General features: G+C 44.1%; 1 pseudogene; it reads left to right on the top strand.

Annotated features, from left to right (window-relative positions):
* The first annotated feature begins 61,001 nt into the window (after positions 1 to 61,001).
* On the top strand, positions 61,002 to 119,885 carry LOC118630062 (annotated as a pseudogene).
* Positions 119,886 to 144,179: the final 24,294 nt, after the last annotated feature.

The raw sequence follows: 144,179 nt of genomic DNA, 5'->3' as shown, positions 1-144,179 counted from the left end.
CCTTTCCAGCTTCAGAATGTTGGAGCCGGAGAGGATCATGTTGTCAAATCCTCAGTTGCCACCGGGAAAAGAAGCAAGTACATTAAGCAATGAGGGGTTCTCCAACAGAACGAGCAGGGTCATACGGGAACACTGGCGAAGGACACCTAATTCTGGAGGGGGCCTGGGGTGACCTCCTCAGGAGGCTCCCTAACCCGGATGCAGGAAGGAGACCCAGGATTTCCGAGGACTCTCATCACAGGAGCAGCCACTGGACTTGGTGGATCAGCGTCAGCCACAGCCCACGCGGCCTGCCTCACCCAGCCTGTTGCTGACGCCCCCCCCCCCCCAGGCCCTGGCTCTCTGCTGGGCTCCTCCCACATGCACAGACACACACCCACACTGGCTTTGAGCTCTGGCTGCCCCTGGGAATGGTCTTACAGGGTAGAAAGCTCTTAGGATACTTTACTAGGATGAAAATTACATTGTGGAAAATCTCCCCAGGCTCCAACCGCTGACTCATCCCTTGAGCCTGGTCCAGGAAATCAGTTTCCAAGATTGCACAAACTCACATGCAGAACAGCTATCAATATGTTCGCATTTGTATCCATGTCAATCTCCGTTCCTTATTCCTTGATATAATGAGTTATCTAATTATGGTGACATCTGCTGAGGAGGAATCTAGCTTCCTCTCCCCACTCAGAACCCAGTACAGGGCTCTTTTGGGGGAGATAACATGCAATGGGGTTTGTGGGGGGAGAGACAGGACCCCAATAGGAATCAGCCGTGGCTGTCACATGGCTTTTGTTAGCCCCAGCAGCCAGCTACTTGGTGTCACCAGCACCATCTCAGAGACCAGACTGAGCTGATATTAGAGCTGTAGACTCACTCACTGGCCACATGTCTCTGTATTTCCAGCCCAGGCTGATTGTCAAGACAGAAAGTAGAAGAATGCATACTGGTTTCTTCGCCTTTGTGTAATAATTGACACATATGCTTTATTTTAATCCAGAAATCAGTGTACATTGGTTAACCACCTTGTGACCTGGAAATTAATGTCTGCAAATCCTCCTCTCTTGTGTCAGTATTCCTCAAAGCCAGATTTTAAGGCTTAGTCAACATTCATTCATTCGTTCAACACATATTTATTGAGCACCTCCTAGGCACTAGGGGGTCCTGAGATCAATAAACATAACCTTTGGAGAATTTAACATCCAGTGATGCAGATGATAGGCACACAGGAGAAGGTGCCCAAGACCTGGAGAGGGGACTCAGAGAGACTTAGGAGATGGTGCCTTCTGGTCCAGGGCTCCCCCTTTGCCATAGCGCAGGTGTCTTTAGAAATCACAGAGTTTTCACTTCTCATGCTGAACCCCCCAAAATCGCAGTGGCACAGCCTAAGATGCCAAACCAAATATACAGCCGGGCCAATGACTTCCCAGGGAACTTGGATTCATTCTGCTGGTGCTTCCCATTGTTCCTTTCCCAGGAGACTTCGGATCAGGTTCAATTCATGTTTTCAAGCTTCCCGCGTCTGGGGGGTAAATGTGGCTCCTGTACATACTCTGACAGAATTTCTCTTCTGCATGTGTTAGCCCTAAGTAAGGTGAGGAAACAGAGGACTCACCTCCCACACAAGCCCTCACTACGTTTGATAAGATCTTTCTCTATGCCCTAGCACTGTGTCCTTCGGAAGTATGTTTTCAATTAAAAAAATTCTTCCACTCATTTTTCTAGGAAATTCCTAGTGGTGTAGTCACCAAAACCAAGACTCTCAAGAACCTAGCGATCTTAATAATAGAACTGTAGTACTATATAGGACCTTCAAGATCATTTCGTCAAATCTCGTCGTGTTTTAGAAAGGAAGAGCAAGGCACAGTTGGGTTCTGCAGTTTCAATTGCTGCAGGGTTTGCTCATGTTCCTTCTGTACTCGGATTCTTAGGCTCCTGCTAGTAGCCACATAGTTGTGTTTCCCCTTTAAAGATCAAAGTATCCTTGAATAGTATTAATACTTGTTTATACCATCATAGTTAAATTCCATTCTAGAGGTCACATTCATTCATTCAATCATTTATTGATTCATTCTACAAATATTTATTGAGCACATACTATGCGAATGCATCTTACTACTCACTGAGAAAGACAAAAAATGAATAAGGTACAGTCATTGCCCTCAAAAGACCCAAATCTATTATAGAAAATGAGATATGGACACACATAACTTTAATATATATAAATAATAATAATGTAATAATAATAATAGCAATTGATTATACAGAGCTCACTATATTCCAGGCACTGTTCAAAGCCTATCAAATATATTAACCTATTAAATCCTCACAGTGATATCAGGTAGGGGAAAGGTACTTTCATCCCCATTGTTATCAGTGAGGAAACAGGTACAGGGAGACGAAGGGACTTCCCCAAAGCCACAGAGCTAACGTGTGTTAGAGCTGTGGTCCAAACCCAGACAGTCTGGTGCTGAGATAAAAAAGCATTCATTGCGATTAGAGGGGAACAGTTGAGGAGGTGTGAAGACTCCCAGGAGAAAAGGTGGGGAAGGCTTCATGGAGGAAGTGGCACCTGAGTGGTGTTGCCAGATTTGCCAAATACACAGACTGTGCTGACTTAGTGACCTCAGTGTGGAGGCAGACACAGGAGGCGACTGCATCAGGACAATGTGACCACATGTGCAAACGAAGGACACTCCTAGAAACAGCAGTCCAACTGCTCTCCTTACCCTGAAGACGCTGGCATGCTTCCAATCCCCCGCACCCCCTTCATCTGGGACGAGAGAGCCCACCGCATCTCTCTCTGCTTAAAACCTTGAGCAGCCCCGCAGGGCCCGCAGGATTCAATTCTGCCTCCACCTGAGGTTTGCCCCCTCCCTCATTTAACCACATCCATTTATTCATTCATTTCACTTCTCAACCTTATTGCAGATGAACTTCTATCACCATAACAACTGTCATCTGCAAAAGCTTCAGTGGTTTCCTATTGCCGAATGGTACCGGTTCTCCAGACTGGCTCTCAAGGCTGTCCACAGTCCAGACCCTCCCAGCCAACCCCTTCTCCCAGAGACAACTTCTCCTGCTGAGTTCTTCAGCCTTCAGGAGCACATCCTGCCACAGCCAGCTCCACGCCTTGGCCCATCAGAGCCCGGAAACGAGAGTCATTCTTTTATCTGGCTCCACCTAACCCCTCGGGTCTCACTCCCGTCGCCCTCCCGCCTTCTGCAACTCTTTCAGCCTCCGCTGACCTCTCTGCTCTTTCACACCCGGCGGGCGGCATGGTGGGTCCTTGGTTCTGCTCCCTTGGCAGAGCGCCCACAGGCCCCTTGGTTTCCAGAGGGCATCTGGAGTGTCACCTCTAGGCCTTTGCTTGCAGAGATGATTTTATTCCGATGTGTTTCTGTTGGCAGACGTCTGCTGCATCACACATCCGACTCCGCGCATCACACAGCACGCTTAGGAGAGGAGTAAACAGCGAGGCGCGCAAGGCTGCTGTCATTTGTCTCGAAATGTCTCCATTCTGAGGACTGCAGACTGCCGAGAAGAGCTGTCAATCAACAGTTATGAACATTGTGAAAACTGGCAGACATTTTCCGAACTTTTTAAAAGAAGAAAGTCCAAACTCTTTAGCCAGGTCCCTAAAATCTAAGTCTCCTAAGAGTTCATAGATCAATCAGTGACTCAATTGATTAATTCAATAAATACTTATGGCCTGCGTGTCACACGCCGGTGCATTGGTAGGCGTCACAGAGAGTATTGCACACGAGGGACAAAGCCTCGCTCTCCTGCAGGTCACATTTTCCTAGGGAAGTAGACAACAAGCGCCTGAGCCAGCGGTCAGCAGGCTACGGCCCATAGATTAAACCCAGCTTGCCGCTTGCTTTTGTAAATACAGTTTTATTGGAACACAGCCATGCTCATTTATGTTTGTAGTCTATGGCCACTTTCACACCACACCGCAGAGTTGAGTGGTTGTGATGGAGACCGTATGGCCCGCAAAGCCTAAAATATTTACCATCTTGGTCTTTATAGAAAACATTGGCCAACCTATGGCCTAGAAAAAAATTGTATAAGATGCTGGGTGACCATTCATGTCATGAAGGAAATTGAGCAGGTGTGAAGCTAGAACCGATAGAAAGGAGCGTCCGTGGATGCGTACTGAGGACGTGGCTGCTGGGGAAAGAGCCCGTGCGGGGAGGGAGCCACAGGAACAGGTACCTGAGGCAAGGTGTCGGAGAGAGGGCCAGCCAGCACGGAGGTCATGCCACAGCAGCATGCTTGGTGTATTCGAAAATACCGGGCAGGTTGGGGGCTCAAAGCCGAGCTGGAGAGGAGAGAAATAGAGACGGGATCAGCGAGATGGCGAGGTGCCAGACCATGACGGACTTGAAGGCCGGGGCACAGACCTGGTTTGATTCTGAGTGAGGCCTGAAGCCATTGCGGGGTCTAACTTTGAATTTCGAAGGATTACTTTTACTGCTGTATAGAGAGGAGGCCGAGGAGGGAGCAGAGAGGCCAGTTAAGAAGCCACTGCACCAGTCCAGGGAAGAGATGCTAGTGTCTTGGACCAAGTTCACAGCCACGGCGGGTGACAGGGGTCGGATCCAGGGTGCATTTGGAAGTAGCACACGAGGATTCCCGGATAGATTTGATGTTGGGGAAAAGAGACTCCATGGTTTGGGGCCTGAGCATCTTGAAGAGTGAAATTGGCATTTCTGAGATGGGAAAGGTGAGGCGGGTGGGGGGAGGTGAGTGAGTGGACATCAAGATTTCTCTTTGCACGCTGAGCCTGCGTGTTTTCACGTGGTGGTGTGGACCAGGCAGCTTCAGCCCTGCTGCCCTCCTCCCCTGAGGCCTGCAAGGCCCTGCAGGAGCCGGTCCTGCCCTCCGGCCACCCCCCCGAAGCTGGCCCTCCTGCTGTTCCCCACCTCTCACTCCGTTTGTCAATTTGTCTTTCGGCTGCCCTCGGGCCCTCCCAGGTCCACAAAACTGAAAACCAGAGATGCTTTGTTAACAAACGAGAAGTACATGTCTGTCTTGTTTGTCATCGTATCCTCAGAGCATAGCATCGTTTCTGACACATAACTTTTAACTTGTTCTTTTTCAACTATAAAACCCTTTCCTTATGCTGAAATCCTGTGCGGAAGCGCAGCATACTCATTCATTCATTCATTCCCCAGATAAAATACGTGTTAAACCGGGCCTGAGGGGCCCGTGTGACCTAACAGCTGTTGTTCGCCTCACTGCATACCTCCCACACACCAATCATCAGAGTGGCAGAGTGGTCAAGGGGGTGTATTTCCTGGAGCTGTTAAATGTCAAAAACAAACAAACAAACAAAAAACAACAACATAAGATTGGCGACATTTCACTTTGCTAAATAATGATATGAACAAAATAAATAGCTACACTATTAGTCAGACTGTGCTGTAGGAATAAATAACTCACCAAGTCTCACAGCTTAATACAATGTTTTTTCCACTCACACTACGAGCCCAGTGAGGTTGACAGACAGTGGTCACGGTGGCCAGGCTGCCGGAGGCTGTGTCCTGACATGTGTCCACCGTCTCTGAAGCAGGAGAGTGGGCTCGAGGTGGGCTGTCCTCTGACTCTCAGTAATCCTGCCTGCAGGTGACGTGTTCTGTGTGCTCCCTTGTCACTGGTGAGAACAGTCTCTCATCCAGACCTAACTGAATAGGGGTCAGGAAGGGCAACCCCCCCACGTGCTGGGAAAGGGAGTCACTGTAGTTACAGCCAGCACCTACAACGATGAGGATGACAATCATTCTACACAAAGAATGGCCCTTTAGTACCCAAAATGTAAGAAGAACATCATATTAGAATTTTAAAAAACTTCAAGTTGTGGCCTGGCTGGTTTGGCTCAGTGGTTAAAGCGTCCGTCGGCCCTCAAACCAGAGTCTTGGGTTCGATTCTGGTCAAGGGCACGTACCAGTTGTGGTTTGGTCCCAGGCCCTGGTTGGGGTCATGTGAAAGGTAACCAATTGATGTGACCTTCTCAAATTGATATTTCTCTCTCTCTCTCTCTCTCTCTCCTCTTCCCTCCATTCCTCCCACTCTATCTGAAGATAAATGGAATAATATCCTTGGGTGAGGATTAAAAAAATAATAATAATAAACAAAAACAGAACTTCAAGTTGAATGAATTAGCTTTACTAAACACCTGCTCTGTCCTTATTTTTCTCCCCTTCACTGCGGGCCAGAGGAAAGTGATCATAGACAGGCTGGCACTGGTGAACCTGGGCCCTCATGGTCCCTTCACCAGCTTGTCCTTCCCTGGTCTCCCTGTAGCCCACTCTCTCCATTTTCCAGGGACCAGTCAGAAGTCCGTTTGCGGGAGCCATCCCCAAGCAGGACGGGTTCCCTCCCGTGCCACTGTGCTCACTCCTCTCGGGGTCCTGAGCCCTTTCCGTCCCGTCTGTGCAGCATGCCGAGGGGTTTGGACTACAGATGAGGAGAGAAGCCAGAATCTGTTGCCATCCATACTGTTCACAGAACAAATGAAAAGCATAAGGGCAAAGGTTCATCAATTAGAGTTTCCTTATGCTGAAACAGAGGAGCTACTCAGAGGGAGCAGATGGCCCAGGCACTGTTTGGAAATCCTCAGAACTACAACTTCCCCCAGAGAACGTATCAGCTGGAAGTGCAGATGACCCGGGGCAGCAGAGTCAGCCTCAGGCACCCAGAGCACACGGGCTTCAGATGCCTTGGCTTCTCCGGGGTTCCCGGGCTCCTGTTTCCTGGAGAGACTGGGAGCCTGGTTTCTCCTTCCTGGAACACTTGACTCATCTCACAGACTCTAGGCCACATCTGTTTCCCTGCAGGGTATGGACAGCACAGAGGGACAGAGCAGTACCTGTGCACTGTTCTGCAGCTACCGTAGCTCCAGAAAAATGAAGCTGAATTTACATGGCCAAAGAGACCCTGTAGATGGGATTAGGACCTTGGGATAGGGAGCTTATCCTGTATTATCATAAAGGTCTTTATAAGAGGGAGGCAGGAGGGTCAGAGAGGGGAGGGGAGGGGAAGCAGAGGTCAGAATGATGTAAGGAAAGGGACCATCAACCAAGGGATGCAGGCGGCCTCTAGAAGGTGGAAAAGGCAAAGGATTCTCCAGAAGGAAAGCAGCTCTTTTAACACCTTGATTTTAGGACTTCTGACCTCAAGAATTATAAAATAATGTGTCTGTGTTGCTTTAAACCACTGTGTTTGTGGTGATTTGTTACAGCAGCCATAGGAAACTAATACTCTCTACATAGAGGTTAAGTATGTAGAACCCGGACCCTGAAAACCCAAATTCAAAGTCTGACTCTGTTGCTTAGTAACTGTGTGACCTTGAGAAGTTACTGAACCTCTCTTTGCCTGCATTTTTCTCATTTTAAGCAGGAATAGTAATAACATCTACCTCCGAGGGTGGTGTGAGGCTTAGATGAATTAATTCAGGCACAGCATCTATAACAATATCTAAAGTATTATAAACAATACATGCTGGGTATTATTAGTAACATTCACCATAGCCCTGCAATGTGGGTATTTTAATCTTCATTTGACATGCTCAGAGCACTCACATGCATTGCCTGGGGCCACATGGCCAGAAAGACCCAGAGCCTGCAGGTCCATCTGGTTCCACGTGCCTTCCACCTTGGGTAAGATCTCACTGCTTGGGGGCTTAGCATTTCCAGTGATTGCAACTGTCCAGACAAGAACTTCATCTCCAGTCCCCTTACCGACTCTTTGCTGCCTCTGACCTGTTGTGTCCGACCACTCTTGGGGCCAGCAGCTCAGGGGAAGGTGGCTGGAAAACACTGTGATGCGCACCCCATGTTCCAAGGGCAGTTGGGCTGGGCAGGGAGCATCATCCCCATTTCAAGGAGGAAGATACTGAGGTTCAGAGAGGCTGGAGGACTTGCCCAGGTCAAGGGGCCCTTGAAAGGCAGAGCTGAGGGAGAAGGCGGGTTTCTTGGCTCCTGGTTCTGAGCCTTTCCTGCTCTGTCAAATCCTCCTAAAGACTCCTGCTAATTCCCTGCTGCTCGGATCCCAGCCAGTGAGAACTGCCATTGATTTAACGCTCAGTTAGGAGAATGTGATATAAATCCTGCGTAGGTGGTCAGTAGCATGTACACATCTTATTTCCCTTAATATTGCCTTAATGGAGCATCACTTGGGTAAATACTTTAATTAGCAAATGTTTATGCTTTGCGGATTTAACAAAGTTAGACTTTTCCAGTGACTGGAAAATACTGAGCGCTGTGATTATTTTGATTTTCATGAAGAATCCAATGGAAACCCAGGGTTCCCTGTCAGGGTTCAGCGTCCCAGGCTGACCCAGCAGGAGGAGCTTGCGTCACTGACGTTCCCAGTGACAGTGAACAAATTCCTTCCCCTCTCTGGGCCCCAGCAACTTGCGCTGGGAAATGAGGGGGTTGGACTAGATAATCCCTAAGGGTCCTCTGTAACTAGAGGTTTTGACGACTGATCCCCAGGCTGAGGGTTTCTAGGAGCAAAGGGCTCCTCTCCCAGCCTGCAGGCAGGGAGTCTGCCCTGGGTCTCAGTACACAAGGAGGGCTGGCTGGCGCCCAGGGCCCGATCTCTAGCAATGTCCTGCGGGCCGTGCCCCCAGCCGCGGCCCAGCCTCTGCTCTCTGACGTCATGGGGAGGCTGCCCAGCCCTGGCCACAGCTCCTCCAGCCCTGAGCGTTGCCCCGAGCAGCTGGGACTCTTCTTAGCAACGGCAGAGAGCAGATAGGAGCGCCTGTTGGTGGGTCCCTGGCTCTGCTCCGTTCAAGAGCCTCAACGAAGGGGGCGTCACGCGAGGTTGATGGCCAGCAGTGGCTGAAAGGTCAGCTGGCCTAATAGCAAATCCATTCACTGCCTCTTTTTTTCTTTCTTTTCTTTTTTAACATTTTAAAGATGACCTTTACCTTACTTTTGAAATCAGGCATTTTCAATATATTTTGGATTTCCCATAATACCTACCTAGCATGCAGTATTCTTTAAAGGGTATGTTCTTGAGGAAGTCTTAGAACCCAGATGTGCTCAGGCCTCAGCAGTTGGGGACACAAGTGAGTTCCGGTGACATTAATGCCCAAGTCTTTCAGCCATCAGCTCCAACAGTGTTGATGACCAGAGGACACCAGCATCCTCTCCCCAGCCGGTGCCCAGGGCCATCTCACGTGTGCTCCACAACATGTCCAGCTGTTCTCCCTCTCAGACCCACTGCTCTGGGCACCTTAGTGGTACTACAGCCACACTCTGCCTCTGGTGCAGAGGGAGGAAGTGAGAGGCCACATTGCAGCCCTGGGCGGGGGCGGGGGGGGGGGGTCCTAGTGTGTGCAGAGCCTTTCAGTCCTTTGTGAACACAATCCCTCACTTCAGCCTGCACCTGCGCTCCCCCCCCCCCCAGGATCCGTCTCCTCTGGGTCTGCAGACAGGCAGACAATGTCCTATCTCACGGTTTCTCTGCATATTCCCTCCCAATCCAACCCCCCTTGACTGAAAAGAAAGGTCCCATACCAACAGAATTGCAAAAGACATTGAAAGCCTCCTAGCCCCACAAACTCTAGTCTTCACACCTCAGTTTGGTGTGTATACTTAATTTAAAAAATATATTTTACATCTTAAATGATACAGGAGAAATTCTAAGATGAATTTATTACAAAAATTAATCTTTCTGTGCCAAAAGAAGATGATAGCACATAGGACCCGAATATTTGAACAGATTAAAAAACACACGAGGGCACTGAATTTTAGGCAACTGACCGGTAACAGATTGGTCAGCAGAAGAAATGGCTTTAGGTGGCGTCATGCAGCCTGTGGGATCTCTTACAGAGGAGAGTCTACCTATAGCAGAATGTGGATTCGGGGTCCTAGCCCAGTACCTGGGGCATAATAGGAACTCAATAAACTCTTGCTGGATCAATGAATTAATGCATGAAGACAGGTGAGCTCGGTTATTTCTCATTCAGCTTTGATGATAGAATCTGGGTGGGACTTTTCTTTATTTTTCGGAACATCACAAAGTTCTTAGGACATGAACAAAATTCGCTTGCACTTGGACAATAAACCAGCGCCAGGCAGCTCTGGGGAAGAGAGCCCAGGAAGTCGACAGAGTAAAGAGGACACAGAGGTCCAAAGGCCTTGCCAGTCGCAGGTCTGGCTTTCCCTCTGAAAAAAGTGCAGGACACCAGAGGTAGGACTGATGGCCCCATTGGGTTACTGCGGAGGGCCCCGGCGGGGGCAGAACTCAGGGCAGGTGGGCCAACCTTGACTTTGTTGCATCTTTGCATAGCTCAGCCGTGGGGGAAAGGAAGGATGGATTTCTGGGGCAGCAAAAAGTTTCTGGGTTAGCACTAACAGGGTGGAGGTGGTCCTGGTGGGACTAAGCTACACGAAGTGTACTCAGTCATTCAGTTCACAAACGAATTGAGCACCTATTATGTGCTTGGCTCTGGAGCAATAGAAAATCAGACAAGGCTTTCCTCAGGAGCTCACACTTTGGAGACAGGTTAAAGGAAAATTAGAATTTAGTTGTAAGGTAACTAGAAGTACTGAGTGCTTTGGGGCTAAAAGCACCTAAACTAGCTCTGCAGGGAAGGTCTGAGGTTCTGAAGGATGAGGAGGGTAAATGGGGACAGGGGCCTGAGCAGAGAATGCTTCAGGAAGAAGGAACCGCGAAGGAATTGGTCGGAGGTGGGGGGGACGGAACCGGTCAGAACGCGGTTCTCAGTGCCTCCAGCCGAGGTGGGCTCCTGAGGGGTGGGGCAGCCCATCACTGCTTCAGCTTATACAAAACTCAGCTGCACCAGACACAGGTTCTAAGCACCGGGGCTGCACTCCTGGAAAATCACCAGAATCCCTGGAAGGTGAGGCAGAGAAGCCAGGAAGTTCTCAGGGTTGGTTGTAAAGTACAGATAGCATCCTATTCAGAGGCAACAGAGATTAGATAAGAGGCAGTGGGGTCAGGCACATGGGGCCTCAGGGAGATTCTGAAAGGCAACAGGAGGCACAGGGGGCCTTAAGGGGGGCTGTGGCCAGGCCCCTCCCCCGCCCCCACCCTCGTAGGAAGGAGCTGTGAAGGATGCCCAGCCTGAAGACTAGCCCAAAGACTAGAAACAGAGCACTCAAACAACCCAGGAAAGTCAGACAGCTGCATATAATCCCCTTCTGATGGAATGTTAGAACGTCATTATCGCCAGCAAGGATGACTGGCTGACCGCGAGGATGTACCCGGAATCTTGAGATACCATCTCAGAGCTCACCACAGCAAAAGGAGAGGGATTCCTGGCAGAATCAGTCTTTAGAGACCTCCTTATATTTGGATAATGCAATGAGAAGCTACACTAGCACTTCGTAGACATCCCCCCAGCCCTAGGCCCACAGAGGAAGGGCGGATCCCCAGGGGATGGATCGGAACAGTGAGGCTCAGAGGCCACCCGGCCAGTGGGAGGAAGAACCAGGGTCAAACGGCCATGCTTGTCTGCTCCAGTCCTTGCCATCTCCTATATCACTACCCGGGCACTGCCATGCTGCAGATGGCAGAGCTTGCGGAGGTTTAGAAACCCCCTAAAGGGTGATTGCCACGGGAAGGCCCTCACCGTACTTTGCTACGTGGGAAAGGTGGGTTAGGACACAGAACTGCTGTACGATTACATCTTTGTTACAGAGAAGTATGTCGACACGCACTCTTTACATGACCACTCGACGATGTCTGGATGAACAACGCCAACATCTGCCAGCAGTTGGCTCTGGGCGATGGAATTTCCAGGAACTTTTAAAGATTTCTTGCTTATCTGCATTTTGTCATTTTTCTACAATCAATATAAATTACTTCTTTAAGACTGGACAGTCCAGATGGGGGTGGGGTAGATTTCACAACTAACAGTGACAGTTTCGCAAAGAAACATTATCCATGAGGGTTAGACTGTTCTAAAATATAACTTGGTTCAGAAACTGGCAAGGAAGCCCATGTCACAGTGTAGCAAAGCGTCTGCACAAGGTCTCTCTGAGATCTCAGCCTTTAAAGGCCACAGAGGGGCCGGGCCATCCCAGATGGAGACAGGCCCGCTCCCAGGGATGAGGAAGGCCATCTGGCTGCCATTGTCAGAAGCACAGTGTCCCCCCAACTTAAGGCAGCTCTGACTAACCCATTCCCCCTGGTACTTTCATACTGAATTATTATTATTCAGATCCCCCCAAATCCCCCAAGAGCAGGACCATGCCTTGAGATAAACTAGATGTTCTGTAGAGGACTGGTTAAGAGTTTAGGCTTTAAAGTAGCTGCCTGGGTTGAAATCTTAGCTCTACCACTAACAAGTTCTGTAACCCAGAGTGAAAGACTGAAATCCTCTAACCTCAGTTTGCCCACCTGTACAAGGGGGATGATACTAATTCCTACTTTATAGAGCTGTGAAAAAAAAAAAGCATATATATCCTCAGCATAGTGTCTGATACTCAATAAACAACAGGGGTGGTATTACTGGCATTAATAATAATCATAGCAGTAGCAATAGCAAGCGCAGAATCCCCAGCATGGGTCTGGTAGGCGCTCCGTGAATGTTTACTCAATGGAGAGGTGGATCAACGGGTTCCTACACAGTCCTCCTCTCCCCTCCTCACCTGGCACAGCTCAGCAAGGCGCCACCTCTGCCCCCCCTCAGAGAGCAGACAGAGGGGGACTGGCCGACGGACAGTCTCCTATCTCCTTAGCCTGACATATTCTCCGTGATCCCAAGGCTATACTTCTTGAAGCTCAGTCTCTTATAGTCACAAAGTTGAAATCATTCAAAAACAAATGTTTTAAGTCTACCTTTGATCCCAGGAACCAGGATTAGGTTGGGGAGAGGAAGGGGACAGCTCTTTGTATGAAGTGGAAGCCAACAGAGAAAGCCTCATCTGGCTGGCATCCTGCTAACCACATTTTCGTGGTTCAGAATCAGTGGCAGCCACTGAAACTCGCCGTGGGTGACTGAAGCAGTGCCGAGGCCCAAGGCCCAGGAAGGTCCAGGGTGCCCCGAGGGCCTGTCGTGGTGGGGAGCTAACCCACAGGCCGAGATTAGGAAGCCCCGAGCTCTGCTTGCTCCCCAGGGGTTTGACTGAGCACATTGTTAAACTGTTTGAGCCCGGTTCCCATTTCTCAGTAGCTGCTTAACGGCTATTAACCTCCTTCCCTTGGTCACCATCTCACTCAAGCCTCATGGGGGAATTGGATTGCTCCCCAACTCTGAGCACCTCGAAACTTTTAGAGGTGAAGGAGATAGTATTTGAGTTTGATCTGGAAAAAAAGGGGTTAGAGTACGGCCGTATGGAGGAGGGGAGGACAGTCTCCACAGAAAGAAGGCGAGGAACGCGGCCCAGGAGTGCGTGCTACGGTCCGGGCGAGGCCCGGGCGAGGCCCCGCTACGTCGGGCCCTATTTAATCAGCAGTTCACACAGAGCTGTGTTTCTCTCTTTCCTTTTCCCCCGTTGCGTCTTCACTTCTTAGCTGCGAGAGGTTAAAGCAATCTGAATTAAGTTAGTTAAATTGACTTTTATTATTGAATTATAATCATTTGTGCAATTATGAAACCAGGTGTTCCTGATTGAGATCAATTATTCCTTCACCTGATCACTATAGAGCTAATAAGGACTTAGAGTTGCTGTTCAAGTATACTTCCAGCCGGGCTGAAGCCTTCTGGAAAGGCATTTATTAAACCAATGAGTGGTGGAAAAAAATCCTGGGGAGAACAAGGACAGAGATTAAAATCCTTTAGGAAAAGGCCTAGGAAGGCTGATTTGATCATTAAGTAGCCTTGATGGGCGGCTGCTAGTCACAAGGAATCTTCGAGGTGTTCCTCAAGAGCTTTGATGGGGGTGGGGTAGTGCTGGGGGCGGGGCAGGACACAGATACTCTGTACGAACCACAGGTTAGGAGCCGTTTTCTGCTGTGTTCCTCTGCTGGGGGGAGTTGCCCTGGCTTCCTCCGGAGGCTTCAGCCCTGCCCTCTGGAAAGATGTGAAGACGCCATGGTGCACCCATCCACTGTGAGGAGTGGGAGAAGGGGACATGCTGTCTCCGTTCTAGGAGATGAAGTTTCTGATTCCTAGAGATCTGGGTTCTTTCACGTCTGGTCCCTCTGAGACTTCGGTGAGGATGACAGAGCAATAGTCATTATTTCTATTTTCAGGTCGGGGTCCCGAGGCTTGGTTAACAGACGTGCGTACAGTCACAGTGACTAAGACAGGGCTTGGATGAGTCCTTCAGATGCCAAGACCACAGAGTGGACTTTCCCTCACAGCCTTGTTGTCACATATCTCATTCATAGGCAAGGATGGTGAGTTCGTCATCTCTGCAGTGGTCTGCAAGCCTAGATACATACTGAAATTACCTTGGGAGATTAAAAACACACACGTTGCTTGGGCTGTTTTCTAGATCAGTTAAGTAAGAGTCTCTGAGGTGGGCTGGGTACCACTGTGCTTCCCCCCACCGAGGTAATTCTAATGTGAGCCGTGGCTTTAAACCACTGATCTAATGGGTGACTAGTTAAGTGGAGTCTGGCCTGGCCTTGGGGAATTTGGCAGCTATATAAACCTTTGGTTTGCAAATGACAGGCACTTCATTCAGCTAAATTGGCTTCGTTATTTGCAAGGGGATTTATTAGAAGGTTCATTTACATGTAGGCGGTCTAAGGAGATCTCAAGGACAAATGATATGTGTGACTAGAGAACCTGACCTCACCTGACCCATGCCCACATCCCTCATTGCTCGGGCCAAGTTCTCTCTCTGTGGCCACTTCATTCTCTCTCCTCAGACTATTTTTGCCACGGTACAAGGGACCTGGTCACCGATGGCTCAGGACTCTCCACTGTTGGGGAAGTTCTGAAATTTCTTTCTTTATCCTATCCTTGAGTAGGTGCCCACTCCAGGCCAATCACTTTGGTCACATGGCTGTGTCACCAAAATTTTGACAGTCCCCATTCCAACGACATGGTAAGAGCAGGGAAAGGGGTTATTTTCCAGAAGAAGGAGGGGTACTGTTCTAGAAGGACATACAGTAGAGGTTTCCCAGCCATCATGTGTGACCTTCACATAGGATTCCTGCAGCTGGATCACTTACCAGGAAGGAAATCCTTCAGTAGTTGCCTTGAAAGTCCTGCTGGCCTGGTACCAAGGAGCACAAATCAACAGCTTTGAAAGCAGGATGGCCCTGGACCCCATCATTCCAGGAATGGTGAGCAGCAGGACCCACAAAGCAGAGGAGTCGGGTGCTGAGGCAGTGTAGACCCCACTTCCACCTCCCAGTCTGCCAGAGACTCACGACCTTGGATTTGGATGGGGCTCTGTGTTCAAGATCTTTGGGTTGTCACTCAGATCGGTTTGCACACATAAGAAAAGGAACCTCTTGGCTCACATGGCTGTAAAACTCAAGGTATTTACTTTCAGGGTCACTGGATTCAAAGCCCCAACAATGTCCTGAAGACTCAGTCTCCCCTTGTCTCTTCTCAGCTAGGCCCTCCTCTGGGGGCACCCCTCAGGCAAGTTCTCCCCTCCTGGAAGCTGGATGGTCATCAGCTTCTCAGATATCCCTATGGAAAGACTGGAGTCTTTATCCCCAATAGCATCAACAAAAACTCCAGGGTTGTGTATCAAATAATGAGGGTCCCAGATCTGAGCCTGTACCTGTGGTCAGGGGATGAAACTGCAGGAATTGGGGGTGTGGGAGGGGAAAGCATCGTGGGGGTGGGGTACGGGTGCAAGGCAGGACAGGGCAACAGATGTTCTTTAAGGACTCTAAAGCAAATCTCGTCCGATAGGCCCCAACAGGGAGAAGCTTGCAGCCTGCCCAAACTCAATGTTCGGTGAAGCCTTCCCTGACCAACAGCCTGACCGTGGTTAACACTCTGTCCTTGTCCATCTTTCATTTTATATACAGGAAATACACAAAAGCACTCCTAAAGTGAACTTGCTGAGAGATTGGGTATCGATCAGTTATATTGGTACCCTTAAAACCCAGCAATGGGCTGCGACAGAGAAGCCGATTAGAGTGCTGTTGAACCACGGGACTCCCAAGAGCCCTCAAGTGGAGTAGGAGAGGGGCCTCCAAGGGTGGTAGGCAGAGTTCCGAAGCTGGGCACAGGTCCCTGGTGCTCCTGGTCCACTGGACAAACCCCTCATCAAACCTGGGTTTTGTCCACAGGATCTTGCACACCTGTCTGTCAGGATGACTCAGAGCTTTATGTTAAAACATGTGGGAACAAGTTGGAATTGTCCGAGTATCATTATGTTTCTTGCTCGTAGGAAAACCAAGGTCCGAATTCAGAAAATATTGCATTATGAAAAAGTTTCAAGGTGAAAAAATTATGCAATCCTGGGACTGCCATGGAGAGTAAAGGACAACGCCCAGAGAAGAATGATCAAATATGAGATATGTGCTTTGAAGAAAATAACAGAGTGGGGGATGTAGGAGAACAGAAGCATAAGCTAGAGGTCAGAGGTCCATGGAGCACAGCACAACCGAAGGGGGCAAAAACGGCCATGCTGGAAGGGAACCCTGAGCACGGGTGGCTGCCAAGGTATTAGCTGGAAAGGGCAATGGGTGTGGTCTTTCCGGGCCTGGCCACGAAGGGGTGCTGCTTTCTTTTGAAATCCTCACCTGAGGATGTTTTCCCATTTATCTTCAGATAGAGTGGGAGGGAGAAAGGGAGGGAAAGGGAGAGAGAAAGAGAAACATCAGCATCTGAGAGACACATCGGTTGGTTGCCTCCTACGCCACCCCGACCAGGGCCGGGGACCAACCAGAAAGGGTGCTGCTTCGGAAGGCCCCGCCCTTCTCAGCCTTCTGCTCCCTCCCAGCCTTCATAAGGAGGCCGGGAGCCGGGGGAGCCTTGCCGGCAGATTACAACCAGGCCCGAGCCTGTCTTCTGACACCATGGCTGCTCTCCTCCCTGACACGGAAGGGCGTCTGGCTTTCCTCACTTTGTCATTTTGGGCTGGAAGTAACCCACTTAAGTCACCATTGGACGGGGAGCAGCTCACAGGCTGCTTTGTTGCTGTCCTTCCATCCGAGCCATTAGTGTGTTAAGCGCTCTGGCCCCATGCTGATTTCTGACACGCGGTAATTAATTCCCTCCCGCTCGCAGACACAGCCATTCCAGGTCTCCATTCAGACGTGTCTCTGCTCTCTCCCCTTTGAAAGCTGTTTAAAGTGTTGAGTAAGCTGTTTGGTCTTTTGTGAAAAGCCACTTATCTCTATCCCATCCTTATATGAAAATAAATTCCAGATGTATTAATGATTTAAATGTAAAATATAAAACTATAAAAATACTCTCAGGTGACTATTTATATGATCTTAGGGCCGGAAAAGTCTTTGTAAGCTTGCAAAGGCAGAAACCATAAAGATCATGAGTTTGTTCACATCAAAAATTGAAAGCTCTGTGTGGCCTGAATTAATGAAATAAAATAGAATTAAATGAAAAGGAAATGATAAATTTGGGGAAACTACTTGGAATGTGCAATGACTATTACCTATAAGGATGATGATGATGAAGATGCTAATATTTATTTCTACATGTCAGACTGTATGTTAATATATACCAAGTATAACCTACAGTTTAATTCACAAAAGGAAAAATTCAGTGGCAAACATAAGAGAAAATATTCTATCTTTAAAATCACATTAAAACAGCAATGAAAGGCTGCTTGCAAAATTAACCAAGATGATTAAAAACAACAATACCCAAGTGTATTATGTTCACTTTCACACATTGTTGTTTAAAGTCTAAATTAGTACAAACTTTCTGGAGGGAAAATTCATCAAAATCAAAGTATGAATCCATTTCTACATCAAGGAGTCTATCATGGAGAAATAGTGATAGCCACAAAAATATAGTTATATGATGTATTTTGATAGCGAAGATTGGAATTAATTTAAATGACCAACGATGGAAGATTTGCTATCATATATAAGTTATTATACACCCATACTGTGCAAACATAAAAAATTATGGTGACAGTGTATATTTACTAACATGGAAAGAGGTTCACTATCTATTGTTTGCAAATAAAAAGAGATGATAAGAACATGTGCTCAGCATAAAAATCTCATTTTAAAAATGTTGTAAAAATAGTCTGGAGAAAATATACCAAATATTACCAGTGGTAACATTATCTCTGGGTAAATTTAGAGGGGATTTCTATTTGCTTCTTTTTGCTTATATGTTTTCTAATTTTTCTATAATAAATGCATATTATTATAAAATAGGAATGAGAAAAGTGCTTATTTTGAAGGATAAATGTGAAGATTGAATAATGTAATGGAGAGTGGTTTAGGTGTCCTGGAATGGTATCTGTGATTTCTAAAAACAGAGCCCCAAATAGGAGGAGAAGATCAGAGAAGATGGGGGCAGGGAGAGGATAAACCAAAGTGGAACTTGAATAAGCTTATGGCGTGCAGGGAAATTAGGGTGCATGAGTTCTGAAGTGAAGGGAGATGACAGAGCCACAGACTTCCTTTTTGGAGAGTCCTGTAGAATAGAACAAGGAAACAGGATGAACAGAGCCAAGAAGGGCAGAGAGTCTAAACAAGGACCCCCGTGTTTTCTCCTTTTATTTTTGAAGATTATGAAGCTCTGAGAATGTTTGCAAGTGGAAAGGGCTGTGAAAACTCATGCAGAAGTATGCAAATAATCAGTTTAATTCATAGTTCATAAACTTCCCCTGGATCCATGGAACCTGATGAATCCCCCATATAGTCTGTCTCTGTTTCATCTGGAGTTTCTGCGGATGATCCCTACCTTTCTGCAAGCATTAAAGTTCATGGTGTTATGTAACCCAGGGCAGTGAGTGATCCAGCAGCCTTGTGCATGATTCTCAAGCCTACACAGAAAAGCCAAGCTAGAAGGGGTTCCAAGGGCCCTGACCAATGATGTCCATTCGTGGAAAAATATAGCATCTGCAGCAGAGGGAGACTTGAGGACAACCAGGCTAATTATTAGCCAGAGCCAGACTCTTTTTCTCAATGATCCTGATAAACAGTTGTCTAGGCTTGTTCATACACCTTTAATGACAGGTAGCTCCCTACCCAAGCCAGTCATCCATAAGTAGATCGATCTAGGAACCATACTGAACACTTATGTCTAGAGTTTTCATGGTTCTCTTCAAATCTGCTATGAATTTTTATAGGTTCCCATTCATTGCAGACATCTTTAAGTTTTTTATTTTTTATTTTTATGATTCCTTTTACATGTAGCTGTGGTGAATATAAATTATTACTTTATAGACTACATCTGATAATTCCACCACATATAGTCTCTGTAGTTCTGTTTCTCTTGTCTACTGTTTCTGCTGGTTCTTTCTTATGGAGCTTAATTTCCTTTTGTAACTTGTTATCTTTGATTTTTTTTTACTAGAAATTTTATTAGAAAAAATCATTTTCAGAAATAATTTGAGGCCAACAATGAAATAACATTTCTCCTGAGATCCTTCTACCAAGGATCTTGTTGAAGTATAGATGCTGGTCCTGGCTGGGTAGCTCAGTTGGTTAGAGCATTATCCTGATATGCCAAGGTTGTGGGTTTGATCCCTGGTCAGGGCACATACAAGAAACAACCAATGAATGCAAAACTAAGTGGAAGAACAATTAATGTTTCTTCCTTTCTTTCTATCTTTCTCTCTCTCATATCAATAAAAAAAAATTAAGTATAGATTTTGATATAGTTGGTCTGGGGTGAGGCTCAAGAATTTGAGTTTCCAATAAGCTCCCTGGTGCTGCTGATGCTGTGGATCCATGGACCACACTTTGAATAGCACAAAACTAGAAGAGGACCCAAAGGATTGGAACCAGGCTCCATCTAATTCTGTGGGGGCTGTGTCTCTCTGGTTTCCTCTCATTCTGGGGGTGAAGCCCTTGGGGTTATAGCTGGTTTCGGGAAGTGTCTCCTGGGAAATTCCTCACTGTGCATGGCCTGGGCTTTGATTTTTATCCCCTTCACCTCTCGGGACTGCAGGAACAAAGCAGATATGTTCAGATCAAGGGCAGTTTATGTGTTTGCTTATCTCACTAGGTTTTCATTTTCCTTTTATTTTTAATTCTGTAATTACTTATTTTCTTGTCATATGTTTAATGCTTTTAAGAAGATTTTTTTTAACAAATCTGTATTTTTAGTTGCTCTCAGTGGGAGGATTGAGCTAAACAACCTACTCCACTGTTCTAGAAACGAGAAGGTCTGCATCAAGCCCCTTCACACCTGCACATCAGCTTCTCTCAAACAGTGATTGTCAAAGGACCTCCTAGCGTTATCTCCTCTGTCTCCGAAGTCTTTGCATACACCTATGATCATTTGTTTAGAATAAATGTGTAAAGTTCTCTCCTTTCACTTGTACTTGTCCTTCCTTTAAGGCTCCACTCAGCGTGTGTATCATTTAGAAGGACTTTCCTTGCTGCCCTGTCTTGCGCAGGAACTCCTGTTTGGACGGCCTTCTTGCCAGTGTGTCCCAGGATTTCAGAATGGAGCCACTAAAAGAAACATCAAGACCCTCTTCTCATTCTGCAGACCAGGAGATAGAAGCCCCGAGAAGGGAAACAAGGTGCCCAGGGTCCCACATAGAATGACTGCTGCACTCGAGACGAAATCTCCAATCCTCCTCACCCAGCCTGGCAGTGTTTCCCTGATCATATGCGAGCCCTTCATTATGTTGAGCCAAGCTTTTCAGCAACTTCCATGTCGTAATTAATCAAGAAATAGCAAGATGTGTGTCTTCTAAATCTGGGAAAAACACCAAAGGAACTTGGTACATTTTAATGTAACTTGTATCTGCCTAGTCTTGAGGATAAAGGTCTCCATCCCTGAACAGCTGAAGGCAAAGGAAGCAGTCAACAGACACTCTTGGAAGAAAGTAACAGTTCACAGGGTTTTATTGTAACTCTTTTATTTAATTTCTGTGAGACCTCTGAAATGTAAGGAGCCCTGAAACACCACAGAATACACCCACTGTCCTCCTGGAGAGATTCCAGTAAAAACAGCTTCTAATTAAATAAATGAGCTCTGCCATGTTCGCTTCAGATAGCAGAATAAGGCTTCCAATGACAAGCTCGTTTGACTGCAGTCAGTTTATTACTTGTTAAATAATCATTGAGTCTTGCTGTTCCTATCCATCTTACAACCTTTCACCAACTGAACACAGAAGAATTGTAAAACAAACAAACAAGCAAACAAACAAATTATAATAAGAGAGAAGTGGCAATGCTTAGGGGAACTTGAATGTCTGTAATGAAATCCATTAAGAAAGGAAGCAAAATGACTAATTCAGGAACTGGGTAGTAACTCATTGAATCTAATTTCTTAAACTCCTGAACTCCTGGCTCCCAAACACTTCCCTGACCATATGTCCTCCTGAGCACCACCCCATGCAGGCAGACACACACACACACACACACACACACACACACACACACAGTCCCAGTACCCTCAACGCCACTGTCTTCTCAATGGTTCTGAAGCACAGACAGCTCTCCCATGTTCTGTGCCTTTCAGGATGCTATGCTCTAGATTGCAACACCGTATGCTGTTTCCCCACCCACCAAAATCCTAACACCAACGTAATCCTCATAACCACCTTACGAGGTGGGCACCGTTATTATCTCTATTACACAGATCAGGAAGCTGAAGCACTGAGCGCTTAGATAATTCGCCCAGGGGACAGTAGATTGGTAAGGGAAGAGCTGCATCCTGACGGTCTGGCTCTAGTGCCTACCCTCTCAGCCACTGTCCTCTACTGGTCTTTAACAGCCAGCACTGGTACAGTACTCACACCCCTCACGGCTGAGGGTAACACATCAGTGTGCTGTGACCTTATATTTATGAACAACGGCCGACAGAATCAATTCCAAATTCATTACTGGGAGTTATGACTTATAGTAAGCTGATGCAGATACTTTGACAGACACAATTCCTGATAGTCCCCTTCTCCTTGAATGTGCCAGTCAACTTCCCCATGGTGGAGAAGCCATGTCTGTCTACCACTGGAATGTCACATGGCCTCTGGGAGAGGTGGACAGATGAAGATTTGCTTTGCACGCACTCTTTGTGACACGTTTCAATGCCTTCCTTCTCTTGACTATTGTTTAGTCCCGAAAGAAAATTTCTATTCATTCTTCCGGGTCTAACTCAGATGTTACTTCCTCCAGGAAGGTCCCCTGATTTTCCCTGGTCATGTTAATTCTCCCTCCTGCCTCTATGCTCCCTCAGTACTTGGGTCATGGCTCAAACCCTGGTCTCTGAATTCCTTAATAAAATCTTTCTGACTCCACCCCTTCTCAATGAATGGTTTCCACCATGACTGGGGATAAGAATCAGCCAGGGAGCTTTGTAATACAAATACCCAGTCTCTACTCCCCAAAATCCTGATTAGGCAAGTCAAATGTAGGACCCAGACATTCATATTAAAAAACAACAACAACCCACAGATGGCTCTGAGCCACAGTGATGAGCCATGTTCTGAATAGCAGGGTGCACCCTAGGTTAGCCTGCAGAAGTCAAGCCATGTTCTGGGTACGCAGTGAACACACTCCTATTGGCCACGCTCACAGGTTCTGAGGGTGTGTGACTGACAGTCTGAAAGAACTTTGGGGAGAGTCCTTCAGGTCACTTCCAATCCAACCTTATACTATTCTGATGACTTTTTCTAACATGAGATTCAATTTCATGCCCTCAAAGCTGTGCCCTTTACCACCCCAATATCAGGAAAAGGGAATGGTGCCTATTTCAGATATAGATAGAATCTGTTTAGAGGAGAAAGGTGTGAGAATCAGCTAGTATAATATCCCAAGTAGGGAAACTGAGGCTCAGAAAAGTGAAGGCAACTGCCCAGGTTTCCAGTTTTTCTGCCTCTATTTCTCTGGTGCCTTCACAAACCTTGTCAACCTCACCCAATACCAAGTCCCCACAGGGTGGATATTTGAAAATGAAAAGGAAAAAGGCTTGACCCATGTCCCCCAGTGTATATCCAAGCGAAGAAGCCACTCTCTGCTCACCCGGCCAAAATATAATTTTAAATGAGACCTAGCCTCATGAAAGACATACGCATCTCAAAGTATCACACAATTTAACAAAACCCTCTTGTGCAATATTATTCAAACCGGTGTAAAGTAGGTTCATTTTTAAAAACAAAAGTAAAATTGAATTCTGAGGCAGAATTGAAGAGATACAAGTCCCAAAAAAGCCAATACGCGATGATTGAGTACGCATGACCCCAACCCTTCATCCCTGCCATCCCCCACAGTGTAAACAAATCTGCGGATTGTTGATGATATTGCTGAAAACATCGCTAATCAAACCTTAAATACCAAATACGTTTAAGCAAATAACACTCCGGTGATAGCCGTTCTAGCTAATCGGGAAGGAAATCCAAATCGGAGACCAGTTTGAACATGGCCAGAGCGAGACCGCGGCTTCGCATTAATTGACCAGCATCCTAGAGGCAGTGCTTTCTCTTAAGTGCAGAAGCCTGAAATCCGAAAGGAAATAAGGAAGAAGTCCAGGAGGCAAGCGCTAATGCAATTGCAGACTGGAATTACATCAGCAGCTTTAAACAGATGGCAGAATGGGAATAAATGTGTTAGCTCCTTTCTCTTACTTGGGCTTTCATTGTTTATATCATTAAAAATAAGGAGAGTTTAAAATAACGTATATCGTCATGTCACAGAGACACGCAAAACTCGTTTGAAGAAAAGGCTGAATTTGGTCATACTCCTGGTTGTTTTGAAAACAACTGGGTGAATTCAATTAAGTCACCAGCTGGCTATTTACAAAAGAAAATAAAACCTTGCAAAGGCACACTGATTATGACTGAGCCGGTCAGAGCAGACTCTGGGTACTCCAGAGGTTGGTTCAGGACGTTTGTCCTGTGTGTGAGAAGGTGTCAGTGGGTTATGGAATCTTATGCTCCTCAAGTTCAATAGACCTAACTGACTGCAGAGAGATGCATGGATGTCACCACTCGCTCTTCCCAGACCTCAGCAGACATCACTAACCAATTAGGACATCATTCCTGCTACTCGAGATTCAGTCTCACAATTCTCGAGACAGCCCACGTAGCTTTTCTGTGACAGAGTGGGTACATGGAAGCCTATTTCCCATCCCCAGTCTCATCCAATTCATTCATTCATTAAAATTTTTTTTTTCTTTTTTCTTTATTGATTTTACAGAGAGAGGAAGTGAGAGGGAGAGAGAGATAGAAACATCAATAAGAGAAAACATCGATTAGCCACCTCCTGCATGACCCCCACTGGGGATCGGGCCCACAACCTGGGCATATGCCCTGACTGGGAATCGAACCGGCGACCTCTTGGTGCATGTGTTGATGCTCAACCCCTGAGCCACAATGGCCTGGCTCTAGCCTACAACAACTGCATGAGAGACACTAAAACAGAACCACCCAGCTAAGCTTCTTCTGAGTTCCTGGCCCACAGCCACTGTGAGATAATAAGTGTTTCTTGTTTTAAGCCACACATGTTGGGGGGTAATTTGTTACACAGCACTAGAGGACTAAAGACAATGGCAGTTAAGTGCTATCTCTTTAACTATCTTCGTGATCATTTTGATATCATCTGAAAATCCAAATTTCAGGTTACTGCACTGCTAGTTTATTTTGTATAAGTCACTTAACCTTTCCCCTTGTTCCTCCTGGAAGTGAGGAATAGCCGAAGAAATCCAGGACTGGAAGTCATTGCTAACAGGGAATGAACTCTCAAGTCCCAGGAATGGAATGCAAAGGGCTTAAACCAGCACTGTCTCTCCAGCCCGGGTACATGGTAATTAGGGTTCAGGATGTGTGCTCCAAGATGACACCCCTGAGACCTCACTGCCTTATGGTAGCATCCAGACTGGTCAGTTTCCTGTTAGCATTTCACCCTAAGCCTGACGGATCCCTTCGATGACTTTTGCATTCACCAATTGACGGCTTTACTTCGGGAGAGAGAATAAGAGATAAACATTTTTTCACCTGCTTCCGGTATTACCAAAAAAAAAAAAAATAACGAACCAAAGCTCATCAATACTTAACATAATTAGTCACATTGAACAAAATAATATGCCTCATATTTTTTTTTGTTAGTTTTCTTTAAATGTTTCTTTTCCTTCCAAACCAGAGATGAATACCTCTGGATATCTCTTTGTTAATGGCTAACATTTTGTAAAATTCATTGTTTTCACAGTCATATGGGAAACTTTTTGGAATTATTCTATTTTAAGGGTTCAAAACTTTTCAAACACCCTCATCCTTGGGTCAGAATAAAATTTTTAAAAAATCACACTGGGGTTTTGCCAGTGTGGCTCAGTGGTTGAGCATCAACCCATGTACCAAGAGGTTGCCGGTTCAATTCCCAGCCAGGACACATGCCCAGGTTGTGGGCCCAGTGGGGACCATGCAGGAGGCGACCAATCCATGTTCTCTCTCTCTCTCTCTCTCTCTCTCTGTCTCTCTCTCTAAAATCAATAAAGAAAAATTTTTTTAAAATCACATTGGGACCCCAAATATTTGCTAGTTATTTAAATTATAATATTTTCCCATATTTGTAGGTATGTTTTTATTCACATATTTTAATGTTGAATTGAATGGATAATTAGTTGGACCTTTTATTTAAAAGAATTACCTTGGGCATGAAATAATTTTCTAGGTAATATATTACTTAGGAACTTGCCCTACAGCTAAGAAATCATAGTGTCACAGTTAAAAAGTATTTTGTATTATGTCTAAAATAGCAAATCCTAATTATTCTTAACTTTTTTTTCTTAATTTTGTGAAATTAAATTCTTTTCAGCTATTTCTCACATACATATTAATATTGGAAGCTGCCGCCCCACACACTGCTACCCCAGGCCCAGATGAGCACTAGGGACCAGCACGGCTTCCAGAAGCCCAAGGACGCTGGGTTGCAGTCAGATTCCGTCCCTGGGTGGCTGGGAGAGCCTCTCCTGTTACCGTCACTCTCTGGGATTCTGTGTCCTCGTCTGTAAAGTACAGTGTCTGGTGGGTGACTGCTCGAGTCCTTGCAGGTCTAACATTCTAGGTTTGCGACGGAGCATTGCAGCCCTGCCCTGCCGCCTTGTCACAGCCGGGTAAGTACTGCTTCCTGGTGTGACGACCGACTTACGTCATCTCTGACCAGCTAGGGACTCCGAAGTACACATTTCACCTCCTTTGACTTCAAACAGGTCCGGACTTGGCATTAATACTAGGAACAAACTGTGTACGTTCTCCAACCATAGAGATTTGAGGCCCGCCTGGGTAGAGGCTTGCAAAAACCACGTGATCACCTCTGGGATTTTGGGGATGGTGGTCTTAGTCTTATCAGTAATGTTTTTAATGTCTTACAAGTTGATACAAATAAATTAAAAAGCATTTATAGATGTTAACAAAGTGAGTACATTAAAGCAATCCAACTATAGAAAAGAAAAAAGCCAAAAGCATTAATCCAACCAGCTAGAAAAAGTCATTAAAATTGTTTTGGTCTATATCTTTCCTGTCTTTTGTCTATATTCACATATATACTTATTGTAATCTTTTTCTCCCTCTTTGTACACAAAATAGGAATGATTACATGCTGCATTATCCCTTTCAAGTCTGCAAAATTGTCTCCTTGTATGTTCCTGAAGCTTGTGCACTAATCCCTGACTTTGTAGTCACATCGCATTCTGTCCTGTCCATCCCGGGGAGCCAGGCTGGGATGGGTTCCGGGGTGCGGCCAGGGTGAGGGTGGAGCATATAGCAACACATGGGCCATCGCTTTGGGAATTGGCAAGGCTCCGCCAATCCTGCAATGCAGCCTAGTGTTCCTGATATAGGATTTAAAGTTTTGGGAAATGGAAACCATTCCTTTTAAGTATATGAAGGTCACTTGACTTTCAGGCACATTTTCAATCTGTATGAAAGTAGGGAGTCATCTGTAATTGACTTCACTCCAAGAAATGGGACCAAACGATGCAAAAAGAGTAAGGACTGGGTCACATGGTTTAAAAGGGAAGCACCTGACACCTCTAACCCTCCAAGTGGATGTGACCATGTCTTCCAGTCTGCATGCCTACATCATCACCCAGTTGGTGGCATTGCAAAGTGCCACCCCATGCAAAGTGTCTGTCCCCATGCTAATTTCAACCCCACGCATGTTTATGAAGCACTGGCACTGGGATGGGCACTGGATGGAGGCAACACATGAAAGACTCGGTTGCTGTTCTGTGGACCTCTGTGGTCCAAAAGAGAAGACATGAAAAGCCCCTAGTCAAGGCAGAAGCCGTGTGCTGTAACTAGCAGGGCCCTAATCAATCTGTCACACGTGGGGTACTGATTGGGACAAGGGGATGAACTTCTACTATTCCTAATATCCATATTCCTGGCGAGAGGGGAGTAGTTTTCCTAACTGCCTCGTATGGTTCATTCTTGAACTCATGAACCCTGCTGTGGCGAGAATGCCATCCCCCCATTCGCGGAGTTTTGCTGCCTAGAGACGTATAGCGACAATGTAACGTTAAATGCACAGTCTGTTAGGAGGCAGTGTGCGCTGGGGTCTTTCTGGGCTCCACTTCCTCATCTATAAGGTGAGAATCTTTTTAAAAAAAAAATGTTTTTATTGATTATTTAGAGAGAGAGGAAGGGAGAGAGAGATAGAAACATCGATGTGAGAGAGAAACACCAATCATCTGCCTCCTGCACGCCCCCTACTGGGGATCGAGCCCACAACCTGGGCATGTGCCCCAACCGGAATCGAACTGGGACCTGTCAGTCCACAGGACGATGTTCAGTGCACTGAGCCACACAGGCTGGGTGAGGATCTTTTTTTTATATCCCTCTCATTTACCTCCTCCCACATCCCCTCCCCCTCAAATCACATGAGTTAATGAATGTGAAAGCAGGTTCCACGTTTTAAACAGCTATGGAAACGTAAGGCCATTATATAGATTTTTTTTTAAAAATCAGAGCTGCAGCTTTATCAAATGTTTATATTTCATCCTTGAAGAGCCTTGCTTTTATTTGAAATGCAGTATTATTCTCCTCATTTTTTTGTGAGACTAATCTTTTTATCCAATGTCTAGAGTCTGTTGACTAGAAAACTGTCTATGTGACAATGTTGCTATTCCAAAGCCAATCTGAAAACATTTTCTATCTAAGAAGTGTCAAAAATCACAAAGATATATATCTTTTTAAAAGTTGACTTGCCCTGGCCGGTTTGGCGCAGCAGTTAGAGCGTCGGCCTGCGGTCCAGAGACCCGGGTTTGGTTCCCGCTAAGGGCACGTACCTCAGTTGCAGTTTGTCCCCGGCCCTGGATGGGTTGTGCGGGTGGCAGCCACTCGATGTGTCCCTTTCACTTCGATGTTTCTCTCTCTCTCTTCCTCTCTCCCTCGCGCTCTGTCTGAACAAAAAATGGAAAAATGTCCTCCGATGAGGATAAAAAACAAACAAAAAAGAAATATATATATTAAAAAAAAATTGACTTTATCTCCAGTTTACAACCTTGGTGAAAATATTGTCAGTGTTAGGTATATGTCTGCTCTGAATATTTCTGGTATTCTTCATGGGCCCAAATGTGGTTCTTGATTTATTCCTTTTAAATGACCTGGGGATCCCAGGGGGAATATCACAATCTATAAATATCACTATTTACAATAAGATGGATTTTCCTATATTGCTAATTACAGTATTAATTTCCAGTTACAAGTTGGTAATTCCTAGCATCAATCCTTTTCCTGTCATTGTGGTGGGACCATTGTTTTCAGAGACATCCCCAGGAACACCTTTTTTATTCAATTCTCCAGTTGCGTTGTACATAACAGAAAATGAGGGGGGCAAAAGGGATGAGATAATTTTTTTGTAATGATAGACTAAGCAGACAGAAATTGTGCAAGGTTCTTACCATACTCTTCACCCAAGAACCACACCACGCTGGGTTTCATCAGCATCTCAAAATCTTTGTCATCGTTCTATGACTAAAACAACCTCATCCCCATAGCTGGTATGAAAGCATTAGCATCATTAGTGCAATATTTATATTCCCATTCCACTCCCCCTTGCGTAGTTCATTCTATCGCCAGGTGTGAGGAGAAATCCATGCAGTGAGAGCATTTCCCCACACCCCGTTTCTCTGCTTTGAGCCCTCAGTCCCAGCTGCCAGCAAGGGCTTCAGAAATTCAGTCATTCCTAGATAAGAGCATAATGAGACAACGTTCACACTGTTTTTCTCTACTACTTGGATTTTCCACTTTTTCAGGAAAGTCTAATAATTTTGCTTCTAATAGGACAAAGGAATAACAAGAACCATGCAGATGCTTCTAGGGCTAGAGTTCAGGACATTAGCTTGATCCTTTTCTCTCTTCTTCTGTTATCCGTTCCAGGACGATGGAGATCAGAGGGTAACCAAGCAGCAGAGACGAGAAGACAAGGTAAGGGATCCGAACCTGAAATGGGCCCGGAAGGACCCACGCCCTAGTGGGTCTTCTTGGTTAGTCACCTGTAGCTACCAAGGAACAGGAATCGAAGATGTCAATAGGCCCAGAATGACCTGGCCCTGGGAGGACTGAGGGCCAACCAGGGATGTTTCTGGGAACGGAATGGATCTAATGAAGAACTTGGTGAGTCTGGATGTTTTGAGAGGAGTTTTATAGCTCAATCAGAGAGTGTGAGGGAAAATTAATAACGGGTACACAGAAAACCAAGCTAATGAAAAACAAGAGGCATTCACTCACTCTAAGAAAAAAATGTACAAAAAAGAAAATAAAACCATAGTTCGTTGCATAACTCAGCTGATATGGTTAAGGTTAAGGACCCTGAGATGGGAAAATTATCCTGGATTATTCTAATCTGATCACAAGCATTCTGAACAACAGAGTCATTTCTGGCTGCAGAAAACTAGCGAGGTGGCAGCATGCAAAGGACTCAGTCTGCTTCTGTTGGCGTTGAAGATGAAGAAAGGGGCCACAAGCCAAGGAACGCGAGTGATCTCTATAAGCTGGAAAAGATAAGGTCACAAATTTTCCCCTAAGGCCTCCGAAAGAAATGCGCCCCTGCCAACACTTTGACTCTAGCGTTGGGCTTCTGACCTACAGAACTCTAAAACAGTAAGTGTGTGTCCTTTAAGTCACCGACTTTATGGTCGTTTGTTATGGCAGCGATGGAAAACACACACAGCCACACACACATACATTTTAAGGAAATATAACTTTAAAAAGCTAAAAATAAAATTAAAAAAAAATGTAAACATGGTTGTAAGTTGAAATGGAATGGTTAGAATATTTCTTAAAAGAAAAATACGTGAAGCAAAAAGTAAAAGAATAATAAATTCTTCCAAAAAATGGACAGGTCAAAATATCGTGTTTAAATCTAAACTCTGTTACTTACAATGTGACTTTGGGCAGTTTATCGAACTTCTCTGGCCTCAGTGTTCTCGTCTATAAACCATCTATCTTACAGAGTTGTAGCAAAATTAGAATATGTGTGCCTGTCCTGTTACTATTTGTTTAGGACAAACCACTCATATGTAGTAGGTAATCATTTAATATCCAAAATCAATAACGATAACAACCTACTGAGTTTGGGTTATGATTCTCAATTTCTTCTGTTTACGGAGATAATAAAACCTTTTGTATTTGCTGCGAACGTCAAATGAGATAATGGTTTAGTAAGTGTACATAAAGAAATTATTTTTTTTAGATAATTTTTAGAGACCAATGCAATAATGATATGGAGGGGGCAAAAGTGAAACCTGGGAGACAAATTAGAAGGCTAAGGTCATATCAACAGGAATGACAATACTAACTTTGGAACAGATACAAACCTAGAAAGCCAGTATGTTAATTATCTGGAGACACTGATAAAATATTTGAAATCTATGTGACCAGCATCCTATAGACCCATATGAAAAGTCATGTCAATTAGAATATCACTCGATGAGTATGGAATAGGGAGGGGGTAGCATGAAGAAGCAAATATTTAACGTCCCAGTGCTAAGGAGGTCTGATTCACCCCTTCAACATTATGGATTAATTTGCTCAGAGAGTAGGGATATCCTAAGTCTACTAGAGACGATCCCTAATTTGTGCGTCTTCATATGAGATAAACTCTTTCTATTGAGACTGACCAAGATTCTCTTATTCCTGAAGAGTTATGGATGGACATTGACAGGGTAAGGCCCTGTATTTCTCCTATTTCACTGGCTTCCACTGCTGGCCTGCTGCTGATTGGCTTATTTTTGCTTTAACTAGGTTCATATATTTAATCACATAATGGTCAAGCCTGGCCCAAGAATGCCACTGAGTCAATAATTTTCAAACTTTTTACCCTGACTCAATACGTAGAGCAAAATTCCCAAGAAATCACCCACGCTATCTCTTTGTATTTCCCAGTCGATAAGGAACATCGTATTAAAAATCAGAGAGAAACATAATCATATTCAAATGATCACAACATAGCAATTACCCCCAAAAAGTATCAATAAGGGTAAGAACTGTATATAACTTTACAAAGTGCTTTAATTAACTCAAGAATAACAGCAAGCAATTGAAAATTATGTCTAACTCATGACAGCTCTGATGATGCACTAATAACAAGGCCTCTGCCTGAGCGTCTCAGGAATTCCAGCTCTCTGCTGTCTGTACGTGGTTGGAGATTGGCTGCGCCACCCAGCATTGTGTTCAGCAGCCAGACTTCTAATACTAGGACACCAAGGTACACTTCTTAATAAATACTGGTAGCATACTCCTTTATTTATGAATATCAAATCTTGGTATCTTTTAATAACCCACTTAGTATTTTACTAAGTTTCCTTAGTTATAAATAAAAATAACAAGAAACAATACCTCTTAAGCATTAATATGTTCCGAGAACTCCTCTGAGAGCTATTCAATCATTTAAAAGTGGGTATTCATAGTATTTCCCATCATTCATTGATAAGAAGAAAGTAATTGTACTTTTGGATTTCTATATACTTAGTTAAAAGGACTGTTAAACATCGCTTTAAGGTCATTTTTTGCGTGTCTGTCCTAATCCATATGTGTTGATTTTGACGTTTAATCCACCAAAGCCATTCTTACTTACATTACTTTAAACTCCGGGGACTATTCTTTGTTGTCTCCAGGTCCTAACTAAGGTACTAATGGTCTCCGATTTATGATGGTTTGACTTACAGTTTTTCAACTTTCTGATGGTGTGAAAGCACGATGCATTTAGTATAAACCCTACTTTGAATTTTGAATTTTTATCTTTTCCTAGGCTAATGATATGTGGTACAATACTCTCTCATGATGCTGGGTAGAAGCAGCAAGATGATTTTAACCAATTAGAGGCGAAGTAAGTGTTCTGAGCACGTTTAAGGTAGGTTAGGTTGTGAGGTTTAGTAGGTTAGATGTATTAAGTGCATTTTCAATGTAAGATATTTTCAACTTACAATGGGTTTATTGGGACATAATACCAATATAAGTCAAAGAGCATTTGTATGTAAAAACATTTTGCAAACTATGAAGTGCTTCACATATGTAAAGATTGTATAATGCTGCCTGGCCTGAACAATCCTATCTCCATTTACAAGTTAGAAAACTGAGGTCCAAACAGGCAATACAATGTGTTCAAGGCCAGTCAGTGAATTGGCAGAAGAATCAGGATGGAAAAAACAAACAAAGTCCAAAGTGAGTAGGAGAAAAAAAATAATTTAGATCAGAGCAGAAATAAATGAAATAGAATCTTAAGAAAAAAAATACAAAAGATCAATGAAACCAAGAGATGGTTCTTTGAAAAGATAAAGAATACTGACAAACTTTTAACCAGACTCATCAAGGAAAAAAGAGAGAGGACCCAAATAAATGAAATCATAAATGAAAAAGAAAAAGTAACAACTGATACCACAGAAATACAAAGCATTGTAAGAAAATATTACAAACAATTATATGACAACAAACTGGACAATCTGGCCAAATGAATAAATTCCTAGAAACATACAATCTTCCAAAACTGAATCAGGAAGAATCAGAAAATCTGAATAGACTGATTACAATTAATGAAATGGGAGCAGTAAAAAACAAACAAACAAACAAACTCCCAACAAACAAAAGTCTTGGACCAGATGGTTTTACAGGTGAATTTTATCAAACCTTCAAAGAAGAACTAACACCTATCATTCTCAAACTATTCCAAAAAATTCAAGAGCAGGGAAAACTTCCAAGCTCATTTTATGAGGCCAGAATTGTCCTAATTCCAAAACCAGACAAAGACACTACAAAGAAAGAAAATTATAGGCCAGTATCCTTGAAAAAATCCTCAACAAAATATTATTAGCAAACTAGATACATTAAAAGATTACATACCATGATCAAGTGGGATTTATTCTGGGGATGCAAAGTTGGTACAATATCTGCAAATCAATAATCATGATATACCACATAAACAAAATAAAGGATAAAAATTATATGGTTATATCAATGGATGCATAAAAAGCATTTTACAAAATTCAGCACCCATTTATTATAAAAACTCTCAGCAAAGTAAGAATAGAGGGAACATACCTTAACATAATAAAGGCCACATAAGACAAACCCATAGCCAACATCATACTCAACAGCAAAAACTAAATGTGTTTCCCTTAATATCAGGAACAAGACAGGGATGTCTGCTTTCACCACTCTTATTCAACATAGTCCTGGAGGTCCTAGCCACAGAAATCAGACACAAAAAGAAATAAAAGGAATCCAAATAGGAAAGGAAGAAGTAAAACTGTCATTATTTGCAGATGGCATGATACTATATGGAGAGAACCCTAAAGAGTTCATCAAAAAACTACTAGAACTGATAAGTGAATTCAGTAAAGTTGCAGGATGCAAAATAAATATCCAGAAATAAGTTGCATTTTTATACACCAATAATAAATTATCAGAAAGAGAAACTAGGAAAACAACCTCATTTATAATTACATCAAAAAATAAAATATCTAGGAGTAAATTTAATCAAGGATGTAAAAGACCTATACCTTAAAAATTATAAGACACTAAAGAAGATACACAAAAGTGGAAGCATATATCATGTTCATGGATAAGAAGAATATCATTAAAATTAAAGTGTCTATACTACCCAAAGCAATCTATAGATTCAATATAATTCCTATCAAGATACCAATGTTATATTTCACAGAACTAGAAAATATATTCCAACAATTTATATGGAATCACAAAAGACCCCAAATAATCACAGCAATATTGAGAAAGAACAAAGTTGAAGGAATCATGCTACCTGATATCAAACCATACTAGAAGGCCACAGTAATCAAAACGGCATGGTACTGGCATAAAAACAGGCATATAGATCAATGAAAAAGCATAGAGATCCCAGAAATAAACTCATGCCTTTATGGTTAATTAATATTTGACAGAGGAGGCAAGAACATACATGGGGTAAAGACAGTCTGTTCAATAAATGGTGTTGGGAAAATTGGACAGATACATGCAAAAATATGAAACTAGACCTCTTTCTTCCACCATACACAGAATAAATTCAAAATGGATTAAAGACTTAAGTGTTAGACATGAAACCATAAAAATCCTAGAAGAAAACATAGGCAGTAAAATTTTGGACATTTGTCATAGCAATATTTTTTCTGATATATCTCCTCAGACAAGGGAAATAAAAGAAAAAATAAATAAATGGGGCTACATCAAACTAAAAAGTTTCTGCGGAGCAAAGGAAACCATCAACAAAATGAAAAGACAACCCACTGAATGGGAGTACATATTCACCAATGACATATCTGATAAGGGGTTAATAAGCTAAATTTATAAAGTTTTCATACAACTCAAAAAAAGAAAGACAAACAATCCTATTAAAAAATGGGCAAAGGACCTGGTTAGACACTTCTCCAAAGAGAACATACAGATAGCCAATACACACATGCAAAGAGGCTCAACATCACTACTCATCAGAGAAATGCAAATTAAAACCATAATGAGATATCACCTCACACTGGACAGAGTGGCTATCGTCAATGAATCAACAAACAGCAAGTGTTGGCGAGGATGTGGAGAAAAGGGAACCCTTATGCACTGTTGGTGGAAATGTAGGTTGGTGTAACCACTGTGGAAAGCAGTATGGAGTTACCTCAAAAAATTAAAAATAGAACTGCCTTAGGACCCAGTGATTCCACTTCTGGGAATATATCCAAAGAAAGTCAAAACACGAATTTGAAAGAATATATGCATTCCTATGTTCATTGCAGCGATATTTACAATAGCCAAGATTTGGAAGCAGCCCAAATGCCCATCAGCAGATGAGTGGATAAAAAAGTTGTGGTATAATTACATAATGGAATAATACTCAGCCATAAAAAGAAGGAAATCTTACCTTTTGCAACAGCATGGACGGACCTGGAGAGTATTATGCTAAGTGAAATAAGCCACTCAGAGAAAGACAAATATCATATGATTTCACTTATATGTAGAATCTAGTGAACAAAACAAACAAACAAACAAACAAAATAGAAACAGATTCATAGATTCTACATCTAAAACACCTCTAGCTTCCCCCACCCCACTCTCATGCTCTCAAGTCAACTGCTTCTCCCACACACTGGCTTCATCAAACCTCCCTACCCTCTCCTGCCTCCAGCCCTTCAGAAATATACCCTTGCCCAGAATATATTTCTCTCTTTCTTGACTGGAAAACTCTTACAGCTTTCTCGGGACCTGGTTCAGATGTCACTTCCCCTCCATGGAATGAATCTCTCCTTTGTCTGGGCTCTCCACATTACCACCAACTTCTAACATCACTGTTGTTTACATGCCCCACCTATTCCACAAAACAACCCCTCTTCTTATTTTATACTTAGGAAAATTCTGGCTCCTAAAGACTACGTGACTTAGTCAATTTCAAGTTCACCCCATTCAGCAATGGCAGAGCCAAGACTGGAAGATATTCTAAAAACGGGGCTCATGCCCAAGGATTCCCTAGGATAAAATGTGCACTGCTTTTTTTCTGGCCACAGAAAAGCATTTGCTGGGCTAAATCCATGGTTGTCTTTGAGGTCAAAGCTTACCCGCAAAGACGTGTCCTGCATTGGGGTGGCAGGGCCAGCCTGCTGATGCCTCCATCAGTGGGCCCAGGAGCATGTGCGTCCAGGGGCTGGGGGGGATGTTCAGGCCTCGCCCTCAGAGCGGCCCGTGGAGAGGAAGTGCCACTCCGATTTTCCAGTCACCCACTTCCACTCCACAGAGGCCTCGTGAAGTAGGAGCCTGTCAGCTTTCATCTCTGTCTCTCTTGCCCCCGGGGCCCGAAGTCAAATTCAGTTCCTGCTCACTTGTTTGATTTTTAGTGGCTCCACTGGCATCCTCAGCTCCAGAACCTTTAGCAAGGGGCTTCTTTGGAAAGTGTAAGGTGGAAATCTCTAAGCTGGGCCTGTGCTTTTCCTGACAAGTGTGTAATCAATGGGGAATCTCTCACTGGAGGCTACCTTATCCTGAGTCTTGCTAAAAGGCACTTTCAGAGACGGGAAAGGCTCTTAGGGACCTTTTACAATGGGCTAAGCTGGCTTAAAATCGCCACCTTTTTCCTCCTGGGTGACCATTCACTATCACAACCTCTCCGGCAATCCAGAAGAAAGTGAGGATACAGACAGAAAGGAAATCACTCCCTTAATACGGACAAGACAGAATGCTCTTAGAGGCAGGCAGAAAAGCAGTGATTTAGAAAAAAAATTGTGAAGCTGGGTAGATGCTAAGGGTTAGGGTTGCCCCTTTGGGCTTTGGTTCTGTCCTTCCAAGCAGCCTCTCTGTCTTGAGGTTCTTGGCCTTTGATTCCTACAAGCATCACCATACCTGGCCCTTCCTTACCAGCCCCTCGGGAACACAAACCCTTTCCCTGTTTTTCTTGCACTTAATTGAAATGGACTAACACTTTCCAAAGGGGCTTCACTAACAGACTAAATAAAACAAATGTAGAAAAAAACATCAACAACATTAAAAACAATTCGTTTACTCAGGCTCACACGTTGGTAAGAATCCCAGGAGCAAATATAAAAGACCCTTATCAGACTTCCCCCATGCCCCATCCAGTCCCCCCCCATGCGGTTCCCTGCCCTTCTCTCACCACAAGGCCTCTGGGTACCATTTCATTGTCTGGCATCTGGGACATGGTGTGGAAGACCCTTTTGTTCAAATGAAACCAAAGCAGGAAGGAGACCAGTCAGGAGATCCTTGAAAGCTCAATTAAGGCCGCGGCGGTAAAGCTAGGCGGCAGTGTAAAGATGCAAGAAGTGTCTGGGAATCAGAATAAGTACAGTTTGGGGCCCTATTAGATATGGGGCAGGAGGGTTGAATCTCCCTTTTCTCTGTTTTTAGATATTTGTTTCACTCAAGCTGGAATTCCCTCTACCGTTTGGATGTTTGAAATAACACCACTTAAAATTTTTTTGGAAAGAGGGAAGCACAGAGATATACAAGGGATAGGGTATGTCTTTTGTTATTAATGCAGATATATGTAATGGCGTATTGGTGTTAAAAATCTAATTTATGAAGGTATAATTTGCATATAATAAAGTGCCCACATTTTAAGTGTACAGTTCACTGAGTTTTGACACACATATAACTATCACCTCAGTCATCATACAGAACATTTTCATCACCTCAGAAAGTTCCCTTGTGCCCTTGCTCAGTCAATAGCCCCACCCCCATCTCTAGACAACTATTGATTAGCGTCCTGTCATTATAAATTAAGTGTGTATGTTCTAGAATTTCATATAAATATACAGCATATAATCTTTTGTGTTTGACCTTTTTTGACTCAGCATTATTATGTTTTTGAGACTCATCTTTATGTATCAGTAGTTCATTTATTCTATTTCTGAGTAATATTCCATTGTTTGGACATATCACAATTTGTTTGTCCATTTACCTACTGATGAATATTTGGGTGTTTCTGGTTTTTAGTTATTACAAATAAAGCTGCTCTGAACATTTGAAAGTCTTTGGGTGAACATGTATTTCCAATGTTTGGAGGAAATACCTAAGATTGGAATTATCAGGTCATATGGTAAATATGTGTACATTTAACTTTATGAGAAAGCAGCAGCTCATTTTTTTAATGAACAAAACACTGTTTATCATTATCCACCATAATTCAAGGATGAAGAAAAATGTACTTAATCCAAAAATTAATCCAAAAATAGTTTGGACTTTTCATATGAAAAGAGTATTTCTAAAGGGATATGAATGTACAAAGAGGGGAGAAATTTTGTGAATGTTATATATCCCCCCCAGAAAAGAACACCAATACATCATTACTTTATCAATGGGAGTCAATTATATAATATGAAACTGTGAAGTGCTCTATAAACATACACAGGATATTATTGTTTTACTTTCATTGAGGCATTGTTATCTTTATAAAGCTATGTGGATTTAGTATATGTCATGATATCCTTCTGAGTTGACCAGCCAGAAAGCTGGGACATGTATGTTGTCAGGTAAGCCAGAAACTTGGAAAAGTATAGCTCCACTGTGCTTCAAGGTTCTCCTGTGATTAGACTTGACATTGCCCCTAGGGGCCTAACATCTCCAGGAGTAGCTTAATCATTGGCTCAGAAATTTCTTTAGAAGCTGATTGACAGCAGCTGCCAATCTAGATAATCACCAGAGAGCTCCAATTAAAGCCCTGGCCATCGATCTCACCACCAGGACTTGGGACTTTAATATAAATCCACAAGTGGAAAAAAAATTACCCCCTGAGAAAAAAGCAGCAATTTTTGTAGTATGCACCAAATTATACAGCCATATTATACATTATTTATAATTCATAGTTGCATTTTTAACCCATCTTCTTAAATGTTGCATCGTTAGTCTAATAAGTTTGGTATTCAGAACCTTTATTTTATTTTTTTCCAATTCTTCACTTTGGAAAGGGACATAGTAAATCTGGAAGAGTATTTTTAGCACTGACAAAAATAGGAACTATTTTAAAGTAATTTATAGCTTTGTCATTGCTGGGGCCTTCATTAGCCACCTAAGGTGGAGGCGCCCAATGTTTTCACTAATCCTCCAGATGAGGCCAAGTTTAAAACACACACTCTCTACAGGGATTATGTGAAGATGTTAAAACTTGGCCAGAAAGGTGACAAGGTATCTAGATAATTGAGACAATCCTGGAAGTTGGCTAATCTGTCCAACCGCTATGAACAAAGGTCTGCACAGATACTGGCAAATGCCAAACGTCTTCCTGTACGAGTGGAATTTAGTTTAATTAGTCACAGAGGAGGAATAGGCACATTTCAACTCATCCAAGAAATCATTATTGTTCGAGTTGCTTACATACAAACATAAAAAGTATTGCCTTCTTAAAACAAGCAATGCCTACCTGCAAAGAGAGGGCAGACAAGATAGTCAACAGACCTTTATATAAAGGAACTGTCCACAGGATGAATTCTCTCCATTATTTCTACTTTTGGTTATATCCCAGGCTTATTTCTCAGTAGTTCTCTTTCACCCAGTAGATGATAGATGTATGATGCATGCTAAGTCAAGGGTGGTTACCGACAAGAAATATCAATGGACATTCCAAGTACTTGGATAGTTTAATGGATGAAGAGCTACAAGTACTGCTGGGAAGGGGTCATACAGAAATAACTATCAAAGTGGGACCTTCCACAGCTGTCTCTGGGGGTCTTCACTGGCAACTAGAACAGGATTGACAATGGGGGTTTTCCTGTTGACCCAGAATTGCAGCTATGGCTCTGAGTGGTGAGCAAAAGGCATTTTGTGTCCCACTTTCTAAGTCTTAATCTCCCCAAAGGGCCTTGGAGGTTGGGCCCAGACACCAACATAGACTCATTGAGACAGCTAATTCCAGGATCAGCCCTACCACCCATCTCCATCCACCACCCATATCCCAGCCTCATAAAAGTCCTAGAGGTGAGAGAGGGTCAGCCTTTGGTTAGTGCTGCATTTGCAGAGAGGGGCTATTCCCTTCCACGAGGGAGGTTAGGGGTGCTTCTTCCTCTTCTTAGACTGTCTTAAAGTAATGTGCTTCTCCTCTATAATTATTCACAAAGATAGGAGGTGCCTACAAGAAGAGGCGCTGGCATTTCATTTCTTGATCACTACTCAGGCTGTGCAACCTGGATAAGAAAGAGAGAGAGACAGTCGTCCAATTTGTGTAGGTGCAGTTGGGGGCTACAACCCTGAGAGAGGGCAAAGGGGCATCTGCATGAGAGGGGCATGGCAGGAAGGCCACCAACTGGGTTTAGTCGGAATTTTTTGTCAGCTCTTTCAAGAGATCTAGAATGCACAAGGTTGCTCTTGGGCACAAGTTCCTCATCGGTGGCCATGTTGGAGCCGCCACATCCAAACCATAGAAAATGAGATAGAATAGCAGACGGACAGCCCAGAGGGCTACAGCCATACCCAGTTAAGTAAAGGGATGTCTGCCCTTTCCTTTTCCCACCTTCCTGGCCCATACAGAAGGCTCGCCCCCAGAAGATGGAAGGAAATCGCTCCCAGCCTTCCTCCGCCACCGCCCAAGCACACAGGGCCAAGCTGCTGGCCGGTGGGGGAGCCCCTTCCTCCTCTGTCCCTGGACGAACGTCGAGGCGAGTCCCTCAGCCTTTCTAGGCACTCACAGGTGACAAAAACGGCCTGACCTTTTCAATTACAAAGACCGTCTCCTTTTGGTAAAGAAAATGACCAGTCAAAATGTAATTGTCAAATTTTTATTCTAAATTAAAGCTCTCCACTGCCCCAGCCCTGGCCTGCCTCAGGTTTGGAGACCTACGGTGGGTCAGCTTCTTTCCTGGTCTCCCCCCACCTTGCTCCTCTACTTCTTATCCCTTCACTGAACTGTGTCTGGCTTCCACGGCGTTGGAAATGAGATGGAAGTGGAGAGGGGTTAGCGAGAGAAAAAGTCAGAGACAGGAAAGGTGCTTTGTCCCTGGTGTCAATGCAGTCAGGCCGTGGTGCCCTCGGGCAGGGCCTAGTCCCAGTGCTGATTCTGTCTCCCGAGTGATGCTTTCGTGGTGACTCAGAGACCTGCCCTTTGCAGCCTCTGAGCATCTGGAGGCCCTTCCTGTTATCCTTCCAGGCAGTGCTCCCTGAGAGAATCCAAGATGACCCCAGGCTAACTCCTCCCTCCCTCCCTCACCTGGCTGTGCAACCTGGATAAGAAAGAGAGAGACAGTGCTTCCTGAAACACCCGGCTCCACCCAGAGTCTCCACCAGCGCCCTGGTCACTGTCCGTGGAAGTGCAGCTTCCTCCCAACACAGGCTCCTTCTGTGGCCAGAGACCGTGTCCACAGATTCTCGCTTGTGGATTTCCTTTTGCAGGCCTGGGTCTGGCATTAAATGTTGTGCCCCAGAACTCCAGGAGTCACAGGTCCAATTGCCTGACTGGTTGTCTTGAGAGAATGGGAAAGAAAATCCCTGATTCGCCCTCTCGAGGAGTGTGGTGGAGAAATACCACAACACACAACCAACTCTCTCCCAATAGGTTCCCTCTGAGCCTCTCCAACTTCCAAGTTTTTATGCCTTCAGGGTGGGTGATGAGCTAAGAATTAGCAAACTAGTTTTTCCACCACCACTTTGCAAGACCTGCTCAGTCCCTTCAACATTTTGCCTTAGGATGTGGAGATACTTGAGACAATGGCTTCACTCTTAGTCAATCATTGTGACCTTAAACCAGAGATGGAGTCCTGTCTTCACCTGCTGTTACGCATTGCGGGGCTATGAAGCCTTTCCCTCAGCTCACTTCACTTGGCAAATTCTACTTTACCAGGCAGACTAAGTAGGAGGGAGAGGCACAGGTGAGCTATGTGTGACAATAAGATGCCAGTGGGGAGGAAATTAGAGCGACAAGGGGCTCTGGAGCATAAACCATCAGGAATTCACAGACGTCTCCGGGGCAGGAGAGGACATCGAACTTCCCATAGACAGTAGGCAGAGTCTCAAGCCAAGAGTATTTTAAACCTTAAAGAACAGAATAACTTCAGTTGACACCTGGGGAATATTATGACTATTTGTTGAATGTTGGTGGACATGTGACAGGTGATGTTGATGGCAGGCTCCAATGAAGCCTTGGGAAGGCCTTCTTATAAAATAGTGACCTTGCCCTGGCTGGTTTGGCTCAGCGGTTGGAGCGTTGGACTGCGGACCAGAGAGTCCCGGGTTTGGTTCCCACTAGGGACACGTACCAAAAAAAAAAAAAAAAAAAAAGACATACTCTGCAACTCAGTAAGTTCTGGATATTCCCAGGTCTCTTGAATTGTTCATTATATTTCTCCCAGGCCCTCACTTCCCATTTCATTCACTACACTCGGCCCGTGTTTATTTACTGTGGACGATTCCAGCGCATGTATGTCTCATGTATCTGTTTTCTGTTCTAGGAACACTGATGTGCTTGTGTCGCTTGACCTTTATCTTCCACGTCCACGAGTTCTCTTTGCAACAATTTGTCAACATCTTCTTTCCAGTTCCCTTCACTGACTCGTGCTCCAGATTCTGGTTACTACAGCTTCAAAGGTGTCTCCTCTTTCTATGTGGTTTTGTCGGGTGTTCGCTTCCTTTCCTAAACACAGGCAGCTCACTTTTCCTCCTTTGGCCATTCTCGAATCTCTTCCTTAGCTTTTTCTCCCTCTGGGGCCTTCCTTTTCAAAGAAGCCGTGCTCCTTTTACTTCTCTGAGGGTTGAAAGAGTATTTATCTGACAATTTTTTCTATATTCTAGAATAATTTTCTCTCGCGCCTCGGAGTAATTGTGTGTTAGATGTGAATTCCTCATCTGCTTTCACTTCTCGACTTTGCTCATTCCTTCCCTTTCTGTCGTGTTATAATAGGAGTCAGCGTGGGTCTTTTAAAATGATCTCTCCTTCGAGAAGGGGCCGTTCTACTTGAGTCCGCTGTTTGCTCACGAGTGGTGTGTGGTTGGGGCAGAGAAGGAATCCGAAGCGGCGGACAGCTTGAGTCCAGATACTTTGTTTCAGAAGATGTTCAGAGAGAACCTTTTTCTTAATTTTTATTGTTTGCCCATTTCAGCTGAGCAGATCACCTACATGGGAGGTATGCCAGGCTCACAGCAAATCCCTACCTCACAGTTGATGTCCATCTCATTTTATATAAGAGAGCCTGGAGCATGCTCAGGTCTGGAGGGTTATATAGCATCACTCGGTACCCTTCAGACTGATCCCAAACTCACCGCAGGGGCCGATGTTCTCTGCAGCCTGTAAGCTGGAAGTTGCAGCTCTAACTATACTGGTTGAAGGTGCAGTTCTCTTCTCTATTTATGTTCTTTGGATTATTTTAATAGGTTACAGACTGGGGACTAGAGCAAACAGACTTTCTACCAGAAGTCCAATGCAGTCTTTTAAAAATAAAAATCTGATGACGTCCCCTCCTCATTCTGCAGCCCCGCTATGATCTGCTCTCCGTTTGCATCTCCAGCCCCTTCTGGTACCTTTTTCTCCTTCACTCTTCTGCTTCATGGGATGTTGTTTACTTGTTCTCCCTCTGAAATCTGTCCTCTTGGACCTTTTGTTCCCTCTGCCTGGATCGCTCTGTCTCCTCCACTCCCTTTGCTTGGCCAACTCCTCTTACACTCCAGGCTCAGTTTAAACATCACGTGACGAAGGATGCTCTTTCCGAGCCCTAAATTTATATCCATGCCATGTCCCGCTCGGTCAAATCTCTCTTTACTAGTTAGCAGGTCCCACAATAACATCTTGATTTCTCTTAATGCTGTCATAATGTGGTTGGGACAATAAATAATGATTTCAAATTTTAAACTGCGGTTTTCAAGAGAATGTTCTCTAATCTAGACTGAATATGCTAGTAGCAAACTACAAACATTGTGGATTGATTTTAAAGTATTGCGTTGTCTGCTGCAGACATTCCTGCTAAACAAGTGTAGTGTCATGGGGGTGCGTAATAAACACGGGAGTTTCAGGAAGCTGTTCCTAAAGCCCACCAGTGAGTGCATAGGTCTGTGCCTGGCTCACAGAAGATGCTCAGTACATATTTGGTTGAACAAACAAATGATTGGTGTATCCTGAAGGATGAAGTCCCTACCAAACACATAGTCCATCTACATGCAAATGAAAGGTCATGCAGAGACAGGAGGTTCTATTGGGGTGGAGGAGAGAACAGTTCCTCAAGACACATCAGGGCGTTCATTCGAATTGTTCTGCCAGCTTGTCTCACTTTGTTTCCCTGCTTCCTGGCCACAGGTGCCCCACAGGTGCCCACTGTATAAAACGGAAGGCCTGTGTCCTCCCACCAACAAGCGGCGGAAGGCCTCCTCAGCATCTCTCCAGACAGCCTGGATCCAGGTTCTCACAGTTGCCTACGCTCTTCTCGGCCGTGTCTGCTCCAGGCTTTTATCAGCTGCCAGAAATGGGCAGCCGTGAGTTCCAAACCTCGCAGGTACGTGGAGCTGTCAGTGTGTCCAGCTCTGATCGACCGGGGGGAGAGGTTGTGCTGGGGTCAGCAGGAGTGTGTCACTCCAGGCTGCTGCTAAACGGGGGACTTTTGTAGAAAGAGCTCAGCCCAGGACGTCCGCCAGGCAGCACCTGGCTTCCCGGCTGCATGTGGTCCCAGGGTCCTGTCCTACGAGATGCCACATGGGATTCCAAGGGCATGGTGGGCTCCGGTAGCCATAGCCCGCAGACCATGGACTGCACTGCATTAATGCTAATGTCTTTGTGTACTATTTAAAATGTGGTTTACTGCGATATTAAATTTGTTTTACTTGGCTTTAGAAAACAAAGAATTTAATTACCTTTTTTTTTGGTTGTTTTTGTTTGTGTGTGTGTGTGTGTTATTTTTTTCAGCTCTTTATGGTATTGAAAGTCAGCTACTTTATGCTCAAGGAAGATTTTCGTTGTTTTAATCACTCTCAGGTTGTGGCTCAGCATTAGTTTTTACATGTAGAGCGTTTTTCCAACTAATTACTTTTTAAATGTGTTAAGACTCCTTTTTAGCTTTAACCTGCCTTGGAGTGATATTACCAATTATCTTTTAAATTTTATTAACTTTTATTTGGGTGGTTTTAAGAGTTTTCTCAGTGTTGGGATTTCATTTCATTACCTAGAATCATAGACTTTCAGAGCTGGGAAGGCCCCTGAAATAATTTTTGAATCTTTCTTTTTAGAGGTGAAGAAACTGAGGTAAAGGTGTTGAGAGACTTGCCTGTCAGCAGTGGGGTTGGGATAAGGACGAGACGATCGGGATGTCTAGCCCTCAGTGCAAAGGTATTTTTACTACAGCTGCTTATCTAAGACATTTTCAGGGTTGCACTTCATATCTTAGTCTAAGAATCAGCACCACCACTATTGACAAAAATGCATATGCCCACTTGTATAAAAAAGAAAATATCAGTGAAGTATAACTACAGACAATGTGATTTTGTCAATTCCTTACCCCAGCTAAAGGAAATGCCAGTATCCATGTCAAGCAGTTAATCAAGTGTTAATTAGTATTTAGTGCTTCTATATGTCAGTTATGACTGGCAAAATGTGGAAGCCTTTGGTTCTCATGACAGGGTCATAGGAGACAGGAAGAGTGACATCCTGGGAAGCATATCAATAATACTGGTCAAGTCCAGCCAGTGTTGCTCAGTAGATTGAGCATCATCCCCTGGACTGCGAGGTTGAGGTTCGATTCCCAGTCAGGGCACATGCCTGGGTTGCAGGCTGGATCCCCAGTAGGGGGATGCAGGAGGAAACCGATTGAAGTTTCTTTCTCATTGATATTTCCATCTCCCTCTTTTCCTTCCTCTCTCTCTAAAAATCAGTAAAAACATTAAAAAATAATAATAATATTGGTCAACTACATTTAGCAGTGGATATTGGGAGGGGGAGCTTGGGAACCAGATATATTCAAATTATACATCATAGGCTAATAATAGAAAAACTTGATGCTCTCTTTTAATTAGTAATACTGATAGAATATACTGAATTTAGTAAGCCCTTATTTTTTACAACAACAACAATAATATTTTCATGGCACCTTATAGCTTGTAAAGCTCTTTCACATTTACAATCTTATTTCATTGTCACAATAAACATTTTAGATAAGTATCTTCCTTTTCAAAAGATGACACTGAGACTCTAAACCTCACAGCATATTTCTGGGAGGGATTTGATTTCAAACCAGCTTCTTTCTATTCAAAATCTTGGGGTCTCTTTATTATCATTTCTTTCTTCCTCCCTCCTTCACGGAACAGCGTTTAAGTGCCTTAGACTGTCGTAAGGAATGAGTCCATCAAAAGTGCAAATTTGGTTCAACACAAGGGGAATTATTAGCCCAATCTATCACTTCAATGGACAAAGCAGTACAAATTAAGTTTTGTGGCTACATTAGCATTAAGAAGCAGCTCATGTTGGATTAGCTCATCCAAATTCACATACTATAGATGAGAAAAATCTGGCATGATGGAGTTCAGAAACAGCTCAAACACCCAGAGAGACAGAGGCAGCTGTGAACCGAGGCGCTTGGGTATTTCTAGTAGTGTCTCAGGAGACACACAAGCCATGCACTTGCTAAAAATCTTGGTGCATTTGTGAACAGTAGGAATGGGTATACACACATGCACACACACACACACACATTTGATAAAATATATATATACATAAGTTGATATTGTCTCAATAGAGAAACTGCAGAAAGGCATGCCCCTGGAAAGAATAGGATATTATAGTTTTTACTGTAGATTAGAGATACTCTTTAATTACAGATGCTCACAAAAGGAAATTCGCATAGAAAGGTAAAGAGAAAAATATCCAATGAAATCGACCCAAAATCTAAGTAAGGTAAACAAAGTGGCAGAATGTCAAGTAGATGCATAATAACTAATTCCTGAGAACCTGAGATAAATAGCTAGAAACTATCATAAAAAAAAAAGAAAGCTGATTTATAATAGCAACACACAGCATTAAACATTTTATTTATTAATTCAAGGGGTGTTTATTGAGTGCCTACTATATGCCAAACAAGGTTCTGGGCACTTGGGTTAGAGCAGAGAACAAGTAGACAAAGACCCTGCCCTGAGGGCGATTGTTTTAATGGAGTAGACAAAATGTAAGTAAATTACATAATACCTTCAATGCTAAGTGTTATGGGAACAGCAGTGAGCAGGGTAAAGTAAAACAGGGCTATAGCCAGTGAGCATGGGGTTATACTTTTAAATAGGTAGTCAAGGTCACTGAGAAGGTAAAACTGCGACAAGACCTGAAGGAGGTGAATGAATAGCCATGCAAATATTTGAGAGAAGAGTGCTAAGAGGATCAGCCAGTGCAAAGGCCCTGAGGTGACCTCTCTGTTGTGTTAGGATGACAGCAGGGCAAGGTGAACTGCACAGCTGCTAGATTGACATAAGGGTGAGGATAGGGATAATCATGCCTTGAAGATCTGTGTCAGTTACTCTAAGAATGCGGACTTTTACTCTGGGTGAAACATGAAGTCATGTGGGTATTTATTTGGCAGATACATGTCATGCTGTGACTTGAACTTTAAGTAGATTACTCTGGTGACAGTGTTGAAGCAATGGCTACTTGACCGTCCCCTATCCTATCTACCAGTTATTGCAGACAGTAGTGGTTTGGGCCAAGGTAAAGGTGGTGGAGGTGATTGCAAGGAGCTAAGTTATGAATATATTTTGAAGGTAGAGTCAAGATTTCCTGATGGGAAGTGTGAGCAGAAAGGATAATTCTAAAGATTTTGGCCTCGATCAACTGGAGGGATATTTAATAATTAATATAATCTGGAACACAAGAGACCTTCTGAAAGAAAATGCTAAAATCCTTGCAGAATACTATCAGAAGTAGGACTTGGTCCTTCCTGTTCTCTCTCTCCCTAGAGTCTAGAACAATGTCTAGCACACAACCGGTTGTCAGTAAATACCTGTTGAATAAAATGAATGAATGAATGAATGAATGAACAGTAACTTCTGGAATATCCTCTCTGGAGTATCTTAAACCAACAGATCTCGAACTCTCACATGCAACAGAATCACCTTGTTAAAACACAGAGTTTGAGCCTCATCCCGAGTTTCTGATTTAGGAGATATGGGATGAGACCCAAGAATTGGTGTTCATAACATATATCCAGGGGATGCAGAGACTGCTGGCCTGGGGAACACACTTTGAGAACCACAAGTTTGAATGCTGTGTGGACATGTCCCCGCTAGGCCTGAGGCAAATTTAATTCCTCCCTCCCCATGGGCTTTGACACCCCGGCCCCTGCACCAGGTTCCCCTAAATAGCTTCAACCATTGCTCACCATTCATTCCTGCTCCTTGGAACTTTTCCTTTTGGTTTTCAGTCTTAGCCATGTAGTTTTTAAATTTGAAAGTGACTTTATCTGTTATCTCTTTTTCTGTTTGCAGCAGACACTTTTGTCACTGAATCTCAGTTGCCTCTCACCTCCTAGTCTGTTCCCTTATTTTATTTCTGCCTTGACCCAAATGGGAAAACAGTACCTTTTCCTTGAGTTCCTCAAAGCACCATTCCCCCTCCCAAGAGGCTGCTGTGGGGGTAGATGCTCACTGAGGATTCTAGCAGAGCTCAGCAGATAACTTAACCTGTAGCCCAAGACACCACATCTCTGTCACTAAATTTCATAAGCCATTCTCTCAGAGGTCAAAGTGCTTCCCTTTCCTCCCCCCATGACCCTCACTTAGTCTTTCATGGCCCACGCCCTCCAGAAGCCCGCCCCCCACACCCACTGCCTACACTCAACGTCCTTCCCACCGCGCGGTGCGTGGAACAGTTCAGACCCGGTCCGCCCAGGCCCTGTCCGGGGCTGCCCTTCCCACCAAGGTGATTTACTCGTCCAACAAACACGACTTGCCCACAAATGAGATTTTAGCCTTCGTTTAAAAGGATAACATTTCTACCACAATATCCGCGCGTGCGCGCGTGCACACACACACACACACACACAATTAACTTTTAATATGCAAAGACCATACCTACCTACCTCGTTATGGTTCAGATTTGCATTTCTCTGTTCATTTAGGTACTGAAGTCATTCTGGTGCTTCTTGTTTCACTTCACATGGGTTTTCCAACCAAATGTGAACTTTCTATCCTATGTGATAATTTGCCTTTTAATTTTGGTTCTGACGCAGTGTCTTAATTTTTATGTGGTCAAACCTGCCAGTCTTCCTGACTTCTTCAGTCATTTGTCACCTTCCTCACTTTCCCTCAGACTCTGGAAGTTTTATGTTTTCATGTGGCTTATCTTCTCTATTTAATCATTTATTATGCCTGAAATAATTCTCTTCTGATATGAAATAGTCTAAATAATTTTTTTTATTGATTGATTTTAGAGAGAGAAGGGGATGGAGGAAGAGAGAGAAGCTTCGATTTGTTGTTTCACTTACTTATGCATTCATTGGCTGATTCTTGTATGTGCCCTGACCAGGGATTGAACCTGCAACCTTGGTGAATGGGGATGATGCTCTAACCAACTGAACTGCCCAGCCAGGGCAGAGTCTAAACATATTTTTTCCCCAACTGTTAATAAATCTTTTTTATGGTCCTATTGCCTAGCATAAGCCATGACCCATAGTTTGTTCTCACTAAATGTTTTTATAATCAATGGATGTATCTCTGTACTTTGTAACAAATAATCGTCCTCTTCCTCCTCTGAAACCTGTTTCATTTGGGGATTTGGTGAGCACACTGTTCGCCATCCTGCCATCATGTCCTACCCACAGACGTACACTTTGGGAAAAGCAAATTCCTCTCGGAAATGTTCAGTCATCCCAAGTGGTGACTCTGTAGTCAGTCATAGGTAGTCAGGGAAGATGCAGCATTTTTCAGGGGGCAAGGCCCAAATGCCTTCCTGAGTATCTAACATCACAGCTGTGAGAACCATAAAGGATGAGATAAAATGACCTGTGTGTGCAGCAGGCCTGGTCTGTCCGGGAAAATCAGAGTTCAGGAAAAACTCCCACAAACAGTAGGAGACTGTGGTGCAGTAGCTCATTATAAAAATCTACATACGAAAATCAATAGTTTTCCCTGAATCCAATTATGAATACACTGCATATCAATTCAAATCAAGGCAGGTTTTATAAAATAACTGGCCTGTACTCTTCAAAAATGTCAAGGTCAAGAAAGGGGGAAAAAAGACCAAGAAACTGTTCCAGAATAAATATTAAAGAAACAGAACAACTGAACGCATGGTGTGATCCTGGACCAGCTCCTGGACTGGCAGGGACGAGGGAAGAAGAGCAGGAGGGGCAAAAATAGAAAGGACAGCATTGGTGCAACTGACTGAAGTTAAATATCAGTTGTAGGTTAAACAGTAGTATTGCAATGTTATATGTCCTGAACTGGATAACTGTGCTGTGGTTATGAAAAGAAATGTCCTTGCTCTTAGGAAATACACACTGAATATTTCAGGGTAAGAGAGCATGATCTCTCCAATTTACCATCAAAACAAAAACAAATATATTTATCTCTGTATATGTGTGTACACACACACACACCCACAGAGAGAGAGAGAGAGAGAGAGAGAGAGAGAGAGAGAGAGGATGATAGAGCAAGTGGGCCAAAATATAAACAATGAATGAATGGGTATGTGAAAATTCTTTGTACTATTCTTTCACCTTTTCTACAAGTCTAAAATTATATCAAAGTAAAATAATTACATATAAAAGTAAGGACCTTCATATGTACAAGCACAAACTATTTAGAAGGTAAAATGGCATACAAGGTCTGTTTACACAAACCAACAAGTACCCAGCATAAACCCAATAAGAATATCTAAAATTTTACAAGAACAATGAAAGAAAAAAACACTCCTCAAAGACACAAAAATGTGTCCTGATAAATAAAAAGATGCTCTTGATTAGAAAGGTTCAATTCAGGGAAGCCAGTTCTCCCTCAGTTAATCTACAAATCTATTGAGATTTTAATAAAAATATTATCAGGTGTTTTGTTGTTTATTTCCGAGGACTTTGACAAGTTGATTATAAAGTTCATTTCTAAAACAAGCAGGCAAAAGTAAGTAGAAAATCTCTGGAAAATAAAAGCAATTGGGGAGTGGGGTGTAATCATACTGAGTATTAGACATATTTTAAAGGTTCTATAATTAAATGTGTGGTGTTGGCATATAAATAGACCAATAGAATGGAAATCTAGAAATAGGCCCAATTTAAAAGAAAATTTTATGTATGCTGAATTAAATCAGTAGAGAAAAGATGATCTGGGATAACTGGATAGCCATATGGAAAAAGATGAAATTTGGTCCATTCTTCACATTATGCACTAGGATAAATTCTAATTGGATCAGAGATTTAAATGTTGAAAAAGAGAGAGACAGCAAGAAAGGAAGAAAGAAACCACATAGTTACTAGAAAAAAAACATGAGAATGGGAAAAAGTGTAACCTATGTTTCAAAATCCAGAGGCCATAGGAAATGATTAATAAATGTGTCTAAATAATATTTTTCAAATAAACATTTATACAGCAAAATCACATAAAAAATAGTAAAAGACAAATAAACTGAAAAGTATTAACTTATATCACAGACAATGAGTCAATATTGCTAATAGATAAAAAACTAAAATCAGAAAGAAAAATAATCTATAGAAAAATAGGCAAAACTAGCATGGAAAAGACACGTAAATGGCTCCTCATCACACGAAAGATACGCAGTATGGCCCACAGCGAGGGAAATGTAAAGGACATAAAGGTATCATTCCAAAAGTCTGGCTCTTGGCAAGATTTAGGAAACAGACATTGTCATACATTGCTGGTGAAAATATAAAATGTGATCATCTCTATAGAAGGAAATTTTTCAATATCGACAAAAAATCATATACGTGTGTACCCTTTGACCCAGCCATCCCAATTCTAGGAATCTAACCCAAAGACACACTGGCAAAAAGAGAGGATGTGTATACAAATCCACTCATTGCAATATAACTTATTACTATATTATTTGGCCTAATAATTGATTAAATAAATGATACATTTACACAATAAAATGAATATGTATGCGTATGTGTGTGTTTGTGTGTATAATCCTAAAAGATATATAATCTTTGTCTTAGCCATTCTATTTTTAGGAATGTATCTCACACAAATAATTAAAGATGTATTAAATTCGACTACATAGACATTCATTCTAGTATTATTAATTATATTAAACAGCTAGAAATAATCTAAATGTTCAGCAATAGGGGATTGATTAAGTGTGTGTTCCAAAGATAGAATAATTAGATATACCCTCTCTCCGAGAAGTCTTCCCTAAAGTCGCCCATTTACACAGATCATCATGAGGGCCTTTCCACGGCACTCCTCACCTTACACCTTGCTTTTGAAGAGTCTGTGTGTGACTCTGTTTCTTCCCTAGGCTATAGCTTCCTAGATTTAGGGGACCAGGTATTGCTCACCTCTGTATCTATTCCTCCCTGACTCTTACCTTTGCCCCTCGAGATTGACCTGTACCTTACATACACTAGGCCAAAAATGGCAAATAGATTTCAATAGCAGCATTCATCCTAATCATTTGATAACGCTTCCTGGAGAACTGTGTTGAGAATAATTCTGAGGCTGAGAGCAGGTTTAGTTGGAAATAGTGCTACACTCAGTGATATCTGTCATACACGTGGGAGAGAACAATAGGGGCTCTTATGCCAAGCCTTAGGTGGAAAACTACACACGGGTCACACTGACCATGAGTACCAATCATTCTAACAAATGCATCGACTCGTCTTGTAACCCCTCCTCATACAGAAAACAAACACGCTCATGAATAACCACAGTATAGAGCAGACTATGTTAAAGGCATTTAGGGAAAAAAGATAAGTCACTGCCGTTTTAATTCCAAAGGAAAAACATTACACCTGGCTGAGGAGACCAGAGTCAGTCTTCAGGAGGCTGTAGCTTGAGTCAGGCTGTGAAAGGAGGGAAAACGTTCAAAAGTGAACAGAAGAATTAGGAAGAAGCACAGTCCAGGCAGGGGAGCCAGTGTGAACAAATGCACGATAGGAAAGTAGGCATCGGTCTGGCAAACTGGCTATTCAGCATTCCCTTTCTTCCTAACTGAACCCCAACTGTCTGTGAAAGATCTGCCCTCCCGCACGCATCAGGGAAGGCTGACCCCTCCCGGTCTAGGCATGGCCCTGACCGGTGGAAGAGTAGTACCGCTCGTGATGTCAGTGATCTGTTCCCGGAACAGCACGCATCCCGTCTCCAGCTCATGAGCTATGAGGGCAAGTTTTCTAGGAGGGCTTCTTAGAAGAGTCTTCATATCCCTTGGAATAAGAAAAGCACAGGAAAGGCAGTGTCCTTTCGTCTTCAGTGTGTCACTGTGTCTGGATATGATGCTTGGAACAGCGGCAGCCAGCTGCTCTGGGTCCGGGGTTGAACCCGATGCTGAGAACGGCAGAGCAGAGAGGTGGGTCCCTGATGGATCCCTGGGCTGCTAAGTCAAACGTCCTGTGGCCCGCGCAATCTCTGGAATCCCTGTTATGTGAGAGGATCATTTTCCTTTCTCTAGAAGTCAGGTTGGGGGTCTGCTCAGGGCGGCTGCAAGCCTTCCGAGTCACTAGAAAGTGGCAGCAGTCCTGGTTGGTTAGCGCAAAGGCACTGAAAGGAACGCAAGGGATAGGTGGCTGGGGAGACGGGCTGGGGCAGACACCGGGCCAAAGAATTCGTAAATAACGGGGAGCCACTGACAGTTTCGGTAAGTAATGGGGAGCAGACTCTCAGAACAGATGGGATAAATATTGGTGGGCATGCACGGTGTAGCTACAAAGGACCCGGTTTGATTGAGACTTCCTGAACAAAATATGCGTCTTCTGAGCAGCATCTTCAGCAGCCCGGGAACAGTATGGGAAGGGCGTGGGCGTGAGTGACGAGCAAGTTCTCCGGCACTGGTCTCAATGGTCACGCTCGTACACAAATGCTGCCCTTGGCTGCAGTCTCGCCAACATCATGTGTGAAACCAAACAGTTGGTTTCTCCGCTTTCCTTGGCAATGGCAGAGCCCCAGTTGGAGCCCCATGTTTGTGCTAAACTCCAGGCGGCACAATTCTGATTTATAACTTTTTAAATTATTATAAATGTGATTTCTTTCCATTGTGGGAACATTGGAAAATACATGTAACAAAATGAAAATTAAAATACTTTTCCATCTCTCTCCGAAAGATAAATAACAGATAACATTTTGTTGTATCCATTTCAGACTTTCTCTCTCTCTATGCATATACATTTAGTAAACAAAAATGATATCATTATATGTATATTTTTTCATCATCTTTTTCACTCAGTAATATATTGTGAAAGACTTCTCATGTCAATAAACATTTTTCTACATGTTATTTTTAATGGCTTTATGAATTTTATTCTAAGGAAATAGCACCATTATTCGGCCAGTGCCCATGGTTGACTATGACTATTCATTTTATTTTCAATGTTTGCTATTTTATATATATAGATACTCCTGCAATAACATCATTATATATATATATATATATATATATATATCACAATTTACATACATTGTTCTGTTATCATCTTAGGATAGAATCTCAGAAGTAAAATTTCTAAACAAAGGTAGAATAACATTAAAAAAATAAGGTAAAAAGTCATCTCAAAATCTCTTCTTAGCAGGGTATATAAATAAGTGCAAATGTCCTCTCCATGTAAGTCCTCCAATCTACATTTCCCAGGCTTTTAAAATATGTATTTGAAATCTATTTAGCTATGTCTAGATTTACTAATACACCTATTTATATAATTCGATAGGTATGTGTCTATACACATGCACATTATATATTTATTTAATTTCTTTATTACAAAAACAATAGTTCTGGCCCTGGCTGGTTTGGCTCAGCGGTTAGAGCATCGGCCCGTGGACCAGAGAATCCCAGGTTCGGTTCCTGCTAAGGGCATGTACCTTGGTTGCAGTTTGTCCCCGGCCCTGGTTGGGTTGTGTGGGTGGCACCCACTCAAAGTGTCTCTCTCACATGATGTTTCTCTCTCTCTCTTCCTCCTTCTCTCCCTCTGGCTTTATCTGAAGATAAATACAAAAATGTCCTCGGGTAAGACCAAAACAAAACAATAGTTCTGTTGTGCTCATATGGAGGTTTGTGAGTAGTGCATGTCACATTGTTTTAGCAACACTCTCATCTTCCTCCTGAAAGTGGATGGGATTATGCTTCCAAAGCTGGGCCATCAATCCAGCTGATGACAACAGGGATAACAAAGTAGGTCATTAAAATTATTGCCAGAGGCAGGTGACTTCAAACACCTGTAGTTCACGGCAATTCCATTGTGAATTACTCTCTAAAGCCTTTTAGTTTTCTTGTTCTTTGCACCTAAGAATGATGGGGCGCCCTCTCCCCCTTTCTGCCTGCTACGTGATGCACACACACAGTGTCCAATGACTTGGCTGCGTTGCTGACTGTCTCAGTGTTGTCATCCAGCCTTTCTTTCACTTGATTGTGCAACCTGCGAAATGGGACTGCAAGATGTGGTGTGGTGTGATGGGAACTCGGGGTTCCAGTTCCACAATAACAGTGGACAAATAGCATTCCAAGAGGCCAGATTGGGGTGACAGAGTCAAGCCAAAGTGGTTTTCTGGAGTCACAATGGACAATGCCAAGAGTGGAGTCAAGCACAAAAGTCAATGTCACTGCAGGTGTGGGGGGGCGGGGACTGAGCTCTGGAGGATTTGCATGGCCAACCAAATCATCCCTCTGGGTTGTGATTCTCCGGTAGGAGGCCCTTTTGTGGAGCTAACACACACCTCCTTGATTATTCTGTGGAATATCTTGAAGGCACCATCCACCACTTGCTAAGGGGTGAACCAACCATCTGCAAGCCAAACCAGAACATTGGAGTCATTTTGCACAATGGTTAAGACTTATAAATCAAATCACCGAATGCACACATATTCATAGTATTCAACTACATTCATTTATTCATTTAAAAATACTGACTGACCGTTTGCCTTATTTAAGACTTGTGCCAGGCTCTGAGGATTCAATGGTGAATAAGGCACAGTCCCTGCTCCCAGGGAGGTAGCATTTTAGTGGGACTAAGACATACACACATAGACCATTTCAGTAGATTGTGTTGGTCACAACAATAGGGACCGCAAAAATTGTTCTGGAGTATGTTTGAGTAGTAGCACATGGAAGACTTCATGGAAGAAGCAGAATCCAAGCAAAGAACTTCAAACATGCAGAAGGGAGTTAGATGAAGATAGAATGGCACGAGCATGTTCAGGTAGAGGTGGCAGCTCAAGAAAAGTGAGAGTTTAATAGACTATGTCGGAAATTGCTTGGAATTTGAAGTGACCAGAGCGGAGAGAGCAGGTAAGGCAGGATGGGTGGTGAGAGCTAAAGCCAGAGAGGTAATCAAGGGCCCTGAAGGACCTTGTAGACCATGCCGAGGAATGTGGACCTCATCCTAAGAATAAGGGAGCCACTGAAATGCTTCAAGCAGAAAGATGGTCTGATTGATATTTTAGAAAGATCATCATGGCGAATGGATTGGAGGGAGCAGAGCTGGAGGATTTTCTTTTCCCACCTATCATCTGGTCTTTATTCACTAACATTTGTTGAGTGTCTACTAAGTATCAGACCCTGTGTCGGTCACGAGAGGTAGGAAGAATAGAATGTTCACCTCGATAGAAAGTGGGTGACCACCCTGGGCGGCTGTGCTCGTGTGATGGTTTATTCGAGGGTACATGTCATTAGAACTTGAGCACACTGTATTCTCTATAAAAAGCATCATGAAACCTCCCCCTTAGCTTTGGTTTCAATAAGAAGGCAGCACTCCCACCCCCTTAATCCAATTAGAGCAGCTCTCGGTGCTGTGGACGCCAGCCTGGCCGTGCAGCAAGCTCCCGGCCATGGACGAGGTCCCACCCTCCAGCTTGGCCTGCCCGGGCTGCTGGGTCCTTGCTCCTCCCCTGAGCCGTTTCCACGGGCTGCTGGCCATACTCTGAAAAATGCACAGGTTGCCAAACTGTCAGCAAAAGCTTTAATGAATGGTTCTAATTACATTCAAGTAGCAGAGCCCACTGCCATTTTAATCAAATCTGGGCCTGGCAAGCTCCTTGGCAGGAATACAAGAGAAAGCCTCATGAAAATCCTGCCAAAACACTAATCACCTTTTATCCGAAATTTGCCTGATGGAGGCCTGGATGTAAAGCGCTTAGGGTGGAACTAAAAACCCAACAACAACAACGGTTTGGATATTTTAAGGAGCTTATTTTGGGGCTTGCCATAAATTATTCCATGTGGGGAGGGGAGAAAATTCCACATGAGGAGTTGCCTGGTGACTTCCCTTCGGGAACACAGTCCTCCAGGAGGGGGACGGGCAAGCCCCCCCAGGGCCTGAGACGGCCTTGCTCAGCAGGGTCCGAACTCACCTTACACACTGACTCGGACAGGCCTTGTCCGAGACCCTGTCAGAATCCAGCTCTGGGATGCAAAGACCTCCAGCCTCGCTCTGTGTCCTTGCGTCACCGTGAACCTATATCCTGTCACCAACTGGAGTTCTTACAAACTGAACCAGGCTGGTAATAAATAACTTTAAAGAAAGAGGCGGCTTTCGTATTAACTACTGCGACTCTCAAAAGCCAAAAGGACAGGGCATCTTCCACTGAGTTATTCGAGGCAAGGACACAGGCAATAGGAAAACTAAAACCCGGACAACTCGCAACTAGATTCTAGCCAGGGCGAAGCAGAAAGGAGAGGTTTGATGACAAACCAGGTTCCTCTCCCCTGGGGCAGAACAAGAGGAGGAGGGTTCAGATTGCAGGAGGAGGGAATTCTTTACAAAGGAAAAGAGTTTCCTGACAATGAGGGAGACAGTGAATAGGGAACAGAGATGGGGTACAACCGCCTTCACTGGCTCAGGGACTCTACCCTTGGAATACACTGCAAGGGTTTTCCACACGCCATCCCATTCCTAAGAGCTAGCTGTCCTCCGATGACAGAAGGCAGGCCTCTAACGTTTCATTCTAACACCTTAAATACCCCAGCCAGCAGTTACCCAGCTTGTTAGTGGGTTTTTCAACCTTAGAATCTGTTTTCCACAATTTTATATCCTTCCCCCTGTAATGAGGCCTCCAAGAGCCCTGGGATGCAAGGGGGCCTGGAATCCCTCACAGTGTTTGATGCGTGAATTTGGAAGCTCTGTTTTCAAATCCAATCTCTGCCATGGACTAGTTATAAGACCTGAGCCTCAGGTTTTTGTCACTTATTAAATGAGAATTAAAATACTTGCTGTGCCCACACTACAGAATACTCATATGGATTACATACGACCATGTATATAAAAATGCACTGTAAACATAAAAGCCTTTTATAAATATTCGCTTGTTTCTTTATTTTTATATAAAAGTGGCCATAGAAGAAGAGTCTGAAGATTTGAAGTTAAGTCTTAAACGTCACTTATTCACTGGCCTCATGAACTCATGCTTCTGTTTTCTCATCTGTATGATGGGCACAGTACTGCCTCATGGAGTTGTTGAGAGAAGTGGATACGGTACTGAAGGTGAAAGCACTATGAACAATAAAACGATAGAGAAATACGATTACATCAAAAGATTTCTGTGGGACCTCAATTATACTGGTGGGATCCTGGAGATACACCAAGGTCGAAAGATTGTTCAAAGCCTGCAATTTAATTTGGGGAGAGCAAACATTTCAATGGACATGCGGTTTCAGCAGAATGAATGTCTATCCAAGCAATAGCTTTCTGACCCCATTCAGGTGATGGAGTCCAGCTCAGGTGACCACATTGCTAGAAGACCAGGTTCAGCCTCCAGGGTCAGCCCTTCCAGAAGCAGAGCATATGCCAAACCATAAAATGTAATTTCTCCAGAATTCAGGGAAGGGCATTCAGTGGGCAAATGGTCAATGGACTGACAATGTTTTTAACTCCTTATCTGTGAAATATCTTAAGGTCATGAAATAAGCCTCCCTTTTATCTTTGAAAAACTTGGACTTTAAAAAATGTCCACAAGATAGAAATACGTTCACAAAACCAAAGATGAATGTAAGAGTGTGGTGGGGACACTTGGGAACATTATCGATAGGACTGAACCCTCCAACAAGGACCTATCAGGAAAGACAGGACGGTGACGGCAGATGGGAAAAGGAGCTTCAAGAACAGAGTCAGGAATGCTGAGACCAAAAGAAGCTGAGAGATAAAATTAAAAAGAAGTAAGAGGGGCAGGAGGAGCATGAGGAGGAGAAGGTGGAAGAGGAGGAGGAGGAGGAGGAGGAGGAAGGAAGAGGAAGGAAAGGTTTCAATAAACTCAGAGAAATAATAAAGTGCATTCCAATAGTAAAAGCAGCATTTTCCATGAGTTGCTGAACAATAATTTTGTGGAATGTTATTAAAGGGTATAAGAAAAGGAAAAGCATAATGCTGGTGCTTTTACTCTCTTAGAATTATTGGATTATACCATTGACTAATAAAGTTCCTTTATCGAGGGACTTCTCAGAGACTCTGATGGCTAATATGCACTGAACAGCTCTAAGAAGGTATAGTGAGTGTTATTTCCAGACTATTTGACCTCAGGATTTTTTCCCCTGTAAGCATGATTCAGAGATAGCACCTCAATAGACAGCTTGGTTTATAGAACACTAGCTTGAAAGATCCAAAAGAGAATACTATGATTCCAGACCAAAGGAGCCTCTGGAACATAAGAAATTCTGCCATTCTATTCATTCATTCATTTATTCATTCAACAAATATTTATCAGCACTATTATATGCTATGCCCAATCTTAGACTCTGAGAATACAGTGGTGAATAAGACAGATGAGACCCCTGCTCCCATGGAGGGTCTATTTTACTGAGGATAGAAAGGAGAGAAAAAATATAAGCAGGTAAACAAACAAACAAGACTGTAGTAGGCTCAATAATGGCCACATCTCAATCCCCAGAATCGCTGCATGTTACCTTTATGACAAAAGGGACTGTGCACATGTGATTGAGTTAAGGATTTTGAGGTGTGGAGATTATCTTGGATTATCCAGGTGAGCCCTGAATGTAAACACAAGGCTCCTTGCAAGAGGGCTACAGGACTTTCAGGCAGAGGAGAAGGTGGTGGATTGATGGGAGCTGAGAGGGAAAAGACCACGTGATGCGGGAACACAGACCAAGGAGTGTGGGCAACTGAGAAAGGAAAGAAGCTGATTCTCCCCTACAGCCTCCAGAAGAACCAGCCTTGCCAACATCCCCTGACTCATTCAGACTTCTGACCTCCAGAACTGTAGGAGAATGAATATATGTGGTTTTAAGCCACTCAATTTGCGGTAATTTGTTATGGTAATGACAGGAAACTAAAGCAAAGATTATATTAGCTGGTAATAAGTGTGGTTAAGAAGATAGAAGGGGACCTGCTGGGTGTGGCTGGCTGGGGGGTGGGAGGTGGCCAGGGCAGGCCGCTCGCAGGGTGTCAGTGACAGTGTGCCTGAGACCGGACGGGCCAGCTGCTCTGCTTCCTGTCCTCTCCGTCAAGGAAACGGCTCACTGCCCGTGGACAGTTTGACATGGTTGGTACAAAGAATAAAGACTCACTCAGGTCACTTCAAGGGATGACTTTATTCAAAGGACACACATGGAAGTAAAGAAACCTAGATCCTCACCCTGAGACAAGTTTCAAGGAAATAGAGAGGAAAAAATCCTCCTTCTAGACACGGGAACAGAGTTGTTCAGAAATGGGAAGTTGCTCAGAATTGTCGGTGCCTGACACCAGTTATAACAGAAATAGAAAATCCTTAGCCTCCTCCTCCCTGTTTAGCTGACTTCTGTCTCTACTTCTGTCTGTGTGTCTTTCTGCCTTGATTCCAAATATCAATGGCTTACTATGCTAAACTTGTTCATTAAACTTCCCAAAAGAAAAAATCGGATTTGTCCAATCCTTCTCCGTCATCCCTCATTTGCAGTTGGCCAGCCTAGAGAATGGCTGCGTGGGGGTCATGCCCATCCCTGATCTAATCAGCTGTGGCCAGAGTAGCCAGGTTGCTGATCACTGACACATGCGGAACCGCTCGGGACCACAGCAGAGTGGAGTGGGTCAGGCTGGCTGCTTCTTCCTGCAGAGGCTCTGGGAGGGGCTGGGGTGCAGCACAGACTCCTCTCAATACGTCCAGATACTGGAGAGTGAAGCCTGTTCCCTTCCATGTTACCGCAACAGCATCTCCGTGCTCTTCTTCAATAAAGTAAACACAAATCTGCGTGGAACCACAGTACCAAGTCCTAACACACCTCCTGTCATTGGAGGTCTTCAAGCAGCAGTGCTCTCGAGTACGCGGGAAGGATGTCTTGGCCCTGGGGTCTGGCCCCAGGGTTTTCTCAGGAGCCACCTGCGTCTCCTGAGCTGTCAGATACGTGGAAGGATAACCTGCATGTGCACTGGGTGGACTCGAGGAAAGCTGGTCCAGATGACCTCCAGGTGGTGACCCCTCCTGAAAGGCATGACTTTCTGACATTTCAGACCAATTCCTGCAGGATGGAGCAGGAACAGAGAGCGAGGCGGTCAAGAGGTCAAGAAAAGGCGAGAGAGGCCAGTTCCTCTTCCCTCGCCGGAGTCCACAGTTGAACCCGGCTGGGCGTTTCATAGACCCTTTCCTCCCTCCAGCAGAACCTGTAGATGGAGCTCACGCGGCGACTTTGAGGATGGGAGGGCAGTTCCTATGGGGCCCTGAACACTTGAAAGATGAGAAGGCAGGCCTCAGTCATTTTAGGGACTCCAAGCATGAAGTTCCTTCCGTGGTTTATCTTTCTAAATCCTAACAACAGGCCAGAGTGGTAAGGAGATTTTTATTCACCCATTTTACTGATGAGGAAGTGGACAGTTGTAGAGGTGAGCAGGCAGGATGCCCAGAGATCACTGACCTCTCTGTAAGGCATCATCCCACCTAGGCAGCTGACAGGGCAACGAGCCCCGATCCTGCCGCCTCTGCCAGCTCCCAGCCTCTCCCAGCACACACGGCTCTGTGTGAGCAGACCTCCTGCAGCCAGCAACCACTACTGTCCTGCGGAGAACCCCAGGATTCTGACGAAATCTGGCCTGGGACAGAGGGTCACCAGGCACAGCGTGAGGAGGAGGAGGGAGAAGGAGCCCAGGCTCCATCACTTCTAAGCAGAGTGCCCTTGTGACAGCCACTTCGCTTCGGAGCCTCTGTGCCCTCGACTGCAAGACATTCACAAACACCCTGCCAAGTCACAGGGCCAAGGTCAGGAGTAACACAAAGACAGTTTGTGAAAGTGCTCTGCAAACAATAAAGCACCTCATTGTTGTAGCCAGAAGGAAGGGTACTTGGCCAGACTAGACCGTCTCTCCAGGAAGCTGAATCCTCTCCTCTACTCACTCAGTGTCCCGGGTGGCTGCCCGCTCTCCCTCCCATTCCAATCAGCAGCCCTGGGAGGTAGGGGCTTTCCTCTGCACATCTCTGTATCCGCACCAGCCCGGTGAATCTTAACCGAATGAAGCGTCGTGCAGTGTTTTACATTCTCTATATATGTTCATATAAACCATTTTATTTATTCCTCACAAAACCCCGATGTTCATTATAGTCCTATTTAGGGAGCACCAACTAAGTGGGCCAAGCATTGCTGTTAGCACCTTTCAGTGCATTATCTCATTTAATCATCACAGCAATTCAATGAGGCAGGTGTGCTATTATTATCTCCCCATTCCAGATGGAGAAGCTGGAGCACAGGGAAGTCAGGAACTTGCCCAAGGTCACACAGTAAATAAGTAGTGGAGTTGGGATAAGCTCCTGGGGTGGCTGGCTCTTTACAACATGCTAAGCTGGCCCTCAGCAGTTCCCCAGTAGCGTCGACTTCATTTTACTTCATATATGCCAGGCCATTCGACCATCCTGAGAGCCCTACAGGGTAATTCCATCGCCCTGAAAAGGAGAAGTGCAGTGATTGTTGTGACTCTTCCCGGTCACAGAGTGGGATTCACACCAGGTCTTCCAGCCCAAGTCGACTTCTCTCTCCGTCACACGTACCTCTCTGATGAAAAAAGGTAAAAACAAGCTCTTTTCAAGGTGCTCTGGAGATAATTGAGATAACAAAGGGCAAGTGGCTTGATTTTCTTTGGAAGAAAGGTTCTTGAGAAACTTAACATTTGATTATTGTCCCTGCGTTTTCAGAGAGGAGCAGCAGTGTGGGGTGATGCCAAATATCAATCAGCCGACAAACAAATCAGTCAGCTTCTGGGTAAGTGCACGCATCCCATTAGCATTTGAGGAGTGGGGCGGAGAATGAGGTCTCTATCAAGTCTCTCCAGCATCTACACCAGCCTTCAGAGATTCCCTTTAGATATTTCTGACATCCAACAATCACAGGACTTTCACAAGAAAGTTAGTAATCCTAAAACTCTCAGACAATCAGCATCTCTGCTTCAAAGTGTAACTAATAATTCTGAAGAAAGCAGTCAATTCTACTTCCTTATTTTCCAATTTCACATACCCCACAGTGGTCAGATGTGGGATGTTGTTGATTTCTAAAGAAATCGCTAGTTTTACCCAGTGGAATTTTTGCAAGGGTGGGAACTTATAAAAGGTGATTACTTAGTCAAATAAATAAGCCATCATTCCCCATAGATACCAGAAAGCAAGATATAAACTTTCACCTTGAGTAGCTCGAAATGGTCTATGAACATGGAAGTGTTTATGGTAGCAATAGGGGCCTTTTTTTTTTTTTCTTGTCAATTCCACTTTTATTCTTCTGCTGAGATTAGTGTAAATATCCTAATTATTTTTATGGTCCTTAATATGCTCCATTAACTCTTTTTCCCAGCCTTATTGAGATCTAATTGACATATAACATTGCATAAGGTTAGGTGTACAATGTGATGATTGATACACGTGTATAGAGCAAAGTGGTTACGACAATAAGGTTTGTTAACACATCCTTCATCTCACATAATAAATATGGTCATGTGGTGAGAACATTTAAGATCTACTCTCTTAGCAACTGTCAAGAATATATAATACGGAGTTGTTAACTATAGTCACTATGCTGAATATTAGATCCCCAGAACTTTCATTTTATAACTGGAAGGTTGTACCCTTTCATCAACAGCTCCTCATGTCCCCCATCCCAGCACCTGGCAAACACCATTCTACTCTGTTTCTATGAGTTCAGTTTTTTTTAGATACCACATGTAAGTGAGATTGTACAACATTTGTCTTTTTCTGTCTGACTTATTTCCCTTAGCATAATACCAACAGAGGTCATTTTGGAGTATGTACCCTGCTCTGACACTTACTAGCTCTGTACTTTTAGGGAAGACAATCTCTTTAACCTTTAAGCCTCAGTTACCTTATCTGTAAAATGGCAACAATGATAATACCAACTGGATCATAGTAAGAATCAACTGACAACTACCATACATCAGATCCTGGTAGAAAGCTGAAGATACAACATGTAGCAAGACAACCAAGGTCCTCGATCCTATGATACTTCCGTGATAGAGGTACTTGTACATTGTAATTATAACACATTATTATTATGTATTTATTTGTTGATTGGAATTTGGCCCTTTCTTTTTACATGCCATTTTTTCCCCTAGAAAAGAATGTGTTATTTCACTAGATATTATTTTCTTTTTTATACTTAGAGGTTGTTGGTTTTTTTTTACTGTTGTTAAAAGTAATGGTATATGAGTTGCTTTATAGACCAAAAAAAGATGATATTTTCTAGGCAGGCCTAAGAGATGAAAATTTTCTAAGAGATGAAAGAGTCCTGGGGAGATACAAGGTTTTCTTAGAACAATCTCTGAAGAACGCACCCTCATTATTGTGCCCTCTCTGATTGTTCTGACAGCTCCCTCGGCGAGGCGGAACCCATCGCCCGCACAGCCTGGCAGAGACAAACCCACCTGACGACTTCTCTTTGGGACTGAAGCAGGCTTCTCTGCTTCTGAGGCACCTAGACAGTTTTATCTGGAAGCTGCTACATGGCTCCCCACCTCCTTCTATATGTCTGCATGTCACCTCAGCCCAGGCTCTACCACTGAAAGCAAAGCTTGGAAACAAAGGACACAGGGGTGAAGAATTGATCCCCAATTCACCTCTGCTTTTATTTAGTGACAAATATACTCCCAATTAATCTTTTTGATAAGTGGGTAAACATTCTAATAATTTGTTTTTTTTAATGGGGTAAACATTCCTAGAAATTCAGAACAATAAAATATTAGAGACGACGGGACATTTGAGCCCGTGAATCCAACCTCCTTTGTTTAAAGCTGAGGGGAAAGGGGTTTGGAGAAGGAAAGATCCTCTAACTAACATCTGGGAAACCTGGGACCATCAACCAGGTCTTCTGACTCCCAATCTAGTGCTCCCTCCACCTCTTGATCAATTTACAACCTGAAGCAGGAAATTTGACTATCCTTCTAATCTCCTCCCAACTTGTGCAGCTACAAAAATAGATACAATCTGGAAGCCCAGCCATGCCAAATATTGTGGCAGACTTCCCAGCCTCACTCTCCTCCTCCCCCAGCTGATGGGAAGTTGAAGATCCATAATGCTCTTGCTAGAAATATAAAAATTATTTCTCATTTATTCTTCCTTAGATCTAAATCCCACTGCCCAGCCAGGTTCAAAGCCTACTCAGGGGGCTCTATCCAGACAGGAGGGGTCCGATAGGTCATCAGATAAACAGATTTCCCTACTTTAGAGTCTACAGATTTGAAAATATGAGACAATTGTAAATGTCTGTGATGAAGAAAAACATGAAGGGTTCAAGGGAAGCCCATGTGGCTTCGTGAGGTCTTTCTTCAGAGAGGAAATGTTGAAAAGAGACACAAGAAAAAGTTGATTTATTAAAAAATTAATTTCAAATGGTGGCTGGACCCTATGAGAGAAGCATCATAGAAACAAAAGACGAGAGCATTTGAACACAGAAGTTGAATTCAAGAAAGTGTTTTTCTTCATGCTGATATTGGCAGCAGACGGGAAAGAGTACATGGAGACAAACGTACGCGGATGCTCATCGCAGCATTTTCTGCACTGGAAAGAAATGGAAATAGTCTCAATCTCCCTCCACAGGAGACTGTTAGAATAAATCACTGTGCACCCCTGCTGTGGGCTATCACGCCGCTGCTTAAACACAGACGGCGAAGCTCCGTGTCCTGACACAGAATGGTAAGCGGTAAAAGATCCTAAACGGTAAAAAAGCAAGTCAAAGTATTGTACAATGTGATCCCACTTGACCTAATAAATAATGTATATATTTGTGCATATACAGAAAATTTCTGGAGAGATATGCCAGGAAATTAATTGCTAGGCAATGCTAATAGGAAGAGCAGGAGAATAAGAGGTTTTATTTGTTACCTCTCATCTTTCTGATGTGAAGATTTTCCCACAAGGATATAGCACTTCTAATATAGTTTTTTAAACCTACAAAAATCTAATTTTTCAAAGAAACATGAAAATCATCCAGAATTTATTTTTTAATCACAAAATGTATTAATAAATATTTCAAAACATAAAAAGTGAATGTAAGAAAAATGTCCAAGAGGTCTTCACCAAATAAATCCCTTTCCTTCCTTCCCAAAGACTTCAGCCCTTGGATTACATCTGCATCCTCCTCACCCTTGCCAGCACCCTCTGGATGCTGACACCTGCAACCTTCCTCCAGCCCATGCTCTGAGGGCCTCCTTGGGTCACAGACTCCAGGGTCAGTCTGCCTTCGCCACCAGGCTCTGGCTGCTCGTTGAAGCTCGTGCGCCTAAAGCTAGAACTTGAAACGTCCTTTCTCTGGTCACAGGCCGGAAAGCTATGATCACAAAGAGTGGGCAGATGCCCCAACGTGGCCAATCAAACCACTTAACTCTTCTTTTGGTGGAAGTACAGATCATAACATTTCTTTAATAGGTGCCAGTGAACTGCAACAAGACCTTTGCCCAGGTCTCTGCAATATATTTGTGGAACTGCATCAAGAAAAGCGGACCCGAGGGCTTGGAGGAGGCAGCTCCGGCTGTGACAAGTCTGTTCACAAAGTACAGGTTTCCAGTTACGGAGGCATCCCAAGGTTTGCGAAAGGGTCCAGATTGGGGCCTTCTCTTGCTCGGCCTATTTATCAGTGATTTGGAGGAAGTCTGGAAAGACGTGTTTTCAGCATTCACCAACTTTTCACCTATGACACTAATTTCCGTTTCCATCCCGCCTTGCGGAAGCATTCCAATCTCTGAACTCGAAAAGGTCCAAAGGGGATCATTTCTTTTCTCTGTTAACAACGTGCTCATTTACATACCGCCTGACTCCATTTACATCTATGACGTTCTGGAAAAGGCAAAGCTATTGCAATAGGGAACAAGGGTTGGGGTGGCAGTAGGATTGATTATGAAGGGGCAGCACGAGTGAGTATATTTGGAAGATGAAACGATTTTGTGTCGTGATTGTGGTAGTGGACACATGACCCTAAGCTTTTCAAAACCATAAACGTATACACTGTAAAAGCATGAATTTTACTGTTTGGAAATTTAAAAGTAAATCTAAAAGACCTTGCCTTGTCATCCTAATATCCATAGTAGTAATAAAAATAGTAATTATAAATAATAATATGACATACAGAAACAAATGCTAACTCCTCAGTTTAACTGTTTATAAATGAAAAGGCAAAATCCTCCTGGTTTCTTCAGCACTAGAGTTAAAATACCTGGATGGACGTACACCTCATACCGTCACCTGGGTGCTGCCTGCCTACCCAAACCAATTTCCTTTCCAGTCACTGGTCCTCCCTCTCATTTCCCAGTCCTAAATATACCTGGTTGTTTCTTGCTTTTGTGCCTTTGCACAAACCCTTAACTGATAATGTCTTTGCCCACCATCTCCCTACACGAACCTTAAAAACCCTTCAGCCTTCAAAACCCACACCAGCCATCATCAGCTTTTTGGAAAGGCTTCCCTGACTCCTGACAGAAATTACGCTTATTTCCATTGCAGGACTGTTATTATGTATCAATGTGTAATTCACCCCATTAAACTGAGCTCCTAACGGAGGGATCCTGTGTCTTTTTATTCATTTCTGAATCCCCAGAACTCAGCATGATTTGGTTACACAATTTAGCATTTAATCAATAAATATTTTTAGACTTTAAACAATTTAAAATGACTATTTTTTTTTTTCTGATTAGGCAAACAAAATCACTAATTGTGTGTTTGAAGAAGGGCACATTTTTCTCCAAAAATATTTTTTCTAATAATATAATCAGTTTTCCCTTTTCCAGCATTTTGTTACTACTTGGGAGCAATTACACACAGAAGCAATGAGCAGTAATCCATTTTATAGTGTGTTTTGCAAGCAGCATCCCCAATATCTCACATTGGCCCCTCTCCCCGTTTTAGGGTACTGCTGTCAATAAGCACGCGACGCCCTTGTGCCGTGCGTGATTCCTAATTCTCCCCTGCAGTCCCTTGTACTTCAGAAGACCAAAGTGCGTTTGACTTCAGCTCGGGCTTACCCTGACGCACCCAAAAGCAAAGGGAGAAATGTTGGCAGGCCACACAGACTCACTGAAAGGACAGTGATACATCGCTGCAGGAATCTTAGACTATTGCTTACAGTAACACCCATGTGCCTTCCTCAAATACGAAGGGATCTGAAGGGATTGGAGGAAAGGATTTCCCACCCCTGTATTCTGTGTTCACCAAAGCTGATCTCATTCCCTGGCTCTGGCAATGGAATAGGTCAAAGACATCTGGCTGTTGCAGGCTGGGATTTTGGCGACGGCTGGGATGAGCCCTAGCCTCTGATGAGACTGCGGCAGGCTGGGTCTACAGGACAGCTGCCAGCCTTGTCATGCTCGCCTGAATCAAGGCAAGTCAAGGGTCTGCTTGTCTGCTTGGAGCTGGGGATGCAGTGAGACCATTGAAAGTCTACGAGAATGTGGAGAATGGCAAGGTCAAGGCCAAGGGCTTGGGAACATGGCCCAGGAGCCTTGGCAACATCACTCACGAACACAGTACCTTAGAGGAAGAGTGGTGTAGGAAACATGAGCTGTCATCTCCCTAATCCCCAGTTTCCCTATTAGTCAAAGTTGGAGGATTAGAACTAGTGATTTCTAAGGCTCCCTTCCCAACTCCAGCTTAGGTAAAATGGCTTGGTCACAAACAAGGCCAGACAAGAGCAGAGGGCCGGGCAGCTCAGAGTTCGTGCTGAGCGAGGACTTTGTACTGACCTACAGAGGACACAAGGTGAGAGTAGCCCCCAGGGACTCCTGGATGGCTCCAGAGGCCCCGCAGGCCATGAAGAAGTTGTCTCCTAGAGTGGCCAGATTTCCCACACCAACTGACAAGTATTTGCTCAGAGCATATTTGACCAACGAAAGGTCTGCAGAGGCCTATGGAGCAGCCCACGGGGAATCCACGAGGGCCTAGCATCCCAAGGTGGACATTTCTTAGCCCAGCTTCCCCGCCCCCATGCTGGCCCCAGCTTTGGCACAGCCCCTCCACCTTCTTTTAAGCACCCTCCGTCCTGTCCCCACCTACCTGCAATGCAGACTGCATTAGGAAGCAGCATATTTGGTGGCAACACAGCCACTTCAGAGCCTGGAGCTTTGGATCTGAGTCTCAGCCCTGACCACTGCGTACTTACGTGACCGTGGGTAGATTGTTTATCCCTAGCTCCACCTCAACGTTCTTCATCTATAAAATGGAAGTCATAGCATCCACCTCTGCTGATGTTTCCATAATTCAAGTCAGATCACAGAATAGCTGTGCTCTGTCAACCGAAACACGAGATAAACCTAAGCCATTAGCTACGTCAAATTATTTTGGGAAGTTGTTGGGGTCTAAATGGCGCATAAATAAAACCAGAGCTGGAGAGAAAACGTCTCTACACCCTGTGCAGACTCGCTGTCTCCTATCCTTCATCTGGCGGTCCCCCCAACCCTCCCCTCCAGCCTTCCGGGCTTGGCTGTGGGGCCAGCCAGCCGCTAACAGGACGGCTCACTGCTCAAACCAGACAGTCCCCAGGGCTGGAGGCTTGTGCCTGTCAGCCTATCAGCTGGCACGTTGACAGACAAGGAATCTGGCCAATAAATGTCTAATCAGGATGGTACCAATTCTCAAACCTGGCAGTTCAGCATAGTGATTCCAAAGGAGTAGCGGACAGAACTAAAGCCAGAGGTCTGGGGGCCACGCCCCTTGGAACTTCAGGGCCATGGGGTACTATGGAAGGGTGGAGGATCTGGAAGCAAACACACCTGCATTCCTTGTGCAGGAGACTGTGTGAAGCAGTGGAAGATGCCTGAACTTTCTCCAAACACTCGAATTCCAAGCTCAGCTCTATGTATCCTTGGCCGGATCACTTACCTTCTCTAAGCCTTGGTTTTCTCATCAGACAGTGGGCATTGCAACAATAATATAATCCTAATAGCTAATGTCGTGTGCCAGCCCTGTTGTTCCATGTCCTCTGTGGGTGTAACACCTGCAACCCACTTCTTGGGATTTCTCGGAGGCAACCACGTCAAGTACCTGATAATAGCACTGGGCAAGAATGAGCTTTCTCTCTGCACCGTTAAGTCCCATAAAATCCAACTGGTCTAGTGCAGCGATTTTTTTATCCTTTATTCACTGACCAGCTGTGTAGCCCTGGGTAAGTTACTTAAGCACTCTGAACCTCACTTTCTTTCATTAGGTAAAATAAGCAGTAATGACCTCACAGAGTTGTGGGAATTAAATGAGATGAAGACAAAGTACTCAATGCAGTGGGTAGCACACAAGAAATTCTCAGTGAATATTAGTTGCTTTAATGATTGTTTATAATCCCTCATATCAGTATGACATTTTCCACCTTCTGAAGCACCTCCACATCTTGTAACTCACTGGGTTTATACTCCGTGACACAGATGAGGCAAGAATTATTATTCCTACTTGACCGACGAAGAGATGGAGGCTCGGAATGGTGGAGCGACTTACTCTAGGTCACGCGGAGAATGAGAAGCAGAGATGGAACCTACACCCAGATCTTTCTCCCCAAGTGCTTTTTCCCTTCTAAGAAGTGGTTCAGAGTCGCCGGCCCCTGTTGAAGTCAAGCCCCTCAAGCTGTCCCTTTGGCCTGGGAAGGAGTCCCTTCCGTGAGGCCAATGGCCATTGATGGCGGGTGAAAGTCAGAGACCCTGAGCGAGCCCACAGATTCAGGGGCTGCTTTGCAGATGGAGGGGAGGCCGAGCCCCAGGCAACGAGAGGCCCTTGGAGACCATTTCTAGTAGGGACATTTATGAGTTAAGGAGAAGAGGGCATGGCTCTGAGTGGACACATTTCCTGCCCAAGTCCTCAGACATCACAGGGTCCCACAGAAACTGAACACTGAATTGTAGGCACACAGGCTCCAGATATTTTTCTGAATGGAAGGTCCAAAGCTTTTATCAGATTCTCAGAGTGATCCCTGACCCACAGAAGGAAAAGAGCAGATGTTTTAAGCTGCCACATGACTCCCACACCTGAATCACCCTCTTCCAAGTCCTGTTCCCTGGGAGCAGCTCCTATGGACCATGTCCATGACCATGACCAAAAGAAATAGCCGCCAACCTCTGTCTGCCTTGCCTGAAGTGACTTCTTTTCTTCTTATCTGTAGTTGTTAAATTTTCTTTAGTGAAAAGAGTATCTTTTATAGTCATTCAAAACAACAGCTATATAGTCTCAGTTTTAAATCCATTATTTAACCCAAGAAACGCAAGTTAACAGAAGCAGGGTTTACCACTGTGCCTCCACAAATACAATTTAGATGTGCTGTTTCTAATGAAAACCAAAACAGAGCAAATAATTAAGTTAAAAACAACAGCATCAATTTAGTGGTTTACCAATTAGCAATTCACTCCAACATGTACTGAGTCAACGCTGAGCTCACAGAACAGCGTGCTCAGTGCTCCAGGCTTACTGGCCTCTGCAGCATCGGCACATCTGGCTCTGCCATCTCACTGCCGCCTTCCCTTGGTCTTGGTGAAACACACTTCTCGGACTCCCTGTGGGTTCCTCGTGCAGGTTCTCACGTAGGCTCCTCTTCCTCTGCCCTTCCTTTTAGTTATTGGCTCTGCCCGCAGGCCCTTTATTCTCTGGCTGCTGTCTCCCTGATGGTTTCATTTGCTTCCAGATCCATGACTTTAGTTACCACTTATATCTTAATGATTCCCAAATCTGTGACTCCAGTCCAGATATCTCAAAAGAATTCTAGGCTTATTATGTCAACCTCCTACTGGACACCTTCATCTGAAGGTCCCACCTGCATTCAAACTTAACATGTCAGAAACTGATCTTGTCCCCAAGATCAACCCACCTACACACCATGATCTTCTTGTGCCTCCTGCTAGAGAATTCAAGCAAGGACCATGGGTGCTTGATTTCCTTTTTCCTACTGCCACCTGCAGTGATGCTAAACACAATGGTTCTTCCTCAGTACCTTCAGTAACTGTCAAACACCTTGGTTACTCTTTTAACTTCATTTGCCTGGGTGGTGGCAATAGCCTTCTACTGGCATCCTTGCCTTCATTCTTGCCTACTTTGACCTATTCTTTGTGTAGCAGCCAGAATGATTTTCCCAAATGCAAACTAGCTCATGTCACTCTCCTATCTACAACTCTTCAGTGGCTCACCAGTGCCTGCAGGATAAGGTTCAAACGCCTGAGAGTGTCGTTACTAGTTCCTCTGTGTCTGACTCCTGCCCCTGCCTACTGTACTTCTTTAGACTCCGTCTACTACCATCGGTGTTAGTTAGGATTGAGGCTCCAGCTGCTATAACAAAAATACAAATATTATGGTGACTTTAGAACAAGGTAGATGATTTTTTTCTTTCTTATACAGCAATCCAAGTGTAAGCAGTACAGGGCTGAACTAGGAACCCACTCCTGGCCTGTCGTTCTACCTCCTCAATCTGCAGCTTCCTCCTCAGGTGGTCTAAGGTGATTGCTCCTGATCTCATCACCGCTTTCCTTTCCACACAACCGTGAAGGACCGAAGGGCCAAGGGAAGAATCCGGAAGAGGTAATACTTCCAACTATATCCCATGGCCCATAATTTAGTTGCCTGCCCACACTTGGCTTCAGGGGTACCTATGAAATGTAGCATTTTGCTGAGAAGCTCTGTGCTAACTCGTACTTGTTTCGACTTCAGCCTTTGTAACCACCATGAAGCCTTTTTGCCCCCACAGGATGGTGTGCTTCCCTTCCCAAAGAACTTATTACACCCAATTTTAATTGTTTGATTACTTATCTATCTTCCCATCTAGGCTATGAGATTCTTTAGAGCTAAGACTGTATTTTGTTCGTGTTTCTTTCTTTAATGCCTAACAAAATGCCTCATGCATAATGGGTTATACATGTTTGTTGGTTGCATTAATGAAAAAAAAATAACTGAAATAGGACCCCAAATTGTATACACATAGTATGAACTTAACTATGAAAAAAAAAAAAGCAAACAACAACAAAAACAACATAGGAAGAGTTCTGAATGGAAATAGTAACAGAGGTTGCTTATAAACACAGATTTTGAATGGCGACTTTCTGCTTCTAGCAGTATTATTTTAATTGGGGGGGGGGGGTAACATTAAGAACAAAGTAGGAAAATTTTGTTCCTTTTAAGTCATATTAAGATCTTTAAAAGTTTCCCCTAAGAAGAATTGACCATTACTTTATGTTGAGCTATTGTTCTTTCAAAACAGCAAGGAGCCAACTGGAATCAACTTTTTTTAGGTTAACATCTAGCATGAGTACCAGATGCAGCCTGGTCATTTTGTAGATGAGAAAACAGATCCAGAGAGAAGATGTGTCCTCCATGTTTAATGATTATTATCATTATTGTTGTTGTACAAACACATACATGAGATCGACCCTCTTTGTTCCGGACTCTCTATTCCGTTCCATTGGTTTAGACGTATGTTTTTATGCCAGTACCTTACTGTTTTCATTACTTTGCAATATACTTTGAAATCAGGAAGTGTGATGCCTCCAGCTTCGTTCTTCATTCACAGGATTGCTCTGGCTATATGGGGTCTTTTGTGGTTTCTATTTCTGCAAAAACTGTCATTGAGCTTTTGATAGGAATTACATTAAATCTTCAGATCACTTTGGTTTCGTATGGACATTTAAAAAATATTGAGTCTTCAAACCATAAACCATTTATTGGTGTCTTCTTTAATTTCTTCCATCAATGTTTAATAGTTTGCAGTATATAAGTCTTTTGCTTGATTTGATTATGTTGATTCTTAAGTATTGTATTCTTTTTGGTTATGTTGATTCTTAAGTATTGTATTCTTTTTGCTGCTATAGCAAATAGGATTGTTCTCTAAATTTCCTTTTCAGATAATTTGTTAGTATATGAAAATGAATATGATTTTTGTATGTTGATTTTGCATTCTGCAACTTTATTGAATTCATTTATTAGTTTGAGCTGATTAGCTTGTGGCTCTGGATGTATTATTAGGCTTGGTTTCATTTTTTTAAGGAATGCCTTTGATTGATATTTTTTCATTTTACTTATTTTCATTTTCAGTCATGATGAACTGTCAGTCCAGAAACAATGCATCCCACTGTGTGCACAGCTCAAATTGGTGCGTTGGCCGGCACATTGGGCATAAAGGATGAAATGAGTCCTGGTGGCCCGCCCTGGATGCTGCCATATCATAGCATCCCGAGACCAGGCCATTGTCTGCAGCTTTTCTAGGAAGAGGACTCTGGCAGAGCCCATCAAAATAAAAGACAAGGTTGCCAAATGCATTTCTTTTTCTTGACGTGCTTTTGGAGGCCATTTTGTACTGATTAAAAATATATATATGAGTTTATTCTTCTTTCCATTTAGCTCTTTACCCATTGATTTTGTGGGCATGCAGAGGGCACAAAAGGGCGAGTCCTTTTTAAAAAGACTTTAAAATCAAACAAATTCGAAGGGAACTGGAGGCTTGTCTCTCCATCGCTCCCTAGTATGCCATGCTCCGAGAGATTAGACTCCTTCCTCAGCATGAACACACGAGCATGCCTAGCTTGGCATCCTCACAGCTTCTCCTGCTTCTTGACTTCTCCCTCCCAACCCCCACACCCAATGGTTCTACTTCCTCCAGGAAGCCTTCCTGATCTTCCTGGCTCTCTGGCTTCACCTGCCTCAGAACTCTTACTTTATGGTCTACAGACATGTACTAATTCTCGTGCACTTCCCATATACACCTTCGGTTGTGATAAAAAGTTTCGTGTGAATCTGCTGTGTTTCCCCAGATCGTGGCTTTCCTGGAGGTAAGGACCATATCTCCTTCTTCTCTCTTTCTTCAGTGACTTGCACTCACCAAGCACTCAGGAAGTTCTGGTCGCATCAATAAGATCATTGCCGAGCCAACCCTTGAGAGCAGCTTCACTCTGGGATTTGAGCCCAGATTCCTTTCCCAGCTACCCCAGAGCTTCCAGCTTCCATCCATAGAGCTTTTGAACCGAGTTGTGCTTCTCGGCCTTTGGCTTGAGGGAAAATAGACAAAAAAGTGTAGAACTGGTAAGGAGAAGCCCCAGGTGTATGTCCAGTTTCATCCATTGATAATTGAATGAGTCATTTCATCTTTTCCAAAAATAGGGTTGTTGTTGTTTTTTTCTAATTGCAAATGGTGATTGTTGTACGTCACAGGTTGTTGTAAGGATTCGGTGTCGTAGCAGATCTGCAAAAAGAGCTTGCAGGCAGGCGAAGCACAAAAAGGCAACCTTGTGCTTCTGTGAATATTTCCTTTTTCCTTCTCCACTTACAGGCATCACTATTTTTATCTTTCCTTTCATCCACATCTGACCTATTTACCCTAGCATTAGATGCTCTTGCCTCGGCAAACAGCAGTCTCCAGAAGTCCAGAAGTTCAAATTTCATAACTGCAAATGGAGTCATTCAAGAATACCGGGATCAGGTGTCTACATAGAGCCTCCAGAAATAGTAATGAAAATCAAATGACCCCTCTGTTATTACAGAGTCAAAATATCCTGGAGAGATTCATGTTAGTAGTAGGAATGTCTAGATGGTGACAGTAAAAGGGACTGTAAATGGAATTGTTACACATTGTACTGGGCGTCTTGTGTAAAGGTCCAGTGTTTCACCCCTTTGTTTACGATGCTGCCAGCACACCAGCATCATACATTTGCTTATGGCTGAGGTCACTTAGGGAAACTTCAAAACATTTCTGCAGCTGTGTGTGTGTGTGTGTGTGTGTGTGTGTGTGCGCGCATGTGTGTGTGTGTGAATAGGGCCTGGTCATATAAACACAGCATGGATCCTTCAGTTTTCCACTATTTGATATATAGACTTTATATAATGTGAGTGTTCACCTTTTCTCTCTTTTTTTTTTTTTATCCTCACCCGAGGACATTTTTCCATTTTTTGTTCAGGTAGAGTGGGAGGGAGAGAGAGGAAGAGAGAGAGAGAGAAACGTCGATGTGAAAGGGACACATTGAGTGGCTGCCACCCACGCGACCAACCAGGGCCGGGGACAAACTGCAACCGAGGTACATGCCCTTAGCGGGAACCAAACCCGGGTCTCTCCGGACCGCAGGCCGATGCTCTAACCGCTGAGCCAAACCGGCCAGGGCTCATCTTATCTCTTGATTCTAGACATAAGGGAGCTCTTACATGAGTCAAAGAGAAATATCCTTGGTGCCAAGATACCAAGAGGGCCAGACTCATGTGGGGCTCTGCGGGCTCTTATATAATAAAATGTGCCCAAAGACCAGAAGAAGAAAGTGTTATTGAGTGAGACCTTAGAAGACAAACACCTCTGAATTGGGGCAAAGGTCACAGTGACAGGCTGTTTCTCCTGTCTCTCCTACAAATACCATTTCTTATGGGATGTGGGTTGTTACGGTGATGGAGGTGGCTGGCACTGAACCAGGAGGGAGATGGAAATTTTGCTATTGGCCACAGCTTCTTTGCTTTCCTGCCATGTATCCTTAACTTCTCCATTCCCAACCACAGTCAAGTCAACATTTAACAGCCTTCAGCCTTCTAGCCTAAAGTCACTGCAACCCTTTCCCCACACATTTTACCCAGTAGTACCCACTTTCCGATGCTTCTTCTCTAACTGGTCCCTTTCAGACTGATAACTCCTTAGGATTATCCACAGATTTTAGATTTGACTTCTCTTCTCTACCAAATTATGCGCTGGAGGCCCAAGGCAAGGGAGGCACCCTGGTACCTGGGACACCGCCCTCGCTGAGACATCTGAGCATACAGGTTTTCCTTTCTGAAACAGAAAACTGGACACAATATTAACATATTCTCTATGATATGTTTATACTGTCCTGTAAGATTCTCTCACTGGATTAGAGATCAGTCTAACACTTTGAAAAAGTACACTTTCTTTGTCACTGAATGAGGAGCTTGGTTGTCTTCAGATAAGGGTTGAGTTGCACCTTGTTTACTCAGCTAGAAGATGTCTTTGTGAGAAAGAACTTGGAGCTGAAATTGGCTGTGGGCTCAGCAAGGGTGCACAGTGTGACATGGCCACTTAGTAAGTCTGCAGCATTTTGGGAAGCCTTGGAAATGAGAGAAGCTCAAATGAATGGGAGGGAAACAGCCTCATTCTATCCGGTGCTGATCAGTCCATAGCTGGATTACTATTCTCCCAATTACAAATCCCTTCACTGAATCCACAGTAGGAAGAGGAGTAGGGTGGATAAAGGATCAGATATATAACAGATCTGAAGAAACTGGAAATCTTTAGCTTGTGGAGGAGAAGGCATTTGAGGCTCTGGAAGAGTTGCCTCCAAGTATCTGGAAGGCTGTCATTTGGAAATAAGATCAACCACATTCCATGTGAAAACGAAAACCAATGCCTGAAGATGAGTTCATTTAGGCTCAATGTGAAGTGCAGCTTTTCAAGCAGAGCTGGCTGTCAGGGGTAGACAGAGGCTGCCTTGTGAAGGGAGGAGTCCCTCCACCAGTGAGAGTGTCCAAGCAGAGGTCCAATAAAAACCTTTAAGAGCATGATCTAAGAAATTCTAAATTTTGGGACTCAATCCTAATGACCTCTGATGGCCTTTGCAATTCCACCAAGTTTAAAGGGAGTCGGGAACCTAACTCCAGAGAGCAGCATTCCCCCCACCTCCCTTTCTGTTCCCAGCACAGGGATTTTCTCTCCATCAGTGCTCGGAGGAAGCAGGGCTCCATGAGGGCTGGTAAGTGAGACGAGGCTCTGCCCAGCCCTCTCAGCATGACTGGCAATTAGCTGGACTCCAGCCTCCCAGGACTCACAAGCTCGCAGCAGGTCGCAACACTCCAGCAGTGCGTATTCAGAACCTGGGGAAGGAGGTAGCCACAGGTAGCAGGGGCTTAATTCTGAACCCATGCTAACCAAACATTAACATTTGCATTTAAAATCAGGAGCAGGAAAAAAGAGCAATGAAAACTCTACTCAATTAAAGCTGTTTGCAAATGCAAATATGCCTGACACAGAAGAGGAAGGGGCCCTTGAGTGGCCACCCCACTCCGCTGACATTTGTGACCAGGTGGAAGAGGGGACTGTATATATGTGCAAGAAGAAGGAACTGGAGCGGGTGGGGAGTGGAGGATGAGGAGGGACAGAAACATAATTTCATTCTATACCATGAAACCTATAATTTCACTCTGACATGAAAATTGGCTCTGGAGCTAATTAGCTTTCTAATAGTATTTGCTGCCGTAGACAAGATAAAAGTTTATGAATTTATGAACCAACCTGAAAAAGAAAACAGACGGCAAGTTGGAGAGAGGGCCACTGCAGGGGATTAGGCCTTGGGACCCTGCCGAGCCCCAGGGGCAGGCCTCCTGCTGTGTGCACCATCACCCCTCCCCGAGCAGCCTTCCAGTACTTGGAAAACCCTGCTGGACAGGGTCTCCCCACACCGTGCTGGACTCCGTCCTCCATCGCTCCCACCTGTGCTGTCTTGAGTCGCAGACACTTCTCCCCCCCCCCCCCCCCCCCAGGAAAGCCCACTGTGACTTGGAATAATTTACCCTCAGGCCAGGAGTCCACTTGGCAGTTGGCCAGGTTACCCCATCAAACATCTTCCTTTCACCTCTCTGGACTGCTCTAGTCCCTGTGACCTTCCCTACCAAGCTAAATGTGATCCACTTAGGCTTAGAGCCTTCTGGAAGCTTCCAGAACTCAGCCTGGCCTTGGGCAATTCTTCCTTTAGTTTTCTTTTCTTTAACATATAGTCATAGGATGTCATCAAGATAGCAGACTATGGGGTTCTAACCCTCACAACTCCCACAGAAGCGCTGATTTTAACAAGCACAGATGACTGAGAACACCTTTATTGAGGTCCACGTGGAGCTACGTACCCAGGAAGAGGTGCGCTGGGGAGTGTAAGGAGTCGCTTTACCTCTGCCAACCCTCCCCCAAGGCGGGACAACAGTGTGCCGCCTGCAGCTCTGTTCTCCTGCAGGATGGCTTTGGTCTTTGGCAGCTCACTGATTGCCACTTTCATTAGCTCTGTGAACGTGCCCCTTCCCTGGGGTGAGTGAGGAGTATGAGGGCACAGAGGCTGTGACCTGCCCCTGTCCACAGCTGGTGACTGGTGGTTCTGGGTTGGACCGCAGACCCTGTTCCATGCTCTCTGCCCCACAGCACACAGACGTACGCCTACCTGCTAAGTATTGTGTCTTATTGTCCCTAAAACTGTTTTCTTTGGATTGACCAACTTTCAGGATTATTATGCCTTTCATAAAATATAACCCAAAAAGGTTAACAGGAGAGATTAACACAGAGTGGATGTTGAACGCCTGCCTGTAATTAAACTTATTTTGAAGGCCCCTTTCCATGGGTCCCTAAACATGATGTAATTGCATTCCAAGGCTTCCTACATGCAGATCGAACCAGCTCCCAGCTACACGTAACCACCAGGCTCTGGGTCTGGACCGTCACAGTCCAGGACTCCTGGGGCTGGGAGTCCTTCAGAGGGAGCCATGAGGTCCCAGAGCCTGCCCGGCTCCCCACCCACACAAAGCCCTCCCTCCTGTTCCTTGTCCCCTCACGGGTCCCCTCAGCTTTGAGGCTGAATTTTCCCAGTGACTACCACTCCCTCACTGACCCCTAAGTTCACAGATCTGTTATCTCCTGGGCTGAGGCCCACTCGTGGTTCCTCTTTGTCCTCCCAACCATGTTTGGGCTCCATGCCATATGCTACCTATAATCAGACCCTACTTCTTCCCAGATTTCTCGATACCCACAGTTTGTAGTAACTTTAACCCCAGATAAAACACTTTTAAAATAAAGAATAATATCATCCATTTATCTGGTAAAGCCCATAGCACATAGAACCTCGTGAGTAAAATGGGGCCTCAGTAAAAACCATTTATTAAGCTGAATTTAAAGACATAGCTGTATCAAGTTACCACCCTCCTTTGCAAGTATTATGAACTAGAGTTCCTTAAATGATTATATTCACTAGTTGTAATAAATTTATTTGGGGATGTCTTAAAAAACAAATTTGAAGAAGAATCAAGTAATAATCCCTAATACTAAAATTGCTTGACTTCTCATAGAAGGCAAATTTACTTTTATTTTATTATTATTTTTGTTGCTGTTGTTAATCCTCACCCAAGGATATTTTCCCATTGGTTTTTAGATAGAGTGGAAGGGAGGGAAGGGGAGAGAGAGAGAAACATCAATGTGAGAGAGACACATCAAATGGTTGACTGAGACCAGGGATCGAACCTGCAACCCTTTGGTCCTTGGGCCGATGCTCTAACTGCTGAGCCAAACTGGCTAGGGCACAAATTTACTTTCAAAACACCCTCTACCAGGGGCTTAGGGAACTGATTGCAACTATTACTTGGCTACGTCTAGAAAAGGTTTGTGATATTCAATAAGAGTACTCTTAAAGAAACATTAGCATCTTTAGAACAGGATTCATGACTATTACTCATGGTGGCTATGGAATCCAACCAAAAGCACAGCCACAGGACCAACGCCTGGCAGATATCCAGAAGGACCAGACATGGCAGTCTTGCAACGGCCTCACAGTCCAGCCAAGGAGTGGAATGGGACTCAAGGGGGCATGCGAGTAAATGCTTCCCGCAGCACCCCGAAGATGGCCATCTGGCTCAAGTGCCCCCCAAATTCAACTTCCTCATTCCCAATAGTGCCCTTAAGAAAAAGTCCTCCTTAATTCTTGTAATAAGAGTGCATCCAGTTTTGATGTTCTCAAGCCATATTTAAGAACATGTCCCCTCCTTCTGTTTTTATGGAATCTCTAGCACATAGTTGAGCTTCACCCATAATTTGGTAATGATTTCTGTCTTTCAAACTGTCTGGACTCTTGCTTCCCTGAGACGATTACGAGAGTCCCTGTTGTCCAGCTGCGTTTTGTTGTTTTTTACTGCCCTGCTCTGGGAAACCCTGCCGTTCCCTTGCTTAGTCTCTCGGAGGTGGGTCCCTCCAGAAGGAGACTTGCTGCCTGTCCTCTGGGTGTGTCCTCCATTCATTGCTCCGTGCATCTCCCAGAGGCTCCTCCTCTCCCCTGTGGACGGCAGGCTCGGCCAATACCTCCCAGCCCGTCCTGGCAGCCTGTCTCAGAAGGAACTCCTTTGTCCCTGCTGTTTCCTTGCCGTGTCTGGTGTTTAGCCTTAAAGATTTCCTTTGTTTGTTTTATCTCATTTTTGTTTTCTTTTTTTAACTTTCCTCAACTCCTCTTGATTTCTCCCATGGGTCACAAAACCCCTTCAGAAACAGAATGGAAAGGGGAACAGGTTGTGAAGGATGGCTTTAGAAAACTTGAATGCAAGTGGCACTGCTAATAAGCTGTGTGACCTAAGGAAAATCACATAGCATCTCTGAGCCTCTATTTGCTAGTGTGTAAAAGTGAGCTTATTGCCCTGGCCGGTTTGGCTCAGCGGTTAGAGCCTCGGCCTGCAATCCAGAGAGATCTGGTTTGGTCCCCGGCTGGGGTCCTGTGGGTGGCAGCCACTCAGTGTGTCCCTTTCACATCAATGTTTCTCTCTCTCTCTCTCCCTCCCACTCTGTCTGAACAAATACTGGAAAAATGTCCTCGGGTGAGGATAAAAAAAAAGAAAAGCGAGCTTATCATCCCCACTAACCAGGGCTGGAGCAAGATGATTATGAAATGATAACGGGGAAGGAGCTCCACAAATCACAGAGAACTGTCCAGAAGTAGATTGATGTTTTCATCACCACTTTCATCTGGGCAGCTGTCAGCAGCTGTGTTACTTTCCCACCCACAGGACTCCATGTTCTCATCACTTCCCTGACAACCTCCTCCAGGGAGACCTGTCCCAGGGACCCCAGTTTCAGTTTCACAGAGGTCAACTGGTCCTCATCCTCTGCAGCTGAACTGCCTCACTTGCCAGGGGCCTGCCCCACAGATCCTTTCTTAAAGTGCCCAGTCATGCCCCACTCCCTCCCAGTCCCTGGAGAAAGGCGGCTAGTGGTTAGCCCAAGCCATGCCACTATCTGTCCACGTCACACATGTCTGAAGGCAACTAAACGGTGTTGAAAGAGCACAAGTTTTGTGGTGTGATGGGGAGGGTTTGAGTTCTGCCGTCAACCCATACTAGCTGTGTGATCCTGGGCAAGCCTTTCTTTTTATTATTAGTCTTATTTTCCTTTAATCCACATGTGAGGATACATCCATTGACTTTCAGAGAGAGGAAGGGAGAGAGAAACATGGATTGGTTGCCTCCCATATGCACCTTGACCGGGGATCTAACCTGCAGCCTAGGTATGTGTCCTGACCAGGTATTGAACCCGCAACCTTTTGGTTTACGGGACAATGCTCCACCAGCTGGGCCACCTGGCCAGGACCCCTGGGCAACTCTTTTAACTTTTGTGAGTCTCGGTGTTCTCATTTATAAAATGGAACATGAATACCTCACAGAGGCACCCAGTGGATAGGATCACTGTGATGATGGTTACATTACAGGAACGCAGGGAGCTTGTTGAAGGAGCATCTAGTTGTACTGCCGCTTTCACTGGGATTGTTACTACTTCCTACTAACTTGTTAACCAAGTCCTAAGGCTTCCTGGGCCACTGAGCATTCACAGGCCGAGGAGGGAAACCCTTCACAGTCCCCTAGATGACCTATGTTTCTCTAGGACCTCTTCCTAGATAATCCCGTTTCTCATCCCATGCTCCAGATCTCCAGAAAATGGAAATAATATTAACATAACTCTTGGATTAATTCCAAACAGAACCACTCACTGTTCCCACAAATAAGCCCCTCATGCTCTTGCCCAAATCCTACCCATCATCCGGCCTCACACGCTCTGCCTCCCTGGTGTTCAGAGTTCTTGGCTAACGTGTCTCATCTTCTCTGCCCGATGCCAGCTGGAGGGCAGAGACCCTGCTACCGTCTCACCAGGGGAGCGCAGAGTCGGGCCTAAGGGGGAAAGGGGCAGGGAGGGTGGTACCAATGACTGATACAGGAAGAAGAAAGATAGATTACTGGAGTCAGGAAAATCTGACTACGAGGGTCAGTCACCCCATGTTCAGACAGAATTTTCACGAAGGGAAAATGCAGCGTAATGCAAGAAATCAAATGAGAGAAGAGCTTTGGGGAGTCTGTACCCAAAAGGCGGAAAATCGCCTCATGGGACTTTCAATATACAATGTTCTAGAAGGCCATGATTACAATCCATAAGTAACGAGGAGCTAGATGTGAATATAGAATAAACATTAGTGTTCAATTAGTGCAGAGAGGATCATCAATTAGGCCAACTGGAGTCTCAGAACAGCAAGATGTTCAGACCATGCTGGAGGGCCTCAATGCTGTCGGTTTCAATGTGTTTAACACCCCTTTTCCCTGCTGTACCCTGTGTGCTATGATGGTCCTCTGCGGGGCTCCTCGGGGACAAAGCTGAGTCTGACTCCTGCCTGTCTTCTTGGTACCCGGCCGAGGGTCAGCCACAGAGACCTTCTCCACTCCTGGCTGCTGGCCCTGCCTCCTGCCACGGTTCCCCACACCCACACCTGAGCAAGCCCTGCACACTCAGTCACAGAGCTTTGGTTCTGACACCAGCGTCTTTCCAACACAACACAACCCCACGCCAGCTGAGAGGCCTCTATGAAGATGCGCTGACTCGGACCTGCCCACCTCTTGCTCCCCTCTTCCCTTGCCCGTCTAACCCTGGCAGGAATGCCTCCTCAACCCTACCTATGGGCTCAGCCGGGCCCCGGCTTCGGACCCTCTCCCGGCCCGAAGTAAAGGGGAGCCTGGGGCCTCGACATAAGTGTAAGCCAACCGGCAACCCAGCCCACTCACACCTCCTCTCCGGGCGATGGGATGTCCGGGCTTGTCACCATCCCGCCCATGCTACCATAGAGCATTTAGAGTGCCACCACCTTACGAAATCACCTATTTTTATCTCATTTATCCTTGTTCCAATACAGACATAACTTTTGTATAAGCAAAATCATGGAAAAATTACAATTTGTGTTCTTTTATTTTTGCTTCAGATTATAAAAAAGCGTTCCTGTCTTGTTGTCTAGTCTCTAGTGATCTGATGGCTATATAATATTCTATCAGGTTGATGTTACTGTAATTTACTTAAACAGCTCTCTGCTTTTGAATGATTTATTACTTCCAAATTGATGCTAAGCTGCCATGAACATCTTTTCTCTGGATTTAGAATTATTTTCAAAGACAGAATTTTCAGAAATGGAATCAATGAATCAAAGAATAAGAACATTTCAAAGGTTCTTAATACATAGTGCTGGTTTAAGTTAGTTGGGCATTTTATTTATTTATTTATTTTTAGAGAAAGAGGAAGGGAAAAGGAGAGCAAGAGAGAGAGAGAGAAACATTGATGAGAGCCCTGGCCTGTTTGGCTCAGCGGTTAGAGTCTCAGCCTGAGGACCAATGAGTCACAGGTTCGATTTCAGTCCCGGGCCCTGACTGGGGTCGTGAAAGAGGCCACCAGTCGATGTGTCCCTCTCATGTTGATGTTTCTCTCTCTCTCTTCCTCTCTCTCCCTTCCACTCTATCTGAACAAAAATGGGAAAATATCCTCAGGGAAGGATTAAAAAAAGAAACATCGATTGGCTGCCTCCTGCATGCCCCGCACTGGGGGTTTGACCCACAACCTGGGCATGTGCCCTGACTGGGAATCAAACCAGCAACCTCTTGGTGCATGGCTCAGTGCTCAACCACTGAGGCACACCGGCTGGGCTAGTCGCGCATTTTTCACTCATTTACCTTGGTATGAGCAATACATGAGCATTCCAGTTTTGCCACAATATCTCCTATATTAGGCACCATGATGATTTAACATATTTTTCTTATTTCGAATGTATAATGATATCTCATTTAAAAACTTTCTGTGCTCCTTTCATCACTGGTGAGGTTGGACGTTTTCTCTTACGCTTGTTACTAATCGCGTCGCCTCTTGTACATTTTGACAGCACCAGCGTCCTGCTCTGGTGGCCCAGCTTCCCAAGTTTGGGTTTCTGCACATGTAACCTGTTTCCTTGGCTCTGGCTTTGTAACTATTCACTAATCTCCCTGAACCCCCCGTTTCCACATTTGTCTACCATTTACAGTCTATAAACGTGGGCGGATTTATAACCACTGGTAAAGAGAGTGCGGGTTCCCGCGCAAACCTGGGTGCTGTTTATAAAACTGTGTGGCACTGACTGATCCACTTCCCCTCCCAGAGCCCCTCCCCTCGCGTTGTCATAAAGAGCAACACCATCGATCCTCTTTACCCAACAGGATTTTATGAGCAATTGGAGCCTGTGAAAGTGGGGTCAGCCACTTTTTCTGCAAAGGGCCACAGAGTAAAGGTTTTAGGCTGACGGTCAGGTGGTCTCTGCCGTAGCTGCTCACCTCTGTTACTGCAGCATGAACGCAGCAGAGACAATAAAATGAATGAGTATGACTGTGGCCCAATAAAGCTCCTTATGGAAACTAAAATTTAATTTTATATTTATTTATTTATTAATTGACCTGAGAGAGAGAGAGAGAAACATCGACGTGAGAGAGAAATATCGAGGGGTTGCCTCCCCTTGCACCCTGACCAGGGATCGAACCACAACCTGGGTGTGTGCCCTGACCAGCAATGTAACTGGCGACCTTTGGGTGCACAGGACAATGCTCAGCCAACTGAGCCACACCAGCCAGGGATAATTTTATATTTATATATAAATATGTAATTTATATTTATAGATGTTATATATTGTATATAACAACATATTTATACACTATAATCCCATTTAATTATTTATAAATATTTAATTGTATTTTATATAATTTTCATATATCACATAATATTGCTCTTCTTTTGATTTTTTTCAACCATTTAAAAATGTAAAGTGTGAAACCATCCTTTGCTCATGGACTGTGCAAAAACAGGAAGCAGGCTGGAGTCGGGCCGCCCTGGTCTGCAACCCTGTGCTAAAGCCCTGTCCAGCCTGAGAGCTCACGGGTCAGTCAAAACAAATAGATACACAGAGCAGGCAATAGTACTGTCGAGAATTTTTAGTTGTGAAGACTAGAGTACAAAGAAGGTGAAGTGACTTGCCCAAGGCCACCCAGCCAGGAGTCATGGAACTGGGATCAGATCAGATCGGCCTGACTGTAAACCCCCTCAATGTCTACTTGCAGCTGGCTTCCTCCTCAGTCACTGATCCCAGCCCTGGGCCAACTCTCTTCTGCCGGAACCTATTCCCTCCACATCCCTGACCCCATGATCAGGCTCCTTCCTCAGCCTGTTCCACATTGCCTCCACCCAAGGCCAGGGACAGACATGGCCATACCAGCATTAACAGAAAACAAGCAAAACCATCTCCTCTGGCTCCTAGAGAGGCGCTTGGTTCTCCAAACACAAAGCCATGTCTGTGCAAGCACAAGCACCAATTTTCCACATTCATGGAGATGTCCGATCTGCCTGTTACACACACTCGGAAAACACACAATTGTCAGGCATCTCCAATTAGAACTCTGTCTCATGATGTGTGACCACAATCACATCATTTTCAGTCTGTGTTTGAGGAGTTTTACTCTTGGAGAACAGAATAAGCAACAATAACAAAAGCACCGCTCTTGAGAACAGGAAATCGTGCAACAACTAGAGCCAGGGAGTCCAGTGGAGAGAACACAGTCTGGAAAATGATGATCGTAAGTTCAAGAGTTGGTTCTGCCACAAATTACCTGACTCCCCCAGGGTTTCATTTCTCAGCCGAAAATGAGGATAATTAGCTTCAAATGAGAGCACAACTGTAAATGTGCTTTGAAAACTGTTGAATGCTACATAAACACCAGCTAACAATGCTATTATCAGGCTGTCCTATTCCAAACAAACACTCTAACTTGAATTATGACTCAGCCCTATTCAAAAAGTGATGCTCGTCATCTTCTACAAAAAAAAAAAACCTCTAAGGCAATATTTTGAGATATTTTTCCCCAAGCTTTACTTTCTTTCCTGCATGAATGGGAAACTGAATTCATTATGAATTCACATGGCACCAGCGAAACCCAAAGTGTATGGGGTTTGATGTGACACATGAGAGGATGCTGTTGCAGGGACAAGGGTGCTGGTGGCACAAGCCAAGGAGTGAGCTCCACCTCCACGGGCAGTGCCACTAACAGCCTCTGCATGGCACCAAGGCTACCGCCTAAACTGAGCCCATCACAAAGCCTCCCCAGCATCAGCTGGCAGCCTGGCTGGGCTCTGAGGCAGCAGGGATGCCAGACACACACCTCAGCCTGTCGTTCTGGGAACTCAGCCTCCTAGACAAGAATGCTTCTCCTAGGTTCTGACCGTGCCTCTTCAGAGCTTAACAAGACCCTGTATCACCTGGTCAAATCTATTTGTTTTGCTTATAGGGAAACCGAGGCTCCTACAGTAGAGATGACTTTCTCAGAGTTATGTAAGTCCCGGTCTTAGCATTAGGGGACTTGGGTGTGAGTTCCTGTTCTGCAACCAAGTAGCTATGTGACCTTGATCAAATTATCAGTATTGAAAGATGATTACTTCTGTCACCAATAAAAACTAGCATTTTGATACCACCTCAGGGTCAATCAACTGTATTCACCATCTATTCCTTTCAATAAACATGAAGACAGGCCAGATGTTGTAGAAATCTGCATTTTGTCTAGGAGGAAGGAGCTCAGAGAAAAGAAGTGACTTGCAAGGTAGACAGCTACGTGGTGCTTTCTGGTTCCAAATATTGTGTTTCTTCCACCAGTACATGCCTCTCCCATCAGTAATGAAACAGAATTAGAACCTGTTTGCAAGGCATACAGAATATATGTGGATAAGTATGCTTAAACTAAAAGCTGTTCGACCACGGGTTCCCAACACGTTGAAAATGAGGACCTGTCTTAGTGATCTAATGCTGAAGAATAAGCCACCTGCAAACCTAGCAGCTTGTAACACCAAACATCTGTGTTCTCTTCGAGTTTCAGAGGGAGGAGTAGGGGACCTGACTAGCTGGGAGGCTGGTCCGGAGCCTCGCTCACAAAGTGGCCATGAAGCTGCCGGCCAGGGCAGGAGTCCCCCAGGCTCTCCTGTGTTTGGGGGTACGCCTCAGTTCCTCACTGGCTGTTGGCTGGAGGTCTTCATTTCTCCCGTGGGTCTCTCTCCACAGGCTGCCTCAGTGTCCTCCTCATGTGACAACTGGCTTCCCTCAGACCAAGCGACCAAGCGACCAAGCAACCAAGCAACCAAGACAGAGAGAGTGCACCGAAGGTGGAAATAGCGGTCTTCGCACAGTCTAATTTCAAGAGAGATGTACCAGACGTCCGAAGTATTCATCAGAAACCTGGCTGACAGTCCACCCCACACTCAGGGAGAGGATTCCACACAGACATGAACACCATGAGATGAGAGGATCATGAGAGCCAACTTTTCAGGCTGACTGCCCTAGGACCTCTTTATAATTCCCAAATCTCTTTGACTCCCACAAAATCAAGGTCACAATTTTTGTATCATCTGTTTTATTGAAAAAATATTAAATTATATGCAATTTCCCAGATTCAACTAGTTGTAACTCACAAAAATGGTAATTTCTTATGGCTTAACCTAATGTATAACCTCTGGAAGTTCTCAGATATTCATGAACACTTGTTGATAAAGTTGTATGTTATTAATCATAATAGCATGTGTGTTCATCGGGAAAATGTTAATATGTGTAGTTGGAGGTATGTTATTTATTTCGTCTTCGGGTGGAAAATGGATTGATTCATGCCTACCCCACCTCTCTAGAATTAACTACATAGACCCACGGGGTCCAGAGCGTATAGATTCAGTCATTGCACAAGGCAGATGTGAGCTACAGATGACTCTAGTAGATGCCAAGGGCCTTTGCTGGCATAGCTGACTGCCTTCTAGTGGGTCTTATTAGCAGGCCTAGGACAGGCCCTGCTGTTGAAATGAACAATCCCAATGAATCAGTTCTATCTGCCAGCTGCTGCTCCATATCTGTCAGAGGCTTTCGTCACACTTCCCGGTGCTGAAGCAGTGAACCCGAAGGACTCGTGTTTTAAGCTTATTTATCATTTTAGCCCCCCCCCACTTCTGATAGACTGTACTTGAGGCCATTGGCCTATTACAGGCTGACTGATTTACATGGTCAATGCTATCGCTGTTCACACCGCGCTGTAAGAAGTAGATGGCACCAACGGTTCAGTTCAGGGAGCTGCTACCCCACCCGTCCCTGAGAAACCGCTCTGTCTAGGTCCTGGAGGGACAGTGCTGAGTGAGGCAGGCAAGATCTCTGCTCTGTGGACTTCACATTCAAATGGTTCTCAAACCAGGGTTTTTAGAAATAACGAATCCTTGGGACCCACGCTAGACTTTTGGTTCTCTTCCTAGCTTCCCTCTGGTGGCTCCCTCTCCGTGTCCCAATGCTGATCCTCTTCCTCCCAACTTGATCAGCGCTGGTGCTGCTCAGCGTGCTGGCTGAAGTCATCCCTTCCCTCTCTCCAAAGTGGTCCTGGGTGATTTTCTCCATGACTCTGGTTAAGAAGTCTGTGCCGGGGACTTGGGACGCTGCACACCAGACCTCATTCCCCCAGACCACAGCACTCCTTGTCACACAACATCCGACAGGCCCAAAGATGCAACCCGTTTACTCCTGAAAGATGCGTTCATTAAGCCATGGACCGCCACCTGGGGTTGCCGCTGGTTATAATTAAACCCATGGAGCAATTGAATTCAAACTACATGCTGAACTTCTTATTTATTTCTGTACTCTCACATAATTGAGGATACTTTATCAAAAATATAACACAAAATAACCAATTGAAAAATTGATTTGTGTCTTGTTTCTCGTGAAAAAAAAAAAAAAATAGGAAAAGTCTATGTTCCTGCCCCAGGAAGTTAGCCAGACTTTCGTTTTAGAGAGTCCCCAGATGAGAGTGGGCTCCTTCAAAGATAAGTGCTAAACAATATTTTTGTGTTTTAAATTCTGAGCCTGAGAGAGAAGAGGAGATGAAAGCTATTTATTAGAGGATGAATGGAAGAATAAGGAAAAAGATAAGGGTGGCATTAATGTGACATTCTTTACACATGTGTGCACACATGTATATAGTATGTGTGTATATATATGTGTGTGTATATATATGTACTATATAAAACAAATATGTGAAGATTGTATGTATAAAATGGATAATAGTACCTACCCCATTCGATTACTATGAAAAATTAATTAACTAAAGTAAATAAAACACTGAGCATACACCTGATGCTTAGTAAGGGTGCATTAATATCAGCATCCTCTCATTCTCTCCAAAATCCTACTTGCTTAAGCAAATACAAAAAATTTCCATTTAAGTCAGATCCAGTTGTGAAGCATAACCTTAGGCTAGAGGGTGGGTAACTGCACTCTTGAAATTGTATGCATAAATGTTGTACAAATATGCATGTTTGTTTTTCTGAGGCTAGAAACCATGAGATCTTCAAAGGAATCCTTGTGTCTAAAAATGTCCAAAATACCTGGGTATCACCTGCTGCTCAACATTTCAACGAACATTTTCATTCTCTCTGGTTCCTAAACATATGGCTTTCCCATCAAGATATGCAGCAGTGACAAAGATGCTCCTTTTCAAGGAGGTTAGTGGAGACTACATTCATTCATTCATGCATGCATGCATTCATTCACTTATGCAATAGGCAATTATTTGTACTGACTCTTTATCTGGTCCATAAATTTACAAAGAGATTCTAGGGTACTAATGCTCTATCCAGTTATTTTGTTACGGCCAAGATGGCCTTTGTCTTTGTGACTCTAGGATAAGATAGATTCTTCCCAAAAATGGCCAACAAGTTTGGACCAAGTTGTAAACATTGTTTACATCAACCTTAGCAGCTGAGTCTGTGGTCAGGGTGCCAGTGAATATGTGTGAAAATCAGGCGGCCTTAATCTCTGTAACATGAGGGCGGAAATAAAGACCACCGTGACTGATGGTTGGCTTGATATGTCTGGAGAGGATTAAGTCTGGCTGCCACAGAAGCGGCTGGGGGCCAAAGCGGAGAAAGCTCGGTGAGGTATGGCCTTCAAACTTTAAACTTCTAATCTCCAAAAACCAGAGTGACTTCGTAAGGAATTCAAGAAGAACGCAATTCACTCAACATATAATAGGATCCTGAAATCCTAAGAATGTTTTCCTGAGGCCAGAAAAAGGAAAGAAGTGTACTGGTGCCCACCGCGGGGTGACCGAAGCCTCGGGCGGACTGCAAGTGCCACTTTGATAACTGGTGCTGCAAAGGTATTAGAGGATGGATGACATTTGCAGGTGTTCACACCTACCCAACCTCATCCTCTAAACGGAGAGCTTAATAGATAGAAGCAAATGGCTAAGCATATCCATGCATTTACCCAAACAAGCAAAATGGCAAAGTCAAGCCCAGAAATAAACAGAGTTTAATTTCTGGAGTTTAACTTTAAATGCCGTCACCGGAGTTTTGAAGTGATTCTCCAACCTCCCCCCAGTCCCCACCTACTGGTTTTCTTCCTATAGGGGAAAATAAGCTCTAGTTGCATTTGCAAAATGTAAAAAGTGAACTTCCAGACTGACTTCTCGAAGTGGAAGGCAAACAAGAAACCCAAAAGGCAGAGGTGAGTAGGAGGCTTTCTTCTCCCTCCATTCTCTAGGGAGTCCAATTCCTTTAACACGCTCACATTCTGGTTTCATTTCCATTTTTTATAATAAGAGATGAAGATGTAATATGTCAATGTTGATGTATCAGAGAGATGATGAATTCCAGGCTAAAACACGGCGACATCTGCTTGGAAACGAGATGGAAGAAATTAAGATGCTTACCATGATTATTTTCCTCCCAAGCAAATTTATAGTATCTTCGGTCTCAAGGGCAGAAATTCCAGACAGATTAGCTTTTCATCTCCTAGGTAACTCTCTGAACTGCATAGCTATAGAAATTCATTGCTTTAACACTGGGTGTCCTTATTAGGGAAATATCTTAAATTCTGTGCCAACAAAGAAACTCATTGACTACTAAGCAATAGTCATGAAAATATTTATGACACGGACCACAAACAGGTGCTCCAAACAGAACAAAAGCTGGGATTATTCACCACTTGGATTAACTGGAAAAAAATTAGTTACACCTAGCACAATACCTTTTATGCTTTTAGTAAAATTTTTTCTGGGTTATGTGTCCTCATATTCTAGAAATAGTACATTCTCTTAAGGACCAGGGGGACCTGGCAAAGATGAATAGAACTGTATAAATCCTAGCTGCTAGAACTATAGCATTGCCTATACTACGTTCATTCCTTAATTAGTCAACAAAGATGTATCCAGTCCTTACAACATGTGTTCAGCACTGGAGATGCCAAGATTAATACACTATGACCCTGCCTAGTTCAAAATTTGCTTTATTTATTCTTTGTAAAAACCTTAGGAAACTGTGAAGGAGAAGCATATTCATTTTAGACGAGGAAGCTGAGGCTGGGCAAGGTCACACTCCAGGAAGGGCCAAAGTCAAGACTGCTGCTCCAACCTGCAACCTCCTTTCTTCAAGCCCAGTACTCTGCCCACTCCTTCACACACTGACATGATTGAGATGAGACCCAAAGGGTGTTTGGATGATCCAAGGGCAACCACTCAGTGTCTGAGGACACTGAGAATAGTTTTTAAAATTTCTTTTTCTTTATTGATTTTAGAGAGAGAGAGGAAGGGAGAAGGAGAGAGAGAGATAGAAACATCAATGACAGAGAACATCAACTAGCCACCTCCTGCATGCCCCCCACTGGGGATTCTGCCCACAACCTGGGCATGTGTCCTGACCGGGAATCGAACCAGCGACCTCCTGGTTGACACTCAATCACTGAGCCACACCGGCTGGGTTTGAGGCTAGTTTTTGACCCAGTATTAACATCCCAATGCATTCCATTTTTATTTTTCATGCAGATGCTTAGCACCATGTAGGCACAGCTGTGGTCTCAGTCAGGACTGAGTGATACTTTTCAGGAATTACTGAAATGCTCATTGAAAAAACCATTCTTTTCTAATTGTGTTTTGAAATGATCCAATGGGGGAAAGGGTTTGGGTCTTTTTGAAGCAACTTATGCCTCTCTCAGAACTTCAACAATAGGAGTTGTAAAATGTTCCCAAAAATATTGCTTGGCATGAAAACCTCTTTCAATGCAAATCAGCCATTGATAAAAAGAAATTCGTTAAGAGAGACAGGAGCTGGGGGTGAAGCTCATTAGCCATTTGGTTGCCAAGGAAGCAAAGCTGCCTGAGAAGCTAGGATTGGAGAGGAATGCCCGGGTGGGGTGGAGGGAGCGGGGCTAAGCACATGGGTTCTTTGCCGTCAATAAGGGACAAAGAGGACAGTTTACACATTGGCATAATTAATATGTGACTACTCCAAAATTATCATGACAAAATGGAAACAACATAATAAAATGAAAATGATTTTAGGGTCAAAAAAACTAGATTTGAGGATTCCCTCCCCCGTTAGTTGTATGACCTTGGGCAAGTCACTGAGCTTCCCTGAATTCCCATTTCCTAGTCTCTACAATGAAGATGATAATTCCTCCCTCGCAGGATAAATATGGTGATGGGTTCAAAAGTGCTTGTTAAATGGTAAACCAAGTTTTCCTTTCCTAGTTGCACAAAAATCCAAATACTACAGTGTTGAACGTCTGTCCATGATCAAATATTATTCATCGCTAATTCAATGTGCCTGGCAGCGGCCCAGCCTCGGTCACGCCCACTCTGCGTCTTTCCGAGCAGTGGACATTCAGGGTGCCTTCTGTGGGTGCTCCGAGGCTTCCGTTCTGTGGTCACAGACTTGGGGGTATTTGCTGCATCCTGATTTGGGAAAGCAAGGCCTCTGATTAGTTCTCCAAGCACTCTCACAGGCCACAGGCCACACGGCAACCGACTCGGATGTCTGACAGCCATCTCAAGCTGACCCTTGGTTTCAAAGGTCTCATCTGTTCCTAAACCAGTTACAGTAAATAGCGACTCCATTGCGCCATGGCCCAGCTCAGAAGAGTGGTGGTCATCTACGACTCTTCTGTCCCATTAACTCCCCATCAGTGTCCAATCCATCCCCCAGTTCTCTCACTTCCACCCCCGAAACACATCACGCGTGCCCTCCTCTCTTACCTCCTCCCTCAAGGCCACCTGACTCCAACCCACAGGCACCCCTTTTCTGGAATACTGCTAGAGAGTCTTCGCCGGTCCTCCTTTTCCTGCCCCGACCCTTGTGCTGTCTATTCTCTCTATAGCAACCAGAGCAACCCTTTAAAGGGGTAAGTTAGGCCAATCACAAAGACCTCCGACAGTTTTCTGGATCCTTCAGAATAAAGGCCAAAGTCTTTGCCACGGCCAGCAAGGCCCCCAGGGAGCTGACCTGGCTTCCCACTGCCTCGCAACGTGATTTCCTTACATCTCCTCGCTTGACTCGGCCACTGCTCCGGGGCTCTGACTCACGCATCCCCCTCCTCCTTCCAGAGTCTGTGCTGGTCCTTGCCCGGCCTGGTTTGTCACCCCAGATATTCACATGCTTCATTTTTCACTTCATCCAAGATTCTACATAAATATCACTTCCTCAAAGAGGCCTCTCCTGATCTCCACTGCTGCTTAATTTTCTTCTTAGCTCTGATTAGAGTATATGTTACACCATTTATAATATATTATGCCACACCATTTGTATGTATTATATTGTATCATACTATGTTATATATTATACTCTATTATATGATACCACAACATATTATATATCATATCATATCATATCATACATATCATCCCTTTGTGTATTATCTGTCTCCCCACTGGAATATGAGCCCCAAAGGTAGCATGAAGTCTTTTCTATTTGTTGCCCTGTCCCCAGCGTTTAGATTAAGTTGTCACACTGGAGATGCGCTGAGAGGCTGTGTGACATCCTCGAGCCCAGCAGGAGACCAGAGCTGCCCTGTAGCTGGGGCCATACTAAATCCAGTTTGGCCAACGGTATCATCAGGGCTTAGAGGGGACCAGGAATCAGTGAAGACTAAACAAGAAGATCCCGGGGCTTCCGGGACAGCCGGGACAGAGGTGCCTTGACCTCCAGCACTCACGGGGCCAGACAGAAACCTCTTCGGAATAACAAAGGGGCCCTGACCTCAGGGGTGCATTCCTCAAGCCCAGTTTCTGGATCTGATTTCACCAAGGAGCTCCATGATGGAATGTGCTCTTCTGTTTGGCATAAGCCCAAGAGAGACAGCCATTCCTTAAGGCAACCTTCTTCATCTCATGGCATCATAAACAAATCACTAAAATTCTTCAGGCCCTGGCCAGTTTCACTCAGTGGTGAGAGCATCGGCCGGAGAACCAAAGAGTCACAGGTTCAATTCCTGTCAAGAGCATATACCTAGGTTACAGGTCTGATCCCCAGCCCAGTTGGGGTGCATGTGGGAGGCAACCAACTGATGTGTCTCTCTCACATCAATGTCTCTCTCTCTCTCTCTCTCTCTCTCTCTCTCTCTCTCTCTCTCTCCCTCCCTTCCACTCTATCTAAAATTCAATGGGAATATATTCTCCAGTGAGGATTAATAAAAAAAAAAATTTCTTTGGCACACCAAATAATATATTTTTTGCTGATCTGACAAAAAAATTAGATATCATTTTGATTCATTCTCACTGAACAGCTGTTGTTGCGTTGGCTGTTGTGATTTTTTTAATTTAACAATCTAAGGGAAAAGAGGTCAGTGCCCCTGCGCTGGCCAGTTGGCTTAGTTGGATAGAGCATCGTCCCGATATGCCAAGGTTGTGGGGTTGATCCCCAGTCAGGGCACATGCAAGAGTCAACCACTGAATGCATAAGAGGAACATGTTGATTTTTCTTCTCTCGCTCCCCTTCCCTCTCTCTAAAAATCAATAAATAAAATTTTTTTTAAAAAAAGATCAGTACCTCTGACTGGTCAGGTATTGCATGTTTTAAAAATTCTTGCAGCCCTAAGTAAACGAGCAGACCAAGGAGAATCTCTACTTCCACCTCTTCTTTTGCTGACACATTTTAAATCTATCATCTACTTCAAACCAGGCCTGTTGCTGAACAGTGTGCATGTGTTACCTCATTTATAGTATTCGGAATTGAGATATTATCCCTATTTACAGGTGAAAGAATGGAAGCTCACAGGAGTTAAGTAACTTGCCCAACACTGTACAGTTAGAAAATAGAAAAAATTGAGATTTCAACTGAAGAGGCTCGGAATATGCCAGCCCCGAACGTGCCACTTTGGCATCCTGATTCTTTCGAGCTGAAAGCACTTAATAAACAGCAGATGCAGGAAGGGCTCTCTGACCTCCTTTCAACCAAAAAACAGGTGATAAACTTTCCCACGAGAAAGGTGACTGACCTCCTTACACCAGGAAGAGAAGAATGTTCTTTTATTTATTTATTTATTCATTTATTTATTTTTCTGAGTAATCTTTTTTTCCATCACCATTTATCCTCTTGTACCTCCACCCACCCCCACCCCTCTCTCCCGCTGCAACCCACACACTGTTGTTGCCTGTTCTCACCTAGGAGAGTTGACACCGACATGGATCTGTACAACAAACCATCGACCATAACCCTCACAGCCTGCTCGTCCCTCACCAGCTCCTAGTCACTTTCCCACTACCCATTGCCCCTAGAAGTTTGCCTTTTTTTTTTTTTGCCTTGTTACTTTTCTACAAATGTATCATTCTTTGCTAAAAACAGGTATGTAAGCTCTCAGTCCTAAGGGTTTCTCAGGTTTTCATTCTTCTTAAGGTGGCTCCTATGTCCACATAAGAATATTAAATAAAAGTTGCATGCTTTTCTCCTGTTCACCTATCCTAGGTCAGCTTAACTCTCAGATCCAGCCACAGAACCTTAGAGGGGAAGGAAAAGTTTTGCCACGTCTATAGAACCATCCTCTATACTCCACAGGACATGCTACCTCCCTAATGCATCTGAACTGAATCCAACGCCCCTGCAGTATCCCCCAGATGTCGGTGAACTGGACCTCGGGGTTAGTTCCTGTGTGAATGAATACCGTAGAATTTCTAGAGCTAATGAGTAGAGACACAGAGCCTGGAGCATGATGGCCGCTCCAAAGACCTCTAGTGGCTGCTGCCTCTGGCACCCAGGAGCCTGTGAGAGGTGCAGCCTCCTCGCAGGCCATGGGAGCATCTCCCAGTAGGAGATTCCAGCCTATTGGCCCAGCCTGAGCTGGTGTCATGGGATTTGCCCACAGAAAGGGTGAACTTCAGCTTAGCTAATGATTGTGAAACTCTTCAGGTTTCAGTTCCTGGGGGCTGCCTCGTTCGCCAATTCTCTTGAAATCTCTCAGCTATGAAAGCTGGTCACCAGGAAAGTGATTTTGAATATTATTCAAGGGGGCTGTCCTCTTGGAGATGACATCGTGATCTCAGAGCCTAACCAGGTCCTCCGCAGGTGGCAAAGGAGATGGGCCAAGGTTTGTCCACACACCTAAGAAAGGGGACGTTCGCAGGCAGGCCCCACAAAGCCTCCACCGAGACACTTCTATCCTGTCCTAGGAGAGGCTGTGTCCTGTCCCTGCTCCCAAATCCTAGTGCACTCTGAAGTGAGCTCTTACCTCACTAAGACGGACGGAGTGGAAATCCTCAGCAAGACATTCGGATCTCACACGAATATCAGTTCTGTGACCCCCACCCCAACTGTCGCTGTGCTCAGTAACCACGCTTCTTGTCCCCAGAGCATGCTGAGAGAGAAAGCTCTCTCACCAAAGATTGTTTCTGTGACATTCACACACCAACGAGGATCGTCTCTTATGGGCCTAATTTGACTTCTTTATGTGCCAAGAGGAAACTTTCTACCTGAAGGGCAGGCATACAGATATGTGAAGAGGTCTTCAGGAGGTACTTTATAATTTCCTTGAATTTCCTCGAATGTTTGGAGAATAATGTGTATTGATTAACCGTCTCTTTCAAAACGTTTGAAGTTCTCCTATTCTTTCATTTCTTAAAGGGAATTAATGGTGAAGAAAAAAAATACGTACCGACTCACCCATGGTTTCTAACTAGAAGCAGTGTGGCCTAAGATGCCATGAGATGTGTTGGAGTACATGCAGGACAGTGGCAGCCACGCGGCCAATCCTGATCACTTGGACGTGGAGCCATGGGGTAAGAGAGGTGGCGGTGACTCCTCGAGACTGTGACTGGCACTAGGATGGCCAACATGACTGCACAGAGACTCAGAAGTCTAGAACTGAGTCTGGGGACACATGACCTTCAGCTGCCCAGCACAAAGGGAAGTGGAAATCTGACCATCCCACTTACAAGGTAGTCTGTGTCATTTAATATACAAAGCAGGGGACACCCCTAAACCGATGTTCCAATACAGAATTCTGTTTACTACCAGTGACTTGGCACAAAAAGAACAAAATTTAAACCTATGGCCAATGATGTCACATAACAGCTAAACTAGCACAGCAGAGGGTTGTTTTTTGGTAACTGTAGTGCCCGATATACAGGGTCTCTGAAACTTTTCTCTTGCAGCCCAGGCCTTCTGTGGTCACCCCAGGATGTCGACATTTTGGCATACTGACGACCCACTGGTGGCACATCCGTAAGCCGTGGACACAGGTTGAACAGCTTTGCTAGTGGGAAGAGCACTGGATATAGAGGCACAAGACCTGGGCTCTATTCCTGGTTGTTACTACTAGCTGCACAATTTTGCACAAATCACCCAATTTTCTGAGTCCTATTGCTACATATATAAAATGCAAGAACTGGAAAATTCAAAGGACTCATTTTATGAAGTAGGCATGAAGATTCCGTGCACAGGTGAGGAAACTGGCCATGGGGTTAATAAAGAAAAGGACCAAGCAAGATTTTTCACATTACATTTCCAATATCTGTCTACATCACGAGCCCCTGGGACAGCCTTGAGTGAGAGGGACAGAGGGTAGGGAGTGGGCTTCAGAGCTACGAGAAGCCCAGGTAGGGGTGCAGAGAGGGACAAGAGTGGCGGTAGAGCTGTGCCCACCCCCCCTCACACAGCCTCTCGCTCCCACCCCTAGGGTCTGCCCTCTGGCTCTCAGGTGAGAAAAAGGGCAGCTCCTAAGTCTCAGGACCCTGCAAGTGGATGTGCCTCACGAGTGCACGCAGCCTGGTGTCCGCTCAAGGGACCCGATGATTCTGAAGCCTTCCTTCGCTTTTACATTCAGTGCCTCTTGCATTCCATTAATCAATTAATCTACCATACAGTGAAAGTTTCACATTAAACTTCTACTCAGTCCAGTTTCGAGTTCGAGGAGGCAAGAAATAACAGTTCCTGGAACCATTTTCTCTGTTTTTCAAGGTGCCCTTTGAGGAAGTTTGAGTTACTACAAAGGCAGTAAAACAGAACTTTTGTTTTGGTCTCCTTTCCAGCTCTCCCATAACTCTTGTGTCCACCTTCTGTGCCAATGCCAGCCCTACTTCTGTCTTCAGACAGGTCTCAGCTGCAGCCTCACTTCCTCAGAGAAGCCTTCCCTGGTTTCCTCTGGTGTCGGTGACCCTCTCCACCCTTCCCACCTAAACCACCTGGAACCTAGGAACCTACCCTCTGCACATATCATACACTGATGCTTGTCATCAAACTTTGGTGCTGATTGGTGAAGTGCATGTCTTCCTGAAAGACTCCTAGCTCCCTGAGGACAGTGACCATAATTGCTTTGTTTCCTGCTGCACCTGCAGAGCCTAGGACAGTGTCTGGCACGTCAGTAGGTGCTAGATAAAGATGTGTTGGCTGAGCCACACCCTGTTCAGTAGTTTCTCCTTCCTCCTTGAGGTCTGCATCACCCACCACCCAGAGCTCTCACTGATCATGCCCGGTGTGTGGCATGGGGTTCAGTGACGTGGAGCCCAGGAACTTGTCTCCACTTACGGAGTGAGCTGGCCCTGAGCCAACAGCCATGATTGTGGCACCTCTGAAACAATACTGTTTGCAGTCAGGACACCCTGCTTTGAACCTCAGTTTCTCCATCTGTAAAATAGGAATATAAACACCTAATGCACTTACCTTCTCAGATCTAATTTCCTAACTCTGACTTGTGGAAACCACAAGAAAATTCAAACAAACTCATGGATCTTTAGTTAGCTACAAATACAGTCTTGATCTCATACGACAAAATTCAACTACATTCGAAAAAGTAGAGTGCCGTCAGCTTGATATTTGGACTCGAATGTGAAAACACTTCAACAAAAGTGGTTTCTTCTCGTCATTAATTCTCCTAAAGAGAAATTTACCTAAAAGCCATCTTCCTTAAAGTGTTTTGCAAATGAGATGAGATTAAAATAAGGATGTTCAAATAAAATGAAGCAATTGTTTTAGGTGGTGAGAATTTACTGTGTTGACCTACATACAGCCTTGAATATCAAGGTAGAAAGTGCTAACTGTTCTAGAAGCTGTAGGAGAAGCCATCAAAAAGCTAGCTGTGAGCCAAGGGTGATGTGCTCTCTAGAAAGGCTAACTTGGCAGCCAAGAGAAGGACAGATTAGAGAAGAGACAGGAAGACCACTTGAGGAGGTCGTGGTAAAAACCCAAAGGAGAGAACCGAGACAAAGGCAGGGCCAGGATGGGCCAAATGGAAGGGAAGCTCCAAGACATAGCAGATGTACAGTGGCATTGACCCCTGGCTGGTTGTGGGGAAGCCAAAGGGGGTAAAGCCTGGATTGTAACAGATAGACCAAGTGAAAGGAGGAGAAAGAGCAAAGGTAGGCAGGAAGACGAGCTGGGTGTTGGCAACAGAGGTTGATGTGACCATGGGAACCCCAACCAGTTACATGGTCTTTTCATGTCTGGGCTTTGTTTTAGTGACAGAAATATAAATTTCCATCGTGTCCAGATCACTGATCTTTTGGGTTTTCTATTCTTTGAAATCAAACATAAGCCTAACTAATGCCAATATTGGGGTTCTTCATTGTCCTCACAACTCCAATCTCCTTTGAAGAGATAACTACTTCATCCCCGGAATAGTCCATAGTTTTTTAAAAAAGCTGCTTCTCCTGGGTAGAGTCCCTATATTTAATCTGTCCCCAGAGTTTAAGTTTCTTCCTTAAAGATAAGACTCACCTTTCTAATCTAGCATCCCTGGCGATGCTCCTGTTTAGGAGACCGCCCATCTGGTCCAGTATCTCTCCTCTCCATCCCACCAATGCAAACACTGCTTATGGACGGCCATGCACTGCCCTCACAACCTGCCCTGGCAGCTCCTCACACCCCACCTGACTGTCAAGATCCTCCTGATCTGACATTATTTCCCACCTTTTTCAAGCAGGAGTTTTAGTTCTAATCAGGCCAGTCTTCTTTCCAAAATACCATGTCTGTTCCCAGCTCCAAAATTCAATCCACTGATTTTTTAAACATGGACTATCTCCTTACGCTTCATTGGTATCTAGCCATCTCCACCCTTCAAGGACTGGAGCAAATTAGTGAGCATCAGACAGGAGCAAGGAGGACATGAGCCAAATAACAAATCCAGCAAGACTGTAAGCAGGCTCTCAGCTAGAGATCCTAGCAATTTGAAAGTAGAGATCTGGTCTAATACCTACTCAATACCAACCCCTTCCCCACAGCTCTGAGCCATCACTACCGAATCTTAGGAGATTCTCCAAGTGACGGAAGAAAAACAATCCAAAATGGAAGTGAAATCATTAAAAATTCACAAATAGTTAAAACTATGTGATAAAATAGACTGCCACACCTAAATTAGATTAAAATTTAGAATTTACAGTTGCACAACTTTTAGGATAGATACTACAAAAGAACAAAAACCAAACCAGACAATAACAAGTATTGATGAGAATGTGGAAAAATTAGAACCTTTGTGCACTGTTGACAGTGTAAAATGGTGTGGCTGCTGTGGAAAACAGCATGGCGGTTCCTCCAAGAATTAAAAATAAAATGACCATATGATCCACCAATTCCTCTTCTGCGTAAATACTGAAAAGACTTAAAAGCAGGGTCTCAGGTAGGTTTTTGTACACCCATGTTCATAGCAGCATCATTCACAATAGCCACAGGTGGGAAGTGTCCACTGAAGGATGAATGGGTACACAAAATGCAGAATATACATACAATAGAATATTGTTTAGTCTTTAAAAGGAAGGAAGTACCAACACATGCTACAGCATGAACGGAACTTTAAGACGTTATGGTAAATGAAATAAACCAGTCACAAAAAGACAAATAATGTATGATTTCACTTATGTGAGCTTCCACTTGGGCAAATTCATAGAGACAGAAAGTAGAATGATGGTTGCTAGGGGCTGGGGGAGGGGCAATGAGAACTATTGCTTAATGGGTTCAGAGCTTCTGTTTGGGAAAATCAAAAAAGTTCTGAGGATCTGAATGTACCTAACACTACTAAACCATACATTTAAAATGGTTAAGATAGTAGATTTTATGTTCTGTATATTTTACCACAATTAGAAATAAACTTATTTGTGGAATCTAATGAACAAAATAAGTTGACGAACAAAATAGATCCGGAGACATGGAAGTAGGGAACAGAGGGAAGGGGTGTGGAGAGGTGGGAAGAGATAAACCAAAAAACTTATATGCATAACCAGTGGACACAGACAACAGTGTGGTGAAGATGGGGGAGAGGGTGTCAATTGGGTGGGGGCAGAAAGAGGGACATCTGCAATACTTTCAACAATAAAGATAAATTTTTAAAAAAATTAGAGTCTATAGGATTCAGTGTTTACTTCTGGCAATGCATTTGAATCACCTGGGAAATTATTAAAATAATACACTGATGCCTTCCTCCTCCTTCTTCTCTTCCTCCTCCCCTAGAAATACTTATTTAATTACTTTGAAATAGGGTCTTGGATGCTTCCAATGCATAATCAGGAAAAACTGTCGGCGATCTACACATATTTTACAGACATAGAATCTTAGAAGAAATGTGTGAGAGGAAGGAGAAAGAGTTTGGACTTCAGTTGAGTATACCTGATTAGTCTCATCCTACTAATCACTAGCTTTGTGACATTAGACAACATGCATGCCCCAGAACCCTGGGAAGTACTCAGCATCCTGCCTGATGCCTGTCCTGTCACACTAAGCTATCAATAGATATTTAATTAATTAATTAATTAGTTAGTTAATAACATATTTCTCTGGGAGCATAATGACTACATTGTCATATATATTCTGAGAATTAGCTACTAGACACAGCAAAGGTAGACTCCCAAGATAGTGCTTGCACACAATAGGCATGCTATAAATGATAGATATCACCAATATTATGGAAGGGTTTTCAAAGATCACCTAATTCACTCTCCTTGTTTAGCAGGTGCGAACCCTGGGAACCAGTTAAGAGAAAGAATTCTTTACCTAGTGTTATTTTTTGTATTATTATATAACAGCCTTTCACTTCCTTCTTGTGTCTGAAGTGTTTTCGTGTATAAACACCAATACTAAGACTTCCAAAAAAATCAATGCTGCTGTTCAAACCATCACTTATAACAGGAATTGGGATGTGCTCAGATAAGCCTGCAGGTGACTCAGTCAGCTATATTAGATGGCAGAACGTAGCTCTTCATAACAATCAGTGGAACATCAAATCTGAGATGATGACCTTGAGACTCCACAGGTCTGAGGAACTATATATATTGAAGGCAATTTCCTGGGGTTCCCCAAGGAGTAAATCACTCTTGTTGATTTTCAAGAGTTTTCTCTAAAATGAGGCTTCAAAACTCCCAAACTGTCAAGACCTCAGTGACCTACCAGCAACCCACGTTGCCCTGTGGCTCTCGGTTATTTACTGACAGCCCCTACAGAGTGTGACCAGAGGGAGGTACACAGACCACCCGTGGGGCCTGTTAAAAAGGAAGATGCCAAGAACTGAGTCTTCATTTTCCCAGACTCCCCAGTGACTCTTACGCCCACTGAACTTGAGAAGCACTGTCATTCTAGGAACCATCTGGCAGTTCATTCATTCCGGCGTTCAATATTTTACTGAGCTGGTACTCCGTGCAGGCCCTGGCCTTGGTAGTAGACTTACAAAGTTCAAAAACACATTGTTCTTATCCTCAGGAGTTCAGAATCTGTTAGAGGACAGACAAATAGCAGATGATGTGGTATAGTGGGATCATTCACTAATTTCATTTAATCATTCAACAAATAATTATCAAGAGCCCACCATATCCTAGGCACAGATTCACACACGGAAAGGTTACACGGTGTACTGGTTAAACTGTGAACACAGCACCAAGGCTACCTGGCTTTGCACCCTAGCTCCTGACTCACTCACTGAATGATCGTGGCAAGTGGCTTACCCTCTGTACGCCTCGGTTTCCTCCTCTGCAAAACGGAGGAATTAACAGCACTTCCCTCACAGGGTGACTGCCAGGATTCACCGAGTTGATCTATGTAAACCCTACAATCGTGTCTGGTGCATAGTAAGTTCTGAGTATGTTTCCACAGTAATCCAAATGTCATGAAAGCGAGTACTTGTTTGTGTGTGTGTGTCTGTTTTATCCTTAACACTTAAAGATATGCCTGCACCATTGTAGGTAATCACTAAATATTTGTGATTCCTCCCAAGTTTTGCCTGTGACACCCATATATTTACCAAATAGATTGTGACCTCCATGAAGATGGAGCTTATCTCTTTACCTCCCTGTTCAGGTTCTTTGCATGATTATTGCTCTTCATAAACTGAACTAGGCTTAGAGGTTTTCCTGAGGTACTTTCTTCCATTCTTGGAGCATCCACACACAGAGTCATAGACTCACAGACTCTGACATTCAGGGGACACAAACATGTCAACCAGTTCAAACTCCCACCCAGTGCTCCACTTCAACGTCACCCGCCCAGTCTGCTGATCGAACTTTCATAAGTCTGTTAGGAGAGAGAAATGTTGAGATTCCTGTTCTGGCTCTAGCTGTGTGGGATACCTATCTGTAAGGGATGATAAAACATTATTGGGATAAATAGGAATACAGTCCCAGCTAACTCTGGTTTCCATGTGAGTCCTTTAAATAACTGATAAATACAAATGGGATCTGCTGAAACCAATATAGACAGCACAATGGAATAAAAATGTTGTAACTATTCTTAGCTGTCACTAACCAATCCAAGGTGAGTACTTTAGTTCTTTGTATATGCAAAGTGTATAGTACAACTATCGGGTGAGATGGACTAGCTAATATTCTAAAACTAACTAGTACATAGCATAGAGTTGTTAATTGAGAATGAGTGACTTGTTTTATTATTCAAATTTTAAACTCTATACTATACCTCCCAAATAGCTCTCTGATTCTTTAAAAATCACAGTTTCTGGACAATTCTAAAAAAATTAAAGTGTTATGATACATTGAGTAGACATAATAAATTCTTTATTTTTTATGTAAAGAGGTACACTATTACACTACTTTTACCACTAGAAAATCAGTTTCTCTCCAAACTTACTAAAATATTAAACAAGTATCTAGAGCAGCAGTTCTCAACCTGTGGGTCGCGACCCCTTTGGGGGTCGACAACCCTTTCACAGGGGTTGCCTAAGACATAACAGTAGCAAAATTACAGTTATGAAGTAGCAATGAAAATCATTTTATGGTTGGGAGTCACCACAACACGAGGAACTGTATTAAAGGGTTGCGGCATCAGGAAGGTTGAGAACCACTGGTCTAGAGGCTCTCCTTTGCAAAGGTGCCCACATGTCTCAGACTAGCCCTTCCCAGGTCATTGCAAGCACCTTCCCATCACCACCTGCCTCTGGTCCTCCGAACACCCGACTCCTGCCCGGACAGCCTCTGAAAGCCAAGTTTGCTTCTAGACAATCAGGAATTCCTGGAGGAGAGGTGACTTGGCAGACCTCAATTTCCTTTCCCACTCTCAGAGTCAGCATGCTACACTGATTAAGGTCCCAGGGTCAAACTACCTGGGTTTGTTTCCTGGCTCTAGAATGGCCATGTGACCACTCAAAAACCATCTGACCTTGGGCAAATTACTCAATTTCTTGGAGTCTGTAACCTCATCGGTACAACAGGGATGACAGTAATATCTTACTCACAGTGTACCCATGGGCTAACATGAGTAAACATGTGGATAGCGTGGAGAAAGTACTCGGCACCCAGGAAGTGTCCAATACACACTAGGTCCTATTGCTGTTCCGTGCCCTCCCAAATTCTAGATGACTCTTTCCTTCCTCTCCACTCTGGCTCAGGTTCATGCCATCGCACATGCAAGTTTCTGCCAAGATTTGGGGCTGGGTTATGGGAATGTAGTAGTAGACATTAGGGAAGATTTTGTGAAGACAATCAACATGAAAGTTGGACCATAAAAATTTCCTTCCTTCCTAGTCGGGTGCTTATCACAGTATTAGGAAAGAAAGACATTAAGGAAATGAATAATCTTCAATCAGAGTATGCAATGCTTTGTAGGCCAACCAGGGCCCCCTCAACTTCTTTCTATATATCCTCAAACTGGTGTAGTTAGCGCTCTCTCTCCCTCTCTCCTCTCTGGAACATCTTTCCAATCTTGTTGTTACTCTTTTTATCCTTCAGAGCTTTCCCCTTAATTTTATATATTCTCATCTTTCCGAGCCCACAGGCATCGCCATGTGCCAGCTGCAGCCGCACCAGGCCTCAGTGGAGCAGGGTGACACATCCAAATGTTCCCTGTGCTCTCAGTCCCGAGAATATGATTAACTTTCAAGACCCCACACACAAAGGGAGCACTCCTAACTGCTTCTGTTGGCTGCCTGATTTGAATAGATTTTTGCTCAAATAAACTCTTAAAAAAAAAAAAAAAGAAAGAAATCATACACAAGACTTTAGTTGGGCAAAAACAAAATGGAATGGCTTACTGGACTCAAATTGCTTTTTGTTTGTGCCATTTCTCTCAGGGCCACACTTGAATTTTAATTATGCTAAAAGGAGAATTACGGGCTGGCTGTCAAGAGCACAGACTCTGAACATGAAGGGCTGCTGCAGGTTATGGATGCTGTTCGGCGCACAGGGGCACCAGCCGAGGGGTCGAGGCCTGACAGCTCGCCTCTCACTCAAAAAGCTACGTACAGGGTGAATTTACTCAAAAGAGGCATCTTTTTCCATTTTATGCAAAGATACCATATGGACTAACATTGCTTGCATGCAGGGGGATTGATAAGTAAATATATTGAGGATAATGGGTCCAAGATTTCTCATTGTCTGAGAGAGGGATTTGACTATGGAAGTCAAAACCCTATGGATTGGAATTATACATATCAGCATGAATTTGTGGTTTTTAATATAGGCAGATATAATTTATGTGGATGTGTGGAGGTGTGTACAAAATATATTTCCTGGCTCTTTCCACTAAGAGGGCCTGGATACCATGACACACGAACAGCAATGATCATACTAGTGCTCTTATCTTGGTTTCTAAAATACTATTCTCTACCAAAAGAAATCAGAGCCCTTTGGAAAGAAGGAAGATTCTCGAGCTGGGACAATGAAATGACAAGATGAGCCAGGAGCATCTTGTGGTTCTAAAAAGTAAGAAAGTGCTCAAAATTTTTGGAAACTTGTCAGAAGTTCACAAGGCCAACTTGAAAGGGCTCCCTCCTACCTGTGTCTGGTCTTCCAGACTCCTATATTCATGCTTGGCCAATCAGAGAACATTTGAGCAGCAAAAAAAGCAATGACAGTCATAGAGTATAACTCACTGAATAAAATTATAATCTATGAATCCATACTAACACAAATGAATAAAAATGAATGAATGGGAGAGAAGGTAAGCTGTACCTTAAAACACAATACCAGCTAATAAATGTAGAATGAATGATAAAATTAGAAAATTGTCATTTGGAAACGATCAGGAAAAATCGTCAATGGATGCTAAAAATAAATGAGAGTAAGTTTGAGAGGGAACAGGATATTTTCACAGTCCCATAAAATACTTATTAATTAGTAAATGCAAAGTATGTATTCATTACTTAATACAAAATAGTCATTTATTAATCTTAGAGTGGGTAACCTAGCAGACACAATCTTAACCAAGTCAGAAGTTAACATCACCAATAACGGGACAAATTGACGTTACGTGCCACCTAATACAACGCACTGAGAAGAGCACGTCATCATGTTTATGGTTTTTCTGACAAATATACATAACCTGAAACCAGCCATTAGGAAACATTAGACAAATCCAGACTGGAGACATTCGACAAAGTAACTGGACTCTGCTGTTCAAAAGGGTCAATGTCATGAATGATAAGCGTAAAGAACTATGCCAGAGTACAGCGGCTGTGACGAAATGTAACACACGACCCTGCATCAGGAGAATATCTGTAAGACACAGGTCTAAATTCTGTGAATATGTGTTACTTCTGCTGAAAAAAAATCTTTAAATTCCTCAGTGTTGTGTTAGTCCAGGTCACCGGCCCCCAGGCCGGGGCACAGCACCCTCTGAAAGAGATCGGGCCACACGTCAGCCCCGACCTCCGGGCCAGGCCGCGCTCCTTTCGGCTGTCAGGTGGGTCAGGTCCTGCCTCGCTGCCCGCACTTTGCGTGGCGGTCCTCGTGCCGTGCACCTGAGCCTGGGCCTGCCTCACCCTCTGGAAGCACTCTGTGGGCCTCTCGCTCTTCATTCCACACTGCCAGAACCCCAGACTAGGCCAGGCTCTGGGAACCCCCTTCCCTCGGAGGAGAATGTGAGTAAGAATCACATGTTGGACTAATCATCTGGCCAACGTGCAGCCTCCTGCCTCAGCCCTCAGAAAACTTGTGTTTCAGCCGCCAGAGAGTATCTACCAGCCCCTCAGCGCACAGTGTTCTTTAACATACGCTCACCCCGCTGCCTTAACTGCCTCATCCCCTCAGACACAACCACATTTCACCCACCTCATCTCCTGACTCGTCAAGGCCCAGCTCAAACGTCATCTTCCCTCTTCCTCACCCCAGCCAGAATTACATATGATGAACGAAGCTGGTAGACATTAATACATTGTCTTTTTTATTCTTTAATCCTCACCCGAGGACATTTTTGCATTTATCTTCAGATGGAACAGGAGGAAGAGAGGGAGGAAGAGCGAGAGAGACACATCGATGTGAGAAAGACACCTCGAGTGGTTGCCACCCACACGACCACAACCAGGGCCGGGGACAAACTGCAACCGAGGTACGTGCCCTTAGCGGGAACCGAACCCGGGACTCTCTGGTCCGCAGGCCGACGCTCTAACCGCTGAGCCAAACCGGCCAGGGCAACAAATTGTCTTTTAATAAATGAATGTTTGCCCTGGCCAGTTTGGCTCTGCGGTTAGAGCGGCTAGCGGACCAGAGAGTCCCAGGTTCGGTTCCCGCTAAAGGCTCGTACCTCGGTTGCAGTTTGTCCCCAGCCCTGGTTGGGTCGTGTGGGTGGCAACCAGTCGATGTATCTCTCTCACATGGATGTTTCTCTTTCTCTTCCTCTCTCTCTCCCTCCCACTCTATCTGAAGATAAATGCAAAAGTATCCTCGGGTGAGGATAAATAAATAAATAAATGTTTTAGAAGTAGCTTCTATTTATTACACTCTTGAGCACCAATATCCTTTATCCCTGTCATTGTCAGCATGAGAGTATACATTGAATTCACTGATTCATTCATTTACTGAATCCTTAATATTGCAGTACAGTGGGCTGGATGCTGGGGATACGGAGGTAAACAAAACAGAGACCATGCCTTCAAGGAGGTCAGATTCTCCTACAGTCAATTGTAAAACAATGTCAAAGTGCATTACTAGACATATGCCTAGGGTAAATACATTATAAAGAAACATATTATTCTTTTAAAACAATATGTTCACATGCTTGTGAACCATGTTATTTAGTGGCTGGTAACAGTGTAGAAATTTGGAAATGGTTTCATCACCAGCTATTTAATTCTCTGGGTGACTTTGGTTGACATCAAGATCATCAAGCAAGCTTTTAAATAATACTTATTTAAAGCTGAAAATGTGAATGAGTTTCCACCTGAAAGAAATGATGAATCCTTTCCCCCCCAAAAAAGAGATAATTGTTAGCAATTTCAGAAGGTGAACTAGTAAAGGATTCATTCTCACATCGTTCTCATCTGTCTGATGAAGATGGAAGGTTTATATAGGCTTGACTAGTCCCCATGGCAACACCCTTTCTCCTGGGTTACCATAGGAATTGTGAAGGCCTTTATAAACCTCCATTAGCAGAGCCTAGGCCAGCAGCAGTCAAAAACATCTGCAGAGGAAGACACTGCAAAGTGTCAGCAAGGGCATCTGGGAATTAATTTACCTCAGAGTAGTGGCGCAGGTCTGTTCAGCCCCCACATTTACATCTATGAGCACTAGATAGCACCAGAATCAGTCTAATGCCTTGAACACTTCACATAAAGGGGTTTTCAAAACCCAGCTACAAACAGACAAGACCAGATTTCAAAAAATGTTTGAGACACTAGGAAGGACTCTATTCTGACATAGCCTCACAGAGGTTAATTCATGCCCCCTACCCCAGGAGAGGCCATTGAAGCCATAATAATGAATATAGTGATGGTTACACAACAATGTGAATGTTCTCAATGCCACTGTACTAGACACTTAAAATTGTTAAGATGATAGTCTGGCCAGTGTGGCTTAGTGGTTGAGCATTGACCCAGGCACTAAGAGGTCGCTGGTTTGATTCCCAGTCAAGACACATGCCCAGGTTGTGGGCCCAATCCCCAGTGGGGGGCATGCAGGAGGCAGCCAATCGATGTTCTCTCTCATCAATGTTTCTCTCTCTCTCTAAAATCAATAAAGAAAAAAATTATTAAGATGATAAATTATATGCTGTGTGTATTTCACAATTAAAAATAAAAAATTAGAAGAGTTGTAATTATGATACTACCATTATTGAGCACCTACTATATCCCACACATTAAATGCTATGAGCTTCAGATGTTCTATGTCTATCATCCCAGAAATCTGTGCATAATTATCCCTAAAACTGAAGATTATTATTATGCCAACTTTGAAGACGAGGAAACTGAGGCTTATAGAAATAAGTGTTCCAGGGTACACACTAGTAAGAGGAGATAGCAGTCAAGCCCAGGTCTCTCTGACTCTGGAATCTTGGCCCTTAACCACACAACTTCATCACCAACGTCACATGCTCTACAGCTCATTGATATAGTGAAGACACATTCTGTAGAAATGATATGTGAAAGCATTTGTTAAATTGTGTAGAAATATTTGTTGTTTTCTTTGTTAAGACATAAAGAATAATTTCTTAGGATGTCAGTGAGGAAGGACTTTCATTTATTCTAAGCTTCGGAATTTTTTTTTAACAATCATGTATCTTTAGAAAATACAAAGATATTTCTATGTTTAAAAAGTTGTATGGTTGCCCGGCCTGTGTGGCTCAGTGGATTGAGCGTCGTCGCATGGATTGAGAGGTCCTGGTTCTATTCCCAGTCAGGGCACATGCCCAGGTTGTAGGCTCATCCCCAGTAGGGGGTGTGCAGGAGGCAGCTGATCGATGTTGTTCTCATATCAGTGTTTCTCTTTCTCTCTCTAAAAAATTAAATTAAATTAAAAAGTCATTAAAAACATATAAAAAACTTGCACGGTATAAAAATAACTCCTGGAGCTTTCAAATAGTAATTTGCATTTAAAGAATACAAACACACACACACTAACACCTACAGGAGAGTTGAATGTATGGAGAATTTGTTTAGTAAATGACCTGGAGAGTTGCAGGTGATTTTTACACACTGGGAACCCATTTCTCCTCAGAGCAAAGAAAATCACCATGTGTCATGCTAGCACACGTGGAATGCACGTGGTAGCAATCTCCTCTTCAGGCTTTGGTCAGCCGTATGGAAGAAATGTGAAAAAAGAGAACTCTAGGGAGAAGGAATTATAAAACCCGAGGGAATTTCTTCAGTAGCAAGAAGAAAGGCCACAACAGGAATTGATTCTTTAACAATAAGCCTTGGGGCACGCCACCAGAGAAGAGGCACGTCCTCCTTCGAGGTGTCTTCTGCATGCCAGTCACAGCAGGAAGGACACTAAGTGGAATCCTTCTACCAAGAGCCAACAATCTGGGTCCCAGCCCCTGAAGCGCTCAACCCTCAAGTAGGTAAATGGGAGAAGAAATTACATTTCTCCTCTTCAAATACTTAAATGGAAAAGAGGATACTAATTAGCAAGTAATGAAAATATACCAAAATTGCATCTAATTTTCTTTATTTTGCTTTTGAAGTACAGTTTCTTAAATATCTAGTGATGTTTCTTTTTAACTACCTTAATAACTTTTTACTTTAAAAATTACATTTGGGCCCAGCCAGTGTGGCTCACTGGTTGAGCATTGACCCATGCACCAAGAGGTCGCCAGTTCGATTCCCGGTCAGGACACATGCCCAGGTTGTGGGCCCAGTCCCCAGTGTGGGGCATGCAGGAGGCAGCTGATTGATGTTCTCTCTCATCAATGTTTCTATCTCTCTCCCTCTTCCTCTTCCTTCCTCTCTCTCTCTCTCTCTCAAATCAATAAAGAAAAAATATATATTTTTAAATTACAACGAAAAGGAAATGAGGAGCTATTGTTTAATGGGTATAGAGTCTCGGTTTTGAAAGATGAAGAAGACCTGAGATCTGATACACAATAATGTGATTGAACTTGACAATACTGAACTGTACACTTAAAAATGGTGGTGGTAAATTTTGTTGTGTTTTATACACAATTTTTTTTTTTTAGATTTAATTTATCTTTATTTTTGAAAGTATTTTAGATGTCTATCCTTTTTTCCTCCATTGACTCCCTCCTCCCCACTCCCACACCCCGCCCCTGCCTTCACCACACTGCTGTCCTGTGCCCATTGGTTGCACACACAAGTTCTTTGGTTTATCTCTTCTTGCCACCCTTTCCCCTTCCCTGAGTTTTCTCAGTCTGTTCCCTACTTCTGCATCTTTGGGTCTATTTTGTTCATCAGCTTATTTTGTTCATTGTGCTTCACAAATAAGTGAGATCATGTGGTACTTGTTTTTCTCTGACTGGCTTATTTTGCTTAGCATAATACTCTCCATGTTGTCTCAAAGGGCAAGAGATCTTTCTTTCTTATAGCTGCATAGTATTCCATTGTCAATGTACTACAATTTCTTAAAACGGTAAAATTGATGGCATCTGTCTTTGTCAGCTCAGGCTGCTGTAACAAAATACTACAGATTAGGTGGCTTAAGCAACAGGCATTTATTTCTTACAGTTCTGGAGGCTAATGAGTTCAAGATCAAGGTGCTGGCAGGTTCTGTTCCTCCTGAGGGCCCTTTTCCTAGCTTGTAGATGGTCACCTCCTTGCTGCCTCCTCACAAGGCAGAGAAAGTAAACTAATCTCTTCCTCTGCTTATAAAGACACTAATCCCATCGTGTGGGGTCTACCCTCAGGAATGCACCTAAATCTAATTACCTCTGGTAGTGCATCCAGAAAGAGAGGGCTGTCAGCCCTCTGGCCTCCTGAACAGATAAAACCCAGAACTCTTTTGCTTTGCTCTCATATTGACTTCACTTCCAGTCCCACTTCTGCATTCACTCACCCCCTGATCTCTTGCTCTGCCTTTGTCCATTGAAATTATGATGGGCACGACTTCTTTGACCTTGACCCTTCATTGTTCTCCTGAGTCCTCATGTTGAACTTGCCCTCAGGTTAGATCTATTTCTGACTCATTCTGAGTTGTCATCTGGGCCCAGGTCTTGGAATCTTATCCCACCATCAGGGCCCACCTCGATCCACCTCAAAAGTGGGATACATTGGACATAAAACCAAAGGTATTATCAACACACTGGACAAAAAATTATAAAACAATAAGCTAAATTTTATCAACAATAAATTAAACACTCTGCTCTTTGAGTCACTAAATCAATTGTTTCAATCTAGGATTCCAGATGTGGCTTGATAGTAATTCATGTAATATCGATTTCAGGACTTTATTGACCAAGGCTAGCAAATCCATAATTAATCAACAGTGCAATAAGGTCACTAAGATGACTAATATATTTAGCTATATCAGAAAGTTGGCAAACTTTTTTTGTGAAGGGATAGATATAAATATTGTAGACTCTGTAGGCCATACAGTCTGTCATAATTAATCAACTCTGTCATTGTCTATCAAAAGCAGGTAGAGTCACTGTGTAAAAACTTTGGTGTGGCTATGTTCCAACAAAACTTTAGTTACACAAACTGAATCAGTTTGCTGACCCCTGGGCTATAAAATATAGAGCCAAGGTCACAGAGTTGATATTTTCACTGCCTCCTGCTGGCATCAAGCCAAAAGCTAATTCTTGAGTTCATTTCTGGGCTCTAAAAGTTTAATTGGTCAGAAACTAAGGAGTAGAGACCTCCCTATTCGTCAATATTGGTTTATTAACTTATCAACGTTGAGTACAGTTTTTCAGTTTTCTAAGAACCTACCTAGAAGTACTAATATTCCATTTGAATTTCCCTTCTGGTTCCCAAGGAGAATGTTCCATCCGTATCAAAGTCTTGCTGGAATCAGACCACTCAAGTCTACCACAGCACTGCCAATCAAAGAAGAGAGGGATGCTAGTGTATGGCACGTTGGTCCTTAGTGAACCCATGGAGTTCCTAAGGACCACCAATTTCTCTATAGTGCTTGCCAGGTGATCTTTCAGTAGACTGTGCTAGTTTCTTAGCTGCAAAGTGACAGATGTATGGGCAGAGGTCACAAACCGGTGGCTTCTTGACCCTATCTGTCTACATACTTGTTTAATTCAGCCTGCAAAACATTTTTAAATTTTAAATAGTTATTCCCATTTGAAAACAATAAAATTTAACAAAAAGTTGTTGAAGTCCGAGCAATTTGGGGCATGGCTACAGTCAACTGGAGCTAAATAACAGCTGTTCCTTCAAGAGGGAGCTTGCCCTTTCCAGCTCACCAAGGTCTTCATCCATCCTACGTGACTCTTCTTAGTTGTATTCTGGTCTCGTAAACATCCCAGTTTACAATCCCTTTACATAACCCACTTTTCCCTCATTTAGAAAACCATGACTATGCTTAGCTGCTTGCAGTCTTCTGACACCCCCCATTTTCACAGCTCCCTCTGAGATAACTGAAAGTGTCTCGGCAATCTCATTTGCTAGGTCTCGAAGTTCCCTAGAATACAATGGTCCTGAGCAGGAGGTTTGAAGCTTTGTGCTCACTCACAGTCTCGCCACCATTGGCCTTCAGTAATCTTTTTTATGTTCCCATTTGTTCTACCCTTTCCATTCATAAGGTCAGTCTCCTTGACAGAGCAAACAAAGGCCAAGAGTTTTTTTTTTAACAGATTTGAAAGCATTTACCCAAGGCATTTGCTTTTGCATTATTTACTCTTCAGCTGGCTCCAAACAGAATTTGTGTCTTTTATGATGTCTTGAGCATTGTCCACAAGTCACAATTTATCCTGAGCTTTTGCTTTTCTGACGTCATTTGCACAAATCTTTATCATCCTTTAGATTCATTCTTTGGTTTCTGGTCATGTCCTGTGAAGAGCTCAGCTTGCATGGAGTGGAGGATTCTTTTTATTTAGAGACCACTGTTTCTTCTTCATCAGGACTGGAATCAATTTCAGAGACAAACTGTCCACATGGGGACCTTCCCAACCCTTGTGAGATACCTACCAGTTCAGAATTTCAAGCTGGCTGAGTCTCTTTTCGGGATTTCTCTTTTTCCCCTGGCTAACACAAGCTCTTTCAGGTTTCTCTTCTTTTTTTTTAATCAAAATCAAGTACAGGAAGGGTTTCATCACTTCATCTACCTGCTGGGCGGGGGAAAAAATGTGGAGCAAGGAAGGATTTATTAGAAACTGGGTAGAATCTGAGATTTGCTTAAATCTGACACCCTCTGGGTTCTATTTTTGTCCCCTGAATTACATGGGAGTCGAGGAGCCTCCTGGGGAAAAAAACTCAAACAGGTATTCATGGCGCATCAGATTAAATGAGGTAGGGCAACTCGACAGAAAGTACATTGCAAAAAGGCTTGCAGGATCTCGTGGAGATAATTTGCTTCCAAATTAAAGAAGCCTGCGTGACTGGTCAGTCTCTGTGGTGAAGCCTGAGAGCCTGTGGGGAGAGAGGTTCCAAGTATTAAGACGAGGAGGTTTATTTGAACCCACCCTGACCTCTTCACCCAGGCAGATATGTGTGCCCTAGAAAGATGGGAACAGTGAGTCAACTAAGCACTTTCCACCAAAATTGGTTGTGGGCCCCTCTAGGAGACTGAGAAGTGGAGGAGGGAGAGGACCAGCCAGCCAGGGTAGCAGCAGGCATCGGTGATGGTGTAAATGCAGGCTGAGGACAACCATGACACCTGCACACCTTGCTGCTCACCAGACCTGCGATCTAGGTCAGAAATACATTTCTGCCATCTGGCTGGCTGATCTCAAGAGGCCCTCATGTTAATAATAGCTTCTCTTCTTTTATACGTTTGCCTTTTTCAAGATTTGATTCATAGATCAATGCATCTCAATTAAAATATTTGTCTTGTGAGATGTGTACTGCCACACCCCTCCTTCTGAAAATCTGCTCCTTTCTAACCAGGTGGACACCTCCATTACCATATTTAGGTATGAGGATCCTCCCATCGAGCCTCTGAGACCCCTAAAGCTATATACCCCTTCTTGTATTAAAATATCAAAATTATTGTTTCACAACACTAATAACTCTTTCTAACTCCTTGTCTAGTTTTCATCTTTCATTTCCTGAGCTGCTTCTCCTCAGTCTTATGCTTCTAGATAAGTAGTAACCAGCTCTACATTTTTATCCGAAACATCACTAGAACACACCATGAGCTTGCCAGTCCTCATGTCATAACAGTTATTAATAATGATGATGACAGTACCACTTACTGAATAGCTACTATGTGCTGTTTACATATACAATGTTATCTGTAATCTTTGCATGGGATATTTTCATCCCCACTTCACAGATGAAAAAACTGAGACTCAGGAGCCTGAATAGCTTCCTCAAAGTTATTAAGTGGATAAACTGGTTTAACAGGGTCCAGATGAGAGATGATTGAAGAGTTTAGTGAAGGAACCATTTTAGGGTGTGAGCAGAGTTATAGAAAACCTGCAAGGAGGCATAAAGCAACCCATGGATAGAAAGAGCAGAAAGTTTTTACTATCCTTGGGCATGAAGGGGCACGAAGGGCCAGTGGTTACTAGGACCTGGGGAGAAAGCTGCAGGAGGACAGCTGTCAGGAGCAGCCTTGACCAAACTGTAGCCCAGCAGACAGAGAACTGGACAAATAAACATCCTGACCTCACTTCCCACCATCTGATTTCCGGCCAGCACCTCCCATTGGCTAAACCCAACAAGAAGCAAGAGAGCAAACCTGAGGTCAGCACACAGCAAGGTGGAGAAGAGTGGAATGTGGGTCTAGAGGAACATGGAGAACGTCCCTCAGAGCTGAGATTTGCACCCTGGTTTGCCTAACTCCAACTCTCTTTTCAAAATGTCGTGACACCTTTATCTCAAATGAAGAGTTCATCGTTTCAGTTTCTAATTTTTTGATCTCCAGACTCAAATTCCATACTCAGATACGTGTCTTAGGCAGTAAATATTTCCCAGATAACTCTATTTCTTGAGTTATTTTTCCAGCTAATAGCCTGAAGAAGCAGAGAAGAAAGCCATACCAGTACCTGTAAGTGCTGTGTGTCCTGTTCAGCACAGAAGAATCCCTGGAGAGGTTGATGATAACATTTGCCCATACAAATGATTCACTGAGAGAGGTATATCTTAGCAGACTCTGCCACAGCCCAGACACATGCTTCAAGATAATCCTCTCCTAATTGGATGACTGGCCCAACCCACGGTCCCTTCAAATCCTTCACTCCTTGATTTTTCTCTTTGGCCTTCATTTTCCTGCCTCGTCTGCCTATTTCTTAAGGAGGAATACCAAGAGGCATTCATCAAGCTCTTTTACATTCTCCTCAATCAGGGAAATCTGTTAAGACTCCCAGTGACTGCTGGTTACTGATTCACTGTATAACCAACATGCCCTCATCCATGCAGGGCATCGTCCAGGACTTTCCCAAAGACGGAGGAATTGTAACTGTATTGGTCAGTTCCCAAGACAAGCATTGAGCCACTTTTCAAACAGGCAGTATCATTGCTTTAAAAAGTGATGTGAAATAAAACACAATTACATAGGCAGAAAATTCTAAATCTGCCCTCTCTCATAAAACCCTGATAAAACTAATAAATGAATTTAGCAAGGGCACAGCTTACAAGGTAAACATGTAGAAGCAATTGTATTTTTTATGGACTATCAATGAAAATTTTAAAACAAAATCAAAGAAACAGCACCAATTATAATAACAAAAAATGAAATGCTTAGGAATACATTTAACACACATACACAGGACCTGTACACTGAAAACTAGAAAATTAAAAGTTTCTAAATAAGTTAAGATATATATATATATATGAATATATATATATATATATGAATTGCAAGTCTCAATATTATTAAAATATCAATTCTTTCCAAATTGACTTACAGATTGAATGTCATCTCTATTAAAACCTCAGCAGTCTTTTCTGGTAGAAGTTGACACACTGATTCAAAATGTATGTGGAATTACAAATGACGTAAAATATCCAAAATCATTTTGAAATAGAAGCGCAAAGTTAGAGGACTTGCCCACCTGACTTCAAGACTTACGATTAAACTACAGTGATCAAGACCATGTGATGGTGTAGTGATAGACAGATGGATCAATGAAACAGAGTAGAGTGTTCACACACATGTTCCCCAAGGTAATTCAATGGGCAAAGAGCAGTCTTCAACCAATGTTGCAGTAATGACTGGATATCTACACGGGGAAAGATGAGACTCAACCCTTTCCTCACATCACGCACAAAAAATAACCTGAAATAGGCAGTGCCCTTGATGGTCCCCCAGATCTGTCTCTTGCTTCAACCGTGTTTGGACGAAACAGACCCAGGGACACCCCTTCTTCTAGCCTCTGACAACATTCCAACCTCTTTTCCAGTCACCAACCTCAGAACTACCTCAGCCTCCAAGACCAGCCAACACCATGTTTTACCTCAACTCTTTATTGACGAACAACCATAGGCTCCCAAATTTGTCAGAATTATTCCACTGAGGTGGAGGCCACCGTCAACTGCCTGGTCAACCTGCTCTGTGGGCCACTTCAACGTACCTCTCTCTGGACTTCTACTTTCACCGCGATGATGTGGCTCTGGAGGACATGGGCAACTTCTTCCACAAGCTGGCCAAGGAGAAGCGCGAGGGGGCCCGAGCATCTCTCAAAGATGCAAAACCAGTGTGGGGCCGCGTTCTCTTCCAGGACGTGCTGAAGCCTTCCAAGATGAGCGGGGCAAAACTCAGGGCACCATGGAAACCGCCATGGCCCTGGAGAGGAACCTGAATGAGGCCCTTCTGGATCTGCATGCCCTGGGTTCTACCTGCACAGACCCTCAGCTCTGTGACTTCCTGGAGAACCACTTCCTGGGTGAGGAGGTGAAACTCATCAAGAAGATGGGTGGCACCTGACTCACCTCCACAGGCTGGAGGCCCCCAGGCTGGGCTGCAAATCTCTTCGAAAGGCTCACCCTCAAGCATGAGCAGGCCTGTGAGGGGCCCCTCTGCATTCCCCTGGTGTCTGGCTTTTGCCTGAGCTTCTCCCTGAAACAACTAGGCATACTTTTAACCACCCTGGAGCCCTCTCCCATGCATTGGACCAAATGGAAACAATAATGTGTTTTTGTAGGAAAAAAAACAAACCTGAAGTTGATCACAGAACAAAACATAAAACTACAACCATAAAACTTCTAGAAGAAAATGTGAGAGAAAATCTTTGAGACTTTAAAATAGGCACAGATTTTTTTTTTTTTTAATTCAGCACACAAAAGGCCTGAGATACAAAATTAAAAAACTGATGGATTTAACAACAATAGTCCTAAGGCTACTACTGCCCGGGCAATTTAGGCCACCTTGGCCCCCAGATGAGTCTCTCTGTGCTTATTTTTGACCTTGTGCTAACAAGCATTGAACTGACCCTTGGCTGGAGCTCCTGAGTGCTACACAGGTGACAGTGCTCCAGCTCAGCCTAAGTTCTCTGCCTTGGAAGCAGCCTCAGTCCCAGTGAACAATAAAATAGGAAGTTCCCTTTGTTCTCTGTAAACACGTATCTTTGTAAATACATAAGAAAAAGAAAGAGGCTGATCTGGGACAGAACTTACGTTTTCCTGGGACCTTGGCCAAAATAATACCGAACACTATCAATGCTCGGTGACCAGCATGGGCTTCGTGCACTGTTGTCATGCTTTGTCTCATCCCATGGTTTCAGAACAAGTGTCCCCTATGTGTTAAATTGGAATCCTTACACTTAATTAATTAAAAGCCATATTTTATGATCCAGTCCTGGAGAAGGTAAATTCTTCCCAAAGGATATTTCAACTATACTCCACACTGCCTTTGGAATACAGTTCACCAGCTTGCTGTGGCTATTGCCCCCGTTATTGAAACTAAAGTCCCACGAAAGGACCCAACCCAGACCTGACTAAGGACATGGACATTGATAAAGATGTATCTACTTAGAAAACTCAGAAATATTTGAACTGCTTGAAACTCCCATAAGTTCCCCTCAGGGTTAGGACAATGAGATGGACCATAAAAAACCTAAAGATAGCCCTGGCCAGTTTGGCTCAGCGGTTAGAGCGTTGGCCTGCGGTCCGGAGAGACCCGGGTTCGGTTCCCGCTAAGGGCACGTACTTCGGTTGCAGTTTGTCCCCGGCCCTGGTTGGTCGTGCGGGTGGCAGCCACTCGATGTGTCCCTTCACGTTGATGTTTCTCTCTCTCTCTCCCTTTCTCTCTCTCCCTCCCACTCTATCTGTACAAAAAATGGAAAAATATCCTCGGGTGAGGATAAAAAAAAAAAAAACCTAAAGATAAAAGCAGTTGAGCCTGAAGACATCCTCCTGAAGAAAGAGCACACATCAGTGATCTCATAGCTATGAACCTATGGATCCTACTTCTGATTTCGTCCCTTTCCAGCTCTGGACCTACGGACTTGAGTCTTTATTCTGCAGAAACCAAGCCATTTCTGAATTTCTGATCGTGCTGAAACCTCCCCTTGGCACCACAGGATTCTAGAGATGTGTACAATTTCTTTGCATGTGGTCCCAGCTGACCCACTTTACCCAAACATTGGTCACTACCTGTTCTTCAATAAGAGCCTAGAGCTGTGGAAGACTTTTGATGTTTTGCTGCAGCTCTGTCTCAGACTCTTTAGTTCAGTTCTTTTCTGGCCCATGGAGACACAAAACGGTCCTTAACTTCCAGAAAATAACCCTCTGGTTAAGAAGAAATTAGAGTAAGTCCCATAGTTTTTTTAGCTAAGACACGCCCTGTTGACTTGTGCAATAACTTCACGTACACTCCGCACAAGAGGAACGTTACATAAAATCTGTCTTCCATCAGAGGCTATATTAATGAAATCTTCAGTCTGAAAACAATCAAAGTCCAACAAATTGACTATTAGCAGAAACCTTACTTGGATTCTAGACTGAAACCCAAAACATAATTACTTAAGCAGAGTACTGTCTTAATCTCTTTTGTATATCATTAATGACGGTGTTTCGGCTACTTTTTTTTAATGTGTTTCCTGTTTTCACTTAAACAAATGGCCCCTTCAACCAGACCTCTGAGCTGCTCTTCTAGCCAAAGGGGACACTCTGCATTTAACAGGCCTCTGGGACAACATGGAAATGGGTTCTTTGCTGTCCCCAGACCCTTCTTGGACTCTACCGTCAGTCATTCTTCAGAGAAAGGGTTTATGAGTACCCTGTTCTCAATATAAAATTAAAGCCTTGTAGCTGACAGGTTGCAGATTTAGTGCAGGCTTAGCTTTCCACCCTCTTCCTCCTCACCCACCCCTTACTCAGCCTCACTTGTCTCATTTGTTTACTCGTCCATTTCTGCACTGGGTCTTAACCTCATTTGAAAACAAAAACTGTCTCTTTCTTTCTTCTTGAGGAGGCCTCCAGCATCACTGTGTTCAATGCTTTGCACACAGTAAATCCAAATATACCCTTTAAAATAAATTGATTAAGTCTGGCCGGTGTGGCTCAGTGGTTGAGCATGGACCCATGCACCAAGAAGTCACCAGTTCAATTCCAGATCAAGACACATGCCCAGGTTGTGGGCCTGATCCCCAGTGGGGGTCATGCAGGAGGCGGCTAGTCGATGTTCTCTCTCATCGATGTTTCTATCTCTCCCTCTTCCTTTCTCTCTCTCTAAAATCAATAAAGGGAAAAAAATAATAATAAAGTAAAAAAAATTAATTAATACACTAAAACCTCTCAAAAAATGTATCTTTAGGAGCTGAATATGACCAGCAAGGACAGTAAGATCCTTGCTCCCTTGTTTGGGTTCTGGACAAATGTGAAATATGAAATGGTCAACAGAGAAATAAGATTACAAAAGGCACTGTTGTCAGAAATTGGAAGGTTGCTAACGTGGGCCCAGTCTTTCTCAGAGGCACCACGGGGAACTTGGGAATTACACACCATTAAGCCTCACCTTGGTATCAGGACAACAGATAGAGATTTAAAGGAGGACAGACTAGTACAACACAGATAAGGTAGATGTGACACCAGGTCTCAGCACGGCTTTCCCTGGGGAGGCTGAGCCTCTGCAGCCAGGCAGAGCTCTTTGATAAGGAGAATGAAGGAACAGACCTTTCAACGTGGTTGTACTAGGATCAGATGCTCATGATTTCAGCCGGTTTAGGTGGGGAGTAGAACACAGGCTAGGAAAAAGAGATAGAGGAGTCTGCATGGGATTTTGCCTGGATTCAAACATCTTCCCAGCAGCAAACAAATGTAATTAACCTGAGTAGCTGTGGGCTGGGAATTCCTACAGTCACTTAATAGAAGAGATACACTCTTGCCAGGTTTACTATAGAGGGAGTGTCTGTTGGTAAATACTATATTCTTATTGGTTGCATTTTTAAAAATCAGACAGATATTCTTTTGAAATAGAGACCATTAGACCAACAAAGTATACCAAAATATTGATCATGAGAAGGGTGCTAGACACAAATGGCTATTGGCTCTTCCTACCTTGGTAGCTTACCAGCATCTGAAACACCTGAATCCCACATTAAATCATGGACCCTCCCAACGCACTTCCCCACCTACGCTTTCTGTTTCTAAAACAAAGAGTACCATTGTCCTCCCAGTCACAAAGGTGGGAAACACAAGGGCCATCTTGAACAACACCCTCTTGGCAGTTTTATACCTCTTCTTTATCCCCATTACCTCGGCCCTAGGTCAGACTTCAGCAGGTCTCACTGGACCAAAATGATAGCTTCCCAGTTGGTTCTTCTGTCTCTGATATTTCCCTTCAAGCTCATCCCTTACAGTACCTTCCAGATCAGCCTTCAAAAAGCATCTGCCATTGTATCACACTCTTGCTCAAAGCCTTCAAAGACTCCCATGGTCTAACCAAAATCTCAACTTTGTAACCTGGAATTCAAGAGCTGTGTAATCTGGACCCAATGTATTTCCCCAATCTTTCCTTATTCCCCTGCATTTTCACTTTGCTTCAAATTTAACTTTAATGAAAATAATATCTACTATTTATAAATCTAGGTCTAATCCCCCCCCATTTCTATCTCTCTCTCCCTCACCCACTCTATGAGATATATATTGCGATTGATCCCCACATGACATATGAGTAAACTGAAGTCCAAACAGATAAAATAACCTGCCAAAGTTCATTAATCAGTAGATGGAGGTCACTACTTCCAAGGCTCTGGTCTTTGGCCACTGCCTCTGCCCCATGTAATCTCTCTATTCAGGGAGTACTTTCCTGTCCCCTCTTCCACATGGAGGGAAAATGTTCATGTTCTTCCTGTTTAATGCCTTTAGTTCCTTGAAATTTTGTACAACCTGGAACTAACTAGGAGTTTTCCAGCTTCAGTTTTCTATAAATATTTGACTTGTTAGAGTAGACCACTTCTAGTGATTGCTTGGTCATTTATTTCCAACTCTATTTATCTGAAGTATGAGTGGAACACCTCACTTGCAGAGTGGAACTGTTTTTCCTCCTCCTTTGCCAAGCAATGGAGAAAGAATTGAACAAGTGGCATGTATTCACTTAAGGTAAATCAGGTTGGCTTGTGAATCTCATATGAATCATCTCTTGTCCATGGCATGATTTTCACGGAATTGAGAAATGTATAATATGCACCAGCTGGAACAGTTGGACAGTCTGAAGGCACAAAGGAAAGAAGATATGATGCTATAGATTCTTTAAGATTCTCTGGAGATTTATGTCCTGCTAACATTGAAGGTAAATTAGTGCTTTTGTTGCAGCTATTAAGTAATATTAGCTGATTATTTTCATAATTCCAATTCTAGTGCTCTAGGCACATTGAGTAGGTTTTTAAAACAAAGAGTAATTCTTTCACTGCACTTCGCAAACCACTACACTGATATAGAAATGCTTATGTAGATTTTTGAATGAATATGAAGTCTCATTAAAATTTTGTACAGGATCCACAATGTTGTTTTTTTTCTACGTGTTTCTGCATATCCTATATAATAAAACATTTTCATAGTACTTTGCAGTTTACAATGAATATTTATGTTATCTCATTTGATCTTCAATTTTCCTTGAAAGGTAAATAGAATAATAATAGATAAGGAAGCATGGCTCCCACAGGAAAAGTAACTTATCTATGTCATGGAGATAATGCATGCAAGAGATAGAATTTGAACCCTGGTTCTTAATTCCAAATCCAGAAGCTTTTTCTCTGCACCTTCTAACTTCCTAGAACTGTACTGGGCAAGAGGGCCAGAACATGGAATGAGATCTCAAGAAGTTTACAATGTAGTGGAAGGCTAGACAGAAAAGACAATATAAAGCAATTTGATGGAGGCATGCATGGTTGTTATGGAAGCTCTGTGGAAAGACTCACGCATCAGCCCAGAGAGGATTTGTAAACTGAATTTTTTTAATTGAATTTATTGGGGGTGGCATTGGTTAATGAGATTATACAGGTTTCAGGTATACAATTCTGTAATGTATCATCTGTCTGTCAGAACCGCAGGCCAACGCTCTAACCACTGAGCCAAACTGGCCAGGGCTAATACATCATCTGTATATCATTTTGTGTGTTTACTATTCTAAGTCAAGTCTCCTTCTATCACCATTTATTCCCCCTTTACCTCTTCTACCTCCCTTACCTATCTTTCCCTCTGGTAATCGCCATACTGTGTCTATGAGTTGTTTTTAGCTGAGTTTTAAAGAATGAATGGCGCCCTCCGTGGACCAGGGAGTCCCAGGTTCGGTTCCCACCAAGGGCACGTACCTTGGTTGCAGTTTGTCCCCGGCCCCAGTTGGGGTTGTGTGGGTGGCGACCACTCGATGTGCCTCTCTCACATCGATGTTTCTCTCTCTATCATCCTCCCTCATTCCCTCCCACTCTATCTGAAGATAAATGCAAAAATGTCCTCAGGTGAGGATAATTAAAAATGAATAAATAAATAAAAAATAAAGCATGGGTGGGATTCTGATAGGTAAGGGAAGAACACAAAGCCACAGAGGCCTACATGGAGGGGGTGGTGTCAAGTGTGGCCTCTGTGCAGTTAATTGTTGCTAAAGAGGAAAGGATAAAGCAGGGGGGACTGATTGGTGACGCTGAGATGGCTACAGATGGTAGATCATAGAAATGAGAAAAGCCCAGGCATGTTCCTATAGATACCAAGGGATTATTTAAATGTTGTGAGTATGGGCTTGACCCGGTAATTTATATTGTCATTAAATTGTGTTGAAGATATATTGGAAGTGAACAAGAACAAGAACAGGAGCGGGGAACCCTGTATAAAGGTCTTTGCAGCAATCTGGGAGACAGACAGAGGGAGGTGGAGCTTGACTTAACTAGATGGGATTTGACAGTTGATATGATATGACTGACAAAGGAAAAAGAGAAGTTGAGGGTGACTTCTGAGTTTTAGCTTGGTGCCTAGCAAGGATGATTGAATTGCAGAATTCAGGAGGAGGATGAAGAGCTGGTTTGGGGATGTGATGGTTAAGGGGTCAGCTAGAGCTGTCTAGAAGGTAGTTGAATTCAAGGGAGATATGAATGAAAATGAGATACGTTGGGGTTAGTGCTTTGCAGGTGCTAATGGAAGTCATGAGGATGAAAGAGATCATTTGGGGGGGGGGTGAAGTCACCTCTGCTGACTTCCAGAATGTAACAGGAAGGGAAACCTATGAAGAACCAGAGATAGAATTGCCTGCTATAATGAAAATTAGTAGAATGAGTGTCCTAGGTGCAAGGAAATCCGGAGTTTCAAGAAGGAAAAGAATGATTAACAATATCAAGTACTGGTAAGTGGTTCTGTACCATAATGACAGGAAAATATCTATTGGATTTGGTAATTAGAAAGTTACTGGTCATTCTAGTGAACAGCTGTTTTAGTGGAATGATTGGGTCAAGAAGCCAGACGGCTGCAGGTTGAGGAGTGAATGGGAAGTGGGAACCTGGAGGCAGCGAGTGTAAGCAACTCTTTTGAGATAGTCAGAAAAGGTGTTACCTATTAAGAGTTAAACATGAGTAAAGGTAGTTATATTTTTTTGCTTGTTTGTTTTTTAGGATAAAAAAAGCGACTATTTTTATATCCCAAGGGAAAGCATTCCATAGTAGGAAATAGGCTTTGTAGAGAGCTGATGACTGATAGAACAAGGTACAGGAGGAAAAAGTGAACATCAAGGATACATATCCTCTGAGGCAGGAGAGAGAAGAGGCAATGAAGTGTAAGAAGCTGAAAGTTGGGAGAGATCAGTTGATACGACAGGGATCAATTTTCTCAACTGAGTAAAAGACAAGATATTCTGGTAGAGGTGTGGAGTGTGGGATGTAGAATTGTGTATGAAACTCACAAAGAGTGGTAAATATCTAGAGCTGCTGAGAAAGATAATGTGATCAATCGTGGACTCCAAAGATGGAAAAGAAGAAATAAAGGTTGGAAGAGGGCCAGTTGGTAGAGAGAAAGTGGAGGGACCAAGAGCCTAGAAACAGCACAGGCGTAATACTACTAGAAGACAGTTGAAGACAGAGGGGAAATCTTCTAGGAGGTGGCCCTTGAGTATGTCACTGAAACTGAAGCAAAGTGATGGTCTCCGGAAATAAGTTCTAGAATTCTAGGACTAGAATATTGGATGGTCCAATTCTTGTCATTAAAATCTTCTAGGATGATGATGGCAGGAGTTAAGATGGAGAGAAAGATGATGAATTGGGTTCCAAGTCTTTAATAAATGAACAACAGTGACTGGGAGGATAGTAGATGACAGTACTGTAGAAGAAAGAGTGGTTTTTATAGCCAAATAAAATATAACTCAAATAGCCATTTTTAACTCATTGAAAATGTAATGTCTATAAACATAAGAAGAGGTCTGGGAGAATGTGAACCCCTTTCCCAGGTCCATGGTGCATGGAAAGTGGAAGAAAGCGTAGCCTCCATGGGGGAAGCCCACATAGGGCAATCCAGGGAGGTGAGCAGAGACTGGTTCACCATGGTGTAGGGATTCAGGGACACAGTGGATTGGGGTGGGGAAGTCAATGGTGAGAAAAACTTGGATCAGTCAAGAAATGAGTGGAAGATCAACAGGAGGGAAAAAGAGTCAGGTGTGGCCTTGCATGATGAAACAGAGACTTGCTGAGATGAGAGGCCTGATTAGAAGACATCTGCCCTAATCAAATATTCTAACTGTGATTCATGTGCTCATGATGCTACAATGGGCCAGGGTCTCCGGCAGTGTCTGCCTGGTCTCAGGGAGACCATAAGGGCTGCTGCAGGTTTGCAAACAGACTTGAGAGCTTTCCTCTTGTCTCCCAATACTCAGAGTATTCTTAGCTCATCCCAAATTAATTTTTTTATCCAAAATAAATCTTCCAATTAAAAAAGTCAACTCTCAATCTTTTTAAATATGCTAAATTAAAATGTGCAAAATGACTATTATCCTCTTCCTTTAAAGAGAAACAGAGAAGCCTTTACATCTGCTTTTTCATATTTCAGAGGGAAATAAAAATGGAGCAAATGATGTGACTGAAGCCAAGGTTGCCTATAAAGTGTGAAAGCACTTCCTTTCCTTTCCCAGGAGCCAGGGATAACAGTAGGAGGGAGAGGAAATTAGCATGAAGGTTTTACTTAAATTACAAGATGGGTGAAGACCTTGCCCAAAGATGCTATCTCCCTGTCTCCTGTGACAGACAATGAATGGCTTTCACGACCAAGGTCATACTCTTTGTTATGTAAAGTTTCCAAGAAGCTCATAGACTGCTCCACTGGAGTGAGTGCCCTGGTGCTGCAAGCCTGCTGGCCAGGAGCTCAGTCTGCTGGGTGCTCCTCACTGCTACCTGCCCACTTTGTGACTTTTACTTTGATCCTCTGTTTCCCTATTTAAAAAAACAAAAACAGTCTGGCCCGTGTGGCTCAGTGGTTGAGCGTTGACCCAGGCACCAAGAGGTTGCTGGTTCTACTCCCAGTCAGGACACATTCCCAGGTTGTGGACCTGATCCCCAGGTGGGGGCATGCCGGAGGTGGCCAATTGATGTTTCTGTCTCTCCCTCTCCCTTCCTCTCTCTCTAAAATCAATAAAGGGAAAATTTTTTTTAAAAAACAAAACCAAACTGGAACCTATGCCACAGAATATCTATGAAGATTAAATGAGATGATGATGGGGAAATTGCTTTACGAAGTGAAAAGCTGGAGACATATGTTTGCACAAGATGCTAGGGAGGCCGAGAACCATTATTTCCGCATCCACAGTCTATCTGTCGGCCAAAGTAGCACAGCGGTAAGGGCAGGAATGTCCTTGGGGAGCAGAATGCAGTGGGCCAGAAACTTTGGGCAGATCTTAAATGCTTTTTAAAGCACACTGTGTAAAAACCCTTCCTTTATCTGACTATAACTGTCCCCCATTCATCTATCTGAAAACATTTCAGAGTGGGAGTAAGAAAAGACACCGTTGTTGTTATTTTCTTTACAATCCAATCAAGAAACAAAATAATTTTTTCTTAATCACATTAGAGGCATATATATATATAATTTTATATATGTATAAAGTTCATAGGTCATTCCCAATTTCTTTCAGAAATACATACATAAATACATGTATATATACACATATATGTGTAATCATATATAAATATATATAAATGTGCATGCATGTGTGTCTGTGTGTGTGTGTGTGTGTGAAGTAAAGATAATATATTTAATTCCTGCTATACATCCCCAGCTGGATGCCTACCAGTTCCTTAAACCCAAAGCCCAAAGTGGAGAAAGAAACTTAGTGGTTTAAAACAATTTATTATTTTTCACAACTCTGTGGCTTGGCTGGATGACTCTTCTTGCCTAAAAGGACTAGTGTGGTTTCATTCAGCTGGCAGATCCCCTGGGGGCTGTGCTCAGCTGGGGCTGTTGACTGAAGGGCTCTGCTTCCCTGCACAGGGCCTTGGGCTTTTTTAGGGCATGATAGTCTCCAGACACTTTCCGAAAAGAAGTATTGCAAGAGTGTGAAAACAAGCCAAAAACATTCTTTTTTTTTTTTTTTTTTATCCTCACCCGAGGACATTATTTCTATTTTTTATTCAGATAGAGTGGGAGGGAGAGCGAGGAAGAGAGAGAGAAAGAGAAACTTCGATGTGAAAGGGACATATCCAATGGTTGCCACCCACACGACCCAATCAGGGCCGGGGACAAACTGCAACCAAGGTACATGCCCTTAGAGGGAACCAAACCCGGGTCTCTCTGGACCGCAGGCCGATGCTCTAACCGCTGAGCCAAACCGACCAGGACCAAAAAGTTTCTTAAAGCCTGGACTCTGAAGCCATACAGCATCACTTCAGCTACATTCTACAGGTCAAAGCAAGTCACAGGGCCAGCCCATGTTCAGGAGAGGGTGAAGAGCCTGCACCTGCTGAGATGAGCTTCAGGTCTCACTGCAAAAGGCATGCGAGATGGAAGATATCATTGCAACCATCTTTGGACATAATCTGTCACATCTGATTCCAGTCCCCTCTCCCTTCCTCCCCCCCCACCCTTCCTTCCTCCCTTCTTTCCTTTCTGTTCATTAAACTTGTAACAACTAAGCATCCGCTATGAGTCAAGCCCTTTTCTAGGTGCTAGGGATATACTCAACTGAGACAGATAAGACCCCTATCCACGTGGATCTTAATTCTAGTGGAAGTAAGCAAATAGATTAATAAGCTCATTTCAACTACAGATAAAGAGTGAGTTGAATAAAAACCTGCGGCAGGAGATGAGTGGGGCAGGGAGACTACTTTAGACTAACTGACCAAAGGAGCCTCTTGAAAGAGGTGCCATGTGAGCCGAGTGCAACAGCCCTGAGGCAGGCGCAGATGTGGCATGACTGCAGCACTGTCGTTGGGGAGAATGGCAGGGCATTGTTTCCACATCAGCCACGGGAAAAACCGTGCATCAACCTTGCGAGCTAGAAATGTCATTGTCATTCTCAACTCCCCTCTCTAATCCCCAGATTCACTGGAGACAAAGTCCAGTTAATTCTTCTAACACCTCTGAGATGGGCTTCTTCCTTTTCTTCTCTTCTGTCACTCTCCCGGTCTCTCTCACCTAGGTCCTGCATTCATTCTCCTGCCTCTGCGTTCTTCCCACTTTCATCCTGTCTCCAAAGCCTGTCTGAATCATCTCTTGAAGATACAGCTCAGCTACAGCTCAAAACCCTCACTGGCTCCCCGTAGCCATTGGATGAAGTCCAAACCTCTCAGCTTCTTTTTGGAAGCCTCCATAATCTGGGCCCCGTTTACACTGTGGGTCTCTCTCCCCACTCTGTGTCTAAGCTCTACTGTGAGAAGGGCATTCTTCTGAGGTTGAAGTATTGCTCCTCTCCTGAAACTCAAGTGAAATGAGAACCGAAGCCATAACCTGCCATTCATCTTTCAGCATGCGTTAGGGAAGCAGATGTTTCTAAAGCCAGCTCTTCGAGATGGCAAACAATTGGATCAGAACCTCATCAAAATGAAGAGGGAGGAGGAAACAGATAGGCTAAGAGCTAGGGGTAGGGATCACGTTTAAGCCTGAACCTGAAGTGAGGAGCTCTTGGGGACAAGTAAAGTACATGAAGAGTTGGGGTGAAGGGACGATCAAGAGTCACTGACAGGAAGTCAGATGGCAATTTGCCAATAATTCATAATTCACGGAAGGCCAGAGCTGGAAATGACCTGGAAGGTCATCAAGCCCCACCTTTTCGCACAGAGGAGGGAAGGTGCCTTGCTCAGGGTCACACAGCGAGTCCATAGGAGATCCTGCCTAGTCCTCAGTCCCCAGACTCCCAGGCCAAGCTGCCTTATGTCACTACCCATTAACCCATCCTCCCACCTCTCCAGGGTGGAATGACTTCATGGAGTTAAGCCCAGACACAGAGAACCTGATGTTGCTTTAGAATGCAGCAAAAAGCCAAGGGGAGGAGAGTTTCATCTAGCACACATACTTTCCCTGGCACACAATGGAGGCGCCCAGGTCCAAGCATCTGAGTCAGAGACAGAGGCTCCTTATCTTTGGCTGTGCTGATGTGACACAGGGAGAAGCTGACAGGAAAACAACCAAGTCCATTTATTTGACTGCCATGATAAGTGAATTGGATCAGCTACGGAATTGCTTAGAAAGATGTCATTAGGGTGGCCAAGAGAAAAGAATCAACCCTTGGCAGCCAACCTAGTGGGCTCTTAGTGCTAAAAATAGCCCTAGCATCGTAACATGTCCATAGAGGTTTCACATCCATTATATCAAATTCTCCACCCAACAAGTCTGTGAGGTAGGTACTATTTAAGGATGAGGAAATGAGAAGCTGAGGGCACACTCAAGGTCACATGAGCTCATCAGAAGAGATGGAATTTGGGCACAGGGCTTGTGATTCAAATCCACATGTCTAAGATTAGTTAGCCTTAAAAAGGAGTGAAGTACTGACACCTGCTACAACACGGATGAACCTCGAAGACATTATGCTAAGGAAAAGAAGCCAGTCACAAGAGGACAAATACTGTACGATTTCACTTATAGGAGGTACCTAGAGTAGTCAGATTTATAGAGACAGGAAGTAAAACGGTGGTTGCCAGGGGTTGGAAGGAAGAGGGGGGTAATAATTGTCCAACGGGTAGAAAATTTCAGTTGGGAAGATGAAGTAGTCCTGGAGATGGATACTAGTTAAAATAGTAAAACTTTTATGTATACTTTGCCACAATAAAAAAGAAAATTAAAAAATATTTTTGATATGATCCACGTGAATGCAGTGATACATGTTTTCTTTTTTTATCCTCACCCGAGGACATTTTTCCACTTTTTGTTCAGGTAGAGTGGGAGGGAGAGAGAGGAACAGAGAGAGAGAGAGAAACATCGATGTGAAAGGGACACATCGAGTGGCTGCCACCCGCACAACCGACCAGGGCCGGGGACAAACTGCAACCGAGGTACATGCCCTTAGCGGGAACCGAACCTGGGTCTCTCGGGACCGCAGGCCGACGCTCTAACCGCTGAGCCAAACTGGCCAGGGCGTGATACATGTTTTCTAACAATTCCTTTCTAAATCTGCCTAGTGCTAGAACTGAAAGGGGCCCTTAGTTTACAGAAGAGGAAACCGAGGCCCAGAAAGAGACATGGATGAATATGGGTCAGTCAGAAAGTGAGGACGGACAGAGCAGGTCCCCCCACCTCTCTAACCTAAGTTACCTCTGCCTTCTGCCAGATCCCCACGGCGAGTGTTTTAGACAGCTCGGCTGCCGTAACAGTATCGGGCTGGGTGGCTTAAACCTAAACAATGCTGGAGGCTGGAAGCCCCGCATCAGGGTGCCAGCCAATTCACTTTCTGGTGAGAACCCTCCTCCTGGCTTGTCAAGGGCCACCACTAGACTCAGAACTCCTGCAGGGCAGAGACCATAGCTTTGCCTATTTGCAATTCCAAAGCTCATCCCAGGACCTGCAAATAGCAACAAAAAAAATAACAGTGGGAATTTATTGAACACTTGACATGTGCCAAGCTCTGTTATAAACACTTTACCTGTACCCCCAAATATTTATTGAGTAAATGTTGAATGAATAAAGTCACCTCTTCTCACCTACTTTAAGCTGTAGCAATAGCCGCATTTTTAGCCCTATCTAATACTCAAGTTCTATACCAAATGTGCAAATTAAGTCATATTAAATCGAAGAGGCTCTAAAATATCATCAAGAGTAGGGCTATTTCTGTCTTCTGGTCTGAATCCAGAATCCCAACTCATCACCAATCAGCCTGTCTAATGAATGAACATTTACTGTGAATAGATTTATCCATTCTAGATTAAGACTTTGATTTGACAAACTGGAAAATAATGACTAAGAAACACAGAGATCTTCCTAGTTTCCTGAGCACTCTCACATATACATTTAATTCTCAGAACAGCCTTGTACAAAAGCAAAGACTATATCGTTGTTCCCATTTTATGACAAAAGCCTAGACTCAGAACATCTAAATAGCTTGCCCACGTCACCCAAGTAGTGAGGACAGCAATGTAGATTTCCTGTCTCCTAATTCCACACTTTTCTACTAGGTTGCACTGCCAAGTTGCACATAACATGCCTAGAAAGGGGACTGTCCGTGCAGACCGGCAAAGCTCAGCTCCCATGCAGACCTGTGGTCTCTGCTAGCTCCTCGAGTCTGACTTGCTCACTCTTTCAGATCACCTCACTCTCCCGATTACAGGTTTACAATTTCTCAGTCTGGACAATGAAAGAAAGGCCCTATGAATTCAAATTACTCCATAAAGTCTAAAAAAAAAGAAAGAGGGAATAATTGCCGTTGGGATGGTTTTATATTTGTCCTGAAAAAAAAAAATTTTTTTTGCTGAATGTGAATTCTGCCTAACATGGGATCCAGGGAAAGACTTTGGCAGGTTTAGGAGATTTCTGTTTTGTTTTCTTTTTATCCACTTTTCTAAGCATCTTTTCTATTTCCACAGTGCTTTAAAAAGAATGCAAGAGAACCGAGGCTCTGGGATAAAGAGAGAAAGAAGAATCCTAGAGTTACGGAGCCTGGCTAACCCCTTTTCTGTGAAGATCTGTGTGCTCTTTTGTGCAGTAATGAAGAGGTGGAAAGAAAAGAACTGTCCCCACATTATCCCCCATGAGGTCAGCCAAAAGGACCTCTGACTCGAGGAGCAAGTGCACCCCACTGCAGACTCATTCCCCCGCTTCCGCGCTGCCAAACAACGCTCTCAGAGGATGACTCTGTCCCCACAGCAATTGTCCATGATTTTTGGGTCAGGAGCTGCCACAGGAAAAGTATCTAATTCCACTTTCACACACTTGTGGTGTCAGCAATTCAAATACAGAAATCTGTGTTGGCCACATTTTAACTACTCAAGTTAAAGGCACAGGAAAGAAGCCCACCTGTTGGAATCAATCAGAAAATCTCCTAAATCATTTCTAGGCTACAATCATACAAAACTTGCCCCACCAAACATCCTACAAGGTTTGATGTTTCTAAGTTCAATCCACACTGCACGCTCTAGCCAGATAGAACTGTCTAAAGCACAAATTGCTTCCCTTCAAGTCTGTTTTCCAAATTGTCACCAGGGTGATTTTCTCTAACACACACTCATATATTCCACAAATACACATCCGGTTGTTATGAGGAGCCAAGCGCTTTTCTAGGTATGTTAAGTGATCAAAGAAGACACGTCTTTGTGTTTGTCTAGAGAGAGATGTTATGTAAGTAAACAAATAAACAAGATTACTTCAAATAACTGATTAGTAGCAGAAAGAAATCCAAACAGGTCTTGGGATGGAGAGTGTCGTGGTGGGAGGTACTTTGGTGGTAAGTCACATTTGAATCAAGATCTTAGAGATAAGAAGGAAATTGTGCCAAGATCTGAGAGAAGAGCATTCTGGGCAAAGAAAATGGGAGCTCTAGAAGGTAGAAATGAGTGTGGCTGTTTGAAGAACACAAAGGAGGCCCGGGAGGCTGGAAGACAGTGAGTGAAAGAAAGTGGTGGGCGGGGAGGCAAGAGAGGCGAGGCGGAAGCCGGGATGGTAGTGGCAGAAAATAAAATAAATAAGAGGTGCAGGCTCAAGACATATTTTGGAGGTAGAGTTCATAGTACTTTCTGATAGATTCGACATGGGGAAATGGAAAAAACCAATCAAGGATGATTCTGGGTTCTGGGCTTGAGCAACTGAGTGAGTGGCAGTGTCATTTTGAGTGGAGGCCATGAAGGGAACTAAGCTGAGTGAAATATGCTTTGAATATGCTACATCTTAAGTATCCATTTGACATTCACGTGAAAATGTCAAGTCTATAGATGAATACACAACCCCAGAGATATATCCTGTTACCTGAAGCCATGGAATTCCCAGGGAGAGAGAGAGATGGAAGAGAAGAAGCCAGGGCATTCCAGTACTCACAGGCTTAGCAGTGGGAGAGGGGCCTTTGCAGGGGAAGGAAAACAAGGGGAATGTCACATAATGAGCCAGGAGAAGAAAGTGCAATAAACAGTCAAATGTTGATAAGCAATTTAGTTTAAAAAAAAACAAAAAAAAACAAAAAGAAGTGACTTGTGGATTTGTATTTGGCAAAATGTGACCTTGAAAGGTACAATTTCAGTGGAATAGAGAGTTAAAAAAGGGAATGATTTCTTGTCTTATCATGACCACTTTTCCATTTCAAAACCATCATTGATTCTTATTCTTCACATAAAAGAATAAAGGACACATTTTTAAACTTAAAAGTAACTTCGCACCATCAAACTCTATGGAGGATATCAGTAATTTTCAGGGATCTTTTTTGTGAACAGAATCTGCTTTAACTTAGGTATGCAGAAACAGAGTTATGAAAGGATATTCGGTGTCTCATTGAATGTCTAGAAGGAACCAAGAACCAGACTTGGATGCTATCACAGTCAGAAACAAGTATAGGAGCAACGCAGTCAGGAGAAACTCCTAATCATTTCACAGGACAGTTCTAGCATGTTGGGACTAGAAACTTGACCAGCTGCCCCAGAAGAAGCAGATGCCTCCAACACCATGCCTGCCAGAAGAGCCAATCTGTCCACACAGTTAGCACCTCCCATTGTTTGCTTCATCCCCTAGTTGGCCGGTCCTTGGCACATGCAGATCCCTTAAATGCTAAGGAGTCTGTGGAATCTACAATTTCTATCATCTATTTCCCCATGTCTTGTAACTACCCTGATTTTTTGTTAACCTGGTAGTACACTGAATTTGAAGGACGTTGACTCTAGCCTTACTTAACCTATGGATCATACTTGTGACGTGGTCCAGGGCAGTAAGCATAGTCCCCACTGCTGGCCACAGATATAGAGGCAGAGATGAACATACAATCTAATTCAGGTTAATGAAATGAAAGTAGATATGACATTTTCTTGAGGTTTCTGTGAAAGAAACTCCCTTAACCTTCCAAGAGAGCTCCCAGAAGTAATCCTCTCTTCTGCTCCCAGAACAAAGCCTGTCCCCAGAGCAGAACACGGCCCTGGGAGGAGACACTTGACAACCATCTTTTGGCTGGAAAGGTACCAGCCTAGAATGAAGCTCTGACCCGCAGAAGGCAGAGGAGAAAGACTGAAAGAAGATAGAACTTAAGAACATTATTCAGCCACTGAGGTGAACCAATTCTGAAATCTGCCCTATTCCTTGGCTTTCCAGTTCTCTAAACAAATAAATCCCTTGTAATGGTTAAGCAAGTTTGAACCGATTTTAATGAACAGCAATGAAATACGTTATAATTGATTCAGGCCCCAACCCTACCTCTCTGGGCTCATTTCTTAGCATCAGTCAAATCCAGGCACATCAGCCCATTTACCATAAACCACTAAGCACTCTGTTAAGACTGTTCACTCTGGCCTTGGCCAGTTTGGCTCAGCAGTTAGATCATCAGCCCGCAGACCAGTGAGTCGTGGGTTCAATTCCGGTCAAGGGCACGTACCTCAGTTGCCATTTGTCTCCAGCCCTGATTGGGGTCGTGTGGGAGGCAACCACTCGATATGTCCCTCTCACGTCCATGTTTCTCTCTCTCTCTCTCTCTCTCCCTCCCTCCCACTCTATCTGAATAAAAATGGAAAAAATGTCCTCAGGTGAGGATTGAAAAAAGACTGGTCACTCTGCCTGAATGAGCTTTCTTCATTTACTCCTTTGCTGCCTGCCTACTTCCTGCTCACACCTAAGACCCAGCTACAATTGTCACCTCCTCCCTGAAGACGTCCTGATTCCTCGTAACTTGCTTTATCATGGTATGCATCACTGTCTGACCTGGATTATGATGACTCTTAACAATATGCATTATACCCTACATTATATCATAAGCCCTTTGAAAGCCAAGATGGTCTCTCTGTCCTGAGAGCTTTCAGAGTCTGGCATTGTCCTTATATCCACCACATGTCTATTAACTCTCCAGTGATTTTAAAAAATATACCATGAGCTTATAAAGTCATGTTTTGAGACTGCCTTGGATAACCCTTCTTGCCAGTTCTCAATGAACTAAGTGGTCTTTGATAACAGCTATTACTAGAACCACTGAGTTCTCATGGCTCACCCAATTCAACATTTCATTTTACTAAAGAAGAAAGTGAAGGCCAGAGAAGGGTAGGTCATGGGCAGTTCGGGCAGAAGTCAGTCTTGAAACCAATCCTTCCTAATTTAGTGTCTATTCCAGAATAATAATTTGCCCCATTCCTGCTGACTCTGAGAGCTGAGGGCAAGCAGCACTGACCACCACCCCTGACATCTTTGGCATCTGTGATGTGCCCCTTTGCCACCCCCATCTTTCAGGAACCCTCCTCCTCTCGCCTCCCTCGCAGCTCAGTGAGGAAGCACAGATGGAAACTGCATACTGAGCAAATAGCTCTCCCGGCTAACCTTTGATGGGAAGGGAAAAACCTTTTTACTCTTTAAGAAGACCCTCCCCCTGACCCTGTTATTTAGGTATAACTGGCAAAAAAAAAGTATATATTTAAGGGGTACAGCATAATGTTTTAATATATCAAATGTATACATTATGAAACATTACCGCAACCAAGCTAATTAACCCATCCACCACCTTACTTAGTTGTCATTTTTTTTACATGTGGTGAGAACATTTAAGATCTACTCTCTTAGCAAATTTCAAGTATGCAATATAGTATTATTATTAACTATAGTCACCATGATGTACATTAAAACCCCAGAACTACCCTGGCCAGGTGACTCAGTTGGTTGGAGCATCATTCCACACACCAGAAGACGGTGCGTTCAATTTCCCATCAAGGCACATATGGGAGGCAACCAAAAGATGTTTTTCCCTCACATCAATGTTTCCCTCTCTCCCTCCCTCTCTCTCTAAAAACAAAAACAAAACAGAACTTACTCATCTTATAACTGGAAGTTTGCCTCCTTTGACTATTGGAGGAGGTCAACGAGAGGATGTGGCCTCCACGTGACCCACGAGCTGGACCCAGGCAATAGGAGGCTCCTCATCACTCCTCCATCCTTGGAATGCATGTTCTGCCCGCTGTTACCACCCTAGGAGCCGTTTTCAAGGACACGGCCTTAAGAGCAATGTGTTATTAAGACCATCTGGACAATATAAGTGACTGAACCTATTAAGGCCCCTGTATAAACTTTTAAGGTTCTGGTGGGTGGGTGCAGAGTACCCTTGTCTTGTGGTTGCCCAAGACAAGCCTCAGGTGTAAGTTCCCCTGCTCATTAAAACGGCCTCCTACCACTCTGGAGTGGTCTGCCTCTTTCTTTGGTTTCCTCTTGCCCTTCACATATGGGGGCCAGTTTCAGATTTTACCTGGGGAGCACCCTCCCTCACAGTGTGGCTCTCTCCTGCCCTGTCTGACGGCTTCATCTCCCAGACCCAGGCTAGCAATCACCTTCCAGGCAAGTGACCAAGGTGCTGCAGGCTCCTGGAGGGAACATGTGACAGCACCTCCGGGAGTCAGGGAAGGCTTTGCGCACAAGGTGATGTTTGAGTTTGTACTTCACGGATAAAACAAGTTCGCAGAGTGAAGAAAACATGCTGATGGCGGACAGAGGGGAAGATGGTGAAGGACATCAAAGGCGAGAGTAGAGAGCCTACCAAACGCACAACTGTGATAGGACTTGGCATGTCTTGGGATGGTTTAGTGGTTGACTGGTACCCCCAGACCCCCAAAAATATGTCCATGTCCTAACACCTGGAAAAGCGGTCTTTGTTGATGTAATTAAATTAAGGATCTCGAGATGAGTTCATTCTGGATTAATCTGGATTAATATAAAAAGTAAAAGGCAAAGGGAGATTAAGACAGAAGGAAAAGATATGGAAGGAGAAGGCCATGCAAAGATGGAGGCAGAGGTCAGAGATGCTGCCACAACCCCGGAGCAGCTGGGCCACCAGAAGCTTGCAGAGGCTTTGAAGGACTCTTCCGGAGCCTTCAGAGGGAGCACGGCCCCGCCAACCTTGGTTTCAGACTCCAGGTTTCCAACACTGCAAGAGACTACATTTCTGGTGTTTCAAGCCACCAAGTGTGTGCCAACTTGTCGCAGCAGCCCTTGGAAGCTAACACAGATGGCCAGAAGTTCTCGGCGGCAGGAATTCAGGGTGTTTTGCTGGGTGCACCAGCAGCACCCCTCTGTTAGGCCTTTCTAGCAGGTGTGGACCTGAGCCCCGCTACCCTTTCCTGGGTAGAAAGAAGCAGCCACTCACAGCTAGCCTGGCTCCTTTACGAGGAAAACCAGGCACAGTAGTTGAGGACACCTAGGTTTCTAAAAGGGAATATGCCAAAATAAGCTAATAAATCCTTTCCTCGCTAGGACTGGAAATGGGGTTGACTCGTTTTAAAAATATATACCAAGAGAAACTGATCTGCCATTTGACCCTGTGATCCCACTCCGAGGAATATATCCTAGGAATCCTGAAACACTAATCAAAAACAATATATGTAGCTCTATGTTCATAGCAGTGTTATTTACAATAGCTAAGATCTGGAAACGCCCAAGCTCCCATCAGTAGATGAGTAGATAAAAAAGCTGTGGTACATTTACATAACGGAATACTATGCAGCTGTGAAGAACAAGGATCTATTACCCTTGGAGACAGCATGAAGGGACCTGGAGAGCATTATGCTAAGCGAAATAAGCCAGTCAGAGAAAGACAAATATCACATGATCTCACGTAGATGTGATATCTAATGAACATAAACTGATGAACAAAACAGAAACAGAGGCATGGAAACATGGAACAGCCTGATGAACCTGTGTGGAGGGTGGGAACAGATTAACCAAAAAATGTACACACATATATGCATTGCCCATGGACACAGACTTAAGGCGGTGAAGGTCTGGGGCAGGATGGGAACTGGGAGGAGGAGGGTAATGGGGGAAAAAAGGAGGCGTCACCTATAATACTCTCAACAATAAAGATTTGTTTTTTTAAAGACACAAATCTCCACTGCTGTCTGGATGAGGCATTATTTGCCTCGTAGACAACCACGTAAGAAACCAGCCTCTCAGGAGAGGAATCTGAGCTGGAGCCATGGATTCAGTCACCCCTGTGACGAAGTCACCTCTCACGTTTGCCAGATCACAGAGTGGTACAGCTGCCCCTTGGGCAAAGGTGTGCAGCGAGGACACCACACTGAAGAGTGAAGAGGAAACTGGCTGGGAAGGGGCTTGGTAGAGAGAGCAGTGCACTAGCAGAAAGGCTGACGTCTGCTTTAGGGGGACCTGAGGCCTTCCCTTGTGTGGCGTAACAGAACAATGATTAAGTATCCAGATTTCGTATCTTGATACTATTACGTCCCCTCCTAGATCTGGGAAAGAACTTCATATAATGACACCATTGTCCAGTGGATGGGTCTGGTGAGGGCTGGCAGGCGGGGTGAGGGACACTGGGTAGGGGTTGGCCTTGGTTGCCTCTATTCTCTGTCGTGGAGGGGTGCTGTCCTCCGCAGGCATTCCTGTGTAAGAGACGTCACCACGGACTATGACAGTGGCAAAGACCCCCACCACCACCGCCGCAACTAAGCTGGGAGTGAAACCAAGTTCCTCAGGGTTTTCAGCCAGAGAGGGGCATGATCGGATCTGCTTTTTATAGAGACCACTCTAAGAGCAGTGTGGAGAAATGGAGCGCATGGAAAGAAACTGGTAACAGAAGGATCACGTTCCAGAATGTTTAAATAACAGTCCAAGAGCAAGATGAAGAAGACCAGATGAAGACAGTGGCCGTGTGGGCAGAAGCACCGACTGGAGAGGGTTCTAACTTGGGAGACTGAGCTGAGAGCTGTTCTGCTAACCAAGATCTGGGCAGAAGACAAGTGCGAATTCTCCATCTGACTCCTGTGCCCAGAAACCCGGGTCCGCGGGGGCCAAGAGAGATCCTGGGCATTTCTATGTTGGAGGCTTTGGTGCTTAAATAAAAAGAAATAAATAATAATAATAAAAAAAGGCGGGGGGGGTGGGGACTAGACAAACCCTGGTATCTCTGAAGTATTTACTTTTTTAAAATTATGGCTTTTAAACTACATGCACAGAGCAATGCGTTTTTGTTTACTCTTCAAAGACAATTAGAGAATTTCTCAGTTTATTTATTAGCCCACCAGGGTTCTAGTCTCACAGAAAGACTCAGCTGTCAGTTACATGGTGAGGGGCTTCGGCCATGCTCGGCATAGCCTCGCTGGGATGACGGACCCCGACAGGAGGTGGCGTATGGATAGACATGGGGCTCTCCTCGGGATGGACATGGGCATGCAGCCCTCTGGACAGCCACCGGGCCTGGTGTGGATGCTCTGAGAGTTGTACCCTGAAAAACTGCGCAAAGAAATAACCAATTTAAAGGTGCTGGCTGGGAAGATCTAGAAACTAGAGAGAGTGGAAGCTAGAAGCAAAGGGGGCGGAGCCCAGAAGCGCTGCCAGCCCCCAGCTGGCGCCACGCTGTGGGGACCTGCTGCCAGAGCTGAAGGGGGCAGCCTGGAGCCGAATCCCCCTGAGCCCCTCTGGCCGACTGGGCAGCAGGACACACGCGTTCCTGGGAGCCCCGCGGTTCAGTCGGGTGGGACTCTGTCTCCTTCCCATGGCACTCTTCAGAGCCCTTAGGACACTTGAGGACTTTTCCCGGTTAGGATTCTGACCCATCCTTTCTTCCTCTCTTACTGTTCTCTGCCGCGCACCTGGCGCTACTCTGGGGGGCACAGAACAGAGGCACCGACAGGCTTCGGGTCTCCCAGACCTGCCTTCAGATTCCGGGGCACCGCAGTGCACTCAGAGCCTCAGTTTCTCTACCTGTACAAGGAGGGTGACAGTACTAACCTCATGGGATCTGTTGTGAAGATGAACAATAACGGCTGGGAGTGTGCCTTGTGGTCTCGAAACACCGCGGGCACCGCCCAAAGTGAGGTCAGCCGTGGTGTCACTGACGTGGGGAACTCCTCCTGACCCTGGGACCAGAGTCAGGGGTTGTAGCCACAGCTTTACGACTTGCAACCTGAGGTTCCACGTAGCCACAGCCCGGCCCTGTGACTCAGCGCCACGGGACACCTTTCGCCGCCACTTCTCCTTCTCTGCTTCCCATAGCTACCTGTCTCGCTTCAGCTGGCTCCCGCGTGGCTTAACTTGGCCCTGTTCCTTCCACGGGCCTTGGGCACATCCTGAGCCCAGGCCCTCAGGGGTCTTTCACCACCACACCTGTCCTGTAAGGGCTCTCGCTTGGGCACTGACTGCCGATGTACCTGGTCTCTATTGGTCGGAGGAGCAGAATGAGAAGAGAAACCTCATCATACTGACCTTCCAATAGGCATGCCTCCCCCAGCCCCCTGGCCAAGGCTCCCTAGCAGGTCTGCAAGGCCCAGATAACATGTAACCTATCGTTGCACTCATAACAACTCCTCTCATTGAGATTTCCTCTTACCAAAGGGATCTTTCCCCCGACAATCTCAGTGCTTTATAGCAGAAGTTCGAAAATGACGGCCCACCATCTGCTTTTGTCAATAAAGTTCTATTCCGCCCTGGCCAGTTTGGCTCAGCGGTTAAAGCGTCGGCCTGCGGTCCAGAGACCCCAGGTTCGGTTCCCGCTAAGGGCACGTACCTCGGTTGCAGTTTGTCCCCAGCCCTGGTTGGGTTGTGCAGGTGGCAGCCACTCGATGTGTCCCTTTCATGTCGATGTTTCTCTCTCTCTCTCTCCCACTCTATCTGAACAAAATATCAAAAACAAAGTTCTATTCCAACGCAGCCACTTCTACGTGTTTATTCAGTGTCCGTCTCTGCTTTTGTGCTACCATGACAGAGTGGAGATTCACGACAGAGACCTTAAAACCCGCACAGCCTGACCGTCTACAAAAATGGTGGTCAGCCGTGTTTTATAGCAAGGAAGTCTAAGTTCTTTTGTGAAATACAGGGATACTAACCAACATCACGGAGCTGCTGTGGGGATCAAAAAAGATAATGGATATCAAATTGTTCTGTAGACAGCATCCACTCTGCCCACCATGGGGGGCTGGGTGAAGATGTGAGAAGCAAGAAGGTTCACTTGGAGGACAGCTTGTCCCATGAAAGGTGACACTTGGTAAGCACACAGCAGAACAAGTACAGAACTCAGATCTATCTGCCCCAAGGAGTCCAATGCCCCGCCCTCCGCTCTCCCCATGCGGCATTAATCCCGACGGGGCTCTGGCTCCCAGAGAGAATGAAAAAGGCCCCTGAATGTTCCTAATGTGTGATGGATGCTTTGAGAAGTAAGGAAGTCCTTTAATTAATGCCACTGGCAGACTTTTGTAACTACTGGTTATGGTAGATGAGA

This window comes from Molossus molossus, unplaced genomic scaffold, assembly GCF_014108415.1.
Source record: "Molossus molossus isolate mMolMol1 unplaced genomic scaffold, mMolMol1.p scaffold_m16_p_14, whole genome shotgun sequence".
NCBI lineage: Eukaryota > Metazoa > Chordata > Mammalia > Chiroptera > Molossidae > Molossus > Molossus molossus.
This window is presented reverse-complemented; position numbering and strand designations above follow the sequence as displayed.